The sequence below is a fragment of the Phalacrocorax aristotelis genome, chromosome 20 (assembly GCF_949628215.1).
Source record: "Phalacrocorax aristotelis chromosome 20, bGulAri2.1, whole genome shotgun sequence".
Lineage (NCBI taxonomy): Eukaryota > Metazoa > Chordata > Aves > Suliformes > Phalacrocoracidae > Phalacrocorax > Phalacrocorax aristotelis.
Window position 1 is genome coordinate 4,345,330 of NC_134295.1, and position 121,896 is coordinate 4,467,225.

The following is a 121,896-nucleotide window of genomic DNA, read 5'->3' on the forward strand; positions in this document are numbered from 1 at the left end:
AAATAGCTGTAATTAGATCAAACAAACTAGATTGATGTATCATCCCTTTGTAGACATGGCCTCGGAAGGTAGGTCAGGAGCTCAGTTCAGTGAAACAGTTTTAGTACTGCAGCTTTTATCTAACAAGGCAGAGCCACACACTCACTCAAAAGTAAATACTACTTAGTAGAACTGCTGAATTCCAAAGAAAAAGAGTTTATGGGGAAGACGGCATTCTCTAACAATAACCTTAACTTTTGCCAGTAGTAAAACTCTCCTAGTTGATCCGATACCATACCTTTTGGATAAACCATGTACAAAATGTTGGTTGCAAATTAATTTGTGTCAAGGCATTTGAAGGTCTTTATTGAGTTTATCCGTCAGTTCAGGTGTCTACACGGAAAGGGTGAATTCTAATTTGCTTTGTTCTGTCAGAACCTTTTAATTAAATTTTAAGAAAATAATGTACAACAACATTGCATTAAATATGGTTACTAAATTTCTGAGATGAGCAAAACATAAGGTAGCAGATGGTACGAAGAGGATGTATGCGAAGAAATGTAAATAGTAGGGAGCCTCACAAAATCAAAAACCTAAGGCAGAACTGAAAGCGCATGCAAGACCCCTGGGAGAGCAGAGGAGACGAAGCAACAACAGAGCTGAAAGGTACCAGGCTTGCCTGACTCAGAAATGACAAAAACGCCAACAGGAAACTCTGATCTATTAGAAGGAAAGACCCACCGTAACCAGGGGAGTCGAGATTGGTTTGAAGGGTCCTGAAAAGTCAATATGGTAGGAGTGGAGGAAACAAGGACAGAGCTTGCAGGTGCTGGCAAATATATTCATCAAACACTCTCTGAATCAAAAAGAACCCCCTCAGCCCTCAACCATTCCAGAACCGTAATCAATAAGTAATGAAGACATTATAAAAGAGCTAATAGTAGAAAATAACCTTGTATTGAATACAGACAAGATGAATTGTTTAAATTAGGCAGAAGACCAAACAAAGAGCAGCTTCGTAACTAATCGGAAGAGTTCTAATGATCAGGAACAGCCGCAGCGTTACTAGGGGGTTAGGAAGAGACGCAGCCTGCGCATTAGCATCATTTGGTACAGAACCTGCACACCAAGTCACAGGAGTTGGTGTGGCTGCGCAGATTTCGGCCTGGTGGCCCTATCTTCTATGATATAGCCTGATAAATTAGCGAGTCAATTATGACATACCTGCATATCAGAGCAGAGTCTGGGTGAAGACCAAGAAGGCCTTTCTTATCTTTTCATAAAAAAGCGATCAATAACAGGCCAATGCTGCGAAATGGAAGCCACCAAACACTACTTCAATGTGCTCAAGCGTGACGGGACACACACTGGAGAGGAGGACCCTGGTTGATGACTGTGTTCAGTTGAAGGAATAGTTGGAAAACAGTAACTATTCTAAACGTTCATATTTCAAATAGTCACTAGAAATTAGGGGGAAAAAAAGCCGTTGCTTCCTCTTTCCTGCAGGATTTGTTCTAGCCAGTGACAGGCCTGTGAAATACATCACTAATTTATGAAGTTAGAATTAATCCCAATGAATATTCTACCAAATATGGGAGGCGGGGGGGAATGAGAAGCTAGTGACCCGCCGTTACAAAAGCACCTAGCACCTACATGCGGAAGTTGAAGAGCATTTTCTTTCTTTCTTTGCACCAAAAATACTGCCATCTTAAAGATGTCTTTACACATCTCCATCTCCAACAGAAAAGCCAGAAACTGCAGTAAGACGAGAGGGATACTGGAATGTAGGCAGGCAAGGGTGCAGACTTTGGCTGACAAATCTCAGGAGTTGCAAAGAGAACAGCTGGACTGCAGGTTTTCTTAACATGTCTGTTTACTAAACACCAAAGGTTAAACTCAGTTAATAAAACCTGGGAAGCTGAAGAGCTGCTGATTTCTGAGGTGGCCCTTCCATGCAGCTGCAGAGAACACCGCACTGGTGTCGGGAAGTAATGCACCTTGTTCTGCCAACCGAGAGCGCGCACTGAGAAGACACCGAACTGCCCAACGACCTGTCTGCAGCTAGTGAAAAATATCACTGCGTTCTGAGAATCAGAAAGAGCATAACGAGAGAAAATGGCAGTGCTGCATGCAAACGACATCAGAGACGTGTGGGACAACTGAGTACGCTGCGTGACCGCTGAGCCCGTTGATGTCACCCTCGTGGTGCTCCCTCCATCACGAAGATGCATGTGGTGGCAGGTGGCTCTCTGTCTCATGCCAAGCACATCTCCATAGCAGAACACCGCAAAGTTCACTGAGTCTAAATCACAACTATTCTAATTCTGTATCTTCTTCTGCCCCAAGTTCAATTTGCCTGGGTGATTTATGAGGTGAACTCTGGCTATGCAAGGCTTCTCTCCTCCTGAATGGAGGGACAATTCAGATAAGAAACAAATCTCTTCTGAGTTAATAGAGGAAACTGGACTTAATCGCATTTACTAAGGTATTTATTATACATATAGGCCAGATGAAGCTTAGCATGTTTAATACATATAAAACTGCAGATAGCTGCTAGGAAGAGCAGAAAACAAACAAAAACAGATTCACAAGTTTCTTAATAATTTAAATTAAGCCACTAAACAGAGAAACAAGAGTTGCTGGCAATAGCAACAGATACCTATCAATTCCAGCTTGCTGCTTATAGCAACACACACAAATTGAAAAGCAGTTGGCTCCACACCCCCTTGGATACCCTCAGGCGGAGGGACCGCTAAACTGTAATCAACATCGATAAAAACCCCCCAACAGGCACTGCATTACTTTCGTGGCTGATGATTTCATAAATTGTCTTGAGGTTCTTTGTCATGAAAGACATTGTATAATAATGAGAGAAAAAAGACGACTGCCACTTACGGGCCCGGTCCTGTGAAAGCCAAGCGCTCTTTGATGACTCAGCAGTTCATGGGGGCTCATCAGCACCCTGTAGATGGGAGCCCAATGCTAAGAGATCCTTTGCAAGAAATTAATCTCTCTGGTATAACTTCAACTTATCAGTTTGGAAAAGACCATGTGCGGCATTCCTAATACCCAGTGAAATCACAGAATTAAAAATTTTAAGCGTAAAACCCATTATTAAGTCATCCGAGTCCATTTACAACCATTGATGGTAAATCCGTCTACTCCAGACAGGACGAGGCCACTCTCTTCTTTTTCCAGGGCAAGTCTATGAATAATTTGAGTGATTAAAGCTCAAAGCAGGTATGAAAATGAAAAAGACCAGGAAAGCACATGGGAAAGAAACCACACTCACATGAAGATACTTAGCTTTCATTCTGGAATCAAGAAAGGCACCCTCCGCTCCCCCCACTCCATACAGCCACAACATACAGATGAGGGTGTGCATTTTTTCCAAAAGAGTCGTCACTTTTAAAGGCACATTGAAATCTTATTTTTACTTTCTAGGCCTCCTTCTTCCATCGGAGGTGACCTAAATTTTGAGCTGAGGCATTCACAGGATCCTTGCTTGGAATATAAAACAACAGCAAAAACATCAGGCTGCAAAAGAGGCAAAATAACGGGAGGGAAAATTACAGTGAAGACCTCCCTGAGTAACAGGAGGTCACAAACGCTGCAGAAGTAGATGCTGAAGCAGGCCTGTCCTGAGACAGTGGACACAAAGCGAGTGCATTTACAGAAACCGAGCAGAAGACAGGTGGGCAGGATGTGAATCTAAGCAAATGGCCACAGTTCTGGGAATACCCAACAGTTCTCAAAATTTCCCCTCAAATACATCGCCAAATCCTTTGTGCAAAAAATGTCAGAGACACCTAAATCTGAGAGTCTCCTGTTACAAAAAAGTAAAACTTGAAAGCTACGAGGAAAGTATTCAAATGGAATCAAACAGCTACAGAAAGGGGTGGGGGCTATAATTCATATGCTAAAGAGAAAAATGTATGGAAAACACATATACAACCAGGTAACAGTAGTATAGGCTACTGAACATTCATGCAGCTCATCATTAAAAAAACCCAACCACATACTTGCAGATACATTTATTTTGCTTTATTGTATCATCTTAAACAGTCAACAGAAACTAAGATTATAATCTGTGCCTTTTTAAAATTCCATTCAACAGATGTTCATAAACAGACTTGAGCCAAATTTCAGATCCCCAAAAGGATATTCAGCCAGAGAACTTTTACAAATGTATGATAAAGTCCCACTTTTCCCCTTGTAATGATTGCTTTTCTGAGACATCAAATCCTCTCTTAGCCTCATTACAAGTTCCCACCAGCATAAAATGTATTTTTCATTTCCATTTCCTATAGTATTGTTTTCCAAAAATGGCACTGATGTTCCCAGCACAAGACAACCCTCCTTCACTCCTTTTTTATGTCATCTCCTCAATACGGTATGAAGTGATTGTCTCGGTGACAAGGCTCTGTTCTTTTAAAAAGATGAAAAAATCCAACTGGTACTAATAAATATTTACTTAATGTAAGGAGAAAGGAATTCAACAATTAAGTATGAAAATAACAGGAAAAAAATAGATCTTTGGAAAGGCAAAGCTGTAAGAAGTTCAGTCTTCTTTATGAGAATGACTGCTCAATAGCTCCTTTTGGGACACAGTGAGATGGCTTCTTTAAAAGTATGGTCTACAAATACCCCCAAATCACAGAAATTATAAGCCACTTGAGGATTTAAGATGCAATACAAAATTAAGAAATATCAGGACACATAATGAAAATGGTGTAATGAAAACAGTGTTGCTCTTACTTGTCTGTGTTAAAAGGGGTGGGGGGGAAGGGAAAGGTTTTATTTTTACTTAATTACTCTCAGTGTTCACTGGGGACTCCTTCCAAAGTGTATTTTATATTTGGACCTAAATGCAAGCAGGATTCAGCTTTGATCTTATTCCATATGACAATACATTTCTTAAATTAGAAGTCCCACAACTAGAACGTTGACCCCACCGCTACCATTCCTCCAGCACCTGAGAGCCTCTTACGTGTTATCAATCTATTAATCCCGGAAGCAGCACAGGGAAACCAAGAGATTGTTTAAAATTAAAAAAAAAACAAACAACAACAACCCAGAAAATAATACTTTGTAGGCTTGTAGCATCCTTAATCCATGGATTTCAACATACTTTGAAATATGAAGTCTCAAATGCTTAAAAAAAAAAACCCAAACCCACCCAACTTTAAGGTATTTTGAAAACGATAATACATTGAGTGAGCATCCACCTGTGATGCAATTAAAAGAGTCTCCTACTGCAGCATTTTAAACAAATTCAATCCACCTTCTGGTTACAGCTTACAAGTTTGTGGTATGTAGCAGGAACAGCAGAGCTGGTTAAAGATTTTCTCTTGCTTCACATACTCTGCAAGCTTCTCATTAACTCATACATGACTTTAATCAGTGCTGAAGCACACGCTTCTTTCAGCATGCATCAGGACTGGTCTGGAAAAAAACCCTCACTCAATAAAATATTACCATCACCATGAATTAGTAAAGAATAAGGCAACCTTTTGAAAAAGTGACTGCTGATTTTCGTATATAAAGGGTTAAACCGACCTTCACTGATGCAGAAGAGGTAATAAAACAGAACTTTAAGGACAAAAATGGAGCACTTCAAGTGATTATTAAGAAGAGCTACATTCAAGATGATAGAAGACAAAACCTCATTCTTAAAGCACAGATGCTTCTAAACCGAGAGATCACACGTTTTAAAAAGCACACTACCAGCCCCTTATAATGAATAAGCAAAACGAGGGGAATCGCGGTGGTTTTTTTTTTTTTTTCCTTGCAGGGCTGTGGAGCTCAGAGGAAAGGGGGCATTCAGTCGATGTGCTAGCAGAGCCAGCTGCAGGCTTTGCACTTACGCAGGGCTGTGGAGCTGGTATTGGGAGGGGGGGGGGGCAGAAAACAGAGTAAGCCTGAGAAAAACCCATCAGAGCTCCTGTCCTCCCCTTTCAGCGTTAATGGGAGGGATGCAAGTCTATGGGAGCTGCAGTGGGGGATGGGGCTGGCGGAGGGGGTGGGGAGAAGCAGAGCAAGGCCTTACAATCATCAGCAGCTCTTGTTCTCCTCTCCTTTCAGCGTTAACAGGAGGATGTGAAGCTCATGTAGCTGGGAATGGGATGGGGGAAGCAGAGCAGGATCATAGTTTAGCTTTTGTCCTCTCTCCACAGGGTTAATAGGAGGACATGAAGCCTGTGTAACTGGGATAGGGGGAGGGGATCGGGGGGTGGTGGTGGTGGTTAGGGCCTTAGATCACAGTTTCTTGCCCTGCTCTCCCTGCAGGGTTAACGGGAGGATGTGAAGCTCTCGTGTAAGGGCAGCTCTAGGATTTGTGGGGTCCTGTGCGAAGTCAAACATCCGGGGGAGGGGGGAACCGGGGACCGGGGGCAAACTTCCCTCAACGTGGCGGCGCGTTCCGGCGACTCAGATGCCTGCTAATCCAGAAAAAAGAGCCAATAAGTTGCCCATGGGGTGGGGGTGGCCATCGGTGGGGTGGGGTGAGCCCGGTTCCTTATCTGTAAGGCGCAGGAAGACCAGCCTCCGCGGCTGAGGGCCGGAGGGAGGGCCCAGGTGTGCTGTCAAGAAACGCACGGCCCTCAAGGAAGGGGGAGGAAAACCGAGGGTGGGTGATAGGGTGGGTGATGGGGCGGGCGGGCGGGCGGGCGGGCGGGGGGGGGGGGGGGGGGCCGGGGGGAAGGGGCAGCTCAGGGGCCCGTGTGGAAACTGCTCTGAGGACGCTCACCTGCCAGGAGCACTCCGACTTGTGTGAGGAGGGGGGGGCCGAGGTACGTCCCCAGACCCTCGCCCTAAACCGGGGGAAAGTTTCCCCCAACTTTGCCGCTCGCCCCGGCGAGGGGAACCGTGAGGAGGCGGCGGGCTGCCGGGCCCCCCCTCCGCCCCGCCGGAGGGGGAGGGGGCGCTGTTCCCGGCTCCGCGCCGCGTTTTCCCGCTCACCCCCCTCCCTCGCGCAGAGCTCCCCGTGCCTCCTCACTCCTCCGCGCCTCCGGACTCCTCCACCGGAGCCGGCGCTTCGTTTTTCTAACCTCCCCTCCCCCCCCCGCTTCCTCCTGATTTATACCGGCCGCGGGGTGAGGGTAGGGAGGAGAACACTTATTCCCCCTTTTCCCTAACGGCGCTACGCTAAGGGAGAGCGGGATGGAGCTTTTTGCCGGGTGAGGGCGGAGAGGCGGTTGGGACTACTTGACGTTCTTGCCACGGTTTCGCGGAAGGAACTCGCTGTGCGAGAGGCTGCGCGGTGGTGCGGCTCTTCTCAGCGCTTCCTGGAAACTCCCGCTTAGGAGCGAGGGGAGGGGGGCGGGAGGGAAAGAGTCCCAGGCCGGCAGTGGGGTGGGGGGCGGGGGGGCACGACACAGCCCCCTCCTCGCCGCGGCACCGGGGACGGACGCACGCAACCCGGGCAGCCCCCGATCCCGCTGACACCGCTCAAAGCGATCCCCCCCTTCACCCCCCTCTTCCTGTGCAGATGGAGCAGAGAGAAGTGAGGGATAAACTCCCTCATAACCGCCGTGCAGGCCGAGGGGGAGGGGGTGCCTCATTTGCCCTTCATAACCCCTCAGAATCCCCGAAAAGAGAGGGGTGGGGGGCGGGAGAGCGTGAGGGGTCGGCCGGGGCCGCAGGGTTCTTCACCCCGGCCTTGGCAGGGCAAGAGAAGAAGCAGCCTGGTTGCGGGGGGCAGCAGCGACCTTCCAAACCCGCTCATTTCACCCGCCGTGTTTCCCGGGGCTGGGGGAGGCGATCCCCCGTACCAGGGGGGCTCCGGGCCCCGCCGTGAGGCGGGAGGGCGGTGGGCGAGGGCCGGTGGTGGGAGAGCGCCCGCGGGGGCGGGGAGGCCGCGTTTGTAAATGGAAACACTGGTACATAAGCATTTAGCACAATCGGGCTGGAAAGCTCCAACTGCAACGGGCTGAGAACAAAAAAAAAAAAAAAAAAAAAAGAGAGGAAAAAAAAAAAAAGGAAAGAAAAAAAGTAAAAAGCCTCCCTTTGCTGCCCTCTGGCTGCCGCTGCGCTCGGCGAGGCGTGCGGCGCCGTGGCGAGGGCGGCCGCCAAACTCTGGCTGCGTGTGCGTGCAGGCGCCTGTGGCAGGGAGCTGCCGGGCCCAGCGGGCGCAGGGCCGCCGTCCTGCGCGCAGCCCCCCGCCTGAGGTGGCGGAAGGAAAGCTCGGGTGTCTTGTCTCGGGCGAAGGCACTGAGGAAATGGGGCCAGCTCTCACACCTGTGTTGCTTTTCTCGCTCTGAGTACAAGAGGTTATCCTTTTTCCTGGGTGTGGACGTGCTCCTCGTCCCCTCGCTTCCAGACAGCAGCCCTTCTTTAGGGGCTGAAACTCATTCTGATTAGACTCAGCTAAAGGATTCCTGCAAGTTGAGAGGGCTCTGGGGTCTGCACTTCGGTACTTGCGTTATTTAACGAGACAAGTGAAAACGCATAGTGTATGCAAGCCACCAAAAAAAAAAAAGTGGAAAAAAACAGGAGGGGAAAGCCAGTTTGCTGATAAATGCCCATGATACACAAACACGGACACACGGCATCCGTAAATACTGCGTGGGGCATTAGATACGGTGCTTTAGTGATTCTGCCTAACAGTTACAGACCTTGCTTCCTCTGCCGCCTCTGGCGCGTTGCCTCTGACAAGCCCATCTCCCAGCTCTGCCAGTTCCCAGAGTTTACCACCCTTGAAATGCGGAGTTGCTGATCCTCTCTGGTGTTGCAATTCAACTCTCTGATACAAAAAAAAAAAAAACCAAACAACCCTTCCTCCACTGAAGCCGTGAGTTTCAGGGGTGCTGGGACTACTCAGGAAAAGCAGGCAGCATGTAATGAAATTATGTGGAAGAGAAAGATCCATTATCGCAAGTAGATACCCGTAAATCCTGTTAGCAACCGAGCATTTCCATAGAAATTTCCTGATTATAGATACCCGGCACCTTTCATACACTTCCATTTCCTTCCCGCCAGTCCTAAATCTGTACGTGGCTTCATTTACAAACGCAAAAGCTAAATGTAAATTGAGGGTGAAGGTTGTCTTCTGCCTCCTGATCTCTCTGAAGTTGTCGGCTCATTTGTTGGTTTTAGCTTAAAAATCATGTAGTTTGGGGTATACGGCAGCAAGCAGCCTCCAGCTCCGGAGGACAGAGAGAGACCCATCTCTTGCCTTCACACTCCTCCGGCACCTGTCAATTAAATATGATCCATGGTCTCTTTGAGGCCTCAGCTCCCTTCTGATATCAGACTTTCAGTTAGTTGCTTGCACTTTTATTATATTGGTCTTTGTACTCCGATCAGTACAGAACGTCTTGTAAACGTACGTATTTATTCTGTCAGTCTCACGCCGCTTCCCTTCTACCATCAAAATATTAAAACACAAAAGCTCGCTGATTACTCATCAGCCGACCTGCGAATTTACACACAGACGGCTTTCTTTGGAGCAAGTCAGCAAACTAAAACCAACTCCTTCAAAAAACTTTGGCTGAGAATCGATTGTTTCCAGATCCTTTTTTTTTTTCCCCTCAATAAAAAAAGGCAGGTCCTGGGGAAAGCTAATAAACAGGCGCTATTGAAGAGCCGAAGGCACGCTGCATTCTGACGCTGGTTGTTTTGGAGTAATTGCAATCTAGTGTTTAGATAGCAGGAGATAGGAAAATGTCACTTTGTCTACATGTCCCATAAAAATAAATCATCCTGGATACTTCAAGGGGCTAAAGTGTCTACCAACAAAGAGCTGATTCAATAGCCTGGACTGAAAAGCTTTACGTTGCCTGGTAGATAGTTTAAATTATCACGGGAGGATTGTCAAAAGCCTAAACCCCCACCCCCTCCCCGACACATTAAAATGAAGAACTGAAAATCTTCGTGTCCGACTGGAGGGAATTCAAGTATTGGGGGGGGTGGGAAGCCCCCAGCTCCCTGATTTCATGAACCCTTAATTGAGTGTCGTGGTTTAACCCCGGCCGGCAGCTCAGCCCTGCGCGGCTGCTCGCTCCCCGCCAGTGGGACGGGGGAGAGAATCGGAAGGGTGAAAGTGAGGAAACTCGGGGGCTGAGGGGGGCTGAGATGAAGACAGTTTAATAGGGAAAGCAAAATCTGCTCAGGCAAGCAAAGCAAAAGGAATTAATCCCCTCCTCTCCATGGGCAGGCAGGTGTTCAGCATCCCCAGGTCAGCGGGGCTCCATCCTGCCTTACTGTGACTGGGGAAGGCAAACGCCGTCACTCTGAACGTCCCCCCTTCCTTCCTCTCCCCCAGCTCCGTGTGCTGAGCATGACGCCACGTGCTGTGGGAGATCCCTGGGGTCAGCTGGGGTCACTGTCCCAGCCGTGTCCCCTCCTGGCCCCTTGTGCCCCCCCAGCCCCTCGCTGCTGGGGTGGGGTGAGGGGCAGAAAAGGCCTTGGCTCTGTGTCAGCATGGCTCAGCAGGAACGGAAACATCCCTGGGTTATCAACACCGTTTCCAGCACAAATCCCAAACACAGCCCTGTACCAGTTACTATGGAGAAAACAACTCTATCCCAGGCAAAACCAGCATGTTCTCCACCCCGTATTCCACACCATTTCCGTCCTCGGGTCCCACCCTATCCAACTCATCCCCATGCACCCCGCCCCCTTCCCATCCTTCCATACCATACACAGCTATCGTTCCCCTAGCCTGAGGACCGCCCCTGTAAAGTGTCCATAAAACGTCCAGAAATGTCCACAAAACATCCACAGAGTTCATGCAGCCTGTGACTATGGGCTCTGCCTCTTACGGTGGCCGCTCGGGATGGGGGAGCTGGGGTGTTGCGCGGAGTTCCTGGGCACCAAAGCCAGGGCGGGCCAGGCCACTGCTGCCCCTGCACTGCTTTTGTGGGTTAGTCCTAAACGCCCTCTTAGCGTGCTCTAGCCTAAGGGATTGTTTCTCCTCTTGTTTTTGTGGAAACCGCTCCAGTATTGATCACTTCAATATTAATTACTTGAGCATTTTCAGTGATTCCTGAGAGCTGCGTGAGTGATAACGTGCCTCCCGCCCCCGCAGCCCAACGCAGGGCTCCTCAGCACGACCGTGTAAGATGTAACGATACACCTCGAAAAGTTTTATGTTCTGTGATTAAGTATAAATCAATTATTCTGGCTGAAGTTTGTTCAATTAATGATGTTAATTCCCTGGCTGGCAGAGATTTTAGAATTTGAAATGGTTTCATAACGGATACTTGACGATTTTGCAGTTGGAAGTGATTTAACAGTGTTGTTGATAATAGACCCAGTATGAATCCTTCTCTGCTGTTTCCTTAGCTCCCAGTGCCAGGTAGAAGGGCTGTCCTGCTTGGTTAGGGGGAAAAAAAGATAATCTGGTTGAGAATTGTGCTTTACTTTTAAATAATTACCAGATCCGAGGTAGTATTTATGCCTGTATTTTTAACGTTCCAGCTGACAATGTTTTTTTATTTTTAAAGTTAAGCGAGCAGAGATCACTCTGAATCTGGACTAGCAGAATATAGTAAAAAAGGTGTTAGTTTTATACAGCTGCTGTTCTAGCGCTAAGTGCATATTAAACGGGGAAAGCTGTGGTTATCGGACTGGAGTACTTGATACTCGCTACTCCCACATGGTACGTCTGAAGTGATGTTACTGAAATATCCTGCAAGAGACTCTGCTCTTCATCGTTCAAGCTTCCCGCTGGGCCTCCAGCGAATGAGGGAAGTTTACAGGAGCTTTCCAAATGGGAAGGGGAAAAAAAAAAAGTCAGTTAAAGGATGTGTTTGTGAATCAGCAGCTGAAGAAACATTGTCATGTGAAGGGAATCCCACTATCAACGAAAGAACCGTTTCCATGCCGGCACGCTTAAGTGAAAGCCTGTGCAACGCTGCAGTCCAGTCCCAGCTCCTGCACCGTGCAAGGCAGCACAAACACGGGGAGCAGAGAGAGGAGGCAGCGTTAGTTCGCACGAGCTCCTGTCGAGGGTGCCTGTGTTCGCCTTCCCCACCTTCCCAAGAGAGGCTGCGCTGCGGGTCACAGAACTACGGCCGTGAGGATGAGGACAGGTGGAGATTGCCGAGCCAAAGCAAACACGTTAGAGAAGTCAGGCAGGTCCTTCTGGAGGAGGAAATTTCAAGCACGCTTTTCAACCCCGTCGCGCGACCTGTTCGGGATCTGGCAAGGCTGAGTTAGTCCTAAGGCCAAAGAAGTAAAATGCAGGTGGAAGACACAGGTGCCTCCTCTCTGTGGCTGCCGAGGGGAGGTAGTGAGAAGGTAGCACAAGGCAGAAGAAATATTGCCAAAATGGCATGCTCATTTTTCAGAAAACACCCATTAGTGGATTGTTTTCTTTGCTTAAATTTGACAAATTCAAGCCCACACACATCCTGCAGGATACGTTACACTCGAGTGTCTAGCCTCTCTTATTTCCTTGCCAGCTCTGTCACCCTAGTGATTGTCTATCCAAGGCACCTCATCGCACGTTGTAGTCCCTCAAGACAAAATAATTCCAAATATTTATACCCTTTTTTTAATGACTGGAAGATGCTCTCATGCATAAGCTGAAGGCACAGTAAACAGCAGCAGAAGTGGCTACACTTGTTTTACATTTCCTGGTGATATTGAGTTGCCCTCTTACAAATCTTTTTGCTGTTCTTCTGGCCTCAACATATTTAGAATGAGATTTCAGGGACCCCTGATTATACCATGCAGTAGCTGGAAAGAGAGAGAAGCCGTGGATGGCATTAGGAAGAGAGATAAAAGCAGTCTGTGCCCCAAACCCAACATTTTCACAACGCATGTGGGTCGGCTGTGTGAACTAGAGGCCGAGAACTCCAGGGATGTTACGCTGCAATCCTACAACTCCAATTCTTGCACATTTAAAGCTGTATCTGATTATGCACGTCTATATTTTCTGAGTAGGTAATTACCTAGCAGAGGCCGTGCGGGCTATGGAGTAAACCCGGCTGGGAGTGGTGCACCGAGCGGGGGCAAAAAGGCCTGCGTGTGGGTGGGTGGGTTTGTCGTGTTGGTGATTGCAACAATCGGGGAGCGCAGCGTGGAGAAAAGTCTTACCTGGGAAGAAACGGAGACAAAAACCACGCCTTTGTGCTACGAGCAGTTCTTGCCTCCCTGTAGGCTGTGAGGATCCGGAGCACCTGCTCAGGCACAGTCCCAAGCACGTTACAGCTGAGGAAATGAAAGTTTCAGGCTTCTCAGGGTTGAGGAGTTAAAGAAATCTAAGTGTCCTTGCTGTAAATGCAAGGTAAATTATTCATTCTCTCTCCCTCCCCCCCCCCCTTCCCTCCCTCTAGTTCAGTTTTTCTTTTCATGCTTTAATCGTTTTGACACCAAGCTGTACAAAAGTAATTTAAAATTAACATGACTGACACTTGGTAGATAGCGGGACCTAGCGCAGGGCTCCACCTTCTACTCGGGACTGCGGAGAGGGGCTCGGGATTGGCTGCAGGTCCCGAGGCAGCTGATGGGGACCAAGGAAAAAACATGGCAAACAATTAATTTGCTAATTTAGTTTTCTGTTTAATTTGAAACCAGAAAATTGTCAGGCACTCATCAGCCCACGAGCAAGGCTGAGTGGACTTAGGGCAGTGCTGCACTCTTGGCAGCAAAGAGGGGACACGTTTGATTAGACAGCAAAGCAATTTCTCCTGCCGGTACCAATGGCATTTAATAGGCTTGATAGAGTGTTTTAGCACTGAGGTTCTGCAGCGCTGGGTTTCGTGTCACCTCTCCTCAATGCGGTGCGTTTTGTGCCTGTGGTAACAGCCTCTTTCGCTGGGGAAGAGGTAACGCGCACACGCGCGTGTTGCAGAACAGCTGCGAGAAGGTGCCACCTTACGCGCAGAACACGCCGCAGCCCGTCAAACCTGGTACCTCCAAACGATGCCTCGGTCAGCCGGAACGCGTACAGGGATAGCTGCTGCGCAGGATAACCGATGGCGAGGCGGAGCAAGCCTGTATCAGGACTGACGTCCTTTGATGGAGAGGGAAATGCTCTAATTTGATTTCCTCCCTTTGGCTGTGAAGGAGAGGGTGTAATTTCAGATCTGCGCGGAGTGGGACCCTTATGCTCAGTTTTGGGCCTACTTTCGATTTCGTAAATTGAAGTGCATCTATTTATTTCACGCGTCCAATTCAGGATTTCACCAGTGGCTCGTCAGACCAAAAAAGCGCACGTTTACTGGGACTGAGAAACCACCGCAGCCCTAGGTTTCATCTCATACATTTGCAAGGCTTTGCTGTTGTGCGTGCGAGTGGGTGCGCGAGAAGTTGTGAACACATTACATCAATTAGCTCGTTACCAGCAGAGGGAGCGTGGGTCAGGGCTGGGTTCAGCGGGGAGTCAGGAGGCTAAAAATGGGACTGTCTCCCAAGGAAGCCTCACAGCACAGCTCTCTGAAAGAAAGCCTGTTGCAGCGTCAGCACAATTTATTTCCCAAGTCCAAATGAACCGAGAGATAGGATCTCGCTTGCAAATCTGGGACCTTGCTTGGCCTCCCTAATTCACAGATTTCCTCTTCCCCTTCTACATGACGCTCTCTGTAGGTCAAAGTCACCAGATGGTACCGTTGCTGTTCAATACTGCCGCCTCTGTGGGCCAGCTATTTGGGAAACTCGCATTTCTGCTGAGAGCCAAAGAAGGGCCATGTAATTTATCAGGGAGACGCAAGCGAGGAGCCAGGGAGAAGAAGTAGGTCAGATCTGGTTCCTGGGATTCAGTTGTCGGAGGGGGAGTGGCGGGATGGCAAAGATTTCATCAGAGCTGGTTTGCTTCCAGGTCTGCTGCTCGAAGCGGGGACAGGGTCAGACCCTTACGTAAACCCCGTGAGACCCAGGTCTTGGTCAACCTCGCTCGTGGTTAAGCGCTGCTGGGGGTGGCTGGGGCTCAGGAGGAAGGACGAGCCCTCTGCAGCTGCGGTCGGTGGAAGTTGTGCTGTTTACTGACCTCAGTGCACGTGGAGTCACCCTCCTGGCAGGAGGGAGTGCCGGCTTGGCAGCAAATCTTGACCTCTACAGTCACTAAAAGCCAACCCGAGGCGAGCGACTGGTTGCACGAATGCCTTAACCTCTCAGGAATCCCCCCAAGCTTTCAGATGACATCACTGCCTGGGTCCCAGCCCCGTTAGGAGGTCACCAACCTCTCCATCGCGGATGGGAACAAACAGGTTATTGTGCTCCGCTCCGCAAACGAGCCCCAGCCCTCCCGACCGCGTGAGAGGCTGCTTCCCCGGTCAGGCAGCCCGCAGAGAGCTGCCTGCCCGTCCTGCCTTCGCCTGGGTTTCTGTTAGAGGGGAAAGTCAGGCCAATTAAATCAGGCAGCATTGAATCTCTAATTGACATAAACGAGACAGACAGACAGCTGGGGAGACTTGGGGGGGGTGGTGGGGGGAAGGGGAGCAGGTGCCCTGGATGAGAGCGAGATGGAAATCCAACCTAATAGTACTGCAGCTTTTCTTATTCTATATGTTGATATTAGGTAGCAACGTTTTGAAAAGCATTTGAGCTCCTGCTGGAGGTAAATTAGTGAAATAAATACAAGTCACAACTATTGTGCGGTTGATCAGGATGTTCTCAAAAACCTCCAAACAAACCCAAAGAAAGAAAGAAAGAAAAAAAACCCAACCCCTCAAAAAGACTTTTTCCTTTGTGTAAAACAAAAAATAAATCTGGTTTTTCCCCATGCAGTTTGAGCATAAGGACTCACAGCTGAACAATTACGAAATAATTTTAAATCATATTTGTTTAATTTTCCACATCTGAGCAGAGCATGACTGGGTATTTCCCCCTCTCTTTTTAACCAGGGAGCGCTCTTTTTCCTGGAACAGACCCTTCAAATATTAATTTATACAGAAATAAGTTATTTAAATTCATATATTTCAGAGGAACGACGCACAAAGGGGAGTAACTTACCCAAGTCCCATGCGCCAGCACCGGCACTGCGATGGAACCAGAATTACCAGCCCTTCGAGCGTGCTGCCTCACCCAGGGTGGTGCCCTTGTGGAAACACAAATTGTTGGCCATTTTCTGAAAACACACTTCTCGTGCTGTACAGGTGAGCAGGGGGAGCCTAGTGGGGAAAAGCAAGGGTGACAAAGCAGCCGCGAGCGGATGCAGGTAACAAGGCGGGGGCAAATTCAGTTTTGCTGTGCTGGTAAATTCTCCAGTAGCACAAAAAGCAGCGACTCTTGCAAATCAGAATGAAAACCACCTCTATCTTAGTTTTAAAACAATGAAGATTTGCACATGGGGGTGCAAGAACACCAGAAACGGCTTTCACTTTCATTTCCACAAACTTTTGAAGGCTCTTCCTGAATATTTCAACACATTTTTCCTTCGCCATTTTCCCAGCTGGGATCATTTTTGCCAGTACAGACAATTCTTCTTGGTATCCATGGGAATTGCCTCCATAATTAGACGTGCACCCAGTGCACAGATCAGAGCGTTCAAACCCAGCAGCTGGAACTAGGAGGCGGGTCTGATTAAATCTGCTCTGCCACGAGGAGAAAAGCCAGCTTTAATGAAACATCAGAAGAGCTCCCTACCCCTTCTTTAAACAGAGCAGGAAAAGGGACTCCTGTTTCACTTTGTGAGTCGCTGCTCATCCTGTGCTCGCAACTCACTGAACAGAGAGCGAGCGTAGCAGCAAGGGATCTGGGGCCTTGAAATCGGGATCTGTCTCATTAAAAAGGGTCTAATTGCCAGCAGTGGCATTTATTAAAGGGGATTCACGATGTACCTTCAGAACCACATAAAGACTGGAAGTGTGAGCAGTGGCAGAGCTCGGTTTTCTCCTCCGTAGCTGAGGATAACCCCTCCTCAGGCCAGTGAGATCAGGGTCAGCTCGGACATGTCTCGCAGAGGAACAACTCCTCACCCGGGTTTCCTGCCCTGACCAGAAGCGATCCTTTGCCTGCATCCACGAAAACACACACAACCAGCCAACAGCCCTTTTTGTTTTTTTTTTTTATGGAAAGCAAATTATTTCTATGACTCCACACCCAGTCTGCATTTAACAATCTGCTCTCCAGAAAAGGGAGCTGGTGAAGGAGGCAGATGGTTGCATAGAAATTATTAATCCAATACAAGCTTTTTTACCTTTAGTTGCTGCTACCACCTGGTGTCACAAACCCCACAACTACTGGGGCTTCCCCACAGGCTGAGGCACCGAGCTGACCCAGGAGGGCAGGCTGCGGGTGAGCCTGTGAAAAGCAGAAAAATTATGCTGTAAGCCCACATTTCTCTACCTTATTTAAAAAAAAACACCAGAGCCGGGGGTTGGTGCGGAGAAGACATGTTAAAATTACAAGTAGTTTGGTGGGTGGGAAAAAAAACCCTGACTTTTTACAAATAATGATTTTCCAGCTGCTTACGGCAGCAGAGGACACGGCGGGGACGGGGGATCAAACACGGCTCCAGTCTAGACACAGCTGCAATCCCCGCCTGCTTTAGAAGTTTGTACAGCGCAGGCTGAGGAGAATTTAGCATATCGTTTCCCTAATATGATTAAATGCAGCTCCCTGTCCTGGGGTACTGACAAATCCTCAGATCTATAGGCGTTCAAAACCACGTTACCGTTTCCGCTGGTGAAGTAACTCACTTTGCAAATGTGGCAGCGGCGCCAGGCGATGCTCCCAGATCCCGCCTAACGGAGGTTTCCTTAACTGAAGGTTGAACTCAGCCCTTGTAATGCTGTAATTCGAATACCCTTCCCACAAACCTTGCAAGATGCAGCGAATGAGAGATTCCTGGCTTTGAGTCAAATGCTGCAGTAATTAAATGTTTATAAAACACTTTAAGCGTGCGAAATGCTATTATCATAGACAAGAAACCAATAGGCTATGGCAGATTGGAGCCGGATTTTGAGGCACACCAGCAAACACAGCTCATTTCTCCTGCTACATCTCTCTTTTTGAGTTGCTAACGGAGGATTATGGAGCCCATTACCAGGTTCCTTTTATTATAACCAGGATAAGTCAAACCAGAATTGCTTTCCTTCATATGAACATGTGTGATTCAAAAGTTCTTCCCTCTGTAATAAATATCCAAGTAGAGGGCCAGCTTGCTGTTTATCTCATGAAGAAACTACCCCTGGGGAAACGAGAAATTGCTGCTACCTCTGATCTCTCACATAAAACTGAAGAGGTTCCACCTGTTACAGGTTTCTAACACCATCTGCTGTTTAAAAATAAGACCGCATTTGAGCTGAGCGGCACCCGAGAGTGTGCACTTGTTTGATAAACCAGAAGTGACACCAGCTCGTCTAGGAGGTGGCTGTAATTGGCACATTTCACTCGTGTTCTTTCAAACCCTGAACATATTTCGACTTGATCTTAATTATGAAGCGACCGATTTCTGCGCTAGAAGACCCAGAAGGCCGGTGCGCAGCAGCTGAAAGCCACGTCCGCACCACAAAACTTGAATCTCCACCCACGGTCACGGGACCCCATCCTCCTTTTCAGTATTGAAGCACAGTATTGAAGTATTGGAGCAGTCTCATCCCGCCCCAAAGCCTGGCCCAGAGACCCTACTTAAAAACTTTTTCTTAGGAGAGCGCCATAGACTCCACAGGGTATGAGAAACTTAAAGAAAAATAATTCTTTTCATTAAAAATAAAAATATTTACCTTTTGCTGTCTCACACTGCTGCCTGTATGACAGAATAAATAACCAAGGATTCTTTTACTGTTTCCTTGTGGAACGTGGTACAGACTTTTGTCCCAGGAAAAACAGCAGAGCCTCGGAGTTCGTTACACACATGAAGCGAAGGACTCGCCACCAACGCTCTGAGTGTTAGTGGCACGTGTTGGAAAGCGGGAGGGATTCTTAACCCCACCACTTCTTCTAAAAAAAAAAAAACCACAAAAAACCCCAAATAAAAAGAGTTTTCTCCAAACGGGTCCCGACGGAGGAGCGCAGCCACTCACCCCGAGACAATGCAGCGGCTTTATCGCTGCAGCTTTCCACAGAAAAGCACCCAAAAGCTTCAGGTCTAATACCGAACAGAGGACGCAGCTACGCGATCCTCCTCTGGCTGTATCGCGTCAGCCCATTTACAGCATCACCCTCCATATTTAACATTTATAGCCCCCTCCACACACACCATTTAAAGAGTCAGTGGCTCCTTTTGTAAGCGATCAGCTCCCTACCCCAGCACTTTACATGCGCTTCTCGACAAAAGAGACCTTTTACATGTCAATTTATTTTCAGACAAGCATATCTGAAAGGGAGTTTCTCTCCGGAGTAGAATTAGTATTAATGGCAGGTGTTCCAGTGTAACACAAAAGGAGGAAGGCAGCAAGTTAGCTGAGCTTAAGTAGTAAGACAGCTTGATGTTTTAATAACCAGAGGCAAGAAAATGGAGTGGCAGCGGACCTCCAGCTTTCATAGCATGAATGAAGGTTGCATTCAGAGCCCCCTATGTACTCGCAAAAGAAGACCTTGAAACATTTTAAATGTTCTCTTTGCGCTCAAAGAGGGATTAAATTGTTGAATGTTACATGAAAGCGCAGCATCCGCCCCACACGCCTGCGATCACCGGGTGCTTCCGAAGCCTCCGCGTCCTTGGGAAGGCGGCAGCGGCTGCCGCGAGGCCGCGGTGGCACCCAGGAGGCCACCGGCTGCACGATTCGCTGTCCACAAAGGGCAAAAGACGCAGGAAAAAGAATTACACGAACTAACTTGAAGGTGGGGGCTTGAAGAGGGTGTTTGCATTAGTGGGATGGAAAGTTAAAAAGCAGATTGGTTGCTCAGTGAAGTTTCACTACGAAAAATAAGAGACGATTGCGGAGAAGGTTACCGGCCTTCAGTTTTAAAGACAGCCTAAATAGCCACGATGGGAATATTTAACAGGCCAAAATACATTTATTTATGCTGCAGCTGATTGCCAGAGGTCAGTACCGCATCGTTAAGAGGAAGGCTCAGCTACGTTACGCAGCGGGAAGGAGGCGGACGGCCTCTAAGCTGGGTCGACCTCTTCTACTACAGAAAATGTTGGCTGATTTATACCCCAAAATAAGAAAGTCTAACCTTTCTTATATGGAGGCTGTATTGTATAAAGAGACCTGCTCAATATTATTTTCAGGCCCCTCATCTATGGATTAATGTGCTATTTCCGCACAGGTTAATTCCAGGTAGACTCAGCTATTAGAGGCTGGGTTCCGGGATTTCTGCTCCCTTGAGCTTTTGTACAGACGTACAGGACAAAATCTTAAAGGCCAAGTCGGCTGTGAAACACCTGCAATAACACAAGCAGTTTTCCTTCTAAAGATTTCCTTATGTATGAGAGTTAAATAAATTTCTGTCCCCTTTCAAATCAAGACAAAGGTAAGCTCTATCTCCCCTTTGTCCCAAGTTAAAGCTGAACGTCCTCAAAATCTTGTAAGAGCAGATCATCTGGTCTTCTCTAAGACACCTACTGGCTCCCCCCAACAGGCATTGGAGACCCAGCCTGACCCAGGCCCAACTTTCACCTGAAATACTGCAGTTAAGATGACAGCAGTTGGTCCCAACTGTATTTTGGCAAAGGTTTAATACTGCCAGGACAAAACCAGAAGGGGAACGAGGGGCCCACCCAAACCCTTACAAATACCTGCAGTTCTCATACACAGAAAGATCAACAAGTCCATTTTTATTGAGCACTGGAATTAAAAATGTAACAGCACTTGGTTGATTTGAAACTAAAAATCAAGACTTACTTTTACTTATGGAAGGATCACTCAAAACACCTTGGTTAAAAGCACCCCAGAAAGGAAGGTGTAGCCCTTCTTGTTCACTCTGTGCCCCCAAGTGATGTAGGTCCAAGAAGCTACAGCTGCACCAAACACAAAGTTCCTCTGGCTGAAGACCCCCGCGAGGCAGAGGGATCTGACGCCCCGGGCATCGTCTCACGGCCAGGCAGAGTCTGCAGCAGCCGCGGGCCGCTCTCCCTGAGCCCACAGAGCTCTGCACCCGGTTGCCCTACGCATCTTCGAGGTGTCACTAGTTGGCCTCACACCAGCACCGTTACAGGGAGGATTAAGCAAAGGTTGTAATGTTTTTCCTGACTGATATTTGAAAACATTTACAATTTCATACAAACAAGCCAGCTACCGTCCCAGCAGGGAGGACGTTTGGTTTAAGACCCATCCTGGTGGTCTGGAGGCTCACAGCGAGCGGTGATCGCCGCCAACACATCCCATCCCATCCGCCATTTCAGACCCCACGCTTTCCAACATAGGAAAGACTCCAAAAAACTGTCAAAGCGCCCGCTTCAATCCCAACAGCGCCCAAAGGGACTGACCCCAGCGCCAGAAAAAAGCTGTTTGTTATTTGTTTCAGTCACCTAAAGTCCGCACGCCTTTTCACTGGCACGAGAGTTACTGCACAGGTGTAGGAAACGTAAGGCAGGTTCATCGGCACCGATGCAAACCCTGTGCCAGAGGAGAAAGTATTTTTAAGGAAGGCGTTTCGTGTGGTGGCGTGTCCCCTTCCCCAGCTATCAGCAAATCACTTCACCCAGTTCTGCTGGGGGGCGGTGGCAAAACCAGTGAGAAGATCCAGTGTGCACTGGCCCTGGCCGCCTCCTCTCAGCAGCACCGGACGCTAGGGCAGTACTTGGAATAAATATAGAAAAACATTGTGAGTATTTCAGCTTCCCACTGGTGCTCCAGCGAGTCAAACAGGACCTGCCTGGATGAGGGTTGAGGAGGAGGGAGCTGTTACCTCTCAGAGAAAAATTTTACGGAATTCTCCATTTTAGAGTCAACTGGGACTAAGCAAAAGGGAAAAGCAAATAAGAAAGCTTTCCCTCTCATGATACGATCAGCCAAAATTAGCAGAACTTCACATGAGAACCTTTGCTGGCTTCGGTCGCATCCTTGAGCGCGCGTTTGCAGTCCCTGCAGCTCTCCTGCTCCTCCCAAGAAACAGCCACCACCAAACCAGGGAGCTCCAGCAATTCCCTGCAAGCCAGGATGGGTCGGGAATTTATTTCTAGCACAGTTTGCCTCCAAGTGTTTGTTTCTATTAGCACTAAAATGTCCTGAGAATAAGAAGTTCCCCGCTGCAGCCTGCATCCTTCCCTCTTTCCTGTCGATTACTGCCTTGTTCCATAACTAGCTCTAATCACTTCCCACTGCCAAGTGAGGTACCGCACCTGAGAGAAGGTGGCAAAATGCAGCCCTGCTACAGCACTGCTGGTTTTCCCATCACTGGGCCAGACGAAAAAGCTTTGCAGATCTCCCGAAAGGCAGGCAAGAATCATTATCCCCGTGTGACGTGGGGAAGTGACTGGGGTCACCTATTCTGCAGCTAAAAGTCAGTCAGTAAAAAAAAAAATTAACTGAATGACACATTTATTGTACAATTTGGAAAGAAACCCTGAGTTACCAGCTGTAGAACAAAGTTAAATTAAAAAAAAAAAAAAAAAAGGATGGTTTGCTTCGTAGGTTCCTGCTGAAAGGAAAACCAAAAATGGTAAAAGCAGCAGCCAGAGCCAGCCCAAAGCCTCGGCTTTGCCGAGGAGAAGGTTCCTTTGTCATCTCCACCTGCGCGGGTGACAAAGTCCCCAGGGAGTGATGGGGAGAGCGTGAAGTTGGGAGGGCAGAGGGAAGGAATGAGCCAAACCTAGCAGGTGTTCTGGACAGCCGAGCGTCTAAGGGGGGGTTTGGAGATCCCATGGTTTGTTTGGTTTAGAGAACTGCTGTCTGGGCTGGGGGAGGGCAGGGGAGAGGAATAAAAGGAGTCTGAAAAAATCGACCTTACATTCTGAACATCCGCGCACAAAAAGTGAAGGGGAGGGAAGTCCTTTACAAACAGAAGTGCTGCTGGCTAAGAGTCTGCAGGGTTGACTTTGGAAAGGACACCCAACAGGTTCAAGGGAGGGAGAATCTCAAAGCCTAAACCCCGGACATTACAGAGTCTTCCAGCTGCAACGGCGTTGGAGAGGATCGATTCTAAGAAATGATGTAGCTAACAACAAATATCTGGCCCTACAGAGGAAAAGGTGAACCAGAGCTGCTTTTTAGTGCCACTTGACATCAGTTATACATTCTAGTTCTCATATACACAGATGGATGTCTTTAAAAATTGACAATTTACACTTCAAAAAAGCTTTACACTGAAGTTCTCTCAGCAAAGATGTGTCCATACAAGGAGGAGCCAGTCTTTCAGAAACAGAAAGACTTTTGGCCTTCTGAGAAGTCCTCAGGGGAGCTCCTGTGCAGGCACTGACGGCCCGATCTCCTGCTCTCCCCGCCTTCAGTAGGTGTGCAAAGTCTGGTGTGACTGCACCGCACCGTGCGGCTGCAGACCGCCCCAGCCTCACAGCGTGGTGGAAGGAAGTTTCTTCACCCGCCTCTGTGCCAGAATGGAGGATTCGATGGGCTTCAGCTGGGGGCTTGGCTTGGAGCTGTTCAGTGCAGAGTAGGTGGCAGCCATCGCCCCCTTGGAGAGAAGGCACGAGAAGTCATTTAGATGTAGGAGAGGTATTTCAGGCTCATGGCTTTACGAGATGAGGGACCCACAAACAAACAAAGCAGGAAGCATTTTCTTTTTAATTTGAATCTCCCCCCGTACTGACATGCAGGCTTTCCTGCCAAAAACCAGCTTGCCTTGTGTTGCCTGCCCTGGCCCACACCTCTCCAACCTTGCCCGCACCACCATCTCCCCCGCCCGGACCGCTGCCTTCCAGAGAGCCCACGGTCCACGCGGAACCAGCTGAATGCCCAGCCCAGACTTTGTACCTTTACGAGCTGAACGTCCTGGTGATTCAGCTGGCTCTGGGGTAAGCTGTCCTTCTGGGTTATCCACGGATGCTGCAGGACCTGCTTGGCTGTTAGGCGCTGGTGAGGATCTACGTGAAGCATCTTTGACACCAGATCCTAAGGGCATCATTTGGGGAGTTAGACTTTAGAAGATTTCATACTTTAAATGCAAAAATACCACTTGCTCACCCCCAAATTAGGATTTAAATTCAGAGGCCAAGTTGAAGTCCCTAGACATCAATCTCCTTTTGTATAAAATATGTTTTTGGTAGGCCTGGGAGGTATAACACAGCAGCAAACCCCGCATGGGTCAAGCATGAGGTTGGTGTTGCACGCAAATATTCACAGCCAGAGGTAGAACGAAGTGGGGAGAGGCACGCTGCTGAGCTGCTATGGGGAGACGTGCATGGGGTAGAAGCTACACTGCAGGTTTCTCCTCTCTTTTCTGCCCTCCCTCCCCAACCAGCTTTAGTCTTGCCTCACAGCAACTGGCCTTGCTTGACCTCAACCCTTTAATGAAACGCAGATGAATATCAAACCGTACCTTGGCCATGTCAGAAATAGTGTCCCAATTGCCTCCACTGACGGAGAACTTCCCCCCGCCTATCCGGGTCAGGATCTCTTCTGGAGTGTCACTGGGACCGTTTGCAAATGGAGTGCAGCTGGGGAGAGAAGAGAGAGCATTTCATTTACTGTCCTGTCACTCAGCCAGGGAACGCCTCCAGGTAGCAGCGACCGACGAGGAGAAGCATGTCTGAGAACAAGGTGGTCACAGCCCCAGCTGCTGCCTTCCAGAGAGGCAGAGGCGCTTACCCTGCGAGCATCGTATACAGGAGAACTCCCAGGCTCCAGATGTCGCAGCCCTCGTCATAGCCTTGGCGTTTTAGTACCTGAGCAGAACAAACAAAAGAAAAAAGTGTGTTTGGTTCTTGTTGAGCTCACTTCAGCTTGTGAGGAGTGGCTTGACCCCTGTGTGCAGTCTGTATGCAAAGCCCCATGAGCCCTACTGAACAGCAAAGCCTTGGCCTAAAGATCAGGATTCAAATCCGATTTTGGTTTCACGGAACAGAGGAACTTCCCAGGCACATCAAAATGACAAGTGAGAAAGAAGCCACATTCCAGTGCGGTGACCCTGCACACATGCTCCATTGCGTGCCTGCTTTTCACAGAATCCCAGGCTGGAAGGGACCTCAGGGATCATCTAGTCCAACCTTTCTAGGAAGAGCAGAGTCTAAACAAGATGGCCCAGCACCCTGTCCAGATGACTCTTGAAGGTGTCCAACATGGCCAAGGCAACCCCTTCCCTGGGGAGATCGTTCCAATGGTGACTGTCCTCACTGTGAGAAATTTCCCTCTCGTGTCCAGTCGGAATCTCCCCAAGAGCAACTTGTGTCCATCCCCCCTTGTCCTCTCCATGTGACTCCGTGTAAAAAGGGAGTCTCCATCTTCTTTGTAGCTGCCCCTTAAGTACTGGTACACGGGGATGAGATCCCCTCTAAGCCTCCTTTTCTCAAGGCTGAACAAACCCAGCTCTCCCAGCCTATCCTCATATGGCAGCTGCCCAGTCCTCTGATCATCTTGGTGGCCCTTCTCTGGGCCCCTCCCAGCCTGGCCACATCCTTTTTGTACAGCGGGGACCAGAACTGCACACAGCGCTCCAGGGGTGGCCTGACCAGCGCTGAGTAGAGCGGGATGATGACTTCTTTCTCTCTGCTGGCGATGCCCTTTTTGATGCAGCCCAGCACCCTGTTGGCCTTCTTGGCTGCAGCAGCCACTGTTCGCTCATGTTGAGGTTCCTGTCCCCCAGGACCCCCAGGGCCCTTCCCACAGAGCTGCTCTCCAGCCAGGTGGGTCCCAGTCTGTGCTGCGCTCCAGATTATGTTTTCCCAGGTGCATGACCTTACACTTCTCCTTGATGAACTCATAAGGTTCTTGCTGGCCCACTGCTCCAGCCCATCCAGATCTCCCTGCAGAGCAGCTCTCCCTTCTGGAGTGTCTGCTTCCCCACTCAACTTGGTGTCATCCGCAAACTTCACCAGGCTACACTTGATGCCGGTACCCAGATCACTTATAAAGATGTTGAATAACATTGGGCCCAATATCGATCCCTGGGGGACCCCACTAGTGACAGGTTGCCACTTGGAAAGGGAGCTATTTACCACCACCCTTTGGGTGCTGACTGCCAGCCAGTTCCCCACCCACTGCACAGACCACTTGTCTAGGCTGTAACACATCAATTTCTCCAGGAGGAGACTGTGGGGGTCTGTATCAAGGGCCTTGGAGAAGTCCAGGTAGACAATGTCCACTGCCCGCCCCATGTCAACCAGGCAAGTCACTTTGTCATAGAAGGCCACCAGGTTAGTCAAGCACGATCTGCCCTTAGTGAAGCCATGTTGGCTTTTCCCAATCACGTGCTTCATTTGACTTGTGATGGGCCCCAGGAGGATTTGTTACATGATTTTCCCAGGGACCGAAGTAAGGCTGATGGGCCTGTAGTTACCCAGATCCTCCCTCAAGCCTTTCTTGTAGATCAGGGTAACATTTGCCTTCCTCCAGTCCTCTGGGACATCCCGAGTCCTCTGGGACATCCCCCGATGTTCTTTCTTCTGCACCAAGATAACTGAGTGGAAAATCATCCCACCTCTTTTAATAGGTCAGTTAATCAGGAAGGGAAGCAACTGAGAAAATCACTGGGATTTTGAAGTCTCAGTACCCTAAGCAGACCCCTCATAAGGACAGTGCAAGCTGGAGGGCTGCCCTTGAGATCCCCTATTTATTCATTACTACAAGTGGTATTTCTGTAATTACCTCTTCCAGGACAGAGTATGCCAGAGCAGGCTGGAGTTAGGAATGGGGCAGGCCTACCCGTGCCGAGCGAGAGCACAGGCTAGGGGAGGGACGTGAGAGCTACCCAAGGATCTCAGGTCAATAAGATGCTTACCTCGGGTGCCACAAAGTTTGCCGTATAACAGGGGGTCATGAGGAGGCCATTCTCAGCCCTCAGCTGCTTGGCAAAGCCAAAGTCACAAATGCGAATGCTTTCGGGGTTCCCTGACTCATCCACGTAGAGAATATTGCTGGGTTTCAAGTCCCTGTGAACCACCTGTGGAGCAAAGAAAGTGCAATTCTCATACCCCTGGAAAACAAAGGTCTGAAGCTGCGTCAGGACACTCAACCCCTGCTCTGGCCCCACATCTGGCTTGCCAAGACAGCAACACCAGCAAGAAATAATAGTCCTGACAAGCACGGTTACTCCCTGGAGGAGAGGGAGCGTAGTGCAATGCCAGACAGCTTCCCAGGAAAACAGATGTAACTATACTCACCCCTTGGGAATGCAGATATTCCACCGTTTTACAGATTGTGTGCAGGACCGAACTGGCTTCCCTCTCCGAGAAAAATTTCTGTCTGAGGATTTTATCCAGCAGCTCCCCTCCCCTCATCAGCTCAGTCACCAGATACACGTACTTCCCATCGTCGTACACCTACCAAAGCAAATACGGAAGGGTTAACCAAAAAGTGCTTCCAGAGCTTCCCCTTTGTACTTCTACCACCAAGAAGCAGACAGAAACCAGCAACGCCGTGGTGGGTCTGGGGATGCTTCCCCACCCCGGAGCGATACATCGAGCAGGGCCATGGGGTTGCCCGTGCTGGAGCTGCGTTGTGCCCCCCATAGACCAGCCTGCACTTCCTGAACCAAAATACAGGAGAAGTCGTTCAAGTTACACTCACATCTTTCAAGGTGATGATGTTTGGATGCTGCCCATATCGCAGCAGGATTTCTATTTCCTCAGAAGGGTCTCTCTTGCTCTTGTCAATAACCTGCAGGAGTACGGAGAAGCAATGCTGAGTGTTTGGAGCCCTGCAGAGATCCTGCACCATAGCCGTTCCCTGTCCCTGGCCTCTTTAGCAATAAGCTCTATAAAAAAAAGTCGCTTCATCAGTTCTGTGTCCCCAGACCCCAAAGTTTTATGTCTGGCTTATGTGTTAAGAGCTGACATAGCCACAGCAAACTTTGCAAAGAAAGGTGAGACACTTTCCTCCCGCTGACAGGGGGGAACGCCTCTTCCTCGCTACTCCTGGGTGAGAAAGCGTGTGCAGTTACATGCACAGCAGCACAGAAATTGTCCGTTAGACCCTACGCAAGCAGGGAAAGCAATTGCATTCCTGGATGTTATTTTGGTCATGGGGACAAACGGAAATCTAACGGGGCGGGGCAGTTCAGTTCAGATGGTAAGTCTCAGACCTTGACAGCGTATTCCATGTTGGTTGCTTTATGAATGCAGCGTTTACACACTGAGTAGGAGCCGACGCCGATTGCCTCCTTCACCACGTAGCCGTCGTTGAACTGGATGTTCTTGCCGTGCAGCTGCTGCAAGAGGAGAGCAGAGTCGATGAGCTGGGAGGGTTCAGGGAAGGGTTTGTGCAATGTGATGAGTTAACTGCAACACGGAGCGAGCTGACAGACTGCTGTCTGCTACATCCCACAGCTTCTCCTCCCAGCTGGAGAGAGGGAAGAGAAGAGAACAAGGCAGATATAGGTCAGTGGGCTAACGCTATCTGCATCTAGCACTAAAGGCATGGTGCATTTTGGTGGCACCTTTCAGCCCACGGGCATTTACCCAGACCTCCCACTAGCACAGGTCCACCTGGGGAGAAGAAAGCAGAGAGACTCACATTGCCCTGATGACCTTTGCACATGACAGTCAATAGAAATGAAAGAACAACAGGATGCAAGAATTCAGAAGAGAACGGCACTGCCTCAGGCTTCCCGTTAGCTCTGCTCTAGATGGTAGAGAGGTCCCGCAGACCCACTCTGCAGTATCACTGCAGCTCCCGACAGTTGTTCCTCTGACCCCACTTTTTACCTGTACGACCGAATGTAGGGGTGACTGGGCAGGTTTCACCTTGCCGTCCTCCATCAATCCGGTCGCCACAAAACTGAAGCCTCGGAAGAGCTGATGGGCCCCCGCGCTGGGGGGGATGCCTGGGGAATCTGCAACAGGAGGTGAGAGACATCTTGAAGGGGGCTAGCCCCGCGGAAGCAGAAGCCTTCCCCTTGCTCCCCAGGAGCTGTGGCTCCTCTAAGTTATTCAAGGTGAGAGCCACACCACGCAGCACCGAGCTTGCCCCGTAACACCCCACATATCTATGGCTGGGCCACCTCCTCAGTGCTGCAACCATCTGGAGCTGGCAGCACTAGCAGGAGGCAAACCTCGCCCTGCCGGCACCAGCAAACCAGTATTAAGCCGTATAGTATCATTTCGCACAGGAAACTTCAGCTTTGAGTGAATCCATGCAAACCTTTTGGTGTGCGTGACGTAAATTCTGTGTCAAAATAGAAGGTGTCGTCTGGCTGGCCTACTGCAGGCTTGAAGGGCGGTTTGATTTCCCTGCGGTACAGCTTCTGCAAAACAAAGACAGCTCGAAACTGCTCCGACAGATCAACGCTCTCGTACACGCTCAGAAGGGTGTAAAGGCTTGCTAGGAACGAGAGGCCAAGAAGAGGTTTTTTGTGAAACTAGGAACAGCTCTGTGGCTTAGCATTTGACTGCAGCTCAGCATCTGAGGGAACACTTCTTGGCCGGTGGGGTGCTTTTGAGTCAGTTTGTGGAGAAATACTACAAATTATACCATATATTAAATCAAGGAAAAAAGGTGTTCTGTATGAAACTTGGCCCCACTCCAAAAGCAGAACCCATGAAGTATCTACCTCGCCAGGCTCTTCCACCTCCTCCTAACTCCCATCAGGGCTTTGCTGACACATATCTCCCCAGGGACAGCCAGAGGAGATGCCTTAGGATGACATTCGTATCCCAGCACTCCCGCAAGTAGCTGTTTAAAATTGTTTCTTGAAGCAAAAATTTGAACTAAGCTTTACTAGCGTTGCTGGAGGTTCAGTCTAGCAGCTTGCTGGGTGCCTCAAAAGCATCGAAAGACTGATCTTCAAAATTCTTTAAAAAGTAAGGGAAAACAGGGAAGAAAAGTGTGGTGAAGTAGGGAGCTGCCAGAAGCAACTGGGAAATGCCGGATCAGTTATCGCCCCGCTTCTCTGTACAAAACAAGGTATTTCCTTGCCAGAAATGTCTCCCCGAGTCCTTCCCACTTTGTGCAAGACAATCCGTGTTGTGCCAAACCCCAGTTAAAACCTGCACCGTACCAAGGTGAGATCATAGGCAACTCACGCATGAAACGGTTATTCCCATGACAAACAGAACTTAGTTTTGGGAAGGATTATCGAACAGATGGAATAGGGACTGGTAGCGCCGATCACAGTTGCCAGTTGACCACTGGTAGCTGGCCAGAGCTGGTCAGTCTGCAAGCATCGCGACCGTGCTGTTACTGCAGTCAGCAGAACGGCGTTACTGGTGCTGAGTGGTGTCAAAGTTTGCTCTGATATTTCTGACACTCACATTCCAGTCAATGGTCGAGTAGAAAGGATGGCGCTTGATCTCTTCCGCCCCATCCGGTCCAGAACCTGAAAGATGCACCCGTGGAGTGCGTTGCATTATATCAGGACCACTGACAAAGCGACGGCTACCACGTACGCAACACAGCCAGGCATTACGGGAAAACCGGCTGTAACGAACCCAGCCCATCAACCGAGCGCAAGTACGAACACGCCGCTGACCCATGAGGGTGCGAGCGGCCCCGATACCGCATCAGGTGTACTCAGAAACCAAAAAAATGTCTTACCTAATCGGTTGGCGGGATTCCTTTTGAAAAGGGCTCGCAGGAGGCTCTGTGCCTCAGAGCTCAGGAACTGCGGCATGCCCAGCTTTGCTCTGGAGAGGAAGTTATGCAATCAGTTGCAGGTTTAAAGAAGTCAACCCACAAGCTGGCTGCAGCACCTCCACCCCTGAAAGTACAATCATCTGTTTGGCATTTATACTGCGCCCTTCAAACTAACTGCTGATACAAACCCACTTGCCAAATAATGCCATCAAGTTGCGAGAACCCCCCAAATTACAACGCACTCAGAGAAAGAGCAGAAGCCCGCCTCCTGTACATCCATGAAAGAGAAATTCCTCTTACTTGAGGATGAGGGTCATCGTCTCCTTACGATCCTTTCCCTGGAAGGGCAGCGAGCCGGTGAGCATTTCAAACTGGGAGCGAAGGAGAAGAAGGGGAGGTCACACGTCTGTGCGAGTCAGGGGGGTTACACAGATCCCACTGCACCTTCATCTGGGAGCTCGCCAAAGCTAGCGAAAAGCTTGCGAGCGATCAAAAGCCTAGCTCTAAAAAGGATCGCAGACATCATATTTTCTCAGAAGGAGCTTGGCTCGCAAGGTCTGCAGTGGGAACGTGTTGAAACCAGCGCCTGCTCCTGCGGGAGCCCTCGCATTCAGCAACCGCCAGACGGTGGCACCAGATCTGCACAGACGCCAACATGCCAGCGCTGGGGCCGACGGACACCCCCCACGCTGCACACCCCCACGCTGCACACCCCAGTGCTCACTGGAACAGCCGCCTCAGGAGCTCAGCCTCCCCTGACAAACACGCGTCCCCGGCTGGATGCCTGGACAACCTGTTGCAGAGCCCTTTCGGGGAGCTTGGAGAACATCCCCAGGTCAGCACATCTGCTGGACGTGCAGGTTGACGTGAGGGTGTTTCAGAGCTACCGCCGGAGCAGCTGCTAAGCCAGGTCTGCAAACACGCTAGCTGGGTACATACCATTAACACCCCGTACGACCACCAGTCAGCACTGTGGGAGTGGCCCTGGCGATTCACAACTTCTGGTGCCATATATTCCACTGTCCCGCAGAAGGAATAGGCTTTCTTCTCATGGTCTATCGCCTCCTTACTCAAACCAAAATCTACATAAGAGAAAAACTGTCAGCATGCACCCACGTGCTCTGAGCGATCACACAGAGCAGAGAGGCCCAAGAGAAGCTCTGTATTTCAAGAACCAACTTTGCTGGAGCACAAGGCTTTTGTGGGGTTCCTTACCTGTGAGCTTGATGTGCCCTTCTTCATCCAAGAGGATGCTACGGGATGAATGAAAAAACCAAGCTGTTACTGTCTGCAGTAAGGGCTGGTGAGAACAAGCACACACAGCAGAGGCTGGTCTGAGATGCTCCCAGAATCCAGAGGGGAAGGTCATCTGTCCCTTCTCCCCGTGCTTTAAGCTCCATCACCAAGACATGAGCAGGACAAAAGCGCAGCTCCCTTCTCTCCAGGCCCTCAACTTCACCCACACAGGTTACAGCACCTTTGATCCCCAACATACCCCAGGTGAGAATAACCAAGTCATGCAGCTGGTATGTGTCTCTGCAGAGGCCCAGCTCAGTGCCTTTTTCCTCCAAAGGCTCTCAATTGCTTAAAGCTGGAGCCTGGAGACTGCCAAGGATTACTGCTCAGACATGTGGTGCACACATGCTGCCTCCACAGCCCTCCTGGCCGTAGCTGCTGATCTGAGGAGCAAGAGCCTTGTCGACTGGCACTGCCGCCTCCCAGCCGGCTGGCCTACAGGCATCCTTCAGCTTTGCCTTTGTGGAAGAAAGCTGCGCCTTGCTGACAACAGGCTTGGGACTGAACTGAAGGACTCGGTTCCCTGCCTCAGCTGTGCCGCACGTACTTCTCTGGTTTGAGATCCCTGTATATGATTCCCAGGCTGTGCAAATGGTCAAGCCCCAGAGCCAGCTCTGCTAGGTAGAACTTCACGTCCTCCTCAGTGAACATGACCTGCAGGAAGGGAGAAGCAGCGGACAGGCGCCGGGGTTACAATGCCGGCAGCGGGACCACCTCTGCTGCACCCACGCAAGACCCTTCACATCCATGTTCTTCCCTTCTGCCCTTTCATACCTGATTTTCCCAGGCTTCGCCCACCATCATAAAGTATCACTTAAGCAGCAACGCCAAAAAAACAAACAAGGTTGCTAAGCAGCAGACACGTTTTCAAAAAACTCTTCATTTATGTTAACCAGGTTATGCTCCCAGTTGTCTTCACCTGGCACAACTTCTCATTACCCCTCCCATTCCCTGCCCTGGCCCTCTCCCACTGTGGCAACACAACCAGCCAACACTGCGGCAGAACGTGGTTCTCGCCTGTGTTCGTCCTTAACGTGATGCTCAGCAGAAGCTGCTGCGGACGTGAGACCTGTCTCCTGCGCTGCTGCTTTTCTGCCAGAGGACAGGGTTCCTGAGCCATCCTCTCCTGTTGCCAGCTCTGGGCTAGCAGCATGTTGGAGGTTGTGTCCACCCCTCTCAGAGACTTTGCAAGGGTCAATCGCTTCTCCAGGCAATTAAGCCCAGACGAACTGAGAGCCTCAGCAGCCCACCAAGATGCCAGAGCATACCCACCTCTTTGGAAAGCCGAGTGAAAAGGTCACCTCCTCTGAGGAAATCCAAGATGAGATACAGCTTCCCCTCCGTCTGGAATGCTGAAACACAAGCCGGAGCAGGAATCAGACCCCTCCGCTGAGGGAGGGCTCCATGGTGTTACATTAATCACTTAAATCCCAATGGCTCCAGTTGTGCAGATGCCCTGCGTGGTTACTAGGTTAAACACAGGTAGGGCTAATTATTTGGGGTAAATGAGATAGCCTGTCCGTGAAGTTGAAATGGGAGCTCACCAGCAGCGCTCTGGCGCTGCACAAAATCCTCCTTTTATATGGGGTGTTGGTTCCCTTTCAGCCAGTGATGCCCCACTGAAAGGGCTATTTTCCCCTGAGAGACGCACTGGTCACTTTACAGGCAAAGAAGCTGTCCTCGCTTTTCTCAGAGTCAGGGCATTAATCCTGCCAAACTCTGGCTTGACAAGTTAACCCTGCTTTCTCAGTTTCTCCTGATTTAGTGTTTTAATTCCAAGGACGTGATGGTTAAACCTCTTCTCCCAGTCTATGCTCTGTTCCCCATTCAATAGCTAGAGTGGGCATGGGACCAAAGACCCTTCCAGGAAAGGGTTTGGGTTACGGGGATTGTGAAGGCTCCAGAGGGACAGAGACTGATCCAGGCCTCTCCTCCATTGCAGGTATCTCCAGAAGCCTGTTAGGGACTACAAGAGGCTCTCGGCATCCTCCGAGCAGCCTGCTGCCGCACGCCTCATGCTCATCTACCTGCTCATGGCAGGTGTGCCTGTAGTAGCATCTTTCTTTATTGTGCTTAAAAGCAGTCAGCGTCTGTTCGAGCCTGCAGCCCCTCTCCCACTGTCCCAACTGGCTCCACACTCACCATAGTGGAGTTTCACCACAAAGGGATGGTTTACATCAGCCAGGATGTCCCTTTCTATTTTTGTCCTTAATCGATCACGCACTGTAGAAGAGAGAGGAACAGCTCAGACACAGAAAAAGGCACACGGTACCCTGGTGTCAGTCTTGTCCCCAGCCTTAAGTCCTTTAGTACCAGGCAGCTTGAGCCAGATCTTTTCCCACCTCCATCACTGCAACAAAGGTGTTTTATAGCTGGAAAGAAAAGGAGGCTGTTTGGCTGAGATAAGGATACCTCTCTTTCGCTCAGATCACCCTGGGGCCAGCAGCGACTGCTGTGACATTTCCCCAGTGCTCTTTAGATCATGGAGGATAAAAGCATCGCTGTAAGTCTCCTACCTTTCAATGTTGCCTTCTTGAGCACTTTCATGGCATAGAGGTGGTTACTGTCTGGCGGTGTTATTTTTCTCACCAGGAAAACCTGAGGCAGAAGGGCACCACGTTAGCCAAGCACTACATGTTAGCAGTAGCAGTTGGATGCCTCCCTGAGTGGCAAACTTGTGGTAACCCTACGAAGCAGCTGGCCACAGGACTGCTAAGATGTACCTCAAGCTCTCCATGTGAAACCCCATGAGGTTTTCAGGAAAGTTCTGTGCGTAGACTCCTCTCACCCCCTATTTCCAGCCATTACAGCACTCGTGCTTTTATACTGCACTTTCCTCCTCTCCAGTCTTGCACACCTCTTGCTCACTCCTGCAGTTCCCCTGGGGCTGTGGCTGATGCCTGGGAGCTGCGACTCGGAGCACTGATGCTTCAATGTACCACAAAGCCCCTTGGTGACTTGGTGGTTCAACTCCTTATTATTCAGGTCCTGCATCCTCTTTGGATTTTCACTTCCTTCCCTGATGTCCCGTTCTACCTGGTTTTAGGCACCTTCAAAAAGACACCACCTTTCTTTTCCATAAAGCCACTGCTGTGTTCGGCCAGGCAACAGCACCCAGTCCTGTTCAGGCCCCCACTGTTAGCGCCGGTAACCGATTGACGTGAAGTTGATTTAATGTATGAGCAGATGGTGTGTAAGAGACCTGGATTATTTACACATTGAAATAGATAAGAGTTACAGGCTACTTCCTTCCCCCTTCACAGAAGGGAAACTGGACCATAAACAGTGGCCAAAACCAGATGCACACAGCATTACTTCTGAGAAGAGAGGAACATGCCCGAGTCCTCCAAGTCCTCAATCCCACTGACAGCTCGGCAGCCAGCTAGAGAGCTGCCGGCGGCCCCTCTGCCCTGCGCAACACCTGCACGCACAGGCGCGATACGACTCCTTTCTCCTGATCCTCTGAAAAAAGAATTACAGGGGAGCTTTGTACATGCAGGCTGGCCCTTACTGAGAGAGCATCGCTACAGCTGCCGTTCAAGTTAGACGCAACCATTTGCTAAGTGGGCTCATCAGTCAGATTCTCATGATCTGGTGGGAGTCAGGAATGTGGTTTCACTGGGGACAGTCCCTTTTGTCATCAATTTACCTGGTGTGACACACAGGACGAAGTGAACCCACCTTGCCGAAAGAGCCCTGTCCCAGCACCTTCAGGAGCTCAAACTGCGAAGGATCGGCTTTCTCGGAGCCTTCCTTCACATGGTGCGTGATGTTGATTTCTTTCACAACACCTTCGCCCTGGAAAAGAGGGGACGTGGTTGGTTGAGAATATGCTCCTGAAGAAGAGAAAGGAAGCCTTATCGGATTAAGGAACAAGGATTGTAGCTACAGACTCACAGGAACCACATCTGAGAGAACCATAAAAGCTGGTGCTTGTCACAGGGAACTCCTGCCTTCAACATCTGGAATAAGTGATCAGCAGGCTTGCACCAGGCAGCCTCATTAAATATCCAGCGCTCTCCCCAAAGGCTCCGCTCCCTGCACCGCAGGTGTTGCACTTCTTTGAACTGCATTTCAGAGAGTGCTTGAAAAGCGCCTTCCTTTTTAAGGCACTGGTGGCAAAAACATGAGTGTTTATGCCACTAAAAAATCCCACAACACAAAAATACGTCTCTGTTGTCAAAACACGGCCAGGGCTGGCAAAAATCAGACATGTTGGAGCCCATCTGCTCAGCAATCTGAGCAACTCTGCAACATAAGTCTTCGTGCATCTTCAGCACATACAGATGATGCTTTAACAGACTCAAGCCTTCAAGAAGATTGAGGGGAAGCCAAGGTCTCTGGCACAAATTTTGTTTAAAACACATTCTTTTATTTAAAAAAAATAGACAAGAAAGAGATTTAATCAGCAGCATCTAGAATAAACTCACCAACAAAGCTGGGCCAGCACACAAGAACAGCCACAGACCCCGAGGTGATGCTGAAACACCTCCTTTCCCCAGCAAACCTTATCCATACCTCTGGTGCATGGACCCAGAGTTCAGCTCATCAGAAACACCTTGTGCTGCTTTCTATTTGCATCCCAAATACAAAGAGACTTTTTATACTACCAGTCTTCCAGCTCTGCCTTTCCCTCTACTTCTCTTGATCACACCTAGCCAGTGTATCTGTATTTAGGTTTCCTCTGAGCTTGACCTGCTCCAGCCCCTCTCCTGGCTGACCACGGGGAGAGCCCACAGGGTGGGCTGGGCTCAACTTCCCACGTCTATAGACATGAAGCTTACTCAGGCCAGAAATCCCTTGTAGCTGTACATCTTGTAAGGGCAAGTCCAGGCTTCTCAGCGCTTCAGTCCCACGTTATCCAGTGTTAAACACTGGCTGGCTGCTATTTGGACCTGAAGGCTAGCAATTATCTTCTAAAGGGCATTAAACTCGGCTGCTCTCTGACCCTAGGGCAGATGTGGCCATCAGAGGCTGCCAGAAAGCTGGAACTACTATTTAGTTTTTCCCCTTGCAGAGCTGGGGGGAAAAAAAAAAAGTTACGCTTTGTTTTCTGAAACTATTCAGATACTTGGTCTGGAACCCACCTAATCAAAGCAGCTTTTAAAAACAACCGGAACCAGGTTTCAGGCTCTGCCTCTGCTCTGCGCCCCAGCCCACTCCCCACCCTCGCACCACCTTCTCGGGGACTGTGGCCTTGCCAAGCGCCCACGGATGTGGTTGCGTACCTGCACTGAGCACCCTTCCCTTCCCGCTCTCGTGCTTGGCTTTTCTCTAGATGAGGAAAGTGGCTTTGTTTCCACGTTGGTAGCTTTGCTCTCTCAAGATCCTGCATTATTCAGGTGCCAAGACCCAGCGGAAAAGCCCACACTCTCAGCGGTGCAGCACGTACAGCCCGAGCACGGGGAGATGGCAGGGGGACGGGAGCTCCCCCCGTGTTACCCTGCCTTTTGCTGCTCTCAGTGAACACAGACAAGAAAGATCTTATAATCCCTGTTACATCAAGTTTTTCTGTTCCATATGATCTCCCAGCTTAAATCAGCTACCTTACACTTCTGGTTTCATTTGGAGGCTTAGTCCACAGCAGACAGCTGTTGGTTAGGAACAGCTTCCCACTTCTGGCCAAGAGCCTGAGCGGGAGTTGGCCAAGAGCTCTTCTCCTGCTAGTCCTTCCGTGTTCTTCAGCTCTCCAGGCAGAGACCCCACAGCAGGGAGAGACCCGGGGATGGGACCAGTGGAAGTTGTAGGCTCTTTCCCTCCCCCTCATCTTCATGAAAGCACTAGAAACCAGGTCTAGAGAGCATCAGCACTGGTACAACCATGCATATTTCACCCTGTAGCATCACACACCTATGCAGGGAGAAACGTTTAAAATGAACTCCTGTATCCACCTCCAAGGCATCTGGACCCAACCTCATACCACAGCTCTTCAGGAGCTGCGGAGCGACATATTTTCACAGCTGTGGGAATTCTTCACCTTGGCCAACAGCAAGACCCACTGTGTTTAACTGCAAGTGGTTTCAGCAGCCCAGGCTGGATCTCAGGGCAGCCAAGATTTGCATATGCAGCCTGCCAGCCAGACCACATCAGCAAACGCACATGCCAACTAGACCAACAGTGGCATCGGCGGAGACATTGTTGATAGCTTTCTGAGAAAAGCTTTGAGATGGCATCTTGCTGACACAAGGGAGGTTTCCTCCCATGGACTCATCCAGTAACTTGCAATGCAACAGTTCGGACTCCGGGGGCCAGCTCCTACAGCCTGTTTAACAGCACACCAGAACAAGCCTCCAGCACAAAAGCACCTGCGTGACACCAAGCTGCAGCACAAACAGGCTTTGCTTGGCACCGAGATAAGTTTCTTCTAATGGCACCACTCAGCAAACCACTCTAGAAGGCAGAAAAAGAAAAGCAAACCAGACTGATCCAAATATCCATCTGAAGCATCAGCCCGCCTGGATGAGCACCCAGCAACACCAAGTGAAGCAAAGCGAGCTAGTGGCAGTACTGACCGGGCTGGAGAGCTGGCTGGGGGCAGGCAGCTGCAGGCTGCAGGGCTTGGCTCGATGCTTTCTCTGCAGCCACAGCGTGAGGAACGCGCAGATGCGAGGAAGTTTAGGGTCCCTCTCCATTCTTCCATCCCGATCACCATCGCACAGCCCCAGTAACCGCCACCCCCACGAGCTCCCGGGGATCAGAGAGGCTCCCGCGGCGCTGCATGGACGCCTCACGCTTGAGGTTGCCGGATGGAGGAGATACAGGTGGTTAAAGCCCAGCTGGCAGATGCGCAGACAAGCGACTCGGTTGCACAGAGGCAGGCTCACGCTCCCACTCCCCAGCAACAGCGCTTGTGGTTGGGGCTTTTTTTCCCCTTTGGTTTTGCTTTTAAAAAAAAAATAATCTCACAGCTCCTTGTTCACGTTTGGGTTCCCTGGTTCAGACAAGACGCTGACAGAAAACATACGTGGTCTAGTTGAAGTGACTTCCATCTAGTGCTGCATGAATCTCATGTCAGGCTGTGAGCTTTAGGGGTATTTCCACAACAGGGGAATATTCTGAGAAGCCACTTACGCATTAAAAAGGAAGAGAAAAACCCATGAAACCCCACACAGAAGTCTGTCAGCACCTCAGAAAGCTGCACAACTCTCTACTCTCACACTGGTACAGGGATGATGGGTCATCCATGGTGGGATTCAGGGTGCATTGATCCCATTGGCATCATTAGGATTTGCATCTAGTCCTTCGCTTGCTTTATGCAGCACAAGAGTCCTTGCCGTGGACACTGGAGTTATCTAAGAGATACCTGGGAAGTTCCATGCGAGTTGTTTTCAAGGGCATTTCTGATGCAGACAGCTTCTGAACCCACTGCTGCTCGGATTTATTGGCAGGACAGAGAAGAGGTATTTAGATCGCTTGTTTTGCCTCCTTCCCCCTCCAAGCCTCTCCCCCTTTGACATTTCCATTGGGTCAGGACAGACAGATGTTTTCTGCAGCAAGACCCCAGAGAGTGCAGTTAAGAAAGAAACGCCTTGAAATGAGTAAAAAGACACCCACACACCTTTGCAATTAGAAATAACCCTGTGTCAGCGTTGATCTCTGAATTTCTCCAGAGAGTGCAGAGTATGAAAAGAGGATCTGGGTATGGACCCAGAGAGGCTACTTATGACTGTCTCGCCTCTTCCGCCCCCAGAACGTGCTCTTTGAGAACTGACAACGAAAGAAACAAATGACTTAATACCAGCAAGGCAGCTGGTCCCAGCTCCAGAGGGAACCTCAATAGCTGAGGAGGTCCAAAGCAAGGGAGCTGGGCATAGATGCCAGAGAGCAGCATGGAACAGCACCGTGCAGCTGCTGAGCGCATGTCTCCAGGAGGCTCGGTTCATACTGCCACCTCCTTCATTCTGCCACGGTCCCACTGGAGCAGAAACCGTTGCCCACAACGCGCAGTCCAAAGATGAGCATCGCTGCTTCCAAGGAAGCTTTACGCTGCTCAGTGAAGCCGTGCAGGTGCTGCAGCCAGGCAGCTCTCTGCATGTGGGCCTGGCAAGATCTGATAAATCTTGTCCTGACCAAGACAATTCTGCATGTTGTGTTATCAGGCGCTTGGCACAGAAAAGCAATCAAAAAACCCCACTGTACATCCGTGGAGCTAAAACACTGGAGCGCCTGCCCCAGCAAGCTGACAAGATCAAAAAGCCACAGGAGACACAAATGACAACACGGAAAGGGGTTTGGTGTGGGGAGGAAGGAGGAGGAGGAGGATAAAGTCAAGTCCAGGATGTCACATGAGCAAGTGAGTAATAGCTGTTTTCTGTATTAGCAGTCCCACCTAGCTGAGATGGGCTGGTAGGGGCGTGCTGCAAGAAAGGGTTTGGTTTTCAGAGAGGTCCCTGCAAGCGCTGCTTCCGCCCTCGCCTACGTGGGACGACCTGTCATGGGACAAAGTGCAAATTAAACGCATGAGTCTCCTTGAGGTGCACGTCTGCAGCAGGCTCTCTTACCTTGTCTGCCGCGTCCACAAGGTCTTTCTCTATCCAACTGATGTCTGATTTTGCCTGTGGGACAATAAATAAGCGTCAGCACAGAGGGGCTGTGATACTCCGCTAAAGTTTTCCCAAAGAACTTGTTTAGCAAGACCAGGCGAGCTGTGTGCAGTCACTGGTGGTGTCCCACCAGCCATCGCTCCTCGGGATGCGATTCCGAGCTGTGTTGGTGGCTCCAGGAGAGCAGCTGGAGCCAGCTGCTGCTAAAGGCTTTGATAAACTCTGATGGGTGGTGGAGAAGGACACGGTGCCGGCACTTGGTTACACACATCCCCCACAATCAAAGTGCCACCGCCAAGGAAAGAGAATTGATTTCCTGCAGGTTGATTAACACCTAGGTCAGATTTTACTTTCAGCTACACCAAACGCATCTGTCCTGGGAGCGGTGTCCTGGGTCTGCGGGGAAGTTTGGCACCCCCATGGCAAAGAGAGGGCATCTCTCCAGGGGCACGCTCGGCGTTTCTAAAGCAACCAGGAGGAACATATTCAAATACCAAAACTCACCACATCCCTCGAGGGCAGGGCAGGGCCAGCCCAGCTGCTCTAACAGGTCCCTGAGCGATGTCAGAAATGTCAGTTTATGCTGCCTCTGGGGCCAGATGCAATTCTGTGAACCCTTACAGGGAGAGGGGCAGAGGCATTTAAAGGGAGCTCAGAAAAGAAGTGCTTCGCAGCTAGGATATGGCTCCTTCTCCCCCAAAAACTCAGACGTAAAGGAACAAGTAAGTTTTTGCAAGGTGAATCCCAAAGCCTGCTGTATTTTAATGAACGTACGTAGATTTCCTATCACATCTAGGTATTCTTTAACCTGTTTTTTGGATAACGAGCTAAGTTTGAATAGAAAAATCACCACCCCCACCCCCAAATCAAATCACATTTAAAACATTTCCTCCAAGAATTTCAAGTCTTTGGCTGCGGATGAGATAAAACTCATGTGACTGCAGACAGAAGGGAGCTAAGAGAGACTCGTGCTGTGACTTCTCTTGTGTCTTTTCAAGCAGTTCGTCAGCACAACGGAGCCTGCGGCACTGGCAGGGCTCTTCGGCGCCAGCAACGTCAACTGGGTGGGCGCAGCGCGAAGCAGAGCGACCTGAAAGTAGGACAGGAGCTACAGAGAGGCGAGAGAAGAAAAAGCAAGCCTTGAGGGAAGGGAGAAGCTGTGTGAAAACAGCAAGATAAGAGTTAAGGATTAACTGATTTTCAGTTCCGGAAGGACCGAATCGGATCGGAGGAGGCCCTTGCAGTCACCTCTTCCCCTTCCTCCCCTCCATTGCGCTGCCCTTGCTGCGGGAGCCGCCAAGATCTCCTTGGGTCTGGGAGAAGGTGGCTGTCCCGCTGCCGCTGTGGGAAGCGGGCGCCCGGGGGCAGCCAGCCGACACATCTACCAAAGCCACAACTAAACCCCTGCCAGAGCACCCAAAAGCGATCACAAAAATCTCAGCAGTGCCCCCCCCCGGGGATCACATCCACCCACGGGGAACCCGGCTCCCTCACGGCTCCCACCAGCGAGCAGGCGCTAAACCCCGCCTTGGATGGGGATGGATTGATTTCTCTCCCACAAGCACAGATCCTTCTGCAGGTCCACCACACCAGCGCAAGACACCGCTCCTGTGAGCTACCAGCCATCTCCTGACACCCACAGCCTCGGGGGAGGCCATTTTACACAGATTCCTGCACCACTGGGAAATTATATTTGCTGCTCCTGGGAAAGAAAAGGACACGCCTGGCCACCGGCCAGGTCTGAACCCAGGAGATCGCTCAAGTCAGAGGAGGAGACAACTTCTGAACTTCCCAGTGCCACCTTCGCACTGCACAGATGGCTTAGTCATCCTAGATCAGGGGCTGGGGACATACATATGGGTTTGGTTTTTTTTTCCCGACACCAAGTTCAAAATACAAGTCCTCCTTCCTACTTTCCCCTCTTTTTTGAGGAAGGATTTTACAAGCCAGAAGCCAAGAGACAGGTTTGTTTTTGCTCGCGTTTTGTCACTTTGCTGGTTGAGACAGTCACATCTAAATGCAAGGGAAAAAAAAACCCTGCAAGAGCTAGAAGCAGATTACGCTTTTGGCATTTTGCTTCCTATTCATCAACAACTAACCAGAAGCTGTTTTAATTTCTGTTGCTTCAACACATGCTCTTGTCCCAAAACACTCCCAAATTCTGGCAGCACCTAGGAAAGACACTTCTTAGAAAGCAGTTTACCCTCAGAAATGCCTTTTCCAAAAGAGAAGTCGTTAATTAAAGCTGGGTAAGGTCTGACTCTCTAAGGTCAGGCGATTCACCAACTTCTCGTGTCCTGCAGAAGAGACACAGCACAGTACTGTACGCAGAGCAGATATTTTATCAGCTAGACACTTGCCTCCTGGATCCTTGGCTTGCTGCGGAAGAGGAGCCTCAGCATCTCCAAAGCTTTAGGCCGCTATTCTCCCATACTTTGCAAGCTGGCTTCTGAACTTAGAGCACTCTGCAGCACCCAGAGCAGCACGAGAACCCCGAGTGTAGTAGTTACGTCACTGGGATGTATTTTGGGAGTTTTTTGCTGAAAGGAAACTGTGGTTTTGTACGGGGAAATTGCATTGTGTGGCGATGGCTGCACAGTACCAGCAGCCAAATGAAAACACTGGATGGCTTTACGGGTGCTTAGGCATGGCTCTTTCCATCAGCAAATCTCAGCAGGATTTTCAAAAGGATCAGTGTAGTCCCCCCATGTCACAGACAGGAAAACAGGCATAGAAAGAGCAATTGCAGCCACCACACAAGGCAGCAACAAGCAACTGAGAGTCTGTATAACTTTCTTCCCCAAAGTTAAGCTGCCCCTGCTCTGAGCAGCACAAATGCTGAGCCCGGCACAAATATTCTCCCTGTAGGATCAGCTGAATTACAGGTCTCCAGGGAAGGGGCCAGGAGAAGGCAGCTTCCACACACCCTTCCCTCGTTTGTCCCTGCCCGGTGTCAGTCACCGCTTGGCCATCTGCCGTACCAGGTCTTTGGGACGCTGCTGCGAGGCCCCACGTGAGGTTTGCACACTGACATCTTACGGGAGGGTTGCACAATCCTGCCTGCTTGCTCAGGGTCAGCTCCTGCACCGTGACACCGCTCCGCACCCTGCTCTTGTACATCCAGGGGTACCTTAATACAGCCAGACAGGCAGCCCAGACACACGGACTGGAGCGGAGAGGGAACAAGGGCTTCAGCCCTATGGCTTTGAATTGATTCTCTCCCAATTTTTATGTTTGCAAGGAAAAGAGTGAGCCATGTGCTTAATCCCAGTTCCCGTAAAGAGGCCATCTGCATTTTGTCTATGCAAAACAGATGCCCTAGATGGTTTCAAAAGTTACCCAGCTGCTTCACCAGTGTCACTGCAAGGTCCTTTGCTGCTTTACGAATCCCTTTAGCTGTCCCTGCTCTGTACCTTAGAAAAGTCACAGATCCTGCTGAACTTCTTTCCAGATCCATGCAACTTTTGCGATCATTAAGTTGCTTAGTGCTGCCCCGGACTGCAGCATTCAAACTGCCACCAGGCTGCAGGTGTATCTACATGGAGCGCCCTGACAGCTCCTTCCCACTCCTACAGCCCGTTTCCCGGGGGGCAATCGCTCCCTCCTCACTGGCAGGAGGCACAAGGGATCTCAAAACAATTCTGCAGCAGAGAAACACAGAAGCTAGAGCTTACGTTTGGGCAGCTACAGCTTGTGCAAGGAATTAAAGCAGCTGCAGAAGGCAGGCATGCTTCAGTGTGAGACGGGACGATGCAGCACCCTGGTTTGTGGTCTGGCCTCTCTTCGGATCAGTTTTCTGACCTGTGCGTTAATATGGGCACAAAGACCTGCATCCTCACCCCATCCTGCCTTGCCAGGGGCCTGGCTCAGCCTGCCTGCCCCTCTTCTCCCCTAGAAACAGCGCTTTGAACCCCTGAGGCTTTGCACAAGGAAGAGGCCCATCCTGAAGTCCCTCTGCTAAACCCAGAGACCATAAACCAGTCTTGGTCAGAAGCAGAAGCCATCAGCTCTTTGCTTCAGATGCAGCTGAGGGAGCCGTGGAAGGAAAAGCTGCTGCAAGAACGCAAGCCTCCGTTGCTTCGCTGTCTCTGCTCCCAAGAGAAGGGTCCAGAACCAACCAAAGAGGTAATGATCCCAATATAAGGCGATCGATCTAAAGCAAGAAGCATAAACCAAAGGAAACTGTGGTGCAGGCAGCTGCATGTGATTAGGCAGGTTGTGGGTCTAAGGGCTAGAAATACGTGGGCTGAGGTGAGGCAAGAGCCTTCCTCCATCACACTCCCAAGTAACCTTACACATCCTGGGCGAGTTTGACAATTTTAGGGCAGAATTAAGTTGCTTCTAGGCCTTATTTGATAGTTCTGAAAAGCAAAAATCTGGGTCCTGGGAGAAGCGAGATGATGTTGTCTCAGCAGCAGTGGGCCAGATGCTGGCACTGATGTGCCAAGACCCAGCTGTAAACCTTGCATGAACCTGCGGTCATTGGCACATCAGCCCTAGGAAAGGTGATCCCCAAATCCAGTGGTGCCAGACACAAAATGGGTCCCAGGGCATGGTTTAAAGATGCTGCAATCAAATTCTGCGTCAGCAGACCTGACTGTAGGGCTAAGCTCCAACAAGTCCCAACATCAGCTCTATAAAACAGGACGCTTGCTAGCCTTACAGATTTAAATCAGAATAACCAGGGATTGCCTTTGCCTCCTGCTAGGATCCAGTTACATCCCACTGAGCACTGGGAACAGCATCAGGGAGGGAAGGATCAGGGTTTCATAAACAGGAAGGCGATGGTGTGAAGAACTGCTGCCTGAAGAGAGCCAGCTGCTGTCACATCAACACGCTTCAGAAGTGGGACCGGTGCCCCCGTGCTAGACCAGAGGGATGTCTCAGCAGAGGTCTCAGCTGCTGGCCAGGAAGCACTGGATGAAGACGACATCTACCGCGTGCAGCCGCTGGGGCTGCAGCTTGTGCTCCTGGGTGCCAGCCTCAGGAGTGGGAGCTTCACACTCCTGAACTTTTGCATTAAGTTATTTTATACAATCTACTCCAGAACAATAACCTCCCTACAGAGCAACAACTCCTGCTCTGGAGGGAGCTTGAAATAAACGGGAGGCAAGAGATGCCACAGCTTTCCAGAGGAAGCAAGTCCTCTTTTTGCTGTTGTAAAGAACAGAGAGGCAAAGGCTGCTCTGTCTGGAACTTTTTTTTTTTTTTTAAAGTGGTGGTTCTCAAAAAGGGGAACAAACAAAGCAAAGAAACCTCTGGAGGCCACTGCCTCCCCTCCTGCAAAGGCCTTATTTGGGCAAGGCTGATAGCTGGTCTCGTTTGCAACCAAAAAATTGTCCAGAACCACGTACTTTTGTTTGCACTTCTTTGGTGGATCGCCTTCAGTGCTCCTGGGAACCCCCAGACTTGGCCCCAGCCTGAAAAATCCTGTGGGACACTTGCCCCTGAGCAGCACGGCTCTGCCCTGAGCAGAGACACCCTCGCGAAGCGAAGGGCTTCAGCCTGAGGTACCAGCATCCGAACGGACCCGCCAGCCAGCACGGAGGATGGGCTGGACCTGTTTAGAGAGATGGGACAGAGAGAAGGAAGCTGTGCCTTGAGGCAGAGCCATTTCGACACGAGAGGAAGTGCTGCCCACAGCAGCGAGATGGTCGTATCAGCAGCTGCAGATTTTAACTCGCTTTGTTGCCATCCACTGACTTCCAGGAAAGCAAGGCAGGCGATGCTAACTACCCCCACAGGAAACCTGCCCTCTGAGCGATGCCTCTCGACAAGTCTGCAACTGCTCCGGGAACTCTCAGGGGCTGAGAAATGTCACCCCGTACCTGTGCTACGTGCACGTCCTGCACACGGCAGGGTCAGCGCGTCAGCCCACCGCTCTCCTGGGGCTTTGCTGGGAGGGGAGAGCAAGAGCTGTCAGAGTAAACAGGTGCTGCTACTCCGTATTTATCAGGAAGGGAGATGTTTCCTGGCCTGCCACTCACTACAGCTTAGAAGAGAAGTTGAAAACAGAAGTCCAGCCAAGCAGAACATTTTGTGAGATCGTACCGATTTCATTCAATTGCTGAAGTTAAAAAAAAACACCCGGGAGAATTAAAGAGTTTCACCCTATCTAACTAAGCGGGCATTGCAGTATCAAGGTTGCATTCAAAGATTAAACACCAAAGCCACCTTTCTTGTGCTAACACATACCACGTATGCAATTAAAGAAAAAAAAAAATTATTTGAAACCTCAAGCAGATTTAAAAACCCCTCTGCCCAAGAGGAGACTCTGTCCTGTTCTTCTGCACATGTTCCATCGGGTTTAATCCCAGCCCACACTCCCTGGGCCATGCCAGCTCCCTCGGCCCCACGGCTGCCCTCCCTTCTGGGTATGAAAACTTCTGGGCTGCAGTTTTCCCACTCCAGCATCACCCCGAACATCACTGATCCAGCGTCACTGCAGGGCTGCCTTCTCAAAGCAAAGGTCTGATCATCGCTTCACTGCGTTTTATAAGACAGGGTTACTTTTGCTTAGTATGTGCCTGTCTGCATCGGCAAAGGGTCAGGGAGAAAAGACACCAGACCTCTCACTTGAGCTCCTCAGCCACTTCCAACCACACACGGAGCAGGAAAAGCTGCAGAAGAATTCAGTCCTGGGTGTTTTATAAAAGCAGGTGGCAGATGGAGGGAAGGGGTAAGCCCATGCCCCTGTGAGACATCAGAGAATCAGCAACAGCTTTTTGCAGGAGGAGCATAAATGCTTGGGGTCACGGACAGAGGTTAAAAGAAGAGGGAGATTCTTAGAGCAATCCAAGAGGATCTGCAGGGAAAGAGTCAGCTTCATTAGTCCTTTAAACTAAACTCACGCTGAACAAGGGCGTTTGGTGTTTTGACAGACAAAAGCCTCGCGAGGCAGCCAGAGCCCAGGGGGTGGCTTTGAAGCTGGAAGTCTTGGACAAAGTCGCTTCTACAAACACAGCTAAGGAGCACCAGAGACTTCGGCAAGTGGAACTTCCCGATAAGTGGATAAGGACGGGGGCGGATTCCTGGCAGGAGCTTTCCTGCTAGAGGTTTGCAGGAAGGGATTACCAAGAGGGAACAGCGCTGCGGTGGGAGAGAGGCACGTTTCACTCTCCACCATCTCTGAGGACTGTTTTATTGGTGTTCTGAAAAAGAAAACAAACCAAAGACGGGGGAGGGAGAAGAAACCCAGGACACACAGTCAGACCTCTGCACAGCGAGGCTGCCAGCAACACCGGCGTCGGGAAATCCTGTCCATTGCTACCTTCATGCACAAACTCTTACGGGACTGAGGCCGCTGGGAACACTGAACAACCAACTCCATCGTGGCACGGATAATGCCAGGAACCTCCCCCTGTATCATTTAAAGCAAAAGCCTTAGACTCTAAGCATCCTAGAAGCACTCCGCTGTCTTCCTCATGGCGATTCCTCTCCACTCAGAGAGGCAGCCAAATGCTCAGTGCAAAATTAATGTGGTCACCCTTGGGAAGGACTTTGCTGCCACTCCGAGCAGCGATCCTGGCCCCCACAACAGGGGTTATAAGCAAATCCCTAAAAAGGGAAAACTCAGGCCAAGATGGTGCAGTTTTACCCTGTTTGGTGTTTAGATGGAGCAGTTCCCCCCTTTTTCATGGGCCCCTTCTCTCACCAGCAAGTTCAGTTCTTTTGTATGTCAGAAAGTGACCCACATCGCCTTCTGTGGAGGTGGATGGAGCTGTCACAGGGAGGAGACACTGCAAAAACCCAGAGGCCACAAATAGACACCAACATGCTCTGACAGCGAGGAGAGCAGCAGTAACAGAGCATGGGACTTCCCGGCAGAGCGCTGTGGGCCAGTGGTGACAGGTACCGGTGTCTGCAGCCTCGGGACAGGCTGTGTCAGCCCCGACGGGGCCGAGAGTGACAGGTAGCGGTGTCTGCAGCCTCGGGACAGGCTGTGTCAGCCCCGACGGGGCCGAGAGTGACAGGTAGCGGTGTCTGCAGCCTCGGGACAGGCTGTGTCAGCCCCGACGGGGCCGAGAGGGACAGGTACCGGTGTCTGCAGCCTCGGGACAGGCTGTGTCAGCCCCGACGGGGCCGAGAGTGACAGGTACCGGTGTCTGCAGCCTCGGGACAGGCTGTGTCAGCCCCGACGGGGCCAAGAGGGACAGGTACCGGTGTCTGCAGCCACGGGACAGGCTGTGTCAGCCCCGACGGGGCCGAGAGGGACAGGTACCGGTGTCTGCAGCGACAGGACAGGCTGTGTCAGCCCCGACGGGGCCGAGAGTGACAGGTACCGGTGTCTGCAGCCACGGGACAGGCTGTGTCAGCCCCGACGGGGCCGAGAGTGACAGGTACCGGTGTCTGCAGCCACGGGACAGGCTGTGTCAGCCCCGACGGGGCCGAGAGTGACAGGTACCGGTGTCTGCAGCCACGGGACAGGCTGTGTCAGCCCCGACGGGGCCGAGAGTGACAGGTACCGGTGTCTGCAGCCACGGGACAGGCTGTGTCAGCCCCGACGGGGCCAAGAGTGACAGGTACCGGTGTCTGCAGCCACGGGACAGGCTGTGTCAGCCCCGACGGGGCCAAGAGTGACAGGTACCGGTGTCTGCAGCCACGGGACAGGCTGTGTCAGCCCCGACGGGGCCGAGAGCCCTGGGGCACCCTGCCAGGCTGGCTGCCCGGCTACCGCTCCCCCTCAAGCACACTCCAGCAGGTGGCACTTGGAGCATCTTCAATGCCCAAAACACGTTTCTGTTCTGAAACAGGAGGGTAAGAGCAGCAAGGAGCCATTTCATAAACACCCATTTCCTAAACACCTCTGTGAGAGGGTTCAGCACCCCCAGAACAGGGGGGATCTACCAACAGGTAAAGGGATAGGATGTCCTCTCAAGCAAAGCCTGAGGTTCAAGAATGGAGGAGGCAGAAGGTGGCCTCACACAGCAGAACTCCTGTGGCAAGGCAAGCCCTTCTGCTTCACAACATCCTTGTTGATCTGTTTTTAGCCGACTCATTTGACCAGGAGCACCAAAATATCTGCCTTATGCCAGAGAGCTCAAGTCCCTTGTGGGATGGAGAGCAGGGAGGCTCAGGCACAGGCACCCCCCTTTGCACTCCCTGTCCCCCTCCCTGCTCCTGGCTCTCTCCAGGGGCATTCTGGCACCAGACCCTGCAAGTTTCTTTAAAAAAAAATTTTAAAGAAAAAAATCTCTCCACCCTTTCCAGGCACTACAAGCCACAGCTGGCCAGGATCAGCTGACAATGAGCAGTTTGGGCTCAAGATACAAGCTCAGACAAAACATCTTCCCAAACCTCACCAAGACTTTCCAATAGCTCTCCTGTGGCACTGCGGCCTGCCGCGGAGCTGCGAGAGAAGCACTTGCAGCTGGCAGGACTTTGCACCCAGTGAAATGAGATGCCAGAGAGGAAAACACCTTTAACTGCCAGGAGATAAGGAACTACTTAATTATGCAGCTTCTACAGAACAAATTAGTCTCCATTTAGAAAGTGCAAAGGATACTGCCTCCCTTTTCTGCAGCCCTACCCATGTTTCCCAGCAAGGAGGAAAGGTCCACTCCCAGCAGATTCAGATCACCTCGTGCTTTGATGGTGGTAAAACCAGGAGATCCCTTCCCAGGCTTTTCTAAATGAAGAATATTACTCTTAGGAACCAGCATTAAAGCACTATCCTCCATCTAGGCATGATGAAGTTTTGCTACTTTCGGTACAGAAGATGAAAACTCCTTCTAACTGAATTATAAAATATAATGCTGGTTTCAAAAAGAGAACCAAGACTTGCTTGCTGCCCCTGGAGTTATCGTGGGATGTGGAAACTATTCTCTATCACAGGAACGCAGGAATTCCATACTCCTCCCACAGCACACATGCTGCCGGCAGTTTTCTTTCGCAATAAGACACATGAAAAGTGGTCTCAGGACTTGGTAAAGCCTTTGCTTGGTACCTACCAGGTTTTGGTATGTGGAATAACCCACCTCTCTCCCACCCCCTGGGACGGATACATGGGTGAGATAACATTGAGAGAAAAAGAGATCGTCACATTTTCATGGTGGCTTTGAATGTTATCAATGTTAAAAAACCCCCCACGCCCAAAACACCCTGAGCTGTGTGTTACCAACACCCTAGTGAGAGCATACAGGATGAGCGCCTGTCGCAGCAAAGCACAAGTTTTTCATTTAAAGCTTGCAAAAAATAGTGATCCAGCCGGCGGCCGCCCCCTCCGTGCCTCAGCCGTGACACAGGCACACACGTGCTGGGGACGGGACTGTAACGTGAAGATCACCATCCATCCCCTTCCCAAACACCACAGTACAGGAATTACAGTCACCCTGAACACTGGGAATAACATGTTTTGTTCTGGTCCCCCAAGATAGGAAAAATGCTCTTTTAAGGAGCTTTCTTCCCCAGCTCTGTCCATACGGAGACCCTGGGGCTCCCTCCCGGTGCTGCTGCACTAAAGGAGTGAGCCCCAAAGACCACCGCTGACCCCAGTCCCGGTGCTCTCTGGCTGGCCTGATGATGGTGTAGGGCCATCGTCTCCCCCTCTCTGTAAGCAGACACTGCACATTCCCGATCTGTAGCCGGGCCAGCCTGAGCCATCCGGTTAAATACACCTCTCTGATGGCGAGGAAATCAATACCGCCAGGTCTCAGAGCGCTTATGGGAGCACAAAAAGATTGTGTTCCCAGTGCATTTGGTATTCCCAGAGCCACGCCACAAGCTCTGCTGAGACTGAGGTTTCAAGTACAAATGAGGGATAAACACCTTCATTTTCCGTATCCGAAGGGGTGACATTTCCCAACTGCGCACTCCGGGACCAGCAAGGGAAGGACCTGGATTTCACGCTGCAGCTGGGAAACCCTTTCTGCCTCAGAGCACTGTTGCAATGAGATCAGCTGGGGTTTCTGGGAGGCAATGCCTCTGCCTCCCTCACTGCGGAGGCAGCCCCAGGCACACAGCGAGTGGTTTTTCCTACAGGCGAAGGAGAAGGGCTCCCGGCCAGGCAGAATTCCTCAGAGGAGAGCTGGGACTGTTCCTCAGCCCCGTGGCAGCCCTGGGAAGGCAGCACAGTGCAACCGGCGGGGAAAAAGTTATTGCAGCTTCACCTGGAGCTATGGAAGGAATTTACTGCTTGTGTCAAAACTAGGCTTTGACTTCCAAATAAAGCTGAGATTTGTGAAGCTGCAGGAGCTTCAGAGAGACTGCTTGCGTATGCAGGGAGAGTCCTGGATCAGCACCTGAGCCAGCCATGGAGCCAGTGACCCCCCAACAAACCCAGCCCAGGGGACTCAAAGCTCCCAGTTGCTGGGCTGTCACACTCCAGAGACCCAAGGCCACTGACCCCTTCAAAAATCAAATTACTAAAAAACTAAGTAAGCTACTTAGTTTGAGCTCTTCGGGGCCCTCTCCGTGCCAGGCCTCTGCTGCTGTCCCTGGCGCAGAGGGAGCTGCCGCCACCCCAGCCCCTGCGGCCAGTCTCCATCCACCTTTCCCTCAGTCTGAGAGGAGCCCACCACTCCTCCACCCCTCCAGGGAAGTGCCGGCAGAGCTCCGGCCTTGCTCACGCTTCCTCCGGGGTCCGCAAAGAACTTGGCTTCAGCGATTCCGTGCCCTCTGCCCCTCCAGCTCAGACAGCCGGGCGAAGCCTGCCCGAGGAGGGGCTGGCAGGAGGATCCCTCACTCTGCTGCAGGCTCAGGAACTCCTTTAACTCTGATGGGGAGAGGGATGACACAGGTTTCCTCCAGTCACGGCAAAAGATTTTTTTTTTTTCCTTCAGTAAGAGACACGGAGCTTGAGGCAGTTTCTATTGACCCACGAGGGGATGGAAATGGAAGAGAAGAAACCGGAGCAGTTTTGATGGGTCAGCACACCATGCGTGAGGGCTGTGTGAGCGCTGCTCGCCAACTCTGCAGACTCTGCTGCATTCCTCGTGTGCAAGTCCTGTAAACTGACCCCTCTTCAATTATTCATTAGAGTCTGCAGCTCATCAGAGACTCTGCTCCTCAAACAGGCATTTATTTGTTGTGTTCTTATTTTTTAAGAGCTCAGAAGCTTGCTGTTAACCATAGCCCGGCCTTGCCAAGGATGAAGAGCAAATGCTCTGGCAGGAACAAGCCAGGCAGCCGTCAGGCATTACATTAAGAACAAACACACTTGATTACTTCAACTGACAAGACAGAGCAGCCAGTTTAAACTAAGAGCTTTACCACTGACAGGCTGAAAAAGCCAAACGTTAAGAGGGCGGCAATAGCTGCAGCCCCGTCCCTGTGGTGCAGAGGGGAAGGCAGATTTCCAGGCACCACCGTGCCATCCTCAAAACGTTCTGCTCCCACCAGGTTATCCCAGGCCCTGCACAGCCCTGGGGGACCAGACCGGCTCTTCGCCGAGCGGCTGGAAGCAACAGAGGAGGGGCAGTGGGCACAGAAGGGATTTGCTGAGGTACCTGTCTCTTCCCACGTTCAAAAGCTTTCCAGTTCTTGGAGAAAACAGCAGCAGCTGTGCAAACACACCAGGCCTGTTTCAAAGCAGAGCATTTCACTTGTTTGTTTTAAAACCCTTCACATTAAGAGGCCGCAATTAGAGTGGTGTCCAGTAGTGATGAGGATCACACCACTGCGACATGTCTTCTGTCAACAAGGTTCGCAGGCAGCCTGGAGCTGGAGTTCATGTGCAACGCTGGCAGCAAGCAGCCTACGCAACGAGAGCCCTCCATCACCTGGGCACTAGGTGGGCACACAGGGCTGGCCCTTCGGTGGCCAGCAGGTCTCAGGCGAGACTTTCTTTCTCCCCTGCTGTGAAGAGAAGGTGCTTAAAGCTTCCCCTCCGATCACCCACTTAGTGATGCAGCTCCAGAGGAGACAGGACAACTGTTCCGCCAGTCAGCGAAGCCTACAGCGAGACGCACAGTGCAAAGCCTGGGTGACGGAGAGAGGGACTGTTGGAAAGCAGAGCTAGGAGCAAGCACTGATGCAGTATGCCACGACGGAGCAGCACAGAGTCTTCCTCTCTCACATCCTGCTGGAGGAGCATGAAAAATTCCCAGCTTGTGCCTAGAGGTCAGAGCAGGATTCCTCACCAGCAGTGAAGTCCAGCCTGCAGGAAAGCCCGGTGAAGAGCTGTGCTTGAGTACCTCAGCTGGTACGTAATGAGTTTAGCAAACATAAGAATCAGCCTTATTTCTAACAGCAGACTACTGCTATTGAAGCACACAGAGGACTGGCACAGAGCAGCCTCACGTCTCTCAGCTATCACAGGTAAATGGCTACAACCGTCCTTCCTCCAAGTCATCCCAAAGAATTACAGTTCAGAGCTGTGGCTGCCACCGCACTTTGTCATCACTAGACTGTTATAGCAGGGTGTTTCACCCGGAACGACACAAACTAACGTTAATGCTGGTGATGCAAGTATTTCTCTGGCCCAAAGTGTCTGTGTCCAGGGGTCCTACCTTGAGCCTCCCTTGCTGAAGATGCTGTGGGGGCAGATCTTTCTGCAAGCTTTACTTGGTCAGGACACGATAAATCAGCAGGAGCTATTCAGCTCTGGGAAAGAGCCCTGTTTTCCCATTTACTGCATCCCACAGCTACCTAACAGCAAGTCCCAGCCTAAGCAGGTGGGGCACCTCATGCCTGGTGTGCACAGCAGAGCAAGCCCTCGCTCTGGTCTCAAAGGTCTATTTTATGGTGTGAAGCAGAGCTGGAAGAGGTTACTTATTCGCTTCCCCAGTTTGCACTGCACACTGTGATTATCACCCAAGAACAAGCTGATCAGCACTCCCAGCCGTGCCAACATTACCTTCAGAGAGGGAGTGGGCACACTCAGCACTGCAAATCCACTCCTCTGCTCTTCATTATGAAGTGATTTCATTAATTGTGTGTTGTACTTTCATGCATAATTCCTCGCACTTGGCACCTTCAGGGAGCACAAGCTCACCCCTCAGCCAAGCTGGCTGCAGAGCAGGCTGTAAAACCCCAATTATCAGAGGTTCCATTTTTCTACTGAATTCAAGCCCTCTGTTGCCATTCCCCAACTGAACAAGGACCATTGCCTACCTGACAATTAAAACCTAAATAACATAGGAGAGAATGAGGTTCAGTACCTAGAGACTGACGCACAGCACTGCCGATTAACCCCTGGAGCAGAGCAGCTTTTGAGAGCAAGGCAAGAGATCGCCCGTTCTGCTCCTGACCAGCGCAGAGACACAGCTGAGGTTAACCCAATGCTGTCACAGGAGATGCTTCTTTCGGTGCCAGCCCAGGCTGTGTCAAAGATGACAGGTAGAAGAGGAAGAAAGCAAGCCCTGAAATGCAGAGAATCAGGATAGTAGTCCTGCCTGTAAGCAGCAGTCCTGCTCCTCTACCACCAACATGAATGTGAAAGAGCAGCTCTGCTGTTCAGCATCCTGCAGACATTGCACTGACACCTTGCACCAACTGCGCTGCTGCTATCCTAAAGCCAACATCAAATTTAAACAGGGTCAGACACCACCACCGAAGAGGAGAGGAAAACAAAAAAGCCATCCTTGTACCTCTCTTTGCCCAAGGCCCCTGTTCAATATAGCGTTGAATTAGCAATTTGGTTTCAGGGATGTGGCCAGGTTTGCCTGGCACATTGCAAACTCTTACAGTAGAGACACACTGAGAACATCCAGGTAAGCAAGGATTTGGGGATGAGCAATCTAGGATTGTGCTCGCTGTCTGGAGAGGGTTTGGCTTGGAATACCTGATGGCCACAGAGCTGGAATGCTGTTGGGATGGCCCTGACTGCAGAGGGAGGCAGGCACTCCAGTCAGCTCTCTGCCCAACCTGTAGGATCTTGCAGGCATTTCCAAGATACTCAGATAAACACACTGAGGTACAATGCTTGCAGGGACTTGTGTACCACAATTGTTCTTGAAAGGTGGGAATCCACACAGGAATAAAAGCTGCAAGAAGTTGTGAAATGCACCAGCTGTTCTCAGCAGGAAGCCGACTTGGAGCTACAAAGGCAGCTAGAAAGTACCAGATCACAGCCAGCCTGGCCCAAAACATCCTGTCACTGCCTCTGCGGTGACTATTTCATCATGTTTCATGCCCAAAGACCCTAATGTGTGACAACAGCAGGTGAGATGATGACAGAGGAGTTAGACTGCATCAGTCTCGCGCTACCAGCTGCGAAGTTCCCAACTCTTTTGAGGAACTCTTGGGTTTCCTCCTTTGCAAAGTGTCTTTGGTTAATGCCCAGGCACATAACGATTGTACTTCTGGCAGCATCCTACTTACGGGGACAGGGGGAGGGATGGCGCTTCTGCGTGGGTGTTGAGCAATCGCCGCTGTCGCTGCTTCAGGCTATTTTTAGAAAAGATCACAGAATTAGCTGCAAAAGGATAGCAAGTACAAACCTAGAGTAAAGGTGCCTCTTCCCCTCAGAGCTCTCCACACACAGCTAGGACAGAAGGGCATGGGAGGGATCCTGAGCAACCTTCAACTTGAGAATAGCCAAGCTCAGATGTCTACTGCCGCTTCCTTCTCCTTCCTTAGTCCTTGTTGTGGGTGGAGCCAGTGCCAGAAGCTGCTGCTGACGTCTACCCCGAGATGAACAGAAAAATATATAGATGCTCAGTGCGCGGCCTGCCTCCCCCATCTGCAGCATCGCAGCTCGTTCAGAGCGCCAGGGTTTGCCCTGAAGTTGAAGGTATGTGTTTATAGGAGGGATTTCATTCGTCTGTGCTGGTAGCAAACGTACCTTGTACAAACTTGGAAAACGCAACCGAGCTTATTTCAGGAGCACGTAGCAGGGCTTCATGCGTTCAAAAGTTACCGAAAATGGGATTGTCAGACACCGCTCACAGGCATTTTGGCCACAGGGCCTTGGAAAAGTGGAAAGCAGGACACCTGCATGTAGCACGGGGCCCTTGTGGTTTCCCTGCTGTGGGATGTTGACAACTTGCCGGCTGCTCTGCTCCAGCTCCCCAGCTGCAAAGGGGACTTCACGTCCGTGTCCCGCAGAGGGACAGACACAGAGCAGCAAAGAGAGCCCCAAATGCTTTTTGGCCTCTATCGCATGATCGTTCTGTGGGGCTGCATCTACAGATGGAATCAGCCAGGGTTTGTCCCAGCGATGTCCTCCAAAGAAAAAAAATTTCAATTATTTTTAAAGCAACATCCTTCAGTGGCTTTTACGGGAAGGCAGTTTAGCCAAGTGTTTGAAGATGAAAGAGGCAAAGTCTCAAGTCTTAGAAGCCCAGCTGGAATCCAACCAGAAGAGGCTTTTTTTTTTTCCCCATGCCAGAGACGCAGGCACAGTGAAGAACTGTAAAACCACTACTCTCAGGGGAGGGAAGTGCACAGTCTCATTGACCTGAGTTCATCTGACCCACAGCAGATTTCTTGCAGGCCGCTGGAAAAGTGCCAGGCCAGCAACTGGGACAGAAACGCAGAACAGGTAGTTAAGTTGTAGTGGCAATGCTAGGATTCCAGCATAAGTTCCTGGAAGACAACTGGCTGAAAAGTAGACAATTGGTTTTTAGGTTTAAATTTCTTTTACTAAAAATACGACAGTAACCAACTGGAAAAACAATAGAATAAGCCCCCATGGCCTTTAGCACGGATGATGATTCAGACAGAGAAACTGCTACAGGACAAATGCTTGACAAGCCGTTCAGCAAGGTCTCCCAAGCCAAACACGTAATGTCATTCTCCACAGTTACAGCATCTATGTATCAGAAAAGGAAGTCCTGAAAGGCTTATGATTTCAAGGCACCGATATGGCTCTTCTGCCCTGCACAGTTAGGAAATACGCATGCTAACAACCTCGGTCTCATACTTGGAGAGGGCTCACATCAGAGAAATCAAGTCCTTTGACATCATGCTGCTCACGTGTGAAGCAGGAAGAGCTTTAGGTGTCTGAAGAAGGCCTCGCAGATTAAGACCCTTGCCCAAAATGTGGAAGACAGCAGTTCAGTTCCCTCCACCATTCCCTGCTGATGTTAACAGGGACGCAGAGGGCAACTTGACAGAAGAGAAGCTTCTCCTGGCCCCACCAAGGCAAGAGAATAAACAGATACCAGGCGCTCAGCAAGGGCAGCTGTGCCAAAACTATCAAATACTCTTGTATTCCTCATCCCATTTGGCAAGATCACACATAGAGAAGGGTGTAAACACGGCACTGAAACACCCTAGGGATTCTCGCTCCTAGCCCTCTGCTATGGCCTCCAGTCCATCTCCTGTGCACTGGGCTGAGGTAGCCCTTTGGGAAATTTTCCAGATATGTTTGGGTGACCAAAGGGACAGGCAGGAAGGAGGTTTATCTTTTCTCTTCCCCTACTCCAGTCCCTTACACTCCCACATACACACATCCAGATTACAAAGCAGCAGCTTACAGGATTCCAACCCATTCCCCAAGTCAGCTCACACCCCACATGCAGCTCAGAGAGATGACTTAAAGACATAACCCCAGGGCATTTTTACCTTGGATGGAGGATTCCCACCTTCTTCTGGAGCAGCCTGCCCATTCTGCAAAGGAAGAGAAGCCGCCGTTAGGACATGCCAGGCATGGGACTGCTCCTTACACCCCCTTACAACGGCTTTTGGCTTTGAGAGCCCTTCGTGCAGGACGAACGGGGAGGATGCCACTTTCAGACACGGTACAAGATGGCTGAACACTCCCCACACACCTAGGGGTCAACGCAGCCGCACCATCGCACCCTTCCCGCACCCACCCTGTGGCTGCCCCTCCACTGTTTCTCTGGGACTACTGGATGAAGCAAGCAGGGGAGATCAGGTGAAGACGGGAAAGCAGCGCTACAGTGCAGTTAACAGTCATTTTGCCATGACGTTGGCTTCGATATGAACATTTATCAGTTATTTATTGCCCTATCGCAGCTGATACCGCTGCAGGAAATCCGCACCACCTGCTTGGCTCCAGGCCACCTCTGGCCTGCAAGTCCAGCTTCTGCTGCTGGAGCTCTGCACAAAGTCACAGCAGGTGACCTGGACCGCCTGGAGTAGCATCAGCTGGTCACACTGAGCGCTGAACCAGAGACGTATCAGGTTCAGCACAGCACCGTGCCTGGAGAAGCCAGCAGGAGCAGAAGTGGGTGGGATTTAATTAGACGTAGATAGAGCAGGATAAGCACGTACAAAAGGTTTTCTGCAGACTGTGGAAAAAAACAAGGGCAAGAAGATTTCACTTTGACGTCTATTTGCACTACAGTCTCAGGCTCCAAAAATTCATGGAAGTCCTCCTCCTTTGAAAGAACAAGGCAAATTTTTTCACTTCTCTTTAGATGTTATGGTCCAAGAGAGAAGGTGCAATGCAACTGCATTTCAGCCTCAGATTCTTAGATGAATACCTGTTTTTAGAGTCTTTCAGGAACCTAACAGAAGTAAAGCTAGCTCCTTCCCTGGAGAAGCAAGTGGACATCAACCTGACATCTCTTAGGACTACACTATCCCCTTCTCCCTCTCGGGCCACATTTAACTTACTTCCTTTTAATACAAAGCAAAACTTACAATTGTTGATCTTGAGGGAGCTTTGGGGCTGCTGAGAAAACCTCCCTCTAATGCTGCACTCACTTTCTATAACATTCAATGGATGCTTCGAGGTTCACACTCTTCTGCTTCCCGGAGGAGGTCATCGCTGCTGCTTTTAAACCCCTCAGCTGCCTGCTCGTGGCTAGTTTACAATAAAAGATGTGATGTTAAAGAGCTACATTTAAGCACAAGTTTAGTTTTCAGATAGTTCAAATCCACAGACAATAGTCCAGAGTCTCCATATATTTTCATATTTAGGTCTCTCCACTCCCACCTCAGCCCAGCCTGTGCTGCCTGCAGAACAGCTGAGTCCTACCGCAACGTGGAGTACCACCACACCAGCTGGGAAGAAGAGCTGCCTCTTGGCCCGATGCTGGCCCTGCAACATTTACATTTATATGAATCCACTCTGAGCTCCACAAGTCACCTTAGTATCAGCTTAAATTGGGCTTAAGTTCCTAAGTATTTTCAGCCAACACAAGCAAGTTCTTCCAGAGGAACGTTGCCCTGATGTTCATATGGAGCTCTTGGTGCCACGAGCACAAAGAAGAGCCAAGAAGTGAAGTAAGATTTTGTGTTTATGTACGTATGGGATCTTTGTCTCCCCCACACAGAGGGGGGAGACACTGTGCTCAAGATAACCAGACTTGGAAATACACTTATGTTTACTGGCTCAGCTGTCACTGATCAACAACTCATACCTCGCTGCTAATCAAAACCACAGCTCAGGGCGGGCTGTTTATGTCTAAAACAGCTTAAGAAGTAGAATTTCTGTGTTGTACAGAGGGAAGCAGTGCCTAGCTCATGGTCTGCAGAACAGATCTACAAGGCACGTGTCAGGAGAGGGGTGAGCTGATGCATGGGACAAGCTCTTTTATTCCCCTGGGAAGACTAGCACATGGTGAGTGAATGCAGGGTCTGTCCAGCCCTTCAGCTTCAAGGATAAGCCAGGAGACACCGAGTTCTACCTCTGGACCTGCTGGACCTTTTGAATGCTGCATTTCATCAGCTCCCTGCCCTGAAGAACACTTGTCCTACACACTGCTGTTGAGAGAAATCCATCCTACCTGGGAAATGGAAGGCATGTGGGAAAAAAAGAGAACACCATCCACCCCAGGGAGGTTTCCTGGGCACATAGGTCCATAGTATCAGAGGGATGAAGCTCCTGATGGAACAGTCACTTTCTCAAGCTGACATAAGGCAGATGTGTAAGGAGAGAAGTATTTAGAGCCAAGTGCTTTCCTTCCACCCCAGTGCAAAACCAGTCTTTATTTCCTCATATGGAATTCAAGAGCCATTTATAAGCACCCAAGATGGAAACACACAACTACAAACTCATCACCTCCTGAGATAAAATACGGCCATTCACCACATCGTAAGTAGGGCTGAAATAGTTTGTGGGTTTCTTGGTTTGTCATTTGTCTCTTTAAAATGCTTTATTCCTGCACCACCACCCCCTGCACACCACGCACAGCTTGTTAGCGAGCGCACGCATTTGCCTCCGTGCCAGATACCCCCTTACAACACATTGTTCTCGGGGTTGGCAAGGAGCCTCCTGAATGCCCTACTCCAAAAGCAGCCCTGAAGATCTCGCCGCAGGCAGCGACCAGGCAACACCTGCTGCAGCAGGGAGGCACAGCTCCTTCCCTTGGGTGCCCAGGGCAGTGAGGAGCTGATGCAGGTAGTGGCAGAACAGGGCTTGTGCTACCAAGAAGGGCAGCAGCACGAGCCTCACTGGGGTCCAGCAGCCTTTCCCTGCAGCTTTGCAGCCAGCACTGCTCTGGGGCGAGCAGAAATGGGGATTACAGAGCTAATCTGATGGGCACGTGGAGCAGCAGCCTGGCAGCGAGGGCACCTCCGGGCGAGCAAGAGCTACAACTACCCAAGAGGTAACACAAAAGCCCTTCTGCACACATGCTGCTCTGATAAGTTTTCTTAATAGGATGCAGAAAAGTATACTGGAAAACAAGTGCATTGGGTTACACAACTGCCAGCCTGGCCAAACTTGGGAGATATTTATCTTAGGACATCTTGCATTTTAAATCCCTTTAATTCCACATAATCCGCAGCACAGGGAGCAATTTACAGAACAGGACAGTGCTGCTCTGATCTGAAACCAGGACAAGTCTCACCCCTGCCAGGACCGTGCAAGACTATGCCCACTCCTGCTGCCATCAAGGGCTGTGCTCTATAGTTAGCACCAGCAGCACAAATCATCCTGGATTATCGACAGCTCTGCGCAGAAAAGCAGTGTGCTGCTATTTCTGGACCTCTCGGCTTTGACTAGCCACTTTTGAGAAGCCCACATACAACAAGTGTACCAGATACCCAAAGATGCTCTTTCACCCAACTTTGATGAACCATGAGGCATCCAAGCAGGAAGGAGTGGGGGAAGAAAGCCTTCACCCCAGAGCTTCTGCTAGTTTGACACAAGAACAAGGCATCTTATTCTTATTGTTAAGTGGAATTTATGGATCTTGCCTGTCACAGTTCAGCGAAATGAAATGATTGTGCAAAAATAAAGGTCTCCAAAAGAACTTACATAGCCCAGACCGAGGAGTCTACACACAAGACATATCAGAGACAAAAGTTGCTTGGCTTCCTCCCCTATCTTTTTGATCATTGTTTCATGCATTGTTCAGCTAAGATGCTTGAAAAAGATAGTTATTCATGAACAGCTCCCGCTCAATAAAGGATGATACACATATACAGACAAAAATAATTAGCTTGAAGTGGTTGGGTTTGGCATAATCTCACGAGTTGTGTTGCTGTATGTTTGTGCAATAAGACAAGAGCTTAAAGAAAAGCGTAGCCCTGATGACAGTATCCATCGCTATGGTGATGAAGTCATTCAGCTCCTCTCTTTATGACTTGTACTTGCCCCAGCCAGATTTTTCTACTACATAAGCAATATTCTGAATAATATAAACAGCAGAGAGAACAGGGGCTGGGGAAAAAAAAAAAAGGAAAAAGTATTATGAAGCTAGTTCTGTCCCCAGGACAGAGGGACTTGTCTCCTGCAGTGGATCAGTTCAGGCTCCCACTGCCACCCACTCCCATGCGTTTCTCTTGCCAGGCTGAGCTCTGGTGGGCCGGGACAAGGGGCACCAGTGGGGATAAGGGGCACCAGCCGTGACCCGTCGCCAGCAGCTGACGGCCAACGCTCCCAGAGCGCAGTGGAAAAACCCAAAATCCCTTAACAATAGGGCTGATGCCTCCACCAGCGCGGTGACAGCACCTCTGCTCCGTGACTCAGAATGCAAAGGTTGGAGGAAGCCGGTTTCTAACCTGGATGGCAGCGATCCCAGGGCAATTTATGTAACTGGCATTCCAGAAAAGTCTCCTCGGTTTCTCAGTGGTGCCACCTTGCCCAGGAGTGGTGAAAACTTTCTCCTTGGGCCCTTACCCTTGGTGAATTTAACCTCTCAAGGTGCAAAACTCCCCCCGAGCTCTAGTCCCTCTCCGCTGTTCGCAGATTCACTGCCGGATCTCAGGGAACCCTCTAACATCTGGCCCAGGCAATGGTGGCCCTGTTTATAGGTGAGAACATCCACATTATTTTCCTCCCTGGAGTCAAGCAGACCTGCTCACCTCAGAACAAAGGGAGCTAAATTGCTAACTTCCCACTTGTGATCACTTGTAAAAAGTCTGATCCTCAGAAACCCCACCTGCAAGCGGTTCCTGACCCTGACCTAGAGCTCCGGCCAAGGTGAGGTGGGGGAAGGGGATAGCTCAGAAGCCAGGCCCTCCAGTTTCAGTTTACAATTAACACACCCGTTACTAATGCAATGGGGAAAACAGTCCTTGCTGCTGCCATGATCTTCACAGCTGACTCCGGCTGACAAAACCGGACCCCCCGGCCATTTCCGCTCAGAAGAGATCCCGTGATGCCGACACAGTGCCTGCCTGGCACCTGGGAGACCTGGGATTAAGTAGTAAACGAATCTCACCCACGGCATTCACCGCCCTGGGCACTGGCATTAGTTTCCTCCTACTGCGTGTCTAGTTGCATTTTCTGGCTTTTCAGGCTATCTCCCTACTTAGGAAGGGAGAAACCACACAAAAAAACCCCAAAGCCCTCTCTCCCAGCAATAACCTACACCCTGGCTCTGGGCGCACAACGTGGTTTCAGGAATCGTGATCGAGTCACCGCAGGACTTCCCTCCTCTCCCACCTTTGAGCACAGACCCATCCTCATGACTCAAGGGATGCTTCAGAGCAGATGCTCTTAGCCCACCGCCCCCTCGTGCCAGCTGCTTGGCACCCACAGCACAGGCAGACCCTCCGCACAGCACCCGACCCACACTGCGGGGGCTCTGGAAAAGTCGCGCCGTATCTAGTGGATGAAAATCAGGCAAGTTCACCTCCAAATCGCCAGCAGACCTCCCTGCTGTCACCCAGCAGTGGCGAAACGCTGCCTCCGCTCAAAGCAGAGATCTCTTGAGGCAAATTTTAAATAGGAACAAGCAAATCCGACCGATTAACCATCGTGACATCCCTAGGCGCGACAGAGGAGCGCGACAGCATCAAATCCAGCCAGAACGATAGGAAAGCACCAAGGTCTGAGTAAACACCTGGGACAAAAGCCCCACCTCTGAAGAAGCCATCTCTGGTTTCTCCAGAAGAGCTGCTAGTTTCAGTTTGGATGAGATGTTTAACTGAAGAGTGCCAGAGCACAGTGCCTCAGCTGGCTGCTCTGCCACCGGCAAAAACTGCTACAAGCTGTCCCTTTATTCTGAAATGGCTGTGATGTGAGCCTGCAGATGTGGACAGATGCCGTGCACCGTCCTACACATCTGGCTCCGAGGTCTTAATTAGAAGGAAAAGAGCAAAGCAGGAGGGAAGAGCAGCGAAGTGACACAGGACCACGACCGGAGTTTGAAAGGCAGGCCTGGGAGAGCAGCTGGGGCCGGGGAGGCGGAGAGCAAGGAAGCCTGGAGGAGGAATACCCCAAATCCGAGACATTTATTCCCTGGGCCTTCAGCGGGGGCCGTTTTCCTCTGTGTCTGGGGGGAGGTTGGGAGCACGCTGCTCACGCTCCCCGAATAATCAAAGCCCGCAGGGCAGCAGGGGTGCGGGGAGCCGCCGCGCACGCACCGAGCCCCGCAGCAGCTCCCGGTACCGCACAGCTCCGGCCGGCTGCGACCCCCCACCCCCCGAACCCACCCCCCCCCCCCGGGGGAACCGCACGGGGTCACCGCAGCAACCGCGGGGGGGTCGAGGCCGGGGGCCGGGCGCTCCTTTGTTCGGCGGAGACCCCCGGGAGAAGGAGGGGGGGGGGGTAGGGGAGGCGGCGCGGAGCCCCCCCAGCCGCCGCCCCGCCGGCGGGAAGGGCCGGCGCCCCGCTCACCTCCGTGTCCAGCTGGACCAGCTCCATGTTGGGCCAGGGTTCGGCGAGCTGGGCGAGCGGCATGCTGCCGGCGGGCTGCCCCGCGGGGCTCGGCGGCCAGGCTGGGCGGCGAGCGGGGCCCCGCGGCCGGCACCGGCTCCCCGGGCCGGGCGGGGCGGGGCGGGGCGGCTCCGCCCACCGGGGCGGGGCGGGGCGGGGCCGGGGGGGCGAGGTGGGGCTGCAGGGCGATGCCCCCAGCCGGGGGCACCCAGCAAGCGGGGATTGCCGCGCCGCGGCGCGTTCGTTAAGGGACAAAGGCGATGGGCTGTGCGCGGGGTGCGTCAGGGATGAGCCGTTCCCTGCCAGCTGCACCCTTCCCTGATAAATTTTGGGTGCAAACACATCTTAAAACTGCTGGTAAGGTTCTGCTGGCTCCTTGCAAGGTGAGGCAGGCAATCACTGCGCGCTCATGGCTAGCAAGGGAATCCTCAAGGCACCAAGAAGCACCTGAACACCAGTCACCTACTGAAAATGCGCAGCACTCAGTGCCCAACTCTTCCCTGCCTTGGAAAGGGTTCCCCCCGCCGCCAGGAGCATCCTGGCGTTTCACTGTACACACAATGCTACATCGCACCACCAGAAGATGAGGTGGTGAGGATAAAAGTGGTGACACAATTCACATCGCTGTTTAAAGCAGGAAACTGCTCTGGGAAATCCGGATTCCAAGTTTGAGATGTGCAATGAGTCACTGCTCATCACCGCCTGCAGCGCTTCCCCCCCCTCGCTTCCCTGCAAAATGTGGGTAAAAACCATATCCACCTTTCCACAGTGTTTGGAGAGCCTTAGAAGAAAGGTGACTAAAGCGTCAGTGTTTGTAATTCATGGCTATTGTCACCTTCTGGGTTTTTCCAAAAGGAAAAACTTCTCTTCTACTCACTTTTTACCAAACCCCAAAGCACCTCATTTTCCTGTTTCGTTATAAAATTATTTCGTTAAAAAAATATATCTTTTTAAAAGGGTGCATTGCTAAGGTTTGACTTCATCAAGGTGTGGCTGGAAATATTAATTTAATAAGCCTAAGTGAAAGCGTATACAGCTGGGGTTTGGCACTCTGAGGGCAGCTGTCCCAGGATGCCGGGGCTATACAGCCCTCAGCCTGTTCAGAGAGGGCAGCGAACTCTGAAAAAGCCGAATTAGGACAGAGCCCAGCACTTTGAAACATTCCAGTTAATCTTCACAGCACTTGAAGCTAATCTGTAAGTCATCATCAGGACCTGCTTGTGATTTAGGCTGGAGCTGTCAACCTTCTTGCATGTGGGGGAATCGAGTGTAGAAAATTCCCACAGTGACAGTAAGTGTTGGAGCCAAGCCTGGGAACTGCTGTCTCCGAGTCCTGTGCTCAGAGCCCCCCTCTGTGCTGCAAAGCGTTGGAGCCCCAGATGAAGGCATTAAATAACACAGATCCACCCGACTGGTACTAAGTGAGGTCCTGTTATAGCCAATTAAACTCATGTCACTTACTGTTGGAGCAAACTGAAGCAGATCTTGCGGAGAGTTATTCATTCAGCTCCAAAGCTGTCCATCATTTCCCCTTATTGCCTGGAACACGGCGTGCCGCCTGGTGACATCCATCCTCCAGCTGCTGCAACCTGCTTTAAATGGCATCAGTAACACGATGATGTCAATACCGGCATCCCATTTACCTTCTTCATTTGTTTGCAAAACGCATCTCCCTTCCCTTCTGCTCTGCGTGCGTGTCAGACAGGTCTGGGGCAGGAATGCGGAGCGGGGTGAGGGTAGGACAGTGCTCTCCGCATCCTCTCTGGAAGGAGAACAAAATGAGACGCTATTCTGTGCCCTGCTGTGCTTTAACACCAGGCCCCACGAATCCAGCCTTTGGACAGCACATCCTGGTGCACTCGGAGCTTCCCACCCAGGTGACAAGCCCACAGGGAATATTTAAGCCGAAATGCCAGGCACAAAGGCCATTTCGCACTAGGTGACCCACTGAATGGCTCCCAGCCTCCACAGAGGGTTACGCGTGGAAATCAGGCAGGATCAGGTGCTGAGCAGTTACCTGCAGCAGCTGAGGGGATAATCGCAGCCAGGCTGGCCACTAACTCCTGGGAAATTTCTGACTCCAAGGTCATGACTGTTATTATAAGCAGTAAAAAAAAAAAAAAGGTTAAAAATAAATTCCTTTTAAGTGTTGAAAAGTGGCAGTCATAGGGTCATACAGTAACCAGCAGAAAAGCAGGTCTTCATTTTCAAGGTCTCGGTGAAAGGTTAATGGGCAATATCCAGAGGAGCCGCTTGAAAGGCAGGGCAAGGCCTATTGCGATTCACTGAGGGAAGGGAGACAGGAACCGCTGCAGCTTCTATCCCCTGGTAGGTCTATTGAGATGCAGGAAGTCCTTCATATTTCATGGCAGAAAGACAGGCAGGCTGACCATGAACTTGACAAAAGACAGAAATTATGAAGCTTTACGGAGCAATGACTTTAGGCTGGAAGAGAAAGATGGCTCTAAACCCATGGGTACCGCTGCACCTAAATAAAACTACCAATTTATCCTGCCTACTTCTTTTAATGAAACAGCAAATTAAAGATACTGGGGAGCCCACAAACAACTTGTGCATGATTACGTCCTGCATCCCTGCAGCTACTTTTATTACAGGCTAGGAGAGGATTTTGCTGAGGCAGCTCTACAGTATCCCCAAAATCATACTAACACCCCCCAAAACCATCACAGCAATTCAGCAGCGATGCTGGGTAGAGGAGCTCAAGCCTCTCAACCCCCAGCTACAGGACTCAAAGAGTCCTGTATCTATCTTCTGGCAGAAGCTGTCTGTTATCAGAGTGACCTTCCCTCGATTCCTGCACCAGATAATGCTGAATCGTAGTTGATTAACAGAACATGAAACGTGCCACATGAGATTGCCAGTAAGTCCAGGGCAGGATGTCTGGGTAGGAGAAATGAGGTAGTGGTGTCTCCCAGGGTTTATTTCCTAGTCGAAGAACAGCTATAAAAAGCAGCCTTTGTCCTGAAAGCAGGGGACAGAAAGTGTTCTTTGGAGTTGATCAGCAGAGCTTGCTGTTTGGGTGACTGTCACGGCTAAATACAGTGATTAAAACACATATACTGGCATTACTCCGAGACAGTTGCCGGCTGGGGCGAGCTGCTGCTTTGGTAAACAGAGACTCCAGATCAGCCTGACGGCCCTTTTGTAAGCATTGCATTTGCTGAAAATTCAAAATGCTGCAGTTTTACTTTGGTTTTAAAAACATCAAATCCTCCTTAAATACAACTGTAGATATTTTTGCCTCTGCAGCTGGCTGCCTTTTGGTGCGTAACATTTTCCTTTTCAGGGAGGTTGATAATATTCGTTAAGCCAGTTATCCCCAAAGAAGCACTTCCAAAGCCGGCGGATCGAGACTGGTCCTTATCCACGTAACCAGATCCAATTTCTCATTATTCCAAAAGCTGCCCAAGCGATTCTCCACCTAACCGTACAGTAACCTGGTGCTCCCACAGCTCACCATATCCATTCTTTTTACCGAAGGCAGGGAGCATCTCTCGTTAACTGCCTGCTTCATGCCACGCTGCTTTTACACATATAAGGAAATGCAAAAAGCTTGCAGGCACGAGAACTCGCAAGGCTGAGTCCCAAATGCCTGCTACAATTTAGACTTGTGTAATCTGCTTTGTATTTACGCTAAGAGAATAATTTAATTAGAGGTCGCAGCAACCCTCTTTGTGTTTTGAAGATTGACTAATCAGTTCCGTAGTTCATCGTCACCCCCACTGTACTAATAGGGAAACTGAGTCACGTCTGCAATAGGTTGTCAGGGTAGAACTTGAACTCAACGTCCTGTCTTCTAATCCCCAGCTCTCAATTCACGATCTCATTTCCTTGCCTCTTCTGCTTTGTTTTTCCGCTATGAAGGAAGAGATGATAGCTCACCTTGTTTTGATCCCAGGGACACATTTTTCCTTAGTGTGGTACAAACATCTCATTGAAGATACAAAGCAGGGCCCCTGCAAATGAGAAACTTTGGCTGCATTTAACAGCAGAATCGCGTTTCGCTTTTCTGACAGATTTCTTTCTGTTCCTTAGCACCGCGTGCGATTGCAGCTGCCTCAAATGCCAGCGTTTTCCAAGGCAGGTCCAGGCAGGGGTCGGAATGCAGAAGCTACACCACAGCAGGCAGTGGGCTGAAGAGCTCCTCGGAGAGCACAGCCCAGGCAGCTCTCACTCCCCTGCAAGGGGTTTGTGCCGGCGGAAGGCTTATTCACAGAACGAATGCCTTTAACATCTGCCGATGCTTCCTGCCAAGGTGACCATCACGCTACCTCAGGCTCGCTTGCATTTCTGGAGGGGCCTAGCATATCTGAAACTCTTCTCTTTTGCACTATATATTGCATTTTCCGTGCTGGTTCTGCAAACTACCAGCCTGCTAAGGCCACCCTGCTTCTGCGTGCTATTACTGTAAACCACGCCGTTCCTCCATGGACCAGGTCTTCTGAAACATCTCCCAGGCAGCCCCCGGCTTACGCACACACAGCTCAAGCCAGGGAAGAGTTTCGCTAGCAGAGCTGATTAAGCTGTTGGCTCCAGGAAACGCATTTAATTTGTGAATTTTTCATGTATCTCTCAGGAACACTGAACTGCAGGCAAGAGGTGCCTTGAGGAGAGGGACCCATCGGAGCTGGGATGTGCCCTGGGAAGGCAGGGGAGGTGATGGGGAATGAGCTGCTGAGGCAGAGGCCATATCTGCTGGTTGTCATGGATACAATCGCTGCCAGCCTCCCCATATCAGTTACCCTCCCTTTCCTGGATGCAAATAAACGAGTGGTGGTCCACTCCTGTTCTGAGGCAGGACACAACCACTGACATTCAAACAGAAGGAGAAAATAATCTGTTTCAAACCTAGACATCTCTTCTTAACATCATCTGAGGGGAGAGTGGGAGGTGACTTGCTTTTTCGGTATTTGAACTATGTGAGTCTGATAATGCTCTGCCCAATTGCGTTCGGTCCTATCCTAACCTTTGGCTATTTCCTAGAACCTCAGAGGAGCTGTTTTCACAGCTCATCCAGCCTTTGCTCTCACTCAGCCTTTTGGATTCGTGACAAGCTGCTACGGACTTGGACTCCGCCGGCTGCACGCGCTTGCTGTTGCCTCAGCACACACACCCGGGCAGAACTCTGCAGGCTCCAGTGACTTCAGCTCCCTGTTTCAAAGGAAAAACAAGAAGTCGAGCGTGGCTCGAACTACACCTGAAAAAGGCTTTTACAAACCCCCATGTGAAATACAAGCAATTGCTTGCCTTTTTTTTTTTTCATTTTTAACTTTTAAAGCAGGTTTGCAGCCCAGGTGGTGAGTTATTTAGAGTGAGTTACCCAGCAAATTTTGTTTTTCATTAGCATGCAGATATGTTTGTAGTTTATTTCAGTGTAGAGCTATGCGAGGGAGTGATAACATGAAAGAGAAAACCATTAGAAACTGTAAACAGAAGTGAAACTGCCAGGCCTGTTTTCGCTGTCCCCTAGCCAGGGAGAAAGCTGAGAAAACAACAGTGCTAAGTACAGTCAGTTTTTATGATTCTTTTAGGTTTAAGAACTTGTAAACAAGTGATGGGGCTTTTATGTGGATACAAATAGATGCCCTCAGTCTTGTCCTACTTACCGAGCACACGAGTCCCAGTTTCTCCAGACAGGGTAGGGGAAAACAAAGCACACTTCAACAGAAACCCGGCTCCAGCGAGAGGAAAATGTCATTCCAGTGTTCGCGGTCTCAAGCCTACATCATGCAACTGAACAAGTCTCATCCTGCTTAATAGAGGGCACACACAAATACCCGACCCTAATTACCCCATTCCACAGTTTGGGACGCCATCGTTCAAAGTGAAAAACCAAAACAGAACAAAGCAAAAGCCAAAGCCAAAACCATTTCAAAATTCGAAGTGAATTTCAGAAATCCTGATGAGAAGCCTAAAGACCCCAGTAAACTATTTTCCTTAGGGGGAAAACCCCACACTTTATTTCTGATTTGTTCAAGACCGATATACTCACGACTGGCAGTATTTTACTTCTCAGTCCACTTACAAAACAGACTGTTGCACACATCCAGCCCTGAAAAGCCACATCCCCAAAATAACCAGAGAAATAAACTTCCAAAACATGAGAAATTACCCTGACTGGGAATATTTTGGCCCAACAACCACTGTATTACACAGGAAGTGATAATACAAGCAAGATTTTCTAGAGAGGTGTGGGAAGGAGATGCCTTCATCATTCAGGGGGAGAGAAGCAGGTCTCCAACTTTTCTTCTAATAGCACTTGTTTTCCATATTTTAGAAACTGATTAAGACAGTGCAGCAGCACAAATCCCCCTCAGCCAGCTCGCATGGTCAGGCAGCAGATACATCTACACGATGCTCAATGGTTTCCTTGTCAGGGAGTGAACAGAAGGCACAACAGGTTCAGGGACGTCAGAAACCCGATTACCTGGCAGAAGAAAATCTATCCGTCCCTCATCAGCATTAGAAGGAAAAAAAAAAAAAAAAGACTCTGGAGTTAGTGAGGCTCTTAGATATTTTGCAGCGTTGCACGTCTCGCAGCGCACCGTAAAACAGTGCACAAATACAAGGTTGGTACTTTGCTGCTTGGCTATTTCAGAATATCCCCTCTCTGCTCCCCTGGGGACAGGATCAATACCTGACAGCGGAAGAGAATTTGCTAATGGTGGAGGAACTTTTTGTTTCTGCTTTTTAAATTGCTCTTTTCCTCCCCTCACCTTCACAGTGAGTAAAGGAAGGGAGCTTGGAGACTGCTCTTCAGACATTTCTCTTTCGAAAAGAGGCACTTGTGTTACACATTAGGAACGTAAAGACTGTCCAGCTGGGCCTTTTCGGGCTCTCCGAGGAGAGGCTTGGTCCATTTCTCATGAGTTTATCTAGAGTACTTATACCTCTGCTGAAGAGGGAGGAACCACTTGATCCTCAATTAGAAAAAATCCTCTTTCAAGAATTATTCTCTAGTGACTACACAGGCATTCAAAGTTCAGCCCAAAGGGTTTTCTGTTAGCAGGCTAAAAATCCACCTGCCCGATTCTTGCGTGCTGCTCTCATTTCATTGTCATACTCCAGAACTGCTTGGAAAAGATAATTTCTAAGATCAAACGCAAGAAGCTTACTTTTATCTTTCTTCCCCTAAACTTTGTGGGCACCCATGAGATCGAAAGCCATCTCTTTGTTAAGTTGTGGCTGCATCTTTCCTCTGTCACTGTAAAGAAGGGAGGGTAGTGTTGCTCAGACGGTAAAGTTTTACTACTGGGGACTAAATATCTGCTATAGAGAAATGTCCCCCAAAATTCACATTTAAGAATTCATAAAATAAGCACATAAAAATTTAAAATAATCAAAGGCTGCTGAATGCACAGAAAAACCTCCAGCACCCAGAGCGCTGAGGGGACACGTCCTCACCATCGGTGGGATCTCCCGTCTTGCTCCCCTCTGCATTGCTCACACGTGTGTCTCCAGCTGCTGAGGAACAGCAATTTACAAAGTAAAAACTTCAGCGACGGGTATTTTGTCACCCGATGGATAGATAAAAGCTTCAGCGCACACTGCTTTGTAGCAATAAAGTTTTTGCCAGAGGCAGCGAGCATTTTAAAAGGTTCCAACTCTGGAATACGGCTTAAGTTTTGCCGCTGACTTCAGTGACAGCAAAAATGAGGCTTGCATGGCAGGTAACGACTCCTTTCACCCTTTTTCTGTGGGAAATCAGATATTTGATCTCAACCTGGTTTCAGAAAGTCCTGGCCGGACCTGCTGTCTTATTTGTCTATGTAATGTCTGCACAGAATCATTTTCCCCCTAACCTAAAAAGCCACTAACGTAATGTTGGAGATAAATGTCCTGTGGCAGCAGCCCAGCATAAGATACTGTGGAAACAGGGTCAGTGTGTTGGAAATGGATAACAAATAACATCTGATGTAACATTATTTAACTCAAAAGTCTCCTCTCAAATTTAAGAACCCTGGGGTATGCTACAGGCTTTCAAATACTACAAGAAACACAGTGCTATTAGCCGTTAATGCTCAGTAAGGCCATACACTTGTTGAAAGGTAATATTGATCAACAGAGATGGAAAACAGTTTTTTGGCAGCTGTTTGCCAGCTCCTTGGAAATTAATATGGGATTCTATTGCCAACGGACAAATGTCCCTTCTGCAACATCACCAGCTCGCTTCTGGCACAAGCTCACCTACTGCCAGAAGTGTTTCGGAAGAGGAAGATATAGGCAGAAATGGATGGGTTTAAATATCATCATTATGGCCTTAGAAATTAATTGCTCAGTAAAGCGAAAGGGTTATGTCAGAAAGCAAACCGGCCTGGATAAAGGACAGGGTAAGGCAGCCGACCCGGAGCATCGGGCTGTTACCCCTTATGGTCCTGCAGTTCTTAGCACCCGTCACGCAGAAAGCAGTTATTTACCTCCTGGTGTTAGATGGAGACTGTGTCTGAAATGCATAAAAGCTGCAGAACCTGGGTGCGGGTGAGGTGGCGATGCTGGAAGAATCCCTCTTGCGAGGAAAGCCCGGTATTGCACAGAGACTTATGTAAGGCAACCGTGCATGGGAACTGCTGCTGGGTTAGCTGCACACAAGTGCAAAGAAGCCACGGTTCTGTCTTCCCCTAGCCTGGTTGTGTAATGAGCTACCTGCTCAGACACCGTTTCTTCACACTGGGCAGGAACCCAATGCCTTTGATTTGGGAAAACAAATCATTGCACTTCTCACCGCTCTGGTGCACAAAGGCAGCGAAGGCACAAGCCCAGTGCTGAGCACACAGCATGTGAGAAGGACCTTGGGATGACATTGGGGCATTTTATCTTAAACAATCTGTTTACTCATGTGTGCAAACCAGGCACTGTATAGACTATTACCTAGCTGGGGCCAGTACGCTTCAGCCCAACCAGTACGCTCGCGGCTGTGGGGCTGCCAGCCCGACCACCTCTGTGAATGACGGGAGGAAAGGCTCTATCAGCATCTGCAGTTCTGGGCTGAGCTGGCTTGTTATCTTCCTCCCCAAATACAAACCGTAAGCTCAGCTTAAGGCTGGCTCACCCTTGCTTTGCTGATAGAAATTGTTCATTTACTGAGTTAATCATAAACCAAACTCCCAAATCATTCCCACGCAAACGGGTAAGAACCTTGGTCTGCTCATTTCGCTAATCACTGAATAATCACTGTAGGCTCGTTATCTAGGAACTAGCAGGGCACGGTGACAGGGCCTGTTTAATGGAGACATGTGAATAATACCTACATAATGTTTTTCAGCACAGCGCACACTCAGATGTCCCTGAAACATTGGGTTTCAGTGTTTGCTACATCTTCATGCTACAGCATTTATACTTGTCAGTGACTGGAAATCTCTGCCTTTTCCCTGTAACTCTGGGTGGTGTTTTCCCCACTTTACCCAATAATGCATAAATCCCTGCCCCAATACATGCATAAATCCCCACCCCAAGCACGTACTGAGAACTGAAGAAAAGGGATGAGTTTGGCTTACCAGGAGCTCATCTTTCCGGTTTGCATCCACTTCAAGGAAGTGTCATGAGGGTGTCAAGTGCTCCAAGTGCAATCTCACCAACTTCCTTTCCAACGTTATGCACTGCTCCCTGGTAAGCACGGAAAGCATGTGTTAGAAGGAGATAGCCCGATGACTGAGGTATTTCACAACATAAAAGGTGAAGGAAGAAGAGCTCTCTGCAATTGATGGCATTGCTTCAGCCCGATACACGTTATAGGATGGCATTCTGTGAGACTTAAATGCAATAGTGGGAAAGCTGCTGGCTAGCAAACTGAGCAGAGTTTTACAGCATCAGAAAAATCACGCTAGTCAGGTTTTACGGAGGATGGTGAATTAGCACAAATATTACAATTCCATTTCCCAGACTGTATTTATCTTGTAGAGAAGAAGCACATGCACTCAAAATAATGGCATACAAAAGCAAAAAGAGATATGACAAAAAGTGCAGGAAGCTTTTCAATAAAGTATTATTTCTTTGAACAATAGGATTTATTCTGTAATCTCAGGTGGAAGATTCAGCAAGTCTGATATAAGTAGTTTGTACCAACATGCCTAAAAGTGACCAGGCTTATACGATACCCCTTTAAGTGTGGGGTTAAGATAAAGTATCCCTTCCCCAGTTGAGGACAGATGAGATGGAGAGCGGCAGCTCTAGTTCAAGCTTAAACTTTCAGGACATGTGCCACAGCAGCTGCAATAACTGCCTGAGGAAGAAGAGGAATGGTCCAGTGATTCTTAAAATAGACTTTGGGAAGCTGAAGTTCAAAGGCTTGCTATACCGTGGATGGGTTCCTGTGAGATGTCAGCTGTGCCTGTAAACTGACAATGAACTGAGCCCCGTCTGGATTTCAAGCAAAAGCATAACAAAAACCGGAAAGCGCTCACATACTGTGATTGTATAGATACATTAGAGGTGCAGAGGGGACTCGCACTGCTCAGGCGATTATCATCTGTCTAATGCTGATCCTCTGAAGGCAGCGGAAGAGCAGGAGGATGGAGGTTGCTGGAGGAGCACTCCTCCTGCTTTCTAAAAGCGAAAAACACATTAGGTTGTGATAAACCAGGATAAACCAGCCTCCAGGCTCCCAAGTTTGCTAGCAGGCAGCTTGTGCTGCATTTCGACGTTGCCTGCCATTTATTGGCTTCCAAGCACCGATTCTGTGTTTCCTGGTACCACCGTGTGGTGAAGGGAAGGAACAGGCTGTTAATCAAAGCGGTGGTTAATGAGATAAACAGCACTACACAAATCCTCGAGTCCACGGGGCTGTGGCAAGGAGGTACGGCAAGGTTGCCAAATCCAGCCTTCCCCTGCCAACGTGCCTCTGATCCGGCTTACTTTTGAAACCGTGGGTAATTTTTGCAAGGTAAATTAATTCAGTATCAATGGAATTTTCCTTGATATCCGCAGGGCTTGCCAACACAGAAGCTAATTTGGACACAGTGTGGCAGGGAAACCTGGGCATCTCGAACCAGGCTGCGGTCCAACACAACCTCTTCATCAAACACCCACAACATAGTAACAATCTCTGGTGTTATCTCCAGTAAGAAGGAAATTATGAGAAAAACTAATTTAATTGCCTAAGTTTACAATCAGTCCTCAGGCTAGACCAGGAGCCCCTAATATATGTACATTCAGTTCTTACACTGAGATAACACTTATTCCCATCAACAATAAGCACAGAGATACCACTTTATTAGAATAAAGACACACAAAATCTCCTGTCTGGGCAATGCTAAAATAGTCGTCTAATGTAACTAGATTAACAGTAACCTAATAGTAACTCCTCTCTTGCTTCATGCTTGCTGCATACACTCACCTCTGCACAGCAACAGCAACCAACAAGCTTGAGAGCAGGGAAGAGCTGTTGCCTGGAGGGAAATCTGTTAAAAATCCACAAGTAAACTCAGTGGAATAAATTAGAAAGATAAAATGAAATCCATGATCAAATCTGTTCCGAAGGGGAAACCTAGAAAGTTTGGGGGTTAAGTAGCCGGTAGCAAAATGCAAAATCTTCCTGTACCTGCAGGTGCTTTGGAAGGTGGAGCAAGGAGGTGTTACACACCCAGGTCATCTGCAGCCACTGCAGGACTAATCCTTCTACATTCTCTTAGCACTTCCTCCAGGCTGGTTTTGTGCATCTGAGACGGTGAAGTGTTCTTCTTTGGAGGCTTTAATGCATTTTAATAGATCTCACATTTATGAAGCTTTCCTTGATGTTTTCTGTTGCTATTTCTTCTGTCACACACACATTTTCTGGCACCTTAAAAATTCCCTTGGCAAGGAGATGGGTAAAAAACAAAAACATTGTCAGAAGAGTTAAGCCCCCCACCCCCGGTCTTTCACATCAGAAGCCTCCCTAACTTCAACTCACTAAAGCTCCCCATTAGTCCATCTCTCCTCCTCATTAGCCTCAATCAAACTTCACTGAGAACCAGCTGCCCCATAGCATCTCCTTCCCATCCCTCGCCAACGAGGACGGGCTCGCATTGTAAATTGTGAGTTTAACTATAGCTCCATTTCACCTCTGCGAGCTGCAGGATAAGGATCCATTTCTCAGAAATTATAGTCAGCAATATTAGTCCCTGGGTATGGTATTACCATATCTGGGATGATTTAGGGACAATGAAATGCCTGTGCCATCAAGCTAGGTGATTCTTCTGACACAAATGATCCTGCAGCTCAATATTCACTGGGTGCGCTCACTGAAACTTAGTCCATTTTCCTTCCCTGTTCCTTTTCACACCCGCCCATGGCAGGGCTCGGCTGACCGGAGGAGTGTACTGTCACTTTTTCCAAATATAATTGAGCTCTGTGAACGCAAGATGAAAACTGCTGCAGGAGGAAATTATCCTGAAACTCAAAACTGTTAATCCAAGGGCAGGGACAGGAGTTTGTCGTTCCTGGGGAGTCCTCTAAAGGTTTTGAAGACCCTGGCAAAAATCTGAAGTATTAGGATGATTCTTGTTTTCCACAGGCTCCGCTGGAAGCCTGCCAAAGGTTTCAGCGCTGTTAAGAACTCAGCCATTCTTTGCAATCTTACCTATTAAGAGGCAAATAAATGATAACAGCAGTTTGGGTCAATTTCCCAGACAATTTGTGCCGAAATTAATAAACTGAGAAACCATTTAGTGGCACAGCCGCTAATTTTACACGGATTTAAACCATCCTGGTACACAACTGCTTCCTCAAGGCCTGGTAAGGAACATGGAACCTACTTGTTTGCCTTGCAGTGGTGACTTTCTGGACCCTGGATGTGGCTGTTCCCCTTTGCATACAAGGTGCTGCAACTCCGAGCAACGGATTCCCTCGACATATTGCATCAGGCTTCTTGTTCACTGCACGTCTCTTGTGCCAGTTTTTCTATAAGATGATGGATAAAATGAGGTGGGAAAGGTATCAGACAGCAGAACAAGAAAAATTATCATGTAAATTGACAGCGAATGTTCAGAACTGGCGTAATTAGCAGAAAGACAAAAAGCTTTTGTGTCTTATTTTAAGTACAGGACATATCCAAGGTACCCAGCGCTGCCTAACAGCCTCGCACGGCTTTCAAGGCACACAGTAACCATCTAAAATGAAGCGATGCAGCTGTGCAAGCACGACCAGGATCCCAGCTTACCTCCTGTCCTGGTTTCAGCTGGGATAGAGTTAAATTTCTTCGTAGTAGCTAGTATGGGGCTATGTTTTGGAGTTTTGCTGGAAACAGCACTGATAATGTGGAGATGTTTTAGTTGTTGCTAAGTAGCAGTTACACAGGTCAAGGACTTTTTCAGCTCCCCGTGCTCTGCCGGGTGCACAAGAAGCTGGGAGGGGACACAGCCGGGACAGCTGACCCAAACTGACCCACGGGATACTCCATACCATATGACGCCATGCTCAGTATATAAAGCTGGGGAAGAAGGAGGAAGGGGGGACATTGGGAATGATGGCGTTTGTCTTCCCAAGTAACCGTTACACGTGATGGAGCCCTGCTCTCCTGGGGATGGCTGAGCACCCGCCTGCCCGTGGGAAGTGGTGAATGAATGCCTTGTTTTGCGTTGCTTCCGCGCACAGCTTTTGCTTTACCTATTCAACTGTCTTTATCTCAAACCATGAGTTACCTCACTTTTACTCTTCCGATTCTCTCCCCCGTCCCACCAGGGGGGAGTGAGCGAGCGGCTGCGTGGTGCCTGGTTGCTGACTGGGGCTAAACCACGACACCTACCCTTCCAAAACGTCATTGCTGGTCCTCAAGATACCAACATTTGAGAAGTACTGAAGAATAGCAGACAGAAAAACGGAGGATGAGGTCTTCCACGAGAGACAAATTCCTAGATGGGATACTCGAGCAAAGCCCCGGAATGCAGCCGAGCTCTGGCAGCGCTATTTGTGTCTACACCCAGTACTTGTATTTTTACCTAAACTAGTGCAATCCATGGCCTTCCCTAATCATCAGCTGGAAGCGGGAACTGTCGCTGTCCATTCCCAGGAGTTTTTTTTAATGCTCAGATCCTCAGCTTGCTTTAAAATAGGATGCTCTCTGCCTTTTAAGTCAGACAATAATTGCACGTTACTGCAGAGCACTGGTACCCTTCGACCACTGGGTACTTTTCCTTGTTAGCTGTTTCCATCAAACACTGGTGGTCTCCAGTTTTTGTAAGCTTGAACAAACGGGACAAAACACACGTTAATGCTGAGACCACCTCACAGGCCAGCTTTTTAAATGCACTGCACCCAGCAGCACGAATCACATTCCCAGCAGATACACAGAGACCATTTTCCACGTAAAATGATTACGATTTAACAGAAGAAAACTTACTTGTGGCTTAAGGCGTTCTGGCAGACGGAGATGCACATTTGCGGCTATTCTAACCACTAAGCATGCATGGATTGCAGCACGGCACTGCCTGCCATTTAGCTTTTAATTTATGGAACTAATTAGTTGGATTTACTGTCTTTAGCATCCCTTACCCTCCATTTACTTAAGGAGAAATAGAAGAGCCCTGCATGTCAAGTCAAGCCCAACAGGCCAACAACTCTGGCACAAGGGCACGTCTGGGGGAAACACCTTAGATATAGCAAGAGGTTCAAATCCTGCAGCAGCAAATATACGCACGCAGAGAATACTTCCTGCAGAGGAGACAGGCAGAACCCTCACCTAGCCAAGACACAGATCATCCGGGGGGTTAAACCTTCTCTAGCAACTTTTACATTTACAGAGGGGGGACCTTCTGATCAGCAAGCTCCTTTCAGACCAGGATAAAGGAGAATACAGGCGCTTTGTAGCAAAACCAAAAGCGTCAATACTTTCCGAAGCGTGTTACGGTACCGGCACGAAGTACCACGTGTGACAAAGACCTTAAGGCAGTCGATTCAGTACATCCGAGATGCGGCGAGGCCCGGCAGGTCACTGGTTAGCAGTAAGGCAGCACGGCCGAGGAACTACAGAGAAACTCACGCGGCAGCTGCCACAGAAAATAATGATTTTGCGGCTCGGCTGGAGAAAAGGTCCCGCACAGTAACGTGCAGCAACGTGCAGCACAGCAACACTCAGTTCAGGCTTCCAGGTATCAAAAAGATTCAGCAATAGTTAAGCAGTAAGTTCTTCAACAAAAAAGAAACCCTGCAATTACACTTTATTTTACGACTAGGGGATGAAGAGACCTTCCAACCACAAAGATGTTTGCAGAGAACACCAGAGCGTTCCAGTTGGCAACCCGCTCAAACCCCGAGTCGTTTGGAACCGCTCGTTCTCTCTGGAGGAGCCCAGCAACATAAGGCTCTAGAGAAGCGAGGTAGGCTATTTCAAAATATCTGATTTTAAAACATGTAATTACAGTATTATTTTAGGGCAATTATAATTAATTATTATTATTGGGTGAAATCCCAATTTCACCCTCCGGAGAGCGCTTACAGCATTGCCCAGGTTGTGACCAAGTCTCAGACCATTCCACAGCCTCAAGGCTTTTCTCCCTCTGGGACCTGAAAATTCAGACTCTTTGGGAAATCCAGAGTTCAAACCCTCGCGCTTGGGTGCTTCAACTGCTCTCGATCCCGACAACGGGAGTCCCTCCCGCAGGACAAGGCAGAGCAACATCACAGCACCGCAACAGCCTTTTCTTGTAAATCCTTGGCCGATTTTCTGCTCTGCCCCCCACATCTCGGCCCCACACGCAGACGTCCCAGGGTTTCTCACAAGCCACATCTCTCGGAGAGCGCCCCGGACAGTAACCACCTCTTCTCCCTGTTCCCACGGCTGGGGAGCCGCAGCCGTCCAGCGGCTGCATCCTACCGCTCAGTTGCTCAAGTGAGCCGCCGGTATTTTTGTTGGCCGTTTCTAAGCGGCTGCTTCTGGGTGGGGTATACGCAGGATTATAAAATGTTATTTTTCTTACGTTTGCTAGGGCAAACATAAGACATGCCAGCTCTGATAATGCAAGATAGAAAAGCAGTTTGTACTGGTACATTTCAAACTGGCCATTTTCTGTACCTCCAGCCATTCCAGAGTACTTCCAGCACCCTAGACACAGAAAACTTCACAATGTGAAACTGTGCCCTGTTCGTTTTAGATTCCCTCTGAAAACAGCACAGGCTAAAACAGGTCACTGAACTTCATCGAGAACAGACACTGAAGTCCCAGGAAAGGCCAAGCAGAGATGGAAAAAAAATTCCATCCAAGGAAGCTACCGGAGGAGACATCCACACATTAGGGGTTTTGGTTTGGCTCCGCTCTACAGCGTAAGGAGCGGCTGTAAAAACTGTGCATTTTTACTCAAGAAGTCTTGCCTCCTGCTTAGTCACCACCACAGCAAAGTCTGCACTCGATTAGCAGAACCAACAGATTTCTGCACTTAAGCTTGAATATTAACACATAATCAGTTTTATGGAGCTAGTTCTGGTTTCACTACCAAGAAAAGCTTACCAAAATTTATTTTTCTCTGCAGCGACTGCAGGATTGCCGTATTCTTCCTCTTTTTGTACAGCACTGCTTTTTCGAGAATAAACGAAGATAAATTATCTCAGTGGATTCACTTACAAGCTCCATTTTGAGCCTCCTCGGCAAGCCAAAAGTTTCAAAATATCCTGCGGCAATCTAGCTTTTAGGTAAGGAAATCTGGCTTTTCGCTTGTGAATTAAGTCTGAATTAATTATCTGAATTACGATGCTTAAAACAAATTCTCAGCCATTAGCGAGATGCCTCAATACAAAGGCATACCTGGACGCAGCAAGCGTTCTTCTGGCACAAACCACATCAGAGATGAAATAAAGGCAAGAGAAATTAGAAAGGCATTAAGAACAGTCCAAGCCAAACCGTATCCAGCTTTATTAAAGGTACTTTTCATAAACAATCATGGTAGTTTAGGCAGGACATGGGCTACAATCTGCAACATTTTACAACAACTGTCAAACTCCCCTCCCTTCGTGGGCTACCAAAACGTAAAAGTTGCTATAAAACTGAAGAATCTTCATTTCATACTTGTAAAGGGGAAAAGTTTAGAGTGAGGGTGGACACTTTCACATTTAGCATGTTGTTTAACAACTCTTCACAAACCTACCCTGACTTTTAGAGGAAAAAAAAAAAATATTAAAATGCAGGTTTCTTAATCTGAAGATCCACAATATAAAAAGGGAAGTACAGCTCCCTTTAGAGCTGTTATAGCCCAGATTAGACACCAGAAGCCAGGAGCACCTGACAACGCATTCCGAGTGGCGAGTCCCAAAATGCCGGTTTTGCCCTGTTTCGGAGTGACAGGCTGCAGGCGAACGACGAAGACGTGAAGGGAAATACAGAGGGCATTACAACTGCGGTTTTGAAGTCGGCAACAGGCATCTTGGGAGCGTCGATGTTCACTCGGATGCATTTCACAGAGCTTAACAGCTGTGCAGCACGAAGGGATCCCTTCCCTCCTCTATTTGGGAAGAGCCCTGCTTCCAAAAACTGGGGGACCGGGAAAACTTTTCTTATTAAAATGTAGGTTCTGAGAAATAGACTAAGTGACACTTGTCCCCGCTGCCCCCCCTCAAAACACAACAACGAAGCGGTCTGTGTGCTAACAACATAGCTTAAAAAAAAGTAAAACAAAATTCTGCATTGTTATAAAACTTGATAAAAAATAGTATTTCAAACTGTACAGTCACCAGAAGTACACAGTTATCAAAAATTCACACATTTTACTTGGCTTCACCAGCACCTTCGGCTTTCTGTGCCTAGAAGAAAAAGGGGAACCAGTCAATACACACCCCGCGCTTGCACCGAACAACTGATAACTCATGTTTCTAAGCAGCAGTTCTCCGAACAGAGTGAGCCTTATCTGGGCTGCACCACCCTCATTTTTAACGAAAGGACATCTAACATTTCAAGGACCGTAAAAGACAACCTGAAGTTACTTTATTCCGCGCAAACTTTACGCGTTTGCAGAACAGTAACTTTCATGAGGCAACTTCAACTGGCAAACAGACAACTTGAACTCTTTTACCGACCAAGCAACACCGCCCCCCCATCCGCAGAGGCGTCGTCAGTGCCATGAGCAACAGGTCTCAATAATCAAATCCATAAGTCCTCTCCATGAGCACAAGCCTAGACCTGTCTATGTTTGATAGGGAAAAAATAATTTGCTGACGTAACACAAGCTGCCACAGCCGCTGTTATACCTGGTCTGTTTTGGCATCTCCGTTTTCTGCGGGGTTGTTTCCCTCCTTGCCAGCATCAGCTTTCCCCTTCTTTCCCTTGGGCAACTTCTCGCTCTTCTGTAAGCGTAAAAGGACGTACAGCGTTACAATCACCAACATCCAGTCATTAAGCCACAAGAATCCAAAAACTAGAATGGTAAAAACCAACACCGGACGTTGGCCCAAAAATAACGGAACAAATGTCTGCGTGTTTAAGACACTGACAAGTGGGAAGGGTCTTCGCTTTGGTATTTTTTGATGCAAATTTTGTGAAATTCTAAAGTTTTCAGCAGAACTTTACAGAAGTGACGATGCAGCTCCATTTCACCGCTACATATGCCGTTATTCAAAGTTTTATTAGCTATTACTGGACAAATCTAAGCGTCGTAACACATTTACCTCTCAGTAACAGCACTAACACGACGACTTACCTTTGGAGCTGCCTTTTTAGGTTTAGGCTCGGGCTTTGGAGGAGCAGGCTTCTGTAAGGGAGAAAAACTCCTTGTGTTATTCAAATTATTTTACAAGAAACATCCTACTTTTAAAAAAAATATTCAACCCAAATATTTCAGTTTTAGGAAAGCAAAGCAAAACATTCAAAAGTGAAGCACTTACTTGATTTGTCAGTTATTCTACCACTCCCGTAACACCACACAATGGGGCAGTTCGTTTAGCCAATATCTTTCTTTCGACCGAACAATGCGTCTCTCCAGAACACAGCTCTCACACAGACGCGGCACGGAATACTCAGGCTTAAAACTATTAAGTGCTGTTGTGTGATCTGCTCAACAAGAGAATACTCACAGCAGATAACCTCGCCGATCTCCGTTGTGGCTATTTTAAAAAGAAAAATAACTTAATTTAACATGATGGAATATGAATTCGCTAAGTAACTCTCATTTCAAAGTGGGACAGTCCCAGAACTAACGTTTAAGTTTTTAGTTCACTTTTTTCCCGTTCTCAGGAAACCTAAGGCTATCCCGTTCAAGCCACTACTAACAGCTAACAGCCGTTAAGTAGGTTTTTCATGGGTAGGGTTAAAAGACAGTCAATAGTTTGAAAACTCAGAATCGATTAAGACCAACCCCTCCATCTCCCAGTTCTTTATTTTGATAACTTAAACCTCGTCCTCCAACATAAGCACTTTATGATCCAACTTTTCTCAAAATCTTGAGCTTCTTACCTCATCCTTAACTTTGGCCTTATCGCCCTTGGTATCTCCTTCAGCCTAGGAGGCGAAACGTAAGTCGTACCAAGTTAAGGGGAGGCTCGCTCATCCCTGCACCCGCGGGCATTTTTAACCCCCCCATCTGCACAGGAACCGTCTACAGCTCCCGGAGGGCGACGGGCCCCCACCGCGCCCCGGCCCGGCGGCGCTACCCCCGAGCACCGGCAGGCCGGGCGGGCCGGCGGCGGACAGCGCTCCGGAGGCCGCCGGGATTCGGGGAGGAGCCGGAGGCGCCGCGGAACGCCCGGCTGTCGGCCCGTCCGCCGCGGTAACCCCCCCCCCCCCCGACCGCCCGCCCGCCCGGCGGGGCGGGGGGAGGCCCCGCTCCCGCCCACGGCTGCCCCCGCGGGGCGGCGGTTTTGGCGGCAAAGCCGCGCGGCCGCTTCCCGCCCTTTCCCGCCCTACCGGCGCTCCCCTCCCCCACACACCCCCACCCCAACCCGCCCGCGACCTCCCGCCAAAACCAACCGGATCGGGCCGGCGCCGCCCGGCGCGCCCCTCCCCCGTTCCCCCTCCCCCCCCCGCGGCCGTCAGCACCCCGCGCGCGCCACCGGTAACGGTTTCCGTGCCGCCCCGCCCCCACCCCCGTCGGGGCCTCGCGCGCCACCTCGCAACCGTTACCGCCCCGAAGGGGGGGGGGCGGGAGGGAAGGGGGGGGGAATGATGAGCGCGTAGTCCCGCCCCCCCTTCCACAGGCGGCAATGGCGGGGGGGGGGGGGGAGAAGTAGGCCCCGGCGGCGGCGAGGGGCGCGGTGGGGCAGCCCGCTCCCCCGGCCCGGCGGCGCCACATACCTTTCTCTTCGGCATGGCTCCGTGCGGGCGCGTTGTGCGTGTGTGTGTGAGGGAGAGCGAGGGGAGCGCGGCTGGGCGGCGTGAGGGGGCGGAGGGAGAAGGCGGAGGAAGGGGGGGGGGTGGGGGAGCCGGGAGCGCTCGGTCCGGGGCGGCGGCGAGAAGTGGGGGAAGGGGGTGAGGTGAGGGGAAGGGGGGGGAAAGCACGGCTCGGAGCGGCGGCGGGGGCGGCGGGCGGCGCGGCGGGGCTGCCTCCCGGCTGGCTGCGCTGGCTCCCGACCCCACTAATTTGAATCGGGTGTTTATAAAGTTTTATATAGAGCCGGACGCGGCCCAACCGGTTCCAGCCGGATCCCCACCGCCCCGCCCGCCCATTGGCCCGCCAGGGTCACGTGGGGTGGGGCCAGGCGGGGAGGGAAAGGGGGGGGGTGCGCGGTGAAGAGGTGGCGCGCGCGCAACTGGGCCTCGCGCCCCCCCCCTCCTTTCCCGCCCCCCCCCCCCGCCTTCCCGCGCTCTGCCGCGCGCCTGCCCGCAGCGCTCCGCGGGCGGGAAACACCCGCGGGGGGGGGGGGGGGGTAAAAAAAAAAAGGAGGGGGGAAAGGTGAAAAAAAGCAGCAATGCAAAAGGTGGCGGACAGTGCCTGGGCGCGGGGGAGCGCGGCCGCCCCCTCCCCGGGAATGGGGGAGCCCCCCCCCGCCCTTTCCCCGCGGCGCGGAGCTGCGAAGGCGGGCGGCGCGCGGGGCGGCGCGCAGGTGAGCGGAGCTGTTCGTTCAGCACCAGGAGCACCTCCGCTGCCGCGGGGGGCGGGCGGCACGGCCGGCCCTGCCCCCCCGCCAGCCCCGGGGGCGCAGGGCCGGCGCGGGGGAGCACTTTTCCCTGTATAAAAAAAAAAAAAGATGGGAGATGGGGAGAGTTTAACCCAAACAGAAGTAAGGGAGAGGGGGCAGCACTAAAATAAAAATAAAAAGAGATCAAAATGCAAGGAAATGACACTAAAGCAATTCCCACAGGTGCCAGTGCTCACACCAAGTGACTTGTGGGGTTGGGCTCCTTCCGAGAGGGGCCATTTCTCCCACCTGGGTACGGGCACAGCCCCTCCGCTACAAACCCAATCACAAGATACACACTCCATTGCACCTCGAACTTTTGACCTTCTAGTTGAACCTCATCCAGAAAAGCCGCCCAAGGACCACACTTCCCCCCTTCCCGCCCCAGGTAACCTCTCAGGCTTTTTTCAGACCTCAGATGCCAGAAGAGCACGTATTTCCAGCCATGCTGATTTTTCACATCTTCACCATATACACATAAATCAGGGAAGTCGAATTCTCACTGAAAGCAGCCTGTAGCTCCATTTCCACACCTGTCACAAAGATTCATTGGAAAGACACACTCCTGGAGCTCAAAGTTCACTCAGTAGAACTTAAGCCCACCCTCTAATAAAGGAAGGTTACGGGGAAAGTTGGTATTTTACTAGAATAACAGATGCAGGTGGAATAAACAAACTGCCACGTAACACAAGCCTTTTTCCACTGCTGGAAGAGCCTTTTCTCCTCCCCTACTACAACAGCAGCTTTTATAAAAGGGATTAAAACTTTCCCTTCAAGCCTTTTTTAAAACCAGATCCTTCAATTACCACACCTGCACCAGTACTACTGCTTTGTGGAAAACCACCACTGTAGCTTTGGTCACAGGTATCATCGTAATGTAACCAAACACTTTTTTTTTTTTTAAGGCAAAAATACATTCTTGGGTAGAAGACAGTCCCCATCAGCCTGGCAAAGCCGACTGGAGAGCGCTCCATCTCATGGAGAGTAAACTACTTCCACAGACAGCTTCCTGAAATGTGAAGACAGAGAAAATAAAACATGGCAAAAGAAGTTTAAAACTCAACAGCTCCCATCGTCTCGGCACACTTTTATCCAAGAGACTGTTTGCTACTTACGCGCATGGAGCTTTGGTCGGCCAAGCCTTGGGCTACCAGCAAATCGCTCTCACTAGACTCTGAAAAGAACACAGCCTTCAAATCGTTTCCAGTCTAACAGGAATCGATGAAGAGTCTGTCACAGGTTAAACAATATTATATCAGACCTGGATGCCAACTTCATTACACCTTAGAAGCAGCAGCTCTACGTACTTTTAAACGTTCAGCTTGTTTTTTAAATAAGCTTGGTATGAACATGCTTTATTCACGATTCGACAACGTAGTTATCCTCTTCACAATCACATTCAAAGTGCTGGGTTTGCAGCACTTACAAGTCTCTTAAATCGGCATTTTCTAGTTTTCACCTGGAGGTAAAAAGGAACACTTTAAAAACAGCAATAGCTGGTACTGCTGCACCCGTATGTGCATGAGAAACAAATAATCAAGACATTTTCTGTTATTTTGACGATGGGGACGGAAACCAGGAGAAATTAGAGATAGAAGGAGTCTCGGAAATTAGTTAGTCCACCTCCCTGCCGATGGAAAGCTGAGAACAATCAACTCTCCACAGCTGCTCCAGCCACTCCTATTAAAATCAGCTGAACAGCCCTTCTGAACCATTTTGGCTGGGGTCAGAGGTTGGTTTTGGCTTCTGTATTCCTGAACTAAGCCCACCCTCATTCCCTGGAAACAGGATGTGAAGTCATAGCTCTAGAGAGGTCTCCGGGGGATTTGGCATACTGTATCCATCACCTGGTTTTAGCTAACTTTTCCTTTTTAAGCAATGAAGTTAATTCCCAACCAATCCTTTTCCCTTGCCCGCTCAGAGCCTCTTTCCTAACCACGGTCAGTCTGTTCCAACATCAGCATCTTCAGCATTTGGGTTTTCCCCACGTACACTGCTCAGAAGGGATCACAGGACCTAATGAAGCTTTGAAATATTTTTTTTTCCTCTTTACGGCAAGGCTGACGACACCTCGCTTTAGCTCTTTGGAAGTCAAGAGCAGATACATTGAAACCAGCACAGTAAGGTGGGGAAAAGACAAGATGCCGTCCTGAAGTAGGCAGTGGGGAATCTCTCTGCCACTGCTTGGCACAGGGCTCCCTTCTCCAAGAATAATCCTCTCCCTACAGAAAGCAAGGCTCCCCTTATGGGACAGCAGAGGAAATCTCAACAGAAGATTCACTGCTGCAAAGCCATGGAAAGAATTCAAATCTAGGCTGACTTAACAGCAGTGATTTGGTTTGCCTGGGCCAATTCATGAGGAGTCAAACAGAACTGGAGGCTCATTTTCGTTAACTTCTTGTCACCAAAACAGTCAGGCCTGTCAAGTACCAAGCAGCAGAGATGTGGCGGGTGAGTGTATTCTTCATCATCAGAGGCAGGGAGACGAGACAGGAGGACGGCATTACCTTCCTCGGCAGCGTTCACAGCACTAGAAAGGTTCACAGTACTCTGTCTGTGCCCTCAGGCAGCACCAGCACGGACGTGAAGTCCTACAGCAGCCCTGCATCCCCACTGCAGAACCACACCGAGTGAACTCCTCTGGGCAGCAGCTGTTCCCTCCAACACGGTTAAAAATTGTCTTCCCAAGACCAACCCAGCACCTATGTCATGCAGACACTGTACACAATCTTTCAAAGAAGTCCACTCTCTTGTGCTCTAGCGCCTGTAGAAAGCCCTGGATTCTCTCTTCCCGCATGGCAGTGCATTTCTGCAACAGTGTCCGTCGGCGCCGAGAGTCTCCGTGGGACGCAAACCCCTCCTGCTGCAGCTTCTCAGTCACATAAGCCTGATCCCTTTCCATCTGTTGTCGCCTCCTTTCCTCCATGTAGGAGTCTCTGGCCTTCTAGAGTGAAAAGCAGTAGAGCGTTAGCACTTTACCAGGCCTTTCAGCTCATCTGTGGTACAGATGCAAGGCAGTGTAGGTTATGGAAGGAACAGCCTCTGCTTGGCCGTCAATCTGCAGGTTAAATGAAGGGTGGCTCTGGCGTGTGCCTTCTCCACTTTGAGGCAGCCTGCTTGATTGGTTACAAAAAAAAAAAAAGTTACAGGGATATCCTTCTGGACCTTCTGCTCAAGACACAAGCCTGCTCACAGCATTAACTCCTAGCTGAAATAGATAAAGGTCAGGACAGATTGTGGAAAAACCCTCAGATATCGGAATTTGAGAGGAACAGCATACAAGAGGACTTTAAAACCAGATGTGCACATAAGCTGTCCTCGCCAATGTCATCACAGAAACTTTGATCCTATTCTCATGGTAGCTGAAAGGTTTTAGGGGATTCAGAACAATGATTTATGGGGCGATTCTTTAAGCCAATGATCAGGTACTGAGCTAATCCGCTTCGGTAAAAAAGCAAGAGTGGGTCCAGCATTCCCAAGTGCCTGTGATCTAATAGCATACTGTCGAGAGACACAGCAGGATAGGCAGGAGAAAGGTAAAGGCAGTAGTTGTCCTTCAAGTATTTTAAGTATTTTTGTAGAACATCACTTTTGGACGACTTATTGCACATATCCTCACCTGCAGCCTCCAACAGCAAGAACACGTCTGCATGCAGGAACACTTAAGCTTTCATTTTTAAAAAAGAGTAAAACTGGTCACTGTGACACAAGCTGACACACACACACACTAGGGAGTGCTGGCCTTTCAAACAAGCACCAAGAAATAATTTTTCTAACGAGAGCCTGACTCACTCTTCACCACACTTTCCCTGCGCTCAAGTCTATGCCCCGGCTCTGTAAATTTGCTTTTGGTGTGCTGGGAACGAGGGTAGAAATGTCCCTAGCTACAGAAAGCCCACTGAATTGATAGCACTCCACTGCTGTCGCTCTGCTTATTTGAAATGCAGAGATCATCAGCCTGTTCAGCATAAAGACTTCCACCCTTGGACAAAGCAAAATTCTGTCTGTTCACTAGAGAAAAGACTCCACACGACCACTTCCCTAGGACAGGCCTGCCAACCAACATGTGCATTCTCTGCCTCAGCCTACCATGTACCGAAAGCAGGTTATGGCTCAACCTGGGGCTAAGCGGCGAGCAACAGCCACCTCAGACTCCCTTGAGCAGCACGCTGACTGGAAAATGAAGACGGCTGTTAAATATGATGCTGTTTGAGTTGATGGAAGGATGTTTTGTCAAATACCTCCAAATCAAGTTTTTTCTGTACCTTGTCAAACCTTCCATCCAGCTGCCAATCGACACCGTGTCTGCCTCCAGGGTCCTGCACACAGCAGACAGCTGCTGTCGGACATTCTGACTTCTCAGCAAGACAAAGCCCTAGCCGCACCGTTCTCACTGACAAGCAACCCTTCCACCAAGGTGATTTGTTTCAAGAGCTCCAGATACTTTTGGCTTTCAAGATCACCTATTTCAAATGTGAAAAAAAGAGCTTCATCTCAGCAGTTCCTCTGAGTGAGACATCCTCCCTTCTGCACAACCAGGCTGCATCCCTTACAAGGGCAGCCTCATACCCTGCGGACAAAGTGGGTTTCACAGTAAAGTGGGTTTTCTAACTAACTGAGGAAAAAATCTGGCCAATGAGAAACCTTGATAATAGCATAGCGTGAACATACATAGAGCCACAAACAAGAACTAAGGAAGATGAGACTAGCTAGGAACAGGAGCATTTGTTACCCATCACAAACTAGCACTAGGAGCAAAATCAGACCAGTGACCTTACCATTCAAGACAGAGGCAAAGCTAATGTCAATAACACTACTGCCTTTTTTGCTTTCCTCTTCATGCAGGAGGTGAATTGCCATTAGTTGTATTAATACAATGAATTGCTGCTAGGAAAAGGACAGACTTGGGGCAGAAACAGGAATAAAACAGGTTAAGGACGTGGAGATTTTGGATGCCTCCAGACTGACTGGACCTGATTAAATTCACCCATAACCACGACTGTCTACAATCTCTTTGACAACTCTCAGAGGTGAGCAAGGTCCCTGAAGGTAGAAGAGGGCAATATAATGCCTATCTTTAAAAACAGAGGACCCAAATAATTAAGGAACAGACATGCTCAGCAACCAGGTACAGTGGAGGTAAGAGTGACCACACCGAGTTCCTCCTACTGACAGTTACTGCTGCCTGTGCTGCAAGCTGCTGCCCCCCAGATTTCCCCATCAGGAGCTCCAGCTCCCAGACTCATTTTGCTTAAAAATACCCAGATTACTAGGTCACTACTAAGTTGGCCGGATTTATCTGAAGCAGGATGGGGAGAGCTCACAACAACAAATATAAGAGGAGAGTAAAAATGGCAATGAGCAATAGGAACAATCTCTTCAGTAAGCACATCTGGACCAACAAGAGGACACTTGTCCACAGCCTCACAGCTCAGGCAGCCTCACTTCAGCTCCCAGAAAGGAAACTCCAAACCCACTTGTTATAACCCTAAAACCAATAGCAGAGTTAGAGGAAGAGCATGCAAATTCTCCCTGCTCATTCCAGAGTGAACTCAGAAGTCTTTGCTTAAACCACTGATGAAGTGGTTCGAGTTAAAACTGGCTGATTTTGCCCTGTAGCAGACCAGGAGTGCTGACTTGTTCTGTCCTGTCAGCTGAGGAGCGGTGACAGATACTTCCAGCTGGTGCAATGAGCAATGAGTAAGAGTCAGTGGTGACTTCAGACAGTTTAGATATTCACGAAAGCAGAGGAGCCTGTTCACACGCTCAGGTGTTGTAAGAAGCCACATGGGTACAGGAGAAGCAACACATCTGGCATTAGCTGCTACTGAAACAAGATATTAACAGCACTAAAAGAACGATTCCTCTGCTCCCACTTTGTACTCTCTCACCTGATCTCCAGCATGCTGCTGTGCAGGTAACAAGCTGTGTTGAGCCTTTCCTCTCCCTAAAGCTCCCTTACCTGTAAAGCACTGTAGTTCATCTGGAACCGAAGGATAGCCTCACACAAGTTCCAAAAGGAATATTCTGGCCACAAGACTGACTGAAACACCAGGCATGAATGGGATGTCTGCAGAAAGCAAGATCACCAATAATTTAATCATCTAGTGAGGGAAAAGTCATCAAAATGCAGCTCTGTTGGTCAAACTAGGCCAGTTACCCCACAAAGATTTTACCTAGGCTGTGTTATCAGATTCTACTTAAAAGGAAATAAATACCAGCCAGGAGAGTTTGAAACTGCACAATGTAGAGTCTTTCTAACTAGTTTTTAATGCTAGGACACCAGTCATCCATTTTTGTAAAAATACCAGTGGAATTCTTTCTAATGCTGCATTGGTCTTTACAGAGGTATTTTTTAATAGCTTAAACATCACAGACTTATAACAAAACTAAAATAGCAACACTGGACTACAAAGGCTGAGTTAAGGGAATAACAGATGAACAGAGGATGAGGACATGACATTTAAGCCATTCATCAAATGACATCTCGTGATATTCCTCGCTGCCCACTTGTGGCATTTAAAATGCTTAATGAATTTAAGAGTCGTGGTGCACTGAAGGTATCCTAGGGCTGAAAGATGCAAGCTTGCAAGTTACAAACCTATTTTCGCCATCAAGTCCCTCAAAGTTTCAGGTAAATGCATTCCTATGACCATTACCACAAAATCTAACACTTAAAAGGACTCTGTGTGACTCTTAAAATTGTAATGATATATAAAATCTTAGTGTCAACTGTAAGTATGTTGACACCAGAAAATCATCCTGAATAGCACAGTGTCCACCTACTTCAGGGCTGTCAGGACACACTATTTGCACTAATGCTCTGGCACGAGCTGGCGGAGTGGGAGCACAAGCACACGTTCTCCCCTGCGGCGATCCATGGCCTAGGAGTACGGGAGAGGGGCATCACGCCAGCCAGACTCACAGAGCGCCGACTCCCTCAGTAATGCTTCACCAGTCACAAGCTTGGTCCCCGAGGCACCTCCACCAGGACTACCATCAAGGGGAGCAAGCACAATGTTAGTCTGCAGCACTGACACCCATCCAGGGCGTACGTGTGCCCAAAAATACGGGGAAGAGAGGGAGATGCCTTGGTAGGCAACCACAGCTCAGGCCAGACAACTTCTGGGAACTTGCCAATTAAATAAGTTGGACTAGGAACATTTGATGTGGCTGCTTAAAGGCAATTGGGTTTTGGCTCCAAATTGTACATGTCAAACAAAATGTTAGCTTTAAGTAAAGCAGCTTGACTCAACTGTTCTCCTGCAGAGCTTGGGTTACAAACAAGTCAATATTGCCTAGCAAAGGAGAGAGAGAAATGAAACAGCTTTGGCTACTGTAACTGGAAATACATGAACTTTATATGCATAAAGAACTTACTAAGTTTTAACTTAGCAGCCTAGTCATGCTGACTTGACTTTGCCATTCTTAGAACCTGTCTTGCAGAGCCTTGTTTTATTATGGAAGTCAAATAAACTTCTGAAACTGTGACCAGTCAGGCATGTACGTTATAGGGTTACACCTCCAGTACCTACAGCTGACGTGTGACAAACACCTCTCTGAGGAATCTCGAACTTCTTCCTGGGATTTCCTCATCCCAGGAAACTTATTCCAGGTTAAATTAATCAAAGCCAGGAATTTACTAATCAAATGATGAATTACCTAAATGTGAGAAGAGGAACAAAAGGATCAGCAATTCATTATGTCCTTGACTGCTGTCAGCTAGACTAATTTGTGATTTCTTATTAAGTGTTTTCAGATGATACAATTTCAGACTTGTGCTGCCAGGTATTTTAGGCAATCACAGAACAGCAAGAAACAGATTCCTCAGAAGTGCCCCAGCATTCAGTCTGTCCAAGAAGCTGCCCAACCCCTGGCAGAGATAGTTTAAGAGCCCTCATGTCAGCTCATGCCCGGAGTCAGCAGAACACCCTCTGATGCACAGATGGAATATTTCAAGGAGAAAACAAAGACTTTACCTGCCAGAGCAAGAAGTCGCTCAACCGAACCTCTCCAGAGGTTCGAATCAGGAGGTCTGGGTCAGGGGAGTTGTTGGTGTACAGACACTTATCAAGCAACGATTCAGACACATCACTAAGAAAGAGAAATGCATCTTGTGACGATCACTTTCCTGACCCGACAGAGGTTACATTACTAAACCAGAATTACTGGGTTGTTTTTTTTTAAATAAACACAGAACTGCAGATTAAAACTGGGTGGTGGAGGAGCTGTACTACAGCCAGTCATCAACTTCCTTCTGATGGACACCGCTATCTGCTCCACAGGCTATTTCAAACGCTCCTTCAGCCCCCAGAGCATCCCCCCCACATGCTCTTTGAAACATAATACAGTGGTGGAACCAGACTGTGAGGACTTCCATCTGGAGCAGAGCGGTAACTACTCCATCTCCTCCAGGGTGGAGGAACAGTTCAGTATTCATGATTCATCTGTTGTTTGACCTCACAGCTAAGACTGCCAGCCAAACAGCCAATTGTTGTGGCATAAAATCTGCCTTCACATTTAAACTAACTTAAGGCACAGACCTAATTTCTCTTCTGTCCTGGTTGTGTATCTATCGCCATGGTAACTGAAATAATAAAAACCAAACATTGCATAGTAACTTTAAGTCATTTGTTCCAGTCATACTAGTTTAATGGGATCTATTTAAAAGCCACTTGGCTTCTGAGAGGTTTAATAAAGCGTAGGAGGTAAGACCAGGGAGTCTTCATCTAAGAAGCCTCACACAGAAAGACAAGAGTTACCTGGGTTCGAGCAGTCCTTGTTCCACTCCCCATGCCATCTCCCTGACAGCATTGCTGATTTCATGCCTTGATGTGTATGCAAAGCAGACATTTAGAAAGCATCTGAAAAGAGGAGAAATAGGTGAAAAACTAACCTAAGGAAGGTGCAGCAGACAACAGAGGGAAGAATATCTACAACGGTTATGTGTGCTTGTAGGACAAAGGGAAAAAAGAGGTAGCATGTCTGCGGTGATGTGAGGTATCAGCTACTTTAAACTCTGCGTTACTTACTTATTGTAGTTCTTAGTTGCCAGCACAGCTTGGGCAATCAGCTCCTGAATATCCAAGGGCAGAAGAGGCAGGTCCCCGAGGACACGGATGCACACTCCATGCTTCTTCAGGTTCTCCCTACATCCAACAACAAGAGTGAGGACTACGGAAAACACATCAGTCTCTACTGCATGAGTGCCACATTTGCCTTGAGTAACATCCCCAAAAGGAAAACAGCAGGCATGCAGCAGGCATAGCTTCTGCAAAACTGAGAATTAGAAAAAGGCTAAATGAACAAATGATTTTCAGGTGCTGACACCTGGCTTAGATGGGATCATCCCAAACCATTCCGTGAAGGGAAACTGATCATTCCCCAGACACGTTCCTGAGGTACAGACATAACCAAAGAACTAGAAAATCATCACAGGTTAGGCATTCCTACCTGAGGTTATAAAAATCCGTATGGAAAACTTAGAATACAACCATAGGCTCTGGCCACCTATAACTCATTGAAAATTAGCATGACTAACAGTCACCCACAGAGTAGCCCAGCTACTTTCTGGTGTAAGGAAAGACAAGGGTACAAGAGTGGAATGGCGGTGGTGGAGTGAATGTCTGATGAGATAGGAAATTATGCACACCTGCATTATTCTGAGCAGAGGACAACCTGTGAGATTTTACAGGCTCCTGCTGTCTGTCTTGTGGTAGAAACTCCCTGACGAAGGGCTGCGTTGGGTGTGAACCAGGGACATGGCCTCTGAATCATGGCATACTGCAGTGCTCAGATAGCCCTGGTCTTGCCAACTTCTACTAGCACACACACGCTGTCCTCTCCCTCCCACTCTTCCAGCTGCGTCCCCTCACCACCTTTCAAATTTCCTTCAACCGGATAAGTACCTTTTCCATGCACCACTCTTCACACCAGTCAGGCATGGGGAAACAAACATATCCACTGAGGAACAGGGCACTGTAACACCACTCTCCGCTCACTCAAATCCATACTAGTTCCACCTTCACACATTACGTGAACTAGTTCCCCAACTCCAACAAGTGACACCATGTGCCCATATGTACAAGTCTCAAGTTACCGCAAAGCCAGTCGCCGAGCTAAACTCTGATCTGCCAAAAATTCTAGGGCAGAATTTAAGACAAGGCTTTGATACTTCATGAAAACAAGGCGTCTAGCACTCGAGTGCCAAGCAGGAATTTTTGATTGGGCTGTGCTCATCTGAAAGCTGTAGTATTCCAACTGCGTGGACTGGATTGTTGCACAGTAAGCCATATGATACAGACAAATCTGGTGTGCTTGGGGACTGTGTGTGCTCAGGAGCTGTACGTCACATCCAGCTAGGCAGATCCCCTCAACACAAATCTCTAGCTGGAGGTGGAGAATGGCTTCCTTCATTTAATCCGTTTTCACAACTTGTAACATCCCCATAAACGCCTCTTAATCATGTTCTGATTTAGTTCCACCCTGTGGGATAGAGACATGAGAGGATCTTACTGTTCTTCCAGTAGGCGGCTAAATTTCTGTCTTGCCAGATCCATTAGTCCATCCACCTCCTCCTTGGAGCGTTTGAAGTTCTCAATACTGAAGGCATAAACAGTGACCTCCCGAATGCCCAGATTTAAGCACCACCGTAGCGTCTGCAAGACAACGTGTAACAGAAAACAAAAGTCAGATAAGCAGAATCAGACAGGTCAGCAAGACCCAGCCTTTCCACCGCTAAAACCTTCCCATCATTTCCCACTACGCTAAGACCGGAGCAAAAGAAACCACCACCAAGAGCTGACAGTGAAACCCACTGATGAGAATTACAGATTCATCTTAAAGGACAGGAGGAAAATATCACTACCTAAGGATGCGAATCCACGATATATATGGGATTAGTCCAGCCAAAGAAAGTATGTCTTGTAGATAACATGATAAATTATATCGTACTGTACCCTTCAAAAACATTTTCAAAGAAATTCAACCGGCTTCACGGAATTAAAAGCTTCAAGGTCGGCAAGGCAGATATTTTAATCGAGTGTAAAACAGAGGGGGAAGAAAAATAGCTGATTAGAATGACTCTGCAGTATAACAGGAAGAGAGAGAGAGAAGCTGAAGTTGGGAACCCTGATGACTAACGTCTGCTGACTCCAGTGAAGAAAAGGAATACAACACACCAGTCAAGCTGTAAACAAGTCAGCTGGTGAACATGGCTCAAACTTTCAACACACAACTACTAAAAGGCAGCAAACATCCTTCCCACCTGTGCCAGCTTATCAAAGCCTTGCGAATGCCCCTGCTGTCTCTCCACGTGGCACTTTCGGGCATAACGGCGATTGCCATCCATGATGAAGGCAACATGCTTGGGCATTGGACCCGCCTAGAAAATAAGGAGAAACACAACAGACCAGAAAGCAAACAGCCAAGCTGGCATCTTGCATCACAGAGAGTTTAGTCTCACTGTTCCTGGCAGCACCATCTATTTGTACAAATGCGGCACGTATCTCCCAGCTTTGAGTCTGGAGCTGGAAAGAGTGAGATGCTCACGACCTCTTTGCTAACCCCAGTTTAGGCTTTCTAAAAATCATTGCCTAAACTGAAGAGCAACTTTGCCCTCCCCATTTCTACCGCATGACGGAGAACTGTAATGCTCAGAGAGAGAGCAGCACTGCCACAGCTACCTCTCTGCCGCCACAGGGGAGGGTGCACACAGTTATATGCTGCCGTTACTGTAAGTATTTCTTATTTCAGAGTTCAAAGACATTTTCACAAACACAATTAAGAGAAACAAACAAAAAGAAGAGTAATGAGAGTTCCTGGAACTTAAGAGTATTCCTTTCCACTGACCTCACTAGGTCTGCACAGATCCTTTTGCAAGGACAGAATCACCAGTCTCACAACTCTGCTGAGCAAGGACAGAATTTTCCTGGAACTGGCGAGAAGTTATTCTAATCAAGAGTAACTGAGTTTCATTTCCTAGACTCATAATCCGACCATCTTGCTTCTCTCCCTCCTCCCATGCCCTGCCTTCATCAGCAAGGGCACAAAGCACGGAAGCCTGGGAGCATAAGCTCATTATTGGCAAGCACTGCCTATAGCCCTGCTCATTTGCAAGACTAAGCTCAAGTAATTTTCCATCCTCGAATGCTGTTTAGGGATGTACATCCAGTGCCAGCGTTAATATGAACCCTTGTTAGCAACGCTAAATTTCTAGAGCACAAGCAGTCAGAGACAGTTCCGCTCTGAACCCTGACAAACCTGCCAATTCTTTACAACAGGTAATCAGATTAATTCCTTACCTTAATGATGTTGGCACAAAATCTCTCAACGATGGTCAGCTCGCCTTCTCTGATCCACGACATGTCTTACCAACAGCTCTTTTTCTCTTTCAATGGGAAGATGAAAATAAAGGGGTTAGAGGCACAGAAGGTTGTGCTTCAGCCCAAAGCAATGCTACAAACCATCACCTTGGAAAAATAAGCTGTGTCTAGCTGCTTTGGAGGCTTTTTTAACATCTGTAGATGTACTTTGATAAGCAGACATTGGAGGAGCTGAGAAATGAGCTCTGGAGTTTTCCAGCTGTGTGTCATGAGAGTGGATTCTGCACTAGCTGATAGCAAGAAAAAAAACCATTACTGCACCTTCCAGCTGAACTAGCTGGTGAGTTAGTACAGACCCACAACTTGGGCTACCGCCAGGCGAGTCACAGGGTGGTGGCAGCACAAACCGACTTTCAATGCTGTTGTGTTGGAGTTCTTGGAAACCCTTCAGATGAAGCAACCATCTACACCATCAACTACCCTGCACTTGCATCACCACAGATATTTCTGTTCACAATGTGAGAACTTTAGCGTTTGGAGCTGTGAAAACGTTGGTTTCTTTTACTGCATTATCTGCACATCAAATACAGGTGGTTTGAGCTAACAAGATACAAGAGTTTGTTCAACTTCCTCGTTAATCTTAAATTCTCTCAGCTAGGAACCCTGGGCAAAGCAACTATGGAGAGCCATGGGGACAACAGTGCAGATCCAACCACCTGTCACATATCAAGGGACCGAACCAGATTCAAATTACAACAATTGCATTAATTATCTGTATCAGCCTCCTCCACCTCCTCCCTCAGGAAGGGAGGTCTAGTCACAGATGCAGCCACAAAACATTAAGGCAAGGAACTGCTGAACCTCGGGCTCTGTTATTAAAACTCTTAATGCTCCCTTTGAATAGCTCAGGCTGAAAACACAGCCTCTTCCTAAACCATCTATGGCTGTTAGCAGCAATCAATCTTTTACACAGGATTTCACGCAGTCATCTTAAAAAATAAGCTTCACAAAGAAACCCCTTCTCCGTAAGCCAGGGACAGAGCACCAGAAGGACGTGACTCGCTCACTCCCAGCCGTGAGGCTTCAGGGCCCCGGGCCGGTCCCTCTCCGGGAGGCAGCTCTCCCTGCCGAAGGCCTGGCCACCGCTCACCGCCGCAGGAGGAGGGGGGGCGGGGGGAAAGAAGGCGACCCGGACCACCCCCCTGGGTGAGGCAGGCCCTGACAGGCTCTCCCCCGCCAGGCACGGAGCGGAGGCCGGATCTCCCCGGTCACGGCGGGGACGGGGCGTCCCTCAGGCCTCTCCCGGCTCTCTGAGGGGAGGGGAAGAGAGGGCAGCGGCCGCCGAGGGAGACCCGGCGGAAGCAGAGAGACACCCCCAACCCCAGCGGCTCCCGAGGGGCTCCCCCCGCCCCGCTCCCGCCGCCGCCTCCCGGTACCTCGCCCGGCGGCGCCTCCTCAGCCTCCGCCAGAGGGTGACGTACCCTTCCGCCTGCGTCACCCGCCCGCGCCCACGGCGAGAAGCGCGCGCAGCCGCCGATGGCGCGGGGCGGGGCAGGAGGCGGGGCCTCTGCGCATGCGCGGGGGGCGAATCGGGGTGGGCTGCAGGGAATGGGAGGGCTGGGGTGGGCACAGGGGGGCTGCAGAGGGTGGTGGGGCTGGGCTAGTTACCGGGGAGCTGCGAGAGGTGGGGGCTAGAGGGAATGGCAGGGCTGGGTTGGGTATGGGGGGGCTGCAGGGGGTGGGGGGGCTGAGTTGTGGATGGCAGGGCTAGGGGTAATGGCAGGGCTAGGGCAGTTATGGGGGGGCTGGGGGTAACGGCAGGGTCAGGGCGGTTGTGGGGGGCTGGGGGCTGTCAGGACCGTGCCAGAATTGGGGATGCGTAGTGCAGCTGGGGTGTTGATGGCTCACTGCAAGCTGACAGTGGGGGGCTCGGTTGGTTGCGGGGGGCTGTGAGGGTGGGTGGGGTATGGGATGAAGCAGCCACAGGCTGGTACCAAGGCCAGGCTGGCTATCGGCTGTAAGTCGAGGCTGCTGAGGGGTACCCCAGTTCCCAGCACTCCCTCCGTCTTAGCCCGGGCTGCACCCATTTTGGGCTTCCCAGGGGAGGAAAAAAAGAGTAACCGCACACAGAACATCACCAGCAGCCATTGCCCATGGTCTTTATTTTTTTTTTTCCAGAAAAGAAAACAACCCACATTTTACATAGTTGGTACAAAACCAAATTTTTTTAAAAATGGAAGGGGGGAAAACCTGCAGCAACAGGAACTGGGGTTCTCGCTGCAGGGACTCCTGCAGGAAATCTCTTTGGAAAGTGTGGCTGGGGGTAACCCCTGAGCCACACACGGCCACCCCGATTATTCCCTCCCTCCAACCCACATCATAAAAATTCAAGAGTTTGACACAAACAAGCTTTGGTTGCTAGCAGTAAACATGGATTACATTCTTCCGTCTCCTCGTAGACAATCTTGGGACTCAAGGCTTTCGCACCAGGGGAGACGCCCTCTCGTGAGGGACATCTTTTTGTCATACATTCAAATGCTCCTGTGTTACAGCTGGGCCCTGAGTGTGCAGCCTCATCCGCCCGTGATTCACTGTCCCGTAATGCATAGTGCCCAGCGCCTGCAAGCTGAGCATGGGCAAGGTGGGTGATGATGCAGCGATTTAGTTAATTATTGTTAAGATATGGGAAGAACCACAATGGCAAATTCAACGAGAAGATGCGAAGCAATCCCATCTTCTCCAATGTGGCTTCCCTATACAGATAAAAATCCCTGTTTTCTTGGATCCCAGTGCCACAACGGCCCTGAGGGAAACCTGAGTGATTCTCTAAGCCGTTTGCTATTTGCTTTAGCCTAGGACAGGGATGGTTACAGAGCTCATATCCCCACACAGAGTTGCAAGGCAGAGTATACAGAGAAGATCCTGTCTCCCTGGTCCCTAACCTATTAGATGCTTTGGCTATTTTTTTTACCTTTTTTTTTTCTCTTACTTTTGTAAACAATAATCAAGGAGAATACTGAGAGAAAATTGAAAGATTTACAGAGGTATTTACACACACTAGACAACTAGCAGAAAAATCACCAAACCATTAAACTGGGGGAGAGGGGGGAAAGGTCCTACACGATTCTTCAAGACAGATACAATTAGGGGGGGGCAGCAGTTTCCCCAGCACAACCGAGGTGCCAGGGAAGGCCAACAGCCCCCCACAACGCGGCAGTGGGACCGAGGCCCAGGCTTAGACACGCAGCCCAGTGCGCTCTATTGCATTTACCCCGTTCAGACAAAAGCCATTTTCCTGAAGCAGTTTTGTATAGATCCCATTGCCAGTCAAGAACTAAAAACTCCTTCCCCACACCCTCCCAAGAAGAGACCACCACCTCACCATAAAAACTACTGGAGCAGGGCAGGCAAGCAGCTGGGGAGCCACTCTCCATCCCCACCAGTGCCAGTGTGCCACAGGGCAGAGCAAAGACTCAGAGGGGTCACTGGGCTCCAGCAGCCTCAGCAAATCCCCGCTGGTGACCCCCATCGGCGAGGATGGAGTAGGTGCTCCCCATCTGTTCCAGCCCTGCTCTACATCTAAACCTATCGCTACCTAAAAAACAGCAGAAACCGCGCCCACGTCCTGACACGCCAGCACGGCAAGATGCCCTCCCTGGGAAGGCTCCAGCCAGCCCCCAGGCTACGAAGTGGAGTGTTAATGCCCCAAAACCAGGGATCCAGTGTTTCCCCAGCCATTGTAAGTCAGCATTTGGGGGAAGCCAGGAAAGGAGGAGAAAGACGGAGCAGCTGCATATCCCTTGGACTTGGGTCCATCTTGGCACCAGGTCCCTCATCCTAGGGCAGCCAGCCAGCCCTTTGCTTGAGGACAAGTTATAGGGCAGGGGACTGAGGATAACCCTCAGGCTCCCAATGACCTCCCTGTCTGCTCTTGCCATGTACCCCTGAATGGGCTGGGACCCCCTGAACAGGGGCTGAGACCCCCATCCTGGCTTTCCGACCCCCAACCACTACAGCATGCTGCTGGGAGCCTGTGCGACACCCCAGCCCGAGGGCAACGGGAGGACTTGGCGTGGGGCAGACTGGAGCGGTCCCATTGGGAGGGCAGATAGAGGACGTGTGAGCGTAAACAGGAGAGAGAAATGGAGGACAGTCCTCAAAAGCCACCAGGCTGGGAGAAAATCTGGAGTTGGGGAGCCGACACGGGCTCTAGCAGCTGTTCCCTGCCCCGTGGCACTGCCTGGCTTCTCCATCCCCGCACATGGATCTACAGACCCAAATTCCTCCTCAGTCCATGGGGAAGGGAAAGAGACTCTATTAAAATACAGTTAAAAAGAAAACAAATCCCAAACATACCAAAAAACACAACTGAAAAGCTCAACATGTCAGTCCACCTAGCGAACATCCAGTGAGGTAGATCTACACTTCCAATACAAACTTCGTCACGTCTTTGTGCTGTTAGAAAAAACCCTCTTCTCTGTCCAGCACTGGGCTACAGAGGCATTTTATCCCTGAGATTGCTCGAATACCTGAGAATAAGTTGCAGGAATTACGTCCTTTCTCTTTTTTTTTTTCTTTTCTTAAAGATTAAAATATACAAAAATACAAAAACAGAATATTTATATTAAAAAAAAAAAAACAAAACCCAAAAAAGACGACAAACAAACCCAAAGATACGTCATTCACGCACATCCTAGTGCAGGTTTCACTTGGCGTTGGCTTTGGCACGGACGAGGGGGCTGCCCCGGGAGAAGGGCTGTCCACCGGGGCCAATAAATAAAGGCAAGACTTGGTGGGGCCGGTGGGGAGGGAGGACAGCAGCCACTAATGACCTGGGACACCCTTTTCCTCTGCCCCTGGGGAGGCTCTGCCCAGGAGCCATCGGTTTCTGGAGCGTGGGATGGGCAGAAGGAGTAGAGGTGCTTTTTTGTCCTGTGTGGGTTTGATCCAGAGCCCGTGGGAAGACCCAGGCAGTCTGGTGTCTGGATCAGGCCACGGGTGGATCCGTGTGAGCCCCGGCTGGGCTGCGCACACGGCTTCCGAGGTAAACGCTGCCAGCAACATCCCCGGGAGCTGGCTCTGCCCTATGGCTGGTGCCCAAGGCTTAACGAAGAGTATTTCTGCTCCATGAAGCCCTCCTGCTCCCCGGCTCCACATTTCAGAGGCAGGGAAAAGCCTTAGAGGGGAAGAGCTGGCTGCATAAACCAAATTTTGCTCTCTGGGCTGGCACTTGGGAAGGCTTAGGGGGAAAAGAAAGAAGTGTTTTCCTTTTGACTTGATTTCCCCCAAGCTGCAGCTCACTTGCTGCTCATGGGCTGCATTAGCCAGCCCCGAGAGATGCCCCATTTCCTTCCAGACTAAGCCCAAATCTGGGCTCTGCTGGTTTCAGCAATGGGGCAACCACAGAAAAACTGCAAACCCTTGGACTGATCTGCAAGTGAGAAGCTGTGAGGAGCAGAAGGACCCGTGGGGCCAGCCCACGGACATCTCCCTGGCACTCTGCAGCCAGGCTTCCCCCCTTGGCCTCCCTCCTTGGGGCAGAGAGGGACAGGGCAGGCGCAGGAGCGGGGCCACTGCAGCTCAAACAAGCTGTGCCGGAGCCTGTTTGAAGCTCAGGACAACAAGGAGCCCTGAGCTCCTCCCTGAGATGTTGCTTCTCTGCTCCTCCTCCCAGACACACTACTGCCTGGCTTAATTCAGGAAAAGAATAAAGATGAATCAAATATAGAGGTTTTTTTAGCTGGAAGAGGTGTGTTGGGTGCTGCCTCCCCCTATTTTTGGAACGAGCCATCCCGATTAAAGCAGGGCTTTCCCCGGGCTGGGAACAGGGGAAAAAGCTCCGTGCAGAGACACCAGGTCCCCACCGTTAGCACTGCTGTCTTCCCTCCCCGGTCCTTCACCCTGCCCTCCCTCCTCCAAGCCCCCACGGCTGCCCATTGCCTTGCCAAAGCCTCTTCATCCTGGTGGAAGCCCCCCCTCCCCACCACACTCCATCATTCCCGGGTTTCGGGGAGGAGGGCTGAGCTGTGCATGTCCTCCTCCTCTCGGAAGTAGGCAGGTTTTCCCTGGGAGCTGGGGGACTGCTGTGCTTTCGCGGGGCAGTTGGCGACCATGTGGCTGATGCTCTGGCAGAAGTGGCATTTCTTGGGCTGCGGCGGGAGCTTGCACTCTTTGGCATGGTGGTCCAGACCACCGCAGTTGTAGCATCTGCGGGGCAGGAGGAGAGAGATTCGAGGAGAAACGAAATGAGGTGGGATGCTGCTGTGGCTGTGCCTGGGGCCATCTGGCTTCACAGCCAGAGCTGGGCTTAAAATGACCTGGCTGTGGCAGGGATGTGGGGTCTCTTTGGGGATGGATGGTGCCCCTGGGTTTGGTCCCCGCAGAGCTCCAGCTGCAGTACAGCTGGTTTGGACCTGGCACAGTGGTGCTGCTGGTACCCAGGAGATGGCAGCAAACCCCCACACCGAAACCGAGCACTTGGGGACAAAAATCGGGAATGTCGGGGGCTTCCACCCCTCTGGCTCCATCATGGTTCTGGCTCCTGTGTCTACATACCTTGCACCCAGGGTCACACGCTACAGACCAAAAGCTTGCGGCAGAGCAGGAACAGGCAATAGGATGACTGACAGCCCCGACCGGGTGAATGGTTGCAGGGACCGTGGCCATAGATGTGGGGACAACCCCAAACATGGCTTCTCTCATGGCTGTACCCTTGCAGCACTCGCCCCCAGGTGCCACCTTCGCACCAGAGCAGTGGGGGCAGAGGGAGCTGCCTTGTGTCCATATTTAAATCCTGCATCCATCTAGAAGGGCCACAAGACTTTTCTCTTCCCTTTTCCTCCCCAATTCCTTTCCAACTAATTTTAAAACCCGTTTGTGAGAACAGCCGAGTAGAGTGGGCAGCATCCACTGGGAAAGCTGGGATGAGGGAGACATCACTGGGCTGCCAGGATGGAGAGGATGAGACAGGAGAGGGGGGATGAAGGGCTGGCTAGAAACTCGCCCCAGGGCTCCCAGCCTCACCGTGGGAGACGCTGCCAGGACGTCCGGCCATTTCCTTCCCACAAGGAAGGGTTTCTCTTCGAGAAAATTACCCCTGCCCAGCGCGGCTCCCCCAGACGAGGGCAGCGGCCGCCTGGGGTGTCCCTGACCTCTGCCCTTTGGCTGCTGGTTTGCTGCCCTTTCCCCACCAAGCTGCATCTGCCACTCATTAACCGCCGAAGGAAGCCACTTTCCCAGAGGAAGGGTCGCTGCCTGCCCCACTGGACCTGAGCCCATCCCCATGCCGCAGGCAGGGTGCCAGGCAGCTCCTGGTGCCCGCAGGGCTTGGACCCTGCCCTGGATCAGGCCCTGGCCACCCCTTACCGGTCTCCTTTCGATCTGCGTTTCTGGAGGCTCTTGCCCTTGGGTCTTCTCTCGCTGCCGATGCAGAAGACACCCCCCGGGCCGGTCACCCGGATGGACTCCAAACCTTTGGATGACTTCTTGAAAGTGAACTCAACAGCTTCACCCTCCTTCAGGCTGCGGAATCCCTCCATGTGGAGCTTGCTCTGGGGAGGGACGGGGAAAAGACAGGGGTCAGCACCAAGTCAGGGTGTCCACTGGATGCACAACAAGCCCCAGCCCAGAAAACACCTCCCGTTGCACAAGAGCTGACAACGACCCCCCATGCCTGCCCCTTGTGAGGGGATGGACATCAGGGACCAAGCTTGACCAGGCACCTTCGTCTCCCTAAAATCTCTGGAGCTCCATTTGATAACGCAGACCCTTCAGTGAGCTGAGGCACCTGGCCAAGTGGGGCTCACTGGTTTGGGAAGCAAAGGCCGGCAGAGCCAGCTCTGCCCCAAATTTCAGCAATGTTTGCTGCAAAACGCTGGCTCTCAGCACTGCAAAACAGCCCCCTTCTCCCACCCAGCCCCGTGCTGCAGGGCGAGACCTGCCCCTACGCCTCCCAACACCCAGGGCTGGGGATGCTTGCAGGGAGATCCAAAATGTCATTTAAAAAAGACAAAAGGACCTTGAGGCTTTGCACAGGCACGTGCAACCCTGCTCGTGGCAGGAGCCGCAGCAAGAGCAGGAGGCTGGAAGTCCCAGCCAGCCCCCTGCACTGCAGCCCCCTCGCTGCCCCTCACCTCGGTTCAAGCCCTTTAAATGCCCCCAATAATTAATTAAGTAGCTGTTTGGCCCCAGATCGTCACCACTGGGGGCATCGCCTGTCCCTCCCAGGATAGGATTGCCAAATCAGTCATCACTGTACAACCAAATTTGGTATTTCAGACCCAGACTGGGGAGGGGGGTTGTGAGATGATAGAAAAAACTACTCCACTTTTATGAGCTCTGTCCATTTTAACAGAACAAATTCATAAGGAGCCGAGACGGGCAATGCAGCCGGTGCCTCTTGCCCCAGATGCCAGCAAGGACTGCCATGAGCATCACTGCCTGCTCCGCCGGACCAGGATCGTCACATCCCAGGCAGTGATTTGAGCAGGGTCTTTCGCTCAAATTTGTTAGCGGAGCCCAAATAAGTGTGAGCAAAGAGTTAAGGGGGATTTGCTGGCAGAGGGAGGAGCAGCTCCAGCGGGCTGGGGATTCCCAGCAGAGCCCTGTGCGGCTGCAGCAAGACCCTGCATTTATGAATGGAGCATCTCCCCCATTCATGGCCTGGTGTCCCGTCACGTGGGCTGCGGCCGCCCATTCTTCCCACACCGAGCCTCTGCGTGCATGCTGCCCAGGGATGGACAGGCCAGTTCCCCTTTTCGTTCCCCTCGTCCACCCCCAAATCTCCCCAGGACCCTCATGGAAACACCCCATGTAAAAGCAGGAAGGGAGGAAATGGAGTTATTGGGGTTTAGGAGTGAATTTCTTTTTATGGTTCTTGCAAGACCTCTGTGTGTCTCTGGGCACACGAGGGAAGTGGGAATGCAGTAGAGCTTGAGGAACAAACCTTGAGGCCCCTTTTTCTGCTGCTTTTCCCCCTGCTTCTGTGCCTGGGGGCCAAGCTCCAGGTGGGCCAGACCCCATGGGCTGGGCCAAGTCACCAACATCCACATGGTCCATTTGTCCCCTGGGACAGGGTCAGGGCGGTCTGGATGGGATTGCCAGAAACCTTTGCTCTCTGACCTGCTCCTGCTCCCAAAAGGGAGCCAAACCATGAGCTACGAGGTCCGCAATGACAAGGATGCAACAGGAGCTCAGCAGCAACCTCTGCCCACCCAGGGCTGGTCTGGGCAGTCCCATCAACACTTAACACAGGCGAACACCCTGCCACACTCAGCGCAACGGCCAGACACTGCTCCCAACCCCAACTCGGCTTTCCCCCAGGGCTGAGCATCACTGGGAGGATGCTGAGCATCACCCAAGCAGGAGCATTGTGTCCAAAGCAGCTGCCAGCACAACACAGGAGGTGCCTGGCTCAGCCTTGGCACCTCAGGGTCGGCCACCCACCCTGCCCCACCCCCAGCATGCTGCCCCACCAGCCTCCTCAAGACCCTCTGTATGAGCCAGTTTAGGAAATGGGGGCCGCCACCGACAGCAAATTTGTCCCACTCCAGCAGCAGCATGGCATTTCGGAGGTGAGAAGGAGCTGAGCATCACTCCATGGCAAGCATCACTCTGTGGCACAGGAGGCAGCTCCGGAGGCAGGGGACGAGAGCCAGCCACCTCCCACAGATCCTTATCGGGGTGTTCACAGCCCCAGCCAGCCCAGCTGTGTTTACACTGCAGAGATGAAAACTCCCAGGCGCTCAGCCCCAAGCCTGGGGACAAAGCCGAGCCGTGGCGGGGGGGACCCTGGCGCACAAGCTGGGCTCCCCCAGCACAGCCCACGCCTTGGGCACCATCACTCATGAGCAGCCAAACTGCTGTACCCCCAGTGCTGGGGGATCCAGCTCCTTCCCCCCGTAAGCCATCCATTACCCCCATTTAAAGGAAGAGGAGGGCTGGGGCAGAAGCTGCTGCAACATGATGGGGGAAACGATTTATTTTCCAGGAGTGGGTGAGGATGACAACCGCCTCCCCGGCCCCCTCCGCCAAAAGGCCAAAGGAAACGCCCTCTCCCCGGGGAAGAAGGGGGGGGCAGCAGCCGGGGCACCCCAGCTCTCCCCCCGCCGCAGCCTTTTGATGTGAGCTGCAGAGTGGCTGGTGGTCCCTGCGCATCCCCCCTGCCCCCTTCCCAAAACACACACATTGCTGGCATTCCTCTGTTATCAGATAGGTAATCAAACTGCAGCCCATTGAATTAGCTGCATACCTCCTGCATCTGAAAGGAAGGGGCCCAGAGCCCCTGTCCCACACCACACACAAAGCCGGAGCCTTCCCAGGCCTCCACACACACACACACACACACACACACCCCCAAAAAAATAAAGAGAGGAAGGGGGGGATTGGAGCGAGCCGGGGATGCTGGGGATGAGGGGGAGCGCAGGGGAGGGCCAGGGCCGGGAGCCACCGGCCAGCGAGAACAAAGGGCCGGCGGCAGCCGCGCTCCCGCTGCCCAAATTCCAGGAGTTCCAGGCCACGGAGGGGGGAGGAAGGGTGGCCAGCATGGCCGCGGCCCCTCTGACCCCCTGCAGCCCCTCCGCGCATCAGCCCTGCACCCAGCTCGCCCGCTACAGGAGAGCCGGCTCTTGCCCATCGGGTGGGGGGTTTGGGTGCTGTGGCAGAGCAAAGGGGTCAGTCTTGGAGGGGTGGTTTTGGTACAGGGTGGGGGTGTAGGGTGACCCTGGGCTCCCTCTGGCTTGGGACCACAAAGCATTGTCACCCTCATAATAAAACTGTTTTAAAGCATATCCTAGCACAAGGATTTCACTTGTCATCATTAGGGTCCAGAGTTCACCAGTGGGATGAGGAACAGAAGCAGCACTGGCGCTGCTTCACCCAGCTCTCTGTGGACCCCCAGGCCCCAGGACCCTCACCAGGTGTCACAGCAGGCACCTCTCCGCTATTCTGTCACCCATCCTGCACCCCAGCAGCTCCGCGGTTATTTACAGCAGACAAAGATGCAGCACATGAGCAGCCGCATGCTGCCCACCGCCCCCACGGCGCTGGCTGTCCCTCACCCTCACCCATTCCCCCTTCCCCACCTGCACGTGGGTGCCTTCATCCCTCTTCTTCCTCCCACCCAAAAAATCCCTCATCACAGAGCCCAGCCTTAGAGTTGCTTCCCCATCCCTGGGGTCACACCATGGAGAACCCCAAATCTGGCGGCTGCTCCCCAAATGGCTGGGCTCTGGTTTGCCCTCACCCCACCAGGCTCTGGAGAGACTTGGCCAGCCCCGGGGTCACCATTGTCCCCGCGGCCTCCCCAGCACGACACAAGGGGACGTTTATTCCCAGCCAGCCCCAGCCACTCAATCAAACCATCTTTGTGTCCGGAGGGGCCTGGGGCGGAGCGGCCGCTGCACCTCGCCTCTTGCCAGCGCGGGAGCATTGCAGCCGTTTAAACTTAAATCCCTTGGAAAACAAGCTGGGTTGGGATGCTGGGTTAAAAGCGGCTGCGGGAACACGAGCAGCGGTGCTGAGCTGTACCAGGGATACGGCCAGGTCACGTCCCGAGTGTTTCGGGCAGCCTGACCCCACTGCAGCCGGTCCCCGTGCCTCAGTTTCTCCCACTCCACAGATGTGAAGCAACCCATGGGGGTCAGGGAAGGTGGACCCCCCCGGCAGGTCCCAGCATTCGGCACATGGATTGCTGAGACCCTCAAGGGTCACTCCACTCTGTCACTGCACCCCACCTTTGCCTGCAGGCTGGGGGTACCCCAGCTGTGGTCTCCTCTGCTCAGCCTGCACCCACAATAGTGCCCAGGGCACCCTGGCCACCGTGCTGCCCCTTTCACCTCTGCACCCCTCTGTCCCCCCAAGCTGCAGTATCCCTGTCCCCCAAATCCCTTGTTTTGTGCCGCCAGCCCCATGCTGCTGCTGGCTAGGCTGCAGGGCAGCCCGCAGATACCCTGCGTCCCGGCCACCTTTGCCCTGCCACGACCCCCAAGGACCCATCCTGGGGGGACACGCACATCCCCAGGGGAGCTGCCCCAGCCCATAGCCACTCCCGGCCCTGCAGGACTCATGTTTGGCACAGACAGTGCAGAGCAGCCCTTCCTTGGCTGCTGCGTCAGAATAAGAGGGCATGCAGGGGGCTGATGCTCGCCCAGTTTTTTGGGGCACAGCTCTGATTGCGACCCGGCGATGCCCCATTGCTATCCCACTGGGACGGGGCAGCCCCAGCCCAGCTCCGAGCCCTGTTCCAGCAGAGCACGTCTCCTCTTGCAAACAGCCCCCAAAGCAGATTTTGGCAGGGTCAGACTCCGCCAACACGGAGCAGTGACCCAGGCCCCCACGCCGCAGCTCAGCTCCCCACCACCAGCCACGAGGCCAGCAGGGAAACCTCCCTTTGCCTTCACAGCTCGTGCCTGGATCCATCCCCAAGCAGAGCCCTTCCCTCTCCCCAGACCACACAGCAAATCTTTCCTGGTGCCGGCAGCTCAAGCGCCAGGGACTGCACTGCTACTATTTTTGAGCTCATGGGTGTACGGCTCAGAGCAGGAATCGCCCCGCGGTCCATTCCTGCAGCTCAGCCCCTCTGAGAGCGGCTGGTGGATGCTGCTTCCTCAGCTCCGGGGGCTTGGTGCAGAGATAAAGAGGGTGATGCCTGCAGGAGCACAGCGGGGAGAGCACAGGGGGTTTAACAAAACATTACCAGGGCTTTCCAGTCCTTCTACTGTCATCTGGAGCAATATCCCCAAGGGTTTTTTCCCAATTCAAGTAAAATCAAAATAAAGCCACAGTCATGCCAAAGTAACTACATTTGCTCTTAATTTTCCACCGTAAGCCAGCAAAATTAAAGGCTAGACACTAATTCTGGAGGGGGAAAAAAAAAAAAAGTATCTTCCGAGGAGTTTAACCCATCAACTACCTGCCCTTAATCCGCACCTTCAGCTCCTTCAGTTGTACTTTTCCCCACCCTGAGGGTGCTAAACCCTCCCGCGCATCCCAGGAGGCAGCTAATTAGGATTAGCTCCTGCATATTAATTTTATACTCCCATATTAAAGCAGGAGCACGGCCGGGAGCAGCAGCGCACCTTCTGTCCGTGATTTCAGCTTCATCCTACTTATTCTTAGGACTACGTAAACAGGGAAAAGGAAACACTGGAGCCGGGGGCGGCAGGGATAGGGGCTCACCAAGCCAGCGGCTCCATCCCAGCCCTCCCCGGCTTCAGCGGGAGCAATCCCATTCATTTGGGCCGTTTTATCTGGGAGACCATTTAAGGGTGTTTTCTCTCCCTGCCCCTCGCCCTGGGGCTGAGAGGGGGAGCTGGGGGAAGGGATGTGCCTGCAGCCATCAGTTAATCTTTAGACAGAGACAGGAGGCTTTTTTTGTGTGCGTCTTGAGGGAGTTTCAGGGGTTGAATAAAGCCGCTCTCTTTCACATTTGCTATCAGGACGTGGGACACAAGCGGTGCAATACAATTTTATTCCACTAGTTATTAAAAACAAACAAACAAACAAAAAACCAACAAAGAAATCGCTCCCAGCCCTCTCCCCGCCGAAAGGAGAGATGCCGACCTGCGTTTCTACCCCTGGGGGTCCCTTCCCCAGGGACACGCGTAACCCTGCTGCTCCCGGGTCCTGCAGCCACCCACGCCGGCACCTCGGGGTGCCCACCCAGCACTGCGGGGTGACCCTGGTCCCGGAGAGCAAATGCAGGAGCAATGCACATGAGAAAGCAGAAAAAACCTGAGGTATTAAATGCGTCCTGTGCCTCTGAGCATCACAGGTCCAACGCACCAACGAAATCAAACTGCGGCTCTGAGCGGGTTCCCCCTTCCCATCGCTGCCACCCCAGCTCTGCACAAACCAAATCCCTGCAGCTGGATCCTGCCCTGCACCCCAGCTCAGGGGAAAGGCAGCAGGGGACCCACGGGAAGGCTGGACCCTGCTCCTGCCTTTGCTCTCCTGCACGGTCAGGGATCGAGCTGCCTCCAAACACATGCTTTTTTTAAGATCTCACATCACACTTGCATCTTGGCTGGCTGTCCCTGGCCCCGCACAAGAGGACAGCACGAGCACAGGTGGGCAACAGCCCAGGTCTGCTCAGCCAAAACCCACGGCCGAATGGCAGCCGTCAGCCCCCTCCACCCCGTCCCCTGCCCCGCCAAGCGGGGATGGAGCCCCACCGCCGACCCCAACACCCACGAGGCTCCTGGGGACGGCAGCACCCAGGGGACCGTGGGGGGACTGAAGCCCCGCCATGCCCACACTGCCCTGGGCACTCAGGCAGGGCAGGAGTGCCAACATCCCAGCTCCAGCGTGTCAGACCACAGACAGGCACAGCCTTACAGCCCTGCAAGGACATGCGAGACCACATCACTGAGATGCCACGGATCACACTGCGGCCACGGCAGCCGCAGGGTCCCAGCAGTGCCCAGAAGCTCTCCTTGCCAAAGTCATGAGAAAGAACAAAAAAAAAACAACAAAAAAAAGCGACTAACATTGCCTTCATCAAGGATATAGACCCGTTGGCTTGGAGAAACACTTGCAGACACAGAGCCGAGCTGTGCAGAGCAGTGGTTCCCAGGGGCTGGGCAGCCCCTTCCCCTCTGCTCTCAGCCAGGGCTAGCAGGGCCAGGCTTGGGGATGGACCGCAACCCCCAGCCTTGTTGGTCTGCGCTTACTTCTCCTGCTCCAGCCAGCAGCACTGATCCCTGGGGCCACGGGGTGCCCAGATTTCACCCTCTCCCTTTCCCAGTTGCCTTCCCCGACAGCCCCACGCTCCTGTAAGTGATGCCCAGAGCCACCGTGCAAGCCCAGGAGCCACATCCCCAGGAGACCACCGCAGCTTTGGGGTCTGCACCAGCCTGATTTCTGCCACTTTGAGACCCCCACCCTTTCACGGGTGCTGCTCAGCCCTTTGCCTCCCCGGGGAGGACCTGCTCCGCTCTTCCCTGCTTCATCCCCCCGTCTCTCCACAGCCCCCAAATGAATCCATCTCCAGTGTCCAGGGGAGGCATTTGAACCCAAATGCCTCATTTTTAGCTCACAATGCGAGGGAAAGGCAGCCCCGAGGAGCCCTGTTAGTCTCCTGTCCTGCCGAGATTTTAATCTCTTTGTGATCAGATAAAGGGAGAGGGAGATGGAGACGCGCTCCCTGCAGAGAAGGGCCATTCAGACCTGGTTCCTGTAATAAAGTGATTTAATAGATCTAAAGAGGCCAATTCCCTTCTTTCTCCCACGATTACTTCCTGTGGGTCATCATTCACATATGTAAATGAAGAGGGGAAGGAGTGGGTTATGGGGGGCTCTGGGGTGTTAGACTCCAATGGCTCGTTTGGGGCGGGCGGTGGGTGCTGGGTACAGCCCCGAGTCCAGCACCCTGAGCTCAGCACCCTGAGCCCTGAGTCTTGTTCTTCCTGGCCGGTGCTGGCTTTTGCCCTCCCAGGCCTGACTCCCTCCCCAGGGAAGGGAGCCAGCACCGGCTCTCGGAAGCACCCAGATGCTGGGATGGGGAAAGCATCGGCAGAAGGGTCCGTTTCCCCACGCACCACCCAAAGGCAGCCAGGCTGGGGTGGGGGTGTGAGTTTGGTCCCTCTCGGAGAGGGTCTGAGGCAGTGCTGGGATGCCCCGTAGTGAGGGAGCAACCGGCATCAGCCCCGGCTCTTTTGCTGTGGGCGAGCAGCGACTTTGTGCCACCAGCAAGAGGGGCAGGAGGCGAAGCCCGACCTGGAGAAGAAAAACCCGACATCAGCCCAAAGCTGCCCCTCTTCTGGTAGTGCAAAACCCCTCACTGGGATCACCCTGCCCTTCACTGCGGCAGGGGAACCACCCACACACTGCCCCTTTGCTACCCAAAATAACTCGCTTTTACCCAGCGTTCACCGTATTTCCTGAATGCAGCAAGCCCTGCACACGGAAACCCATGGCTCCTCCGGCCCCGGAAAATGGGGGACACCGGGAGGCTGCACCTCTCCTGGGTGGTGGGATGCTCCAAGCAGAGACATCCCAGCTAATTCTCTTTTCCTGCAGGAATGTGAGCAAAAGCAATCAGGAAACCAGACTGTCTGGGGGTAATAAACCCCCAGGAGAAGGGAGGGAGTGCGGGAGGCTTCCCCCCACAGGCACTGGGTCCTGCTGTGCCACGCTGAGATGCAAAGACCCGTTTGCTGTTTTGAGAGCACCAGGATCTCCGTTTTCCCTGGCTGATTTGGAGCCCTTGCCTCCAAACCCAGCCACATTTCTGGCCCGGGACAGTAGCTCCTACCAAGGTGCTTTCACTATGCCGCAGCTGAAGGAGGGATTTGCTTCTCCCTTGGTCATCATTCCCTTGCCAAACCACTGTAGCTCTGCCTGCAGGAGCCACTGCCCCATGGACAGGGGGTGAAAGACCCCTGGGACCCCCCAGTCCCAGGAGCCATGCACAGCCCTGGAGCGCAGTCCTGTGCCCCCAGCCCATCAGCAGACAATGGGACAGACCCTACTTTGGGGGGATTTGGGTCATGGAGAGCAGCAGCCACTGAAGCTGGCTGGTCCAGGAGCTCCCTGGAGCCGGCACACATGGCACCATCATGCTGCCTCGGGCCAAATCTCATTCCCAAGCGTACCCACAAAACCATTCGTGCTTGTTCCAGAGATGCCTGAGCCCTCTTCGCTCACGTTTGCTTCGCTCCGCAGCCCCGATGGCTGCTGCTTTCCCGGGGTGAGGGGCCACAGCCCACACTCATCACACAGACCTCTTTCCACGCAAACCAGTACCGAGCCTCACATCTCTCTCCCAGCGCCGACCTGGCGGCCCTGATTTGGGCACCATTTCCAAACCCATTCCCCCCAGCCCCAAAATAGGGTTCCCCAGCAAATCCTCCCCCACGACCTGGGGTGGGTGGGTTCAAGCAGCCACAGCCCCGAAATGGGGTCCCCCAGCAGATCCTCCCCCATGACCCGAGGAGGGTGGGTGGGTTCAAGCAGCCACAGCCCCGAAACCACGACTTCTCTCGGCGCAGGATCACCGACACGCACGGGTCTTCCCTCTCAGCAAGGCACGTGTGGATCAAATCCGGACATGAGGCTGTCAGTATGGTACAGGATCCATAGGGGACACCTGCACGACCCCGCACGCCTTTGTGCCAGCGCAGCCGAAAAAAGGGGCCCGGGCAGAGATTCACCGCGCCCCGGGATGAGCCACCGGCAAGGGAAAGCCCAGTCCTGCATCCCTGCCTGGCTCAGGGCTCCCAGGACCCTGGATCCAGGGGAAAACGAGCTCTTCCCCGCGTCCCCCCGTGGGGTGAGCCACGTCCTCGCTCCGGCACACCCCGCTCAGCCCCACGGGCACCTGCTCCCCCGGATCCGGCCCCGAGGGAGTCCCCAGGGAACCAGGATGGGAAAATGAAATCTCTCCGGGATCGGCTTCCAGAGCCGCTCTCCGGAGAGGAGACCTGGTCTGCGGCGGGGTGAGCGGCCGTGCCTGCCCTTCTCCACCCGCCTCGCTCCGGGGAAACGAGCCCGGTGGGATCCCGGTTCCCCCAGATGGGAGGGGGGGGAGCCACGGCCTCGCGTGGAGGCGGCATCCCGGGGGGGGAGGTGCTAGGGGTTGCACCCCCTTCCCTCCCCAGGACCCCACGCGGGATCCGGCCCAGTACCTGGTGCACGAAGACATCGACGGGGGCGTCCAGCGTCGCGCCGCCCTTGGCGGTCATGGAGAGGAAGCCGAAGCCCATGCGGACATTGAACCACTTACAGATGCCGGAGCCGTGCAGCGGCTGGGGCTCGTTCTCGGCCTTGGGCGAGTCTCCGGCCGGTTCCTCGCCCGGCTTCGCACCTGGGGAGAGACCCACCGAGCCGCTGAGCCGAGGGGCTGGGGGAGCCGCGGCTACTCCCGCTCCGGCCCAGCCGCCCCGCACCCAGCCGAGCCGCCCGCAGCAGGAGCCCCAAATCTTGCCCGGGTTCCCCAGGCTGGAAAAGGCAAAATAAAACAAAACAAAATAACCAACAACAAAACCCCAACAACAACAAAAAAAACCCAACCAACAAAACCACCAAACCAAAAGCAAACCCCACCCCAAAACTCCTCCAGAAAAGAAACCAAACACAGCCGTCGGCTCTGCTTCCACGTGTGCGTGGGGATCACCCCGGGAGCGGGGGGAAAGGAAGACAGCTTCTGCCGGCACGACCCGGGCGGTGCGTGGGGTGGTGGCCTTAAATCCGTTCTCCCCTCAAAAAAAGGTTAAAACGAAAAAAAAAACAAAACCAACGCCAACCCTCCCCCCAAAAAACAAAAATTAAAAAAAAAAAGCACAAAAAAGGGGAAAAGTCCCCCGAAAACCAACCCGAAATCCCCCTGCCCCCAGCAAGCCACGCTGGAGAAAGTTTCTCCCCTGCCGTCAGCATCCCCCCGCTGCACGGGGAAACCCCCCCCCGCTCCCAAACAACCCCAGCAGCCGCCACCGGCCCCAAACTTCTGGGCTCACCCTGGGGCTGGGAAAAAAAAAACAACAAACCACCAAATAAATCCCCCCCCGGACGCCCCCAGAGCTGCGGCGGGGCAGCGAGGCCACGCCGGGCCCGGCCTCGGTGCTGGGGCGCAGCAGGGCTGGGTGGGCCGGGGCCGGGGCGGGGGGACCCTGCGCCCCCCGGCCGGGCTCTGCCGCCGTTATTAATAATCGCGGAGCCGAGGCGGGCTGCGACAATAATATAACTTAACCTGCAAACTGCTGGTTGGAAACAGACCCCATCCCGACACTCGCTTGCAAATTCCGAGTTGTGGCTGTTACCGCCTCCTCCCTCCTCCTCCTCGGCCAGCTTTGAGGGTATCAGCCCAGCCAAAAAAAAAAAAAAAAAGGAAAAAGGGAAAAAAAAAGAACCAAAAAAAAAACCCTCAGCAAAAAAACCCCAGCTTAGACCCCGCCGGGAGGGAGCCGGGAGAGGTTTGACTCCATCTTCACTCCAACAATAGGGGTGGGAGGGAGCGGGAGGGTTTTTTCAAAGGCTCCCAAATTCTCGCAGACAATAGCAGCCCCCGCCGCCCCCGCCCCCCCAATCCCCCCCCATCCAGGACCCACCCGCGGGGCCGGGGGGCGCCGGGCCCCGCTCCGCCATCCCGCCCCCACGTGATCCTAATTACCCCCCCCCCCCCGTTAGCGACACATTCCGGCAGGGATTTGGGGGGAGGGGGTTTGACCCCCCACTTCCCCCCCTCCACTTAGGGGCGACGCCACCTGTCAAGGGAAGACGTGACCCCCCGGGGGGTGAGGAGGTGGGACCCGCGAGGACTGGGGGGGGGTTTCCACGTCGGTTCTCCGCAACTCCCCCACCCCCAGCTGCCCCCACGAGCGGAGCCACCTGCGAGCCACGGCCCGTTCCCCGCGACATGGCGGGGCGGGGGGAACCGGGACCGGGCCGGGGCACCGGGTGGGGGACGGGGGCGGTTTCCCAGGACATCGGGGTCTTCCTGCGCCCCCAGACCTATCCCGCGTCCCGCGAGTGGGGCGTGCAACCCCCGGGGCCATGGAACCCCCAGGACCATGCAACCCCCCCCAGGGGCCTTGTCCCCCGCGGGCCCGGCGGCACAGGCTGCCCTCCGGCTGCGGGGAGGTGCGGGGGGGATGGGGGTCGGGCGGGGGCCCGTCGCCCCCCGGGCCGGGCGGGGACAAAGGGCGAGTGACCAGCGGCTCCATTTCCGGCGGGCGGACAATGCCCCGCTCCTTCCCGGCCCGTGGGGGCACAGCGCCGCCCGCCGCCCCTCCCGGGAGGTGTGGGGTGTGCGTGGGGGACCCCCGTCCCCAAATTGGGGTGAGCCGGCAGTGCCCCCCATCCCCCTTCGCAGGGAGAGACGTGGGGTGGGATGTTGGGGGGGGGGGCGTCCGTTTGCGCTGACCGCGACCGCCCCACGAGGGTCTCGCCCCGCGTGGTACCATTGAGCGAAGCGTGGCGGGGACACGCACGACACACACAGTGCGCGGCTGGGCACCGCACCCGGGGTGGGGGGGATCCCCCCGGCCCGGTGCTGCCGGCAAAATCCCGCGTGGGGGGATCCACGACGGCTCCGCCGCCCCCGGGGCCGCCGCGCCGCCGGCGCTGGCCACGGTGCTGAACCGCCCCGCCCCTGTCCAGGGTCCTGGGCCGCTGCCTTCCTCCTCCTCGCCTTCCTCCTGCCCTTCCTCCTCCTCCTGCCCCGCACACCCCTCGCCCGCCACCGGGGCCACCCACACCCGGGGGCTCCGCGTTATCCCCTCCACTCAGAGCTGAGCAGCCCCGCCGGAGTCCCCAACCGCGGGTGTCAGCAGAAGAGGAGGAGGAAGAGGAGGAGGATGGTTTTTCTCTGCGTGGGCACCCCGAAGGCAGGGAGATGGGGGACCCTTCGGGGCTGAGGCGGAGCTGCCCACACCCACCCCAGCCCTTCAGGGCTCTGCCAACTCCCGCAGTGCAGGAGCAACCAGGGTCCCACGGGGCACGGGTGGAGCAGGAGGCGCCCGTGACCCGCCCACAGCAGCGTTAATAATTCCATGACGCTGATAGGGTGTCACCTCATCTTTACACTGGTTTTAACGAGGATAGACAGGGCGGGGGGGGAAGAGAAAACTCCACTAGTCTCTTGTTCACATCAGTCTTGAGTCAAGTCCCCAAAGCCAACGAGCAGCCCCTCGTCTGCGACAGCAGAGTACAGCCAGGTGCCTCCCAGGCCCAGACTGGGATCCCCACTCCCACCCGCGACCAGGCTCGGGCAGCCCGCAGGGCTCCCTGTCCTGGCACGGGACCCTGCAGGGCCCCCCCCGACACGGGGGCTGGCAGAGGTGACGCCGGGCTGGGGACAGCCTTGGCAAGTGAGAAAATCACGGTGCGTGTTCACGCTCTCCTTCACGCTCCCCCTCTCCCCGCCGGCACCCACGGCCGGCCCGAGCGGGGATCCCCTGCGGGATCGTCCTGGCGGCTGCGGGATCGGGGTGCATCTGGCACCCTCTCCTGGCCAGCGAGGGCCGGGTCCACAGGTTGCGTTTATTCTCCTTCTCTTGTTTGCGGGATGATTGGGGCAAGAGGAAAGAAGGGAGGAGGAAAAAACCCCAAGACTTGTGGGAGACACTCTGTGGGGCTCCGTTCCCCTCGGCTCATCCCTCCTTCCAGCCCATCTCCTTCTCCTCTCCCCTGCTTTCACCCAGTATTTGGGGAGGGTAGAGCCAGCTGCCTGTGTGTTTTGTTCCTGTGCTTCTGCAAAAAAACCCAAACCCTCATGAACTGTCTCAGCCCACTCATGGGGGATAAGGGGCACCTGAACAAGCCCCCGGCACTGGGCAGGGCTGGGGCCAAGGCTTGCAGAGCAGCCCTGAGAAAGGGCTCTGTCCCCAGAGGGGACACCCTGATGCCAGCACCCACACAGCCTGGGCACAGTGTCCCAGGGCAGACAGGACACCATGCAGCAGGGCAGGAGGTGGGCAGAAATGCAGGGGTACAGGGAAAGGATGTGGTAACGAATCAGCCCTTGCTTTCTCCAAAACGATTCCTTCAGAAAATAATCCATCAGCATGCACCAGGTTCCTCCCCGAAGCCCCTTCCTGATCGTGGGGAGGGACTGGCAGTCCCCAGACATGCTTTCCTGTAACTCTGTTTAAACTCAGCATCAAGTTTCCCAGCATCCCCCAATTTCTGCCCATCCTCAGTGACTTTGCAGCCAAGTGACACAGCCACATCCCCAAGCATGGCACTTCCAGGCAGCTTCCCTTTACATCCCTCGGCCACAGTGACACAGCCCTGCAGCAGTGACGGCCCCACGTCATATTTCTGTGTGTGGTGTATTTGTTTTTGGGGCCTGTTGAATGGCAAATGCGAAAGGGAAGGGGACTCCTTCCTGTTCTTTCAGAGTTGGTCGCTGTGTCTTGCTTGGCTTCAAGGGAATAGCCGGCAAAGCGGCCGCTTTCACAAATAATGGCTTCATTAGATTGAAAGAAGTGGACAGTGACCTCGCCGAAATGGACTTTCTGACCCCTGCTGACCTCTGGCCCCGGCTCTGACAGCCTGTAAATCTTCCCCCTCGCGGCACGGCCGGGGCAAGGGCAAGCACTGCTCTGCCAGAGCCCAGCACCAGTGGTACTACCCATGGCCTGGCATCACAGACCCCCGTACAAGCAGCACAGTGCTGCCTGGGGGCTGCCTGGCTCCGACCCCACTGCCAGGTCCTGAGCCCGGTAGGATGAGGCCCCAGGGGTATGAAAAACCCAGGCACATGGGTCACAGCTTTGGCAGAGACAGGGACTGCTGTCCTTAGCGTGCTGCAGACCCCATCAGGGGCTGGTCCCAGGGAGCTGAAGGGCCCTGGAAATGGTGTTACTGGAGCTGTGGCTCCAGCCCCATCTCCCAACACAGTCACCATCACCACTCACCCATCAGGAGTTGTAGAGACCAGCTCAAAAGCAGCCTCCGAGTCCCCATCAGGGAGGGCTGAGCCCATTCCCTGCCCATCCCACAGACAGAGCCCTCCCGGCTGCAGAGAGACATGTGCAAACTTCCTCCCACAGCACCCACCTCCACCCCCCTCCCATGGGCATGAACCCTACCCTGCAGCCCCCAGCACCTCCTTCCCCACCCACACAGCCCTGGCTGCTGCTGACCACTGCAGAGCCTTCCCATCCGATCTGCTGGCAGAGAAACTGAGGCGCGATGGGGATCCATGGCCAGTGGGTGACTGTGCGATGGGAACCTGTGCCAGGCTCTCCATGCTGGCTCGGTACCCTGTGCTCCCCAAGGCTGGCACTTGCCCCCCACGGCGCAACCCTGGTGCTGGCAGCGAGCCCCTTGCTTCCCAGAGCCACCCACTTCCCTCCTCCCTGTCCTTGCACACTCGCTGCTGACCTTTGGCTATGAAGCAATCAATAATGGAGGCCACAGTGCCCCTCCTCCCCCTCGCCAGCCCCCTGCATCCCCCATTCTCCCTGTGCCTCTAACGAGCCCGGCCAGGATTGAGGGATGCTCTGGTACCTCCCAAGCGCTGGGGACACAGGGCTGGGGGTGCATTGACCTACTAGAGACCCAGGTGTGCTCCCAGGGATGCCCTAATCAGGCACCTTCTTCCCAAACACCCCGAAAATGCTCCCCTGGAGCTGCTTTCCAACTCTGGGGTGTCAGTGGGTGCCCCACACTTCTGAGTTTGGGGTTCTGGGGTCCCCAGGGTGGGGATGGAGTGTGACCATCCTGCTGCCATCAGAAATGGGGCTCCCCGAGGCATCGGCACTTGACAAGGGAAGGGCAAGGAGCGTGCCTGCAGGATGACCCTTTGGGATGCTGCCCGGTGCCAGGCTTCCCCATGACTTTACTGCCTTTTGGATAAGGCAGGAGGGTGTAAAGGTGCGTAGAGATGGTCCTGGCCTGGAGCAATTGATCGTGCCCAAATTCAGCAGCTCGTCTTCACATCCCCAGCTCCCTTCAATAAAAGCCCTTGGGCAGCAGCTGATCAATTGGCTGCAGAGTGGGGATTGATCAGGATTTCAGCCCCATACATATTCCTGCTCTCTGATAAAGGGAAATCAATAGCTGAAGGAGATGCTTCTCCGAGGCAGCAGCCTCCAGCAGACCAGGGCTCACAAGGCTTCCATTGCCACTTAAATTCCCCCACCTCAGTTCAAGCCTTGTTCCCCCCCGAGAGAAAACCCAGGCAGTGGGAGAGAAAATTGCTGTGGGGGAGCTGGGCCAGGGTGACCACAGCAGGACATAGGGGAGAGGAGGCAGAGCCTCTCCTTCACCGGCTGCATCGTACCTCTCAAAGCATCAGTCTGCCCTGCATCTTCTTCCTCTCATCAGTGGTCTGGCAAAGGGGGTTCTCCTCCTTCTTGGGGGGCTAGAAAATCCCCTCCCCCCCCAAGTTTTAGCAAGGTGACCTCTGGAGAGCCGTGCCAGCTGGCACATCCTCAGCCCATCACCTATAAATGCTGGCAGCTGCGGTCAACATTGCCCTGCTCTCAGCCCCTTTCCTAGTGCTGAGTCCTAGAAATTCATTGCAGGTGTGGCCAGAGCAGCACCCTCCAGGTGCCTGTCCCATGGGAAAAGGGTGGGGGCACCCAGTGTTCACCCGGGGGGGGAGCTCTGCCTGCAGGAGATACAGCCCTGTGTGCCTGTGGGTGCAAATGGGGACTGGGGCTCAACCCCCCCCCAAAATACAGCCTGGGGGGTGGTGTGCATCTGGGTCAGCCAAGTCGGACTGTTCTCATGTCCCTGCTCCTGCTGTGCCTCAGTTTCTCTACCTGTAAAATAGGCCTCATGCCCAGGAACCTTTGGGTGCTTTGAGACCCCCCACAGGGAGATTCCTGGCGCCAGCCCCCTTCCTAGGGACAGTCTGCAGCTCAGCGTCACCTGGGGGAGCCCAGGGACTTGGGTGGCTCTGTCCCTGCCAC

At 51.5% G+C, this 121,896-nt stretch overlaps 4 protein-coding genes and 3 long non-coding RNA genes across 17 annotated transcripts; all 7 read right to left on the reverse strand.

The window, feature by feature from the left end:
* Positions 1-3,998: 3,998 nt before the first annotated feature.
* LOC142066830 (uncharacterized) lies at positions 3,999-6,947 on the reverse strand. Its single transcript, XR_012663804.1, has 2 exons — positions 6,728-6,947; positions 3,999-5,424 (listed from the first exon to the last, which is right to left on the reverse strand). It is a non-coding gene; the product is annotated as an uncharacterized LOC142066830 (long non-coding RNA).
* A 4,422-nt stretch (positions 6,948-11,369) lies between these two features.
* Positions 11,370-18,649, reverse strand: LOC142066850 (uncharacterized). The gene is made up of 5 exons (XR_012663816.1): positions 16,707-18,649; positions 15,880-16,037; positions 13,843-13,987; positions 13,024-13,137; positions 11,370-12,143 (listed from the first exon to the last, which is right to left on the reverse strand). It is a non-coding gene; the product is annotated as an uncharacterized LOC142066850 (long non-coding RNA).
* Positions 18,650-20,579: 1,930 nt separating this feature from the next.
* On the reverse strand, positions 20,580-65,860 carry RPS6KA1 (ribosomal protein S6 kinase A1). 7 transcript variants are annotated; one of them, XM_075114853.1, is made up of 24 exons: positions 65,646-65,860; positions 57,731-57,775; positions 55,544-55,609; positions 40,241-40,294; positions 35,421-35,537; positions 34,256-34,337; positions 33,882-33,962; positions 33,012-33,091; positions 32,287-32,393; positions 31,659-31,696; positions 31,383-31,525; positions 30,744-30,814; positions 30,405-30,493; positions 30,122-30,186; positions 29,013-29,115; positions 28,577-28,704; positions 27,955-28,080; positions 27,441-27,530; positions 27,035-27,193; positions 26,653-26,814; positions 24,525-24,601; positions 24,256-24,373; positions 23,691-23,828; positions 20,580-23,391 (listed from the first exon to the last, which is right to left on the reverse strand). In XM_075114853.1, the coding sequence occupies exons 1-24, from the start codon at positions 65,685-65,687 to the stop codon at positions 23,269-23,271; spliced, it is 2,304 nt and encodes a 767-aa protein (XP_074970954.1). In that variant the 5' UTR covers positions 65,688-65,860; the 3' UTR covers positions 20,580-23,268. The 7 variants fall into 7 exon arrangements, with proteins under 7 accessions (XP_074970954.1, XP_074970953.1, XP_074970957.1 ...); XM_075114852.1 differs by lacking the exon at positions 65,646-65,860 and adding an exon at positions 64,146-64,316; XM_075114856.1 differs by lacking the exon at positions 55,544-55,609 and having other exon boundaries at positions 65,646-65,853.
* A 7,838-nt stretch (positions 65,861-73,698) lies between these two features.
* On the reverse strand, positions 73,699-77,075 carry LOC142066849 (uncharacterized). The gene is made up of 3 exons (XR_012663815.1): positions 76,937-77,075; positions 75,742-75,993; positions 73,699-73,808 (listed from the first exon to the last, which is right to left on the reverse strand). It is a non-coding gene; the product is annotated as an uncharacterized LOC142066849 (long non-coding RNA).
* A 3,920-nt stretch (positions 77,076-80,995) lies between these two features.
* HMGN2 (high mobility group nucleosomal binding domain 2) lies at positions 80,996-84,747 on the reverse strand. Its single transcript, XM_075114863.1, has 6 exons — positions 84,391-84,747; positions 83,554-83,598; positions 83,175-83,204; positions 82,802-82,852; positions 82,353-82,448; positions 80,996-81,908 (listed from the first exon to the last, which is right to left on the reverse strand). The coding sequence occupies exons 1-6, from the start codon at positions 84,403-84,405 to the stop codon at positions 81,873-81,875; spliced, it is 273 nt and encodes a 90-aa protein (XP_074970964.1). The 5' UTR covers positions 84,406-84,747; the 3' UTR covers positions 80,996-81,872.
* Positions 84,748-85,841: 1,094 nt separating this feature from the next.
* DHDDS (dehydrodolichyl diphosphate synthase subunit) lies at positions 85,842-99,075 on the reverse strand. 5 transcript variants are annotated; one of them, XR_012663814.1, is made up of 11 exons: positions 98,974-99,025; positions 97,685-97,827; positions 97,517-97,602; positions 96,481-96,597; positions 95,730-95,872; positions 94,247-94,363; positions 93,977-94,078; positions 93,194-93,308; positions 91,177-91,284; positions 87,722-88,158; positions 86,537-86,673 (listed from the first exon to the last, which is right to left on the reverse strand). XR_012663814.1 is itself a non-coding variant. In XM_075114861.1 (10 exons), the coding sequence occupies exons 3-10, from the start codon at positions 97,577-97,579 to the stop codon at positions 87,922-87,924; spliced, it is 1,002 nt and encodes a 333-aa protein (XP_074970962.1). In that variant the 5' UTR covers positions 97,580-97,602; positions 97,685-97,827; positions 98,974-98,999; the 3' UTR covers positions 85,842-87,921. The 5 variants fall into 5 exon arrangements, 3 of the variants coding, with proteins under 3 accessions (XP_074970962.1, XP_074970961.1, XP_074970963.1); XR_012663813.1 differs by lacking the exon at positions 97,685-97,827 and having other exon boundaries at positions 85,842-86,673; positions 98,974-99,075; XM_075114861.1 differs by having other exon boundaries at positions 85,842-88,158; positions 98,974-98,999.
* Positions 99,076-99,713: 638 nt separating this feature from the next.
* Positions 99,714-116,565, reverse strand: LIN28A (lin-28 RNA binding posttranscriptional regulator A). The gene is made up of 4 exons (XM_075114901.1): positions 116,223-116,565; positions 115,162-115,340; positions 104,903-105,087; positions 99,714-103,744 (listed from the first exon to the last, which is right to left on the reverse strand). The coding sequence occupies exons 1-4, from the start codon at positions 116,251-116,253 to the stop codon at positions 103,531-103,533; spliced, it is 609 nt and encodes a 202-aa protein (XP_074971002.1). The 5' UTR covers positions 116,254-116,565; the 3' UTR covers positions 99,714-103,530.
* Positions 116,566-121,896: the final 5,331 nt, after the last annotated feature.

What these genes read in the sequence shown, in the direction of transcription:
- RPS6KA1 (XM_075114852.1), bottom strand. Translation starts at nt 64,208, where the DNA reads ATGCCGCTCGCCCAGCTCGCCGAACCCTGGCCCAACATGGAGCTGGTC. An exon ending in AGGGATCTCAAACCAGAGAA is followed by an intron (nt 31,697 to 32,286) that starts GTACGTGCGGCA and finishes TTCATCCCGTAG; the next exon opens with CATCCTCTTGGATGAAGAAG. An exon ending in AGGGCACATCAAGCTCACAG is followed by an intron (nt 31,526 to 31,658) that starts GTAAGGAACCCC and finishes TCTCTTATGTAG; the next exon opens with ATTTTGGTTTGAGTAAGGAG.
- DHDDS (XM_075114860.1), bottom strand. Translation starts at nt 97,579, where the DNA reads ATGTCGTGGATCAGAGAAGGCGAGCTGACCATCGTTGAGAGATTTTGT. An exon ending in TTTGTGCCAACATCATTAAG is followed by an intron (nt 96,598 to 97,516) that starts GTAAGGAATTAA and finishes CTTATTTTCTAG; the next exon opens with GCGGGTCCAATGCCCAAGCA. An exon ending in GCAACTAAGAACTACAATAA is followed by an intron (nt 94,079 to 94,246) that starts GTAAGTAACGCA and finishes TCCTCTTTTCAG; the next exon opens with ATGCTTTCTAAATGTCTGCT.
- LIN28A (XM_075114901.1), bottom strand. Translation starts at nt 116,253, where the DNA reads ATGGGGTCTGTTTCCAACCAGCAGTTTGCAG. An exon ending in TCGATGTCTTCGTGCACCAG is followed by an intron (nt 105,088 to 115,161) that starts GTACTGGGCCGG and finishes GTCCCTCCCCAG; the next exon opens with AGCAAGCTCCACATGGAGGG. An exon ending in CGCAGATCGAAAGGAGACCG is followed by an intron (nt 103,745 to 104,902) that starts GTAAGGGGTGGC and finishes CCTGCCCCGCAG; the next exon opens with ATGCTACAACTGCGGTGGTC.
- HMGN2 (XM_075114863.1), bottom strand. An exon ending in AGGCCAAAGTTAAGGATGAG is followed by an intron (nt 83,205 to 83,553) that starts GTAAGAAGCTCA and finishes TTTTTAAAATAG; the next exon opens with CCACAACGGAGATCGGCGAG. An exon ending in CTAAAAAGGCAGCTCCAAAG is followed by an intron (nt 82,449 to 82,801) that starts GTAAGTCGTCGT and finishes TTACGCTTACAG; the next exon opens with AAGAGCGAGAAGTTGCCCAA.